The following is a 144,179-nucleotide window of genomic DNA, read 5'->3' as shown; positions in this document are numbered from 1 at the left end:
TCTAAGATGATATCCAGATAAAAGTCCAATAGACATAGCCCCACCTCATTATAAGTATCTCATCAATTTATACTTCCCTTGCATCTGATCTGCCACACATTCATGATGCTGTCGAGGCAAGTTGAACATCTACATTAAGAACCTTTGGCTTCCAAAATATATGACAAAGCTGAAATGAGTTCATAAAGATCGTTGGATTGGCACCTTCATGCTATACTGTGAAGGACATGGACCTGACTGACCTATAATTCCTGTTCATTTATCTGATTTTAAGCCAGTATAAAAAATAAATTTACCTTTTTTTTGGTAGGTAAAAATAAAGTTACACCTTCTTAATTTCCAGAGCATTGACAAGAACTTAACATAAAAACAAATAACAAAGAACACATGTGAGATGGATGAATTGCCTTTTGTCTTCCCTATTGTTGAAACAGTTTCACTTTCAGTGCTTCTATCTAAATTTCATACATTTGGATCCTTACATTCCTAACCCCTCTAAGTTTAGTCCTATATTTAACTATTGTCCCATTTAGTATCCTAAATTTCACCATTTCAAAGTTGCATATGACTAACTACAAGATAACATTATTCATATATACAAGGGGCAAATCATGCTAAAAATCAAAAGATGGGAACGAAAATGAGCATGAATTTACCCATTTCAAAGTTGCAAACAAAAGGGGAACCAATCTTTCTTGTTTAAGCATGAATTTCAGCTGTTTTTTAACAATTGAAGTGGACCCAATTTGACAATAATATTTAACATCCAAAAAACCATAATAAGAAAAAAATGAGTAAAACATATAAACAGCTCAACAAAGTCAAAAGTCCCTTACCAACCGCAAATTCTCATTCCAGTTTTTTAAGGACAAAATACAGTATATTTAGCCCAAAATAAAACCCAATTTACCAACAAAAAAAATCACAAGTAAAATTCCAGAGAAATTTCAATGGACATGCCAAGCAATCAATTGGGGTTTCTCTAATTTAGATTAATCGAAGAAAGCAAAAGGCAAAATCTTCTCAATTTGAATCATATGTGGGATTGCAGCGATTTTGACTTTATATTAGAGAGCTGCCAGCCAATGCGTAATTTTCAAGAATATTCAAGTGATACATAGGTAAAATATATGGCAATAGAGGTCATACAAGAAAAAGAATGAAAGAATAAAATAAAACTTGGAGTTTAAACTTAAGTTGAAATAATTTGTTCGCGCACCTTTTCGCCTGCTGACCAGTTGGAAGTTTTTGGTATGGGAGTCTGCAAAATACACTTCTCAGAGAGTTCGCAATTGAGAAGATGAGAAGCTTTGCTGGTGGCAATTTGGCAATGAAACTAACGGTCAGAGAGATTTGGAGGCGGGTCCCATAAGCGCTTATAGTCAAAACTCTTTGGCACCCTTTGGCCTTTGGATAGGTGTAAAGGGAAGGGAAGGAAATGAAATGAAATGAATCCAACGGAAAGGGAAAGTAGAGGAAAGCATTATTGATCCATCTTATCTTAGATTAAATATGGAATGAGAAGAAAGAAAACGCTGAAAATATCACATTTTTATTACTATTTTGCTTAATTAATAAAGTTTGATTTGTATACATATTTTAGCAATTACCCTCCTTTTAGTTTTTTTTTATATATTTATCTTTGTACTCTTGTAAAGTCTACATGATAATAGTATTTCAAAATGAATCAAACATTTTTTATTTTGATTTTTTAGCAGAAGAAATTATAACTCCAATATATATATATATAATTTTAAATAATAGCAAATATTCACAAAATAATTAATATCTAAAAGTTTCTAATAATAATTAAAAAAGAAAGTAAGATTTAGATGATAAGACAGAGTGAAAATTGGAAATTTTCTTAGAATATTGTAAAAAAAAAGTCGCACCATGAGAAAAATATAGGGGCCTTTTCTTCTTTTAGATTCGCCACATCTCCCCAAAAAAAATTTTATTTTTTCTAAAGCTACATGGCTACCACACATGAACATTGCACCTTTAGTCCCTTAAGGATTGGAATTGAAAAAGCCACACAAAAATTTTTTTTGTAATGAACAGACATGTGTGGTGACCCATAAAAAACATTTTTTTTTTAGATCTTAAGGAAATTTAAGCACTCTTGTGGAATCATATTATAATTATTTGGGCCTATTTAACTACAATTAATGATCGAGACCATTAAGCTGCATGTTCATCTTTTTTTCAGCTAGAGTGTGACCTAGAAAATCAAATTTTTCCTATTTATTCTTCTTTTTTCTATCTAATTGTATTCATAACGGTTGCATATATATAGATTCTTCACATTCAAGAGCATTATTGAGTTATGTAGATGTAATTTTGTATTCTATACTTACTTGTGTTTCTCTTTGAACAATTGATGAGAAAATATACTTGTTATGATAGTTGTACCCATTTGGAAAAAATCAAATACTACATGGGACAAATAGATCCAATCTTATAATCAAGGGTGCAAAGTAAGAAAAATGTACTCTTAAAGTTTTGGAATTAATTCTGAGATAAAATGGCTTTAATATAACTCAAGTTTCAATCGAGAAAAAAATGTAGAAAAGCTAACCAAATAAGTCACCATTAGTTGAATTCAAAGAAATGATAATAATAATGTTTCTAAATGTAATCCATAAATTACTAACACTATTCTAATAAATTAATCCAAAATCTTGAAAGTGCAAACTTCTATTTACTTTTTTCTTTTCCATTAAAAAGAGTTATTAGTCCTAGAAACATACTACAAAAGTTACTTGTTTTCGTGGTTGATGGTTTCCTTTTGGCTTTTTATTTTCTCTTTTTTGGGGATAATAAGTGAGGCTATGGAACCTTTTTTTTGGGTCTTGGGTTTTTCTCTTTATCTGATAACAACAATGGATTCTTTTTCTTTTCCTCTATTGCTGAGGTAATAGTGTGCTACAAGTGGAGGATTCTTAGATTTTTTTTCCTCTTTGTTAAAGAAAGTTTCAAGGCCTTCACTAAGCCTGTCCACATGTTAGGTGCACAATAATTAAGGTTGTCAATTTATTATGTCGGACGATGTTAAAATAGGGCTCTATTCATTTAAAAAATATAATTGTGTGGCCTTATCAATTCCAATCCCTTAGAGATTGGAGGTGCAATTTTGGCTATTGTATATTCCATGTGTGACATCTTTGTAACTATAAAAAAAAATTTTTTTTTGGTATCCGTATCTCCCTAAAAGAAGAAAATGCCCCCCAATCCTCCCATTTGTGTGACTTTTTTTTAAACAATATTCTAAGAAATTTGCTAGTGGAAATTGTATTAAGATAAATTATAGAGTAAAATATAGAAAACCCTCTTATAGTTTTGCCCAAGTCAATAAACCAGCGTATAGTTTCAAAATATCCACATAAACCCTTTGTGGTTTGAATTGATATGGAAAATGGATGGAGTTAACCTCTGTTAACGACTGTTGATACACACGCGAGGCAAATTCATGCAAGTCATGAAAAACATCATTGGTTAGATCTACAAGTCATATTATCATACCAAAACTCACCTTTGATAGTCAAATACATATGTGGCTTTAGGGCAAATATCTTTAATCCCTCAGAAGATATATATATATATATATATATATATATATATATATATAGAGAGAGAGAGTAAAATTGACAGATTGAAAGTTGCAAGATCCTTTCTTCCAAGAAGGAACGTCAAGCTCTAACATTAATGGTGGAGAATCGAGGGATTCGAGATATGAATGGAAAATATGCTCCTACGAGAACAAAGCAAAAATCAAGATTGTAGAGTCTAATAAACCTACAAAAGAGATGTTGTACTATGTTTGTAAAGTAATTTTATTAGTTTGGTCGTTATATAATCCAATAAGAAGAGATGGAGTCGACAATGAATCCACTTGTCAAAGTTGTTTGATGAAATGGGAAGGCATGACTGATTTTGGTTTAAGGATGAAAAACGTGAAGGTAATTTGGTGATGGACCATGATGAGGTTTAGCGGGGAATTTGTTAGAAAATGAACAAAATCAGAGGTATAGTTGGGATGTTAAAGATAACCTTGTTAGTGTGTTTGTGTGTTTGATACTCGCCATTAGTTCTTGCTTGGCTTAGATAATATTAGCTCTACAGTATTGTAATGCAATGTGGCAATTGATTATCAATGATTTGATAACTTTCTTTTGTTATGAATTGTTCATTCTAGAGTTTACATTGTTCATTTTAGAGAATACATTGTGTTCTACCTAACGATCTGTTGACCTTGGTTCCTAACTTTTGATGATTACAAAACAAATGGATGTTGCTAACATCTCCTCAAAGGCTTTTTCAGTAATGAAACAAATCAGGTTCAAAGATTAAGCACATTTGAAAAAGATAGAGTATACTGAACCTATCGGACGCTCAAGAAGACAGTACCGGACGTCCGATAATCATTGCACAACTTCGGACGCATGCTTCGGACGTCCGATAGGATCCTTCGAAGTCGACAAACTATCGGACGCTGAATATGTCTCTACCGGACGTCCGATAATCATTGCACAACTTCGGACGCATGCTTCGGACGTCCGATAGGATCCTTCGAAGTCGACAAACTATCGGACGCTGAATATGTCTCTACCGGACGTCCGATAGAAACAAGATAATTTCTCAAATCTCTTTGTTTGCTGTCGGACGCACAAAAAGCTTGCACCGGACGTCCGAAAGAATTGAAGAAAATCTCTTAAACTCACTGCCTGCTGTCGGACGCATAAAACAGGGCTATCGGACGTCCGACACTCCAACGGCTAGTTGACTCTTCAGCTACTTTCTATTCGTTGGAAGCACTAATAAGGCACTTTCTTGATCCTATATAAATAGTGGTTGGTCAGATACTTCAAATAACTTTTGCACACTGAAGATACAAAAGATCTAGAGTGATTTTAGTGAGAAAATACTCTTCAAGGAAGATTTGTAGTCTTAGTGGTGTGAGGTTCATTGTAAGCTTTTCATTTGTGAGTGAATACTTCATGAGTGTAGCTCTGTGAGGGTTGTCCTGAGGGATAGTAAAACGTCCTGGCTTGACCGAGTGGAGTTCGGGGCAAGGAGGAGGTGAACCTTCCTTTGTACACAAGAGTTATTGTAATTCATCAATTTGAAGTAGCTTGTTTGAATTAATCTACAAGTTCAAGAGGAGTTTGGTAGTTAATTGATTTGCAATTCTTTCCTTTTTATTTACTTATTGTTACATTTATGATCTGTACATTGTTTATCTCTTCTACTCACAAGCACTTGTGCTTTCTCATCAATTGCTCCATTGTGTGGTCGCCTAGAAAAGATGTTGTTTTCGGGCCTTACAATTGGTATCAGAGTTTGGTCTCCTAGAGATTAAGCTCAATCGACTTTGGAGTAAAGATGACAACCAACAATGCTATATTTTTTTAAGGACATTCTGTCATTAGACCACCTATGTTTAATGGGTCAAATTATGTGAGTTGGAAAGAAAGAATGATTATTTTTTTACAATCTATTGATATTGAATTATGGTTTATTATTAGTGAAGGTCCATATGATGCCTCTCTTATAGATGAAAATACTCAGAGATCTAGACCAAAAATAAGAAGTGAACTGACTGCTGCGGATAGAGCTCATCTCACATTAAATGCAAAAGTCATGAATGTGTTATATTGTGCTTTAGACTCAAATGAATCTACTAGAGTCAAAGGCTGCAAGTCAGCCAAGAAAATTTGGGATAAACTAAGAGAAATTCATGAAGGTAGTGAGAATGTTAGAGAACAAAAGAAATCCATTCTAGTTACAAAGTATGAATCCTTCAAGATGCAACCTCATGAAAACATTGATGAGATGTATTGTAGATTTAATGACCTCATTAAGGATTTGGAGGTGCTGGAAAAAGAATACTCTTTAGGTGAGAAAAATAGAAAAATTCTGAATGCTTTATCAAAGGATTGGGAGAGTAAAGTGACTGCCATTGAGGAAGCCAAAGATCTAAATGCCTTGCCTATTGAATCTCTCATTAATTCACTGACTTCTTATGAGCTAAAACTCAAGTCCAAGGTGCAGGAAGAAGAAGACACAAAAGTGAGAAAGAATATTGCTCTGAAAGTTTCACAAGATGAAGATGATACAGCCTCCGTGAGTGAAGATGACATGGAAGGTGATGATAGTGATATTGCACTCATCAACGGAGACTTCAAAAGAATACTCAACAAGAGGAGATTTAGAAAAGGTGGACCTTGCAACTCCTTCCTGAATCAGTCCAACAACTTGAGAAACAAAGGGAAGTTAGAGTTCAACAAAAAGCAAACTGATAAGTGCTTTGAATGCGGCCAACCTGGACACTATGCAAGTGAGTGTCCAGTGATGAAGAAGAAAGAAGGAAGAAAATCAAGATTCAACAAATTTCAATTCACATGGAATGAGTGCAACTCCGATGGTGAAATTGAAGAGGATGAAGAATCTGCTCAATTGGCTTTTATGGCCATTGGAGATGATGAGGTAACATCTTGTAACTCTCAATTTGAAAGTGATGATGAAAGTGATGATGATCTTGAATCTTTCATTATAAAATTGCATGATAGTTTGAAAGAATCCTATACTAGAAACAAGGAGTTAAAACAGAAAATTAGTTTTTTGTTTCGAGATAATGCAAATCTTTTTCAACAAAATAAAAAGTTGAAAGTTGAAAATGATTATTTCAAAAAGAGTGAAACTGCTTTACACTTTGAGTTTGATAGAAAAACAAAGCTTTGTGAATTGTTCAAAAAGGAACAAGGTGATTTGAAAAGAAGAATGGATGGTCTAAATGAATTGCTTAAACACAAGAAACAAGTCTGTTTTCAAAAGAATAGGTTGAATTCTAATTCCAACGAATTTGCTATTTATAAGTGAAGACAAGTAAAATTTATTAAACCTGTTCATATAAATAACTCCTTGATTATGTGTAATTTCTGTTGTAAAAAAGGTCACATGAAAAGTGATTGCTATGTGAGAAAAAATATATAAAAAGGCATGAAATGCATGTGGATAGTTAGACATGATGCTAACTCTAACAAGTATGAGATATTGGTAAGATTGATGAGATTCTTGTTCATAATGCTTTTCTGTAATTCTTTTTTGAAGTTTCTGATGCTTAGAACTGAGTTTTTTTTCTTGGTGTTTTTGAATATTACTAAATTTATATGATGTCAAAAAGGGAGAAAAAAGAATAATTCTGATCTAATGATGATTTGATTTGTTAAACTCTCTGTGATATGTTGGTATGTTGGTGATTGCTGATTTCTGGTATCATTTCTCTGTTTTTGTTTGGAATGTTAGATTCTCTGTTATTGTTGTTGGATTACGATATGAGATTTTTACTCTCATCTTATGATGACACAAAGGGGGAGATATGGATGCTATGTGTAAGGGAGAATTATTCTGAATTCATAAGTTTAGATGCATTGTGTGAGGGGGAGTTTATGCTTATATGCTCAATTTTTTTCTTTTTTTCATCCATTGTTTTGTTATCATCAAAAAGGGGGAGAATGTTGACCTTGGTTCCTAACTTTTGATGATTACAAAACAAATGGATGTTGCTAACATCTCCTCAAAGGCTTTTTCAGTAATGAAACAAATCAGGTTCAAAGATTAAGCACATTTGAAAAAGACAGAGTATGCTGAACCTGTCGGACACTCAACAAAACAGTACCGCACGTCCGATAATCATTGTACAACTTTGGACGCATGCTTCGGACGTCCGATAGGATCCTTCGAAGTCGACAAAACTATCGGACACTGAATATGTCTCTACCGGACGTCCGATAGAAACAAGATAATTTCTCAAATCTCATTGTTTGCTGTCGGACGCACAAAAAACTTGCACCGGACGTCCGAAAGAATTGAAGAAAATCTCTTAAACTCACTGCCTGCTGTCGGACGCATAAAACAGGGCTATCGGACGTCCGACACTCCAACGGCTAGTTGACTCTTCAGCTACTTTCTATTCGTTGGAAGCACTAATGAGGCACTTTCTTGATCCTATATAAATAGTGATTGGTCAGATATTTCAAATAACTTTTACACACTGAAGATACAAAAGATCTAGAGTGATTTTAGTGAGAAAATACTCTTCAAGGAAGATTTGTAGTCTTAGTGGTGTGAGATTCATTGTAAGCTTTTCATTTGTGAGTGAATATTTCATGAGTGTAGCTCTGTGAGGGTTGTCCTGAGGGATAGTAAAACGTCCTGGCTTGACCGAGTAGAGTTCGGGGCAAGGAGGAGGTGAACCTTCCTTTGTACACAAGAGTGATTGTAATTCATCAATTTGAAATAGCTTGTTTGAATTAATCTACAAGCTCAAGAGGAGTTGGGTAGTTAATTGCTTTGCAATTCTTTCCTTTTTATTTACTTATTGTTACATTTGTGATCTGTACATTATTTATCTCTTCTACTCACAAGCACTTGTGCTTTCTCATCAATTGCTCCATTGTGTGGTCGCCTAGAAAAGAGGTTGTCTTCGGGCCTTACACGATCTTCAATCAAATTTGGAGTAGAAGTCTATTATTGATTGAAATTTAGCTAAAGAAAAATCAAGACAAGCTTAAACTCAAAACACCTAATCATGAAAATACTGCCTTTACAAAATGCAGTCATTCAAATACTGCATTACAAAATGAACACCAAAAAAGTAAACACCAAACAATCACATCAATATCATCATTACAAGAGCAACATCAAAAAATTAGACCTATTCTTTTCTTAGAAGGCAAAAATCAGAGAACACTTATTTTCCCAATGTTGAAAACAAGTGTAACATGATTAAATAGATGGGAAGAAATTGATCAAATTAACTAATTCAGCATAGAAAAATAATCAATATTGATCTTCATAACTAGTCTATAACATATAAGGACTAAAATCTGTCCACAATAAAAAATACAGAAAACATTAATTTTTGTTCGATCTCTTTCTCTTCTCAACTTTGCTAGTACTAGTTCAATAATTGTTGCTACTTGTTCTAGTATCACTACCAAGTTGAGAAGATAAAATTGCTACTTGAGGCCCTGCTACATTTGCTATAGAAATTGTTCCTACTTAACTGTTACATTGTGGTGCCTATACACATAATTGAAAGTTCGGCTAGATTAGCATTTCACTATCAAACCATAACTCTTTGGAAGGAAATGTGCCCCCATTGAATTTGCAGTTTCTCAAGTAAGCCTCTTTGGTGTTGCAGCTGTCAATGTATCCTTCCACCTTCAATCTTGCTGCTTGGATGGCAGCAATAGCATGAACATATGGCACTCTAGTCAACTGGAATTCCCTACATGTGCAGGTCTTGTTAAACAAAGACAGATTAACAACATCAGTTACGTTAAAATTATCAACTTCATAAGAATGTACTCTATCAAAGGCTAGAATACAATGTCTACTTAAAATCTTATTCCTCTCAATTTTTCATCAATGTTAGAACACAGACATCCTCTATATTTTTACATTTCCTATCTTTTCAGTGTGACTCTTTGTATCATTTTACTCATAAAGAACTCTAATAAGTTATTTATTAGTTCATCTCATGCTTTTAGAATATAAATTTAAGTTGTTGATTGTAATGTCACTCCTTGCTGATATGCTCATAATGGGTTCTAGATCAAAATTTATACGGTATTCTCCTAAGCCAAGTAGATGCAGTTAGCTTGCCACCATCATCAAGATCAGCTATCTCCAAATTTGTTATCACCCTATTGAAATCCTGTGCAATGGCTTAGAACTCCTCCCTTAGATCTTGTACTTTAAACCATAACTTAAAGTTGTCAAATAAATGTTCGAGACAAAATCTATGCTCTGTCCCTAGAAACAACTCTTCAATGGCATGCATTAAGCCTTTTTACCTATTGAAAATGAATATATATAAAAACCTACATTTCTCTTTGTAATGTGATATATCATCTCTGTAAAGATCGAAGACAACCTAAGAGGGGGTGAATTAGGTTGATTAAAAATCTAATTAAGTTATGGGCACTTTTTGCTCAATATGAAATTTACCCTCTTTTCTAAGTGATCACACAATCAATCAATTAATGAATGAACAAAATCACTTGAGAGAAGTAGAAGAGATAAGCAATGTAAAGATCACAAACGTAACAATAAGTAAATAAAAAGGAAAGAATTGTAAACCAATTAACTACCCAACTCCTCTTGAACTTGTAGATTAATTCAAACAAGTTTTTTCAAATTGATGAATTACAATCACTCTTGTGTACAAAGGAAGGTTCACCTCCTCCTTGTACCCCAAAAACTTGATCAAGTTAGGAAGTGATGAGAATATAAAGACCAAGGCCCATTCAAGCACATGGGGAATTGGAAAATTCAAGTGAAGACTAGTTGATTGCACGAATGCTTGAGTTTAGTAGGATTATTTGATTTTCCTCGTTGATTTTGGTTATTTCTCGTTTTAAAAAGTCTAGGTAATTAAGATAGTTTAATTGCGGCCCATTTGTTAGTAAGTAAGGCCCAAAATCTTTCTTAAGTATGTAGGGTAGTTTGGTCAACTTTTGGATTAGGGTTAATGCTTGTAAGGGCTATAAATAGCCCCACTTCCTCTTTGTTTGGGACCAGTTTTTGACTATTAAATACAATTAGTGAGTTTTCACTTTCTCTTTGGCAAGAGAGTTGCCTTTGAATACTTGAGAATCTTCTCAAGTTATTCACCCGAACTTATCAATCGAGTATCTCCTTGATTGTGGCGTTCTACTACCTCCAATTTGGTTCGTTAATTCGAGTAGTTACTGGTTGAGATAATATCAAAATTGTTCGTGACTTCTAGGGATTAGTTGGGTCAAATTTCCGCTGCCTAAGTCATGGAGTTTTGGTTGTCTAGATCGGGGTTTCACATCAGGAAGTTTTACTATCTCTCAAGACAACCTTCACAGAGATACACTCATGAAGTATCACTCACAAATGAAAAGTTTACAATGAATCTCACACCACTAAGACTATAAATCTTCGTTGTAGAGTGTTTTTTCACTAAAATTACTCTAGATCTTTTGTATTTTCAGTGTGCAAAAGTTATTTGGAGTTTCTGACCATGCTCTATTTATAGGAAACCAAGAAAGTGCTTCATTAATGCTTCTAACGGATAGAAAGTAGTTGAAAAGTCAACTAGCCGTTGGGAGTGTCGGACGTTCGGTACTCCTGTTTTTTGCGTCCGACAGCAGGCAGTGAGTTTGAGAAATTTTCTTCAATTCTATCGGACATCCGATATTGTCCTTGTGAGCATCCGACAGCTTTCGTCGAGTTTGAAGGATCCTATCGGACGTAAGGTACTTCCGTCCGATAGCAGACAAAGAGTTTGAAAGATTCTATCGGACGTCCGATGCTTGCGTCCGATCAAAATCAGTGAGTTAGGGGGAATATCTTATTTCCTTCGGATGTCCGGTGATGGAGTTTTTCATGCGTTCGAAATTGCGCAATGATTATCGGACGTCCGATCCAAGCATCCGACAACTTTCAGCAATCTTTGTCTTCTTTCAATTGCACTTGTTCTTAGAATCAAATTGCTGCATAACTGAAAGTATTTCTTGAAGAGATATTAATATTATCCATTTATTTTGTAAATATAAAAAATTAGGGACTAAGATTAACAATCTCCCCCCTTTTTAATGATGACAAAACAATGGATGGAGGAAGAAATAATTGAGCCAAAAGCTCCCCCTCACTCAATGCATCAAAAAAATTTTTTAAGTGCCAAATTTATAATCTCAGAAAACTCCCCCTTTCACATAGCATCCATTTCTCCCCCTTTTTGTCATCATAAGATGAGAGTAAAAATCAGCAACAATAATAGAGACTCCAGTATTCCAGAGAAATGATATCAGAATTCAACAATCACCAACATACCAATATTTACCAACATATCACAGAGAATTGATATCAAAAGAAGTATTAAACAGAGAAAAAAAAAGTATCAAACAGAGAAATAACAATCAAAATAATTATCAAAACAAATCATCATTAGATCAGCATCATTCATTTCTCCCCCTTTATGTCATCATAAAAATTCAGTAATATTAAAAAATATCAAGGAAAACTCAGTTCAAAACATCAGAAACATCAAAAGAAAATTACAAAAGAACATTATGAACAAGAATCTCACTGATCTTACGATATCCGCTACTCCAATTGTTTTAGTTTTTATGTCATCTCCAAATGTCACTTTGCCACTAGAGTTTGGCTTGAATTTGATGAAATATGATGGATCACCGGTCATGTATCTTGAGCACCCACTTTGATTCCTTAGTAATATTCACCAGATTCACCTATTCAAGAGTTCAAGAACTAATATGTGGTACCCTTTAATTTTTGGGTGCTTGAGAGTTAGCATCATGTCTAACTATCCACATGCATTTCATACCTTTTCTCATATTCATTCTCACATAGCAATCACTTTTCATGTGACCTTTTTGACAACAAAAATTACACATAATCAAAGAGTTATTTATATGAACAGATTTAATAAATCTTACTTGTTTTCTCTTATAAACAGCAAAATCATTTGCAGCAGAATTTATCTTCTTCTCAAAAGTGCCAAAATGAGGTTTTGTTCCTTTTTCTTGAAAGCAGTTTTGTTTCTTATATTGGAGTAATTTATTTAAATTATTCATTCTTCTTTTCAGATCACCTTGTTCCTCTTTGAACATTGTACAAAATTTTATTTTTCTATTAAGCTTATTTTGTAAATCAATCTCATTCTTTTTCAAGAAATCATTTTTAATTTTTAAATTCTTATTTTCTTGAAAAAGGCGTGTATTGTCCTGAAGAAGAAAACTAATTTTGTGTTTCAATTCCTTGTTCCTAACATAAAATTCTTTCAAACTATCATGCAATTTTTTAATGAAAGATTCAAGATCATCATCAGTTTCATCATCACTATCAGATTGAGAGTTACAAGTTGTTACCTTATCATCTCCAATGGTCATGAAAGCCAATTGAGTAGATTCTTCTTCCTCTTCAATTTCACCATCGTAGTTGCACTTATTCCATATGAATTGAAAATTGTTGAATCTTGATTTTCTTTCAATTTTCATCTTCTTCATTGGATACTCACTCATGTAGTGTCCAAGCTGGCCGCATTCATAGCATTTGTCACCTTACTTTTTGTTGGCCTCATACTTTTCTTTGTTTCTTGCATTATTGAATTGATTAAAATCTGAATTGCTAGATCCTCCTCTTCTAAATCTCCTTTTATTGAGGATTCTCTTGAAACTTCTTGTGATGAGAGTTAGATCATTTTCATCAACTTCCGCATCTTCTCCATCTAGAGAGGTAGAATCATCTTCATCATGAGATGTCTTTAGAGCAATGCTCATTCTTACTTTCACATCATCTTTCTCTTGCACTTTGGACTTAAGGTTCAGCTCATAAGAGGTTAGAGAATTAATAAGAGATTCAATGGGTAAGGAATTTAGAACTCTAGCTTATTCAATGGCAGTAACTTTACTCTCCTAATCTTTGGATAAAGCATTCAGAATTTTTCTATTTTTCTCACCTAGAGAGTATTCCTTATCCAACACCTCTAAGTTCTTAATAAGGTCGTTGAATCTACAGTACATCTCATCAATGTTTTCATGAAGTTCCATCTTGAACGATTCATACTTGATAACCAGAATAGAGTTCTTTTGTTCTCTTACATTCTCACTTCCTTCATGGATTTCTCTAAATTTGTCCTAAATTTCTTTAGGTGACTTACAACCCTTGACTCTAATAGATTCATTTGAGTCTAAAGTACAATATAACACATTCATGGCTTTTGCATTTAAGGTGAGATGAGATCTATCCACAGTAGTCAGTTCACTTCTTATTTTTGGTTTAGATTTATGAATATTTTCATTTATAAGAGAGGCATCATATGGACCTTTACTAATAATAAACCACAATTCAATATCAATTGATTGCAAAAAGATAATCATTCTTTCTTTCCAACTCACATAATTTGACCCATTAAACATAGGTGGTCTAATGACAGAATGTCCTTAAAAAAATATGACATTATTGGTTGTCATTTTTACTCCAAAGCCGATTGAATTTAATCTCTAGGAGACCAACCTCTGATACCAATTGTAAGGATCGAAGACAACTTCAGAGGGGGTGAATTAGATTGATTAAAAACCTAATTAAGTTATGGGCATTTTTTGCTCAATATGAAATTTACTCTCTTTTCTAAGTGATCACACAATGAATCAATTAATGAATGAACAAAATCACTTGAGAGAAGTAGAAAAGATAAGTAATGTAAAAATCACAAACGTAACAATAAGTAAATAAAAAGGAAAGAATTGCAAACCAATTAAGTAACTAACTCCTCTTGAGTTTGTAGATTAATTCAAACAAGTTTCTTCAAGTTGATAAATTACAATTATTCTTGTGTACAAAGGAAGGTTCACCTCCTCCTTGCCCCGAATTCCACTTGATCAAGTTAGGAAGTTTTACTATCCCTCAAGACAACCCTCACAGAGCTACACTCATGAAATATTCACTCATAAATGAAAATGTTACAATGAACCTCACACCACTAAGACTACAAATCTTCCTTAGAGAGTGTTTTCTCACTAAAACTACTCTAAATTTTTTGTATTTTCAGTGTACAAAAATTATTTGGAGTTTTTGACCATACTCTATTTATAGGAAACCAAGAAAGTGCTTCATTAATGCTTCCAACGGATAGAAAGTAGCTGAAAAGTCAATTAGCCGTTGGGAGTGTCGGACGTCCGGTATTCCTGTTTTTTGCGTCGACAGCAGGCAGTGAGTTTGAGAAATTTTCGTCAATTCTATCGGACGTCCGGTATTGTCCTTGTGAGCGTCCGACAGCTTTCGTCGAGTTTGAAGGATCCTATCGGACGTCCGGTACTTTCGTCCGATAGCATACAAAGAATTTGAAGGATTCTATCGGACGTCCAATTCTTGCGTCCGATCGAAGTCAGTGAGTTAGGGGGAATGTCTTATTTCCTTCGGACGTTCGGTGATGGAGTTCTTCATGCGTCCGAAATTGCGCAATGATTATCAGACGTCCGATCCAAACGTCCGACAGTTTTCAACAACCTTTTTCTTCTTTCAATTGCACTTGTTCTTAGAATCAAATTGCTGCATAATTGAAAGTATTTCTTGAAGAGATATTAATATAATCCATTTATTTTGTAAATATCAAAAGTTAGGGACTAAGATTAACAATCTCTTTTAAGAAACAGCTCCAACTATCATAGGTTTCAGCATCAGCCATAGTAATTGCAAATAGGAACATGTTCTCATTTCTATCTCTCCCTATTATAGTCAACAGCTGATTTCCAAATGGACTCTCTAAAAAGCAACCATCTAAACCTATGATAGGTCTACAACTTGTATAGAACCCTTGAGCCGTTGCACCTAAATCATAGTAAATCCTTTAGAAAGTGAGTTTCTGATCAAGTGTCCTATCAATTTGTAAAGTTATATGGTTATTTGGATTGTTTTGTTTAACTGTAATAACATAATCCTACGAGTTATCATGTTGCTATGCATCATTACCCTAAAGGTTATCTTTAGCATTTCTATTAGTTTTATTTGCTTGTTTCTTGCTGATGTTAAGTATAAATATCATTCTAATATCATCCATAACTTGGCATTAGACCCCACGGCTATCGCGGGTGCCCATATTATAATTTTTTTCGTGTATTTTTATTTTTTTTTATATAACCCATAGGTGTTCGCATCCGTTTTACGGTTTGCGAATAATCCTGTTCGAGCCGCGTTGGGCCCCTTGCAGGGAGAAACTCTCCCAACGTTGTTTTTTCCATTCCCATGGGTTTCGAACCTGAGATCTCATGGTTAAGAGATGTAAGCCCCTTTCACTTGCGATATGGTTGTTTATTAGTAATTGATTTTGAATTACATGTGTGATATTCACATTAATTTTATAAGAGTTTTTAGAAAGAGTATGTTAAAATTATTTAAATTTGTGTACGAAACTAATAGATGAAAGAATAATATTAATTAAAAATTGCTATCATGCAATTAAATATTGCATTTTGGGATAAAAGTAATAGTTATTATAATGTTGCTGAATAATGAGGAATATAAAACAAAGTAGAAGGGATGATAAATAGAAGGTTATTATTTTCTTGAATATTATAGTCAGTTCCTTGATAAACAAAGTAGTGTTAGGTTTCTTGAATGAAGTCTCGGCTGAAAATCTAAATATCATAGTCATTTCATTGAAGTAATGTGAAGAGAATGATATTCCTTTCATGCAATGAATGTCTTTGAGCGAAAGTTGACCAATTGGTTGTTATGTAGTTTTTCTCAATGAGAAAAGTCCATACTTTTAATCTATTGTAGCAGTTTATAGTGTCATTGACGTCTTTTTCTATGCAGCAATGTATACTTCCTGGAAGCATCTGAAATAACAATATGTATTAACATAAGAATTAATGTGTGATGATGTAGCTGAATTCATATATATGATAGAGTAAATTTATCAGATTTTTAAGGTCGTTACATGTGAGGATGACAAACAAACAGAAGTGTGTCATCAGATTCTCTGTTTCTGTGAGTAATACTTTGAAGATCATCAAACTTTGTTTAGATAAATGATGATGGATAAATAGTTGTTGATTGTAATTAGCAAGCGAAGTATATGCGTTAAAGCTAATACCACATTTAGGAGACAGTTCTTCGTCGTTTAATAGTATATTCTACTCATAGTTGATCAAATAGTTGTGCGGACTATAAACTGCCACTCTGAATACCATGCAGCCTATATGCAAAACACGTAGCATTGACCATCTTGTAAGTTATGATCTTCAACAAATTTTATCTATCCAAATAGTTTGAAACTTATATCAAGTTGAAAAACATAACTTCAATCATAAGAGCAAAAAGTAGATAAGTGTAGATTCATTAAGAGCAAAAGCTCAACATAAGGAACATGAGCAATAAATACAGTTGCATTCACTGTAAAGTTGGAGTTAAGCAACACCGAGGAATGTAGTAAGAAAAGAAGACGAATCATGAACACCAAGATATAAAAAACAATTATAACTTGATATGATTAAAGACAAAATGAAGAAGTAGAATAACAGCATTTAAAGGAAAGCAGGGAAATGTTTTACCCCAATGAGTGCAAAGCAGACAAACTGAAACAGAGAGAACAAAAAGATGGCACAAAATGAAGGTTTAAGAAAAAGAGAAACGTCTAACTACATAAAGTAGTAACTCAAAACGAATATAATAGTTGTAACCCCACTGTTAAGAAAAGTCAATGCAAAAATATAACGGTGAGAAGGTCAGTCAAAGCAAAAATATAATGGTGGGAAGGTCAACAAAGGTAGTATATAGTAAAATAATGATTGAGCTAAGGAGATGTAATCATTAAATGCAGATTTGATAGGTAATCGCTAACAATAGAAAGAGCATGCGTTTTGGCTGAACTAAGCACATGCAAGCATTAAATATAAATTTGATAGGAAAATATATAGTAAGAAAAAGTAAATCTCTTATAATTGCACCTCCACTATCAGAACAAGCTGCAAAAGAACTTGGCGAAGAATAAGAAGATATCATCGGCAAATGACAAAAAATGGCAAAATGCATCAAGAAACAACCATTAAACCAGCGAAAAAAGATAAGATTGAAAATAGGAACCAAAATTGAGGATTGCAACAGAGAAAATCAAAGGCAGCTGACCCCACAATGAGGTCCATGGCAGGTAAATGGACAAAAGAGGACAAAATGAGCACTCAAATTACAAAGTAACTAGCGAAATTTACTATTCCCACCCTTTGGCGCTTTATGTATTTAGAGATTCTAGTTTGGCTGCAATTAAGGTCATCCCTCATATTCTCTTGAAATTTCTTAGATAAGTAATTAGAAGTGACATGCCTGTTCCAGTAGTTACTTCCATAGTGGTGTTCACTTTTCAATGTCTTAATCTGGAACATATTAGTCCCCTAAACTTTACTTGCATGAATCTGCCAACCAAGATAATGATACATCTATGTAGTATGTTACATCCATATAAAGTTATGTTTCTTTAGTGTGTAGTGTCAAGTATGTACTAGTAGGATTCTCTTTATGTACTAGTAGTAATGCTTTATTTGGATAAATCAAATCTTATCAATTAAAGTTTTTCTTTTTTTTTTATTCCTAATTTTCTAGATAAGGTTGGATGTGAACAAAGAAGTGGGAATGAAAATATTGGAGATGGCTAAATTTGAATGCTCAACATAAGAGAATTGATATAAACCATTAACTAAATTTAATTAATAAAAGGTGCACCAAACACCACTAAACAGGCTCAAGTAGAACCAGATTTCAAAGTTTGCTCTTTTTTCTCATGTGTATACATCAATATTAATCAAATTGTAAATCTAAGTCTTGTATTGATATTAATTAGATTGTAAGTTTGACTATTGTAAATCATAAATGGATATATTTTTGTTATAAAAGCACAACTATTATATTTTGGCAAGATGGCTTTAGGTGAAAACATTAACTCCAAAGGTGCTAGTAGAAAAGATTTTGCTTGGAAGCATGCCAAAGTAAACACTAATGAAAAGCATTTCAGATGTCTCTACTATAAGCAGAGATGTACCGAGACCATTAATAGGCTTAAACACCATTTGGCTAAAACTCATCAAGGTATGAAACCTTGTCCTTTTGTCCCACCAAAAGCATATGAAGAATGCAAGAAAGCTTTGAGTGAGATAAAACTTGTAAAAAATCAACGAAATGCTGTCTTGAGTGAGATTCGTTTGACTGTTGTAGCGGACAACAGGGTTAATTCACAACTAGGGGGAATGGTTATTAGTGATTGTAGTGCTAGTGGAAGTGTTGGTAGTGCACCATCACAACCAAGGGTAAGGGATCCTGTGGATAATTTTACAACAACTCAAGCTAAGCAAACTACTTTGAATTGTAGCTGGAAAACAGAAGAAAGAAGGAAGTTTGCAAATTGGTAGGGTGATTTTTTTTTCTGTAGTGGCCTTGCTTTTAATGCTATAAATAATCCTTATTTCTTACCTATGTGTGAGGAAATTGGAAAATATAAGCCTATTTTTGTACCTCCTACTATGCATGAATTGAGAACTTGGATATTTAAAAATGAAATTCAAAGTATCAATAAAATGATGGAAGAGCATAAAAAGGCATGGAAGTAATATGGTTGTTCTATAATGTCTGATAGTTGGATCACTGGAAAAAGTAGATGTTTTATAAATTTATTAGTAAATACTCCAACTGGTACATGGTTTTTCAAGTCAGTTGATGCCTCTAATTCTATAAAAAAATGAGAAACTTCTCTTTACTTATCTTGATAATGTAGTAGAAGAAATTGAGAGGAAAATGTTGTGCAAGTTGTTATGGATAATGGTTCAAATTTTGTTAATGCTGGAAAAAATTAATGAAAAGAGAAAGCACTTATATTGGACTTCTTATGCTACACATTGTATTGATCTCATGTTAGAAGATATAGGCAAATTGAAAGTTCGTGAAACTACACTTGCAAAAGTTAAACAAGTTGTCAAATTCATATATGGACATACTTGGATTTTGAGTTTGATGAGATCTATTACAAAGGATCATAAACTTTTATGGCCTGCAGTTACACGATTTACCACTACTTACCTTACCCTTCAAAGCATTTATGTTCAAAAGCAAGCACTTCAATCTATGTTCGCTTTAGAGGGTTGAAATACTTGTTTTTTGGCAAAACATGTTGAAGGTATGAAAGCCAAAGCCACGGTTTTATTTGATTCACAATTTTGGCTTCAAGTAGCTTATTGCATACGAAGTGTTGTTCCATTGGTGCTTGTTTTAAGGGAAGCTTATTTAGAAGAAAGACCAGCCTTGGATTTTATATATCATTCGATGAAATCTTCCAAGGAACAAATCACTTTAAATTGTGGCATGAACAAACAAAAGTATGGACATGTTTTAAATAAAATAGAGGCTAGATGGACTCCACAACTTCATCAATCATTACATGCCGGAGGCTATTATTTGAACGCTCAGTTGCATTTCGATAATGATTTTTCAGATCTTGATCATATAAAACAAGGTTTGCATGAATACATGGATCGAATGCTTGATTATGATGATTGGCTTAAAGTTGATATTCAACTCGATCAATATGATTTTTCTAGAGGAGATTTTGGTTCTCGAGTTGCAGTTGACTCTAGAAAATTACGAGCTCCAGGTCTATATTAATTTTTCAATATATCTCTTTAATTATATTTAACTATTATTTTTAGTTGCCTACTAATAATTTTTTCCCTATTTCGTAGTTGATTGGTGGATTCGTTTTGGTGGTAAAACTCCAAAATTGACAAAATTTGCCATCCGTGTTCTTGGTTTGACTTCTAATTTCCCGAGTTGTGAAAGAAATTGGAGCACTTTCCAATCGGTATTATAATTTTTCATTCTCATTGTTTGTATGTCTTATATGATTGTACCATTTACACTTTAATCCTTACTCTTTTTTTTTATCTGTTGTGATTATCATCTAGATTTATACTAAGAAAAGAAATAGACTTGAGCACAAAAAAAGAATGCTTTGGTGTATGTCATGTATAATACTTGCTTGAGGGGAAGGAGTATAAGAAGAAAGCAAAATTTTGATCCAATTTTTGTTGATGAAGTTGATTCTGATAATGAATGGATAACTGAAAAAGAAGATCCTATCTTTCCAGAAGAAGTTGATTAATTTGATGATGATGACTTATTTAGAATTGATGCTGTCAAAATTGTGCCAATTACTGAGATTTATGAGAAAACATCCCCAGTTGACAATTCTAACAATGCTTTATCTCGGTTGATGCCACAGAATAGAAAAAGAAACCGTGATGAAAGTTCAACTTCATCAAGTAAGTTTTAACATTTTAATATTTAGTTTTATTACTAATTTACTATCTATTATATTGAGACATTGAGTGAATTTGATATGAATTTATTTGAAATATTATATATGGTTAGGCAAAAGCAAAGGTAAAGAAAATGAGATTGTCACATGTAGATTGGATCCTGTTGAAGAAAATGAAGATGTGATAGAAATTCCGGAGCCTCTGTCAATAATTGGAAGAAAATTACCTAGTGTACATACACTAGATGAAGATGATGACATGGATGATATTAACTTTGATGAATAGTATCATTTTATTTATCAATTTTTTTCTAATTATTGGTGCTATTTCTTGTTATGTATTATAAGCAATATGGTTGCTAACTTGGTATTTTATTTTTGATACAAGTTAAGTGTATTTATTGAAACAATTAACCTTTGAAGTTTATGTTTACTTGAAGTTATGTGTTTGTAATTTAAATGCTTGATAATGCGGTGACTGCTGAGTTGTGACTATTGATTAGTTTGTTCGAAAATTAAACTTTTTGTAATGTTAGTCATTCTGCTTTTTTATATAGCTAATATTAATATGTTGTTTCTTAAATTTTTAATTAGAGTTATACAACAATAATTCTTCATCTGTGTAAATTTTCTTAATATAATCTAATATAATTATATTTATTTATATCTTCAAATGATTTTTTATGATATATATCATATTTATATATATTTAAAATTAAAAATTCGTGGGGCCTCGAGGCTTTCGCCCCAAATGCTTTGCTCAATGCTTTCATTTTTTAAAACATTGATGGGTCTTTCAAATGAGCAAATAGAAGATCTCAACTGAAATTATTATGCTACTCAAGAATAGGGCATAAATAGTCGGTGCAAAGAGTATCTCCAAGGAGAAAAATATAATTAGAGACTAATAGAATATTATTCTTTGATTGACCTCTTCCATCTATTCTAGTTAATACAAATACACAATAAGTAGAAATAATTATCTCAACTCACGTGAGACAACGTGAAATTCTAGGCAAAGGCTACAATACAAACGCATACTAATAAAGCTGCATGAAGGAACATATGTATACGAAGGTCAAAATAGTAATTTACATCAACACACATGTAGGAATCTGTTGTACAATATGTAATAAGAGCAACAATGCGGAGCAAAAATTGACTAAAAAGCCTTCGGAGCCAAGGCACCAGAAGCCATGGAGCATACCAAGGGCAAAGCAATCAACTCAAACAACATACATGTACCAAGTTATTGTACACTAAGCAACACAAACATCAAATTGTCCAGTACAAATGATCAGAAAAAGCCCCCCAAGTTGGTAGACCAAAAAGTAGTGAATAGTGGCAAAAACCGCTTCTTATTATTGTCGCGCCCCATTTTTAAATGAAAAAATAAAATTAGTTTATGATTTATGAAAATGGATTTTTGATTAATTTTGAGTGGAAAATGAGTTTTTGATTTTTAGAAAATAAATAAAGAAAATGGGCCTAAATGGGACATAAAAGTGCGACGGTTTTGGCCCCAAAATAATAGTTTAAAAAGGGTTTTTAATAATAAAAAATAGGAGTTGCCACTTGGTATTGAGTTAAGGTGTACCAAGTCACCTAAAATGAAATTTTTAAAAAAAGTAGAGAAAACCCTTTTTAAACGACTCCAAGTCTTCGAAAATTAGAGAAAAATGTTCGGGAGTCACGTTTGAAGAAAGGAAAGGCAAGGCTAAAATCCAAAGTACCCTTTCAATCTAGCCAAGGTTAGTTGCATGATTTAGTAAAAAAATTTCTTATTTTTAACCTAAAAATTTATCATATTTGGATGTCACTATATGAATGAAATCCTAGATCTAATGTATATCGGAAGGGTCAAGATGTTTCTTCAAACCTTGATTGGTGCAAATCGCATTAATTGCGACGCTCAAGAGTGACTCTTTGAAGAGGTCACGAATATACAAAAATATGAGACTCGAAGAAAAGAAAATAATAATATACAAATATACATGACCTAAAGGAATGCATCATAATGGGTGCGAGGAGCTAACATTCGTGACTTCAATGTTCCCTTTAATAGAGGGAATACGAGCATTCTAAGGTAAGAGAGCCATACTCGTCCATATTCCATATTCGAGGGGTATTTCTCCTATCTAATCATGCAAATGTACTAACCTAGTTCTAATTTTTAAATGGAACGCAAGTCTAATGTCATGTGTTACACATGGGGATAAGGTATATATATAGGGAAAATATGGGATAAAGGGATATATATATATATATAGGGGAATATGGGATAAGAGATGTACATATAAGGAAAATATCATGCAAAATGATAAAAACCCTAAAAGATAGAAAATATGCATGCAAATATAGTGATTGTCACAGAATCATGATCTAACGCGTGGACGGTTCCTAAGGGTCTAGCGTTGGATTAGCCCATGTCTATGAGCTCTCACTAGCGTTGGATTAGCGAGAAATCGAGGAAAAAGGCCACAACTAGCGTTGGACTAGTGTGGTGACGTCACACATTGATTACAACTAAACTAATCATATAAAACATAATAAAAGTAAGTAAACACATAATTTCACATAAAACACATAGCATATAAGCATGATATCTAGATGCAAGGCCCTAAGAAAGCGAGTAACACGTAACACACAAGCATGCAAAACACACAAAGCAAATAAAACAAATAGAAACCTAACTATTACATTTGGGGGCCCTAACTACAATCTAAAGGGGGGAGGAATAAAATAAATAATAAAATAAATACCTAAATATTACATATTCTATCTAAATACATGTCTTGAACCCCCTAACTATTACAATTTGGCATTTAAATGCCTCTTAAATAATCAAAAATTAAATGAATGAATATATGAAATTAAAAGAAACAAATAAAATGTATAAATAAACAAAAACAAAATAAATAACAAAACATTCAACAAACATGCATTTACACACATAAATTCATATAGGAGCACTAGAATCAAGTAAAATCAAAATAAAGGAGTAGAGTGTACCTCCCTTGAATTGGTGACCTAATGAAATGAAATTTTCCTTATTCACCCTTCAAAACAAACAAAAAGGTCAAGGCATCGCTTTAATTAACAAACAATCACATGAAATGGAAATAAACATGAAATTCAATCACTCATAGCATTTAAATAAAATAAACAACCCATATTCAACAAATTAGAACAAACAAGGACCCAATTGAAAGAATTAAACAAGTTTGAGGGATCAAGTCATTATTATTACAATATTAAGGGGCCTAAAATAAAATAAAATTAAGGGCTTAAGATGAAACCTACCAAACCTAATGTTAAAATTCACAAGAAATAAATGAAAACCCCTCACCAAAACCCAAAACAAAATAAATACTACCCAAATCTAAAACCATTTTTACAAAATTCAAATAAAAAACAATAAATCTATCAAAAATTATTAAACCTTCAAATTTCATCCTAAAATTTCATGAATAATCTGTCCAAAATCACATTAAAGCATGTCAAAGAAAAATAACATTTTAAAAGGATAAAATTGATTGATTTTTCTAATTTTCTGGGCCATAGTAGAACAAGGGAAAACTTGAGGGGTTAAAATGCAATTTGTCTTTGATTTGCATGCAAGCTACGAAAAAGATTTCTGCAACTGAAACTTTCAGCAACTCCTGAAGCTTTGGAACTTCAACAATCTTATGCGGCAAAACAAAAATTTCAACAACTAGAAAGATCTGACCTCCAAGTTCACATTAAGCTTCATAAACTCATCATCAATATACCATACAAGAGAGAGGAAAATTTAGAATGAGAAAAAAGCTTGCAAATTCCAGGTTCATTCACAGGTTTCTGGGTTTGCTTTGCTATAGCAGTCCATTGAATATAACCAACAATTCGCATGCATATCACACCATGAAAAGGCAAAGCAACCAAGTCTAAATCTATTCAAAACTCCTAGCAAGATCATCCAAGAATAAAAACTCCACAACTTCAGATTGAAGACATCAGCTCATGGGACAAACCAACGAACAGGAGGAAAGGAAATGAAAGCAACGAGAGATAATCAACATGTGCCATTAACGGAACCTGAATCTAGCCAAATTTTGTTGTAAAATATAAAAGTATTTCAAAAGTTTTGTCCCACATCGAAAAATGAAAATGATTGCTTTCTCTATCCCACATCGGAAGTGAGAAGGGTTGCATCTCATTCTAAAACCTATAAATAGGTGATATTTCCCCTTGAAAAAATGCACCACTTCCTCTCCCCCTGACAGTTGATACCTTCCTGTCAACTTTCTTCCAAAATCTCCCACTGACAGTAAATACCTTCCTGTCAGTCCCCTTCTACTTCTTCCTCCTATTACTCTGCTGGGTTTATATTTTATTTGCTAGTTCTGGTCCTTCTAGTTTGCAACAAGAAGAAAGTTTGTCTTTCTTGTTTGCAACAAGAAGAAGGCTTATTTAATCCTGGGGAAACATTTCAATTTCATGAAATAGTTTCTTAGGACAGTGCTACGCACGACTCAAGCAATAGTGTTAACATTGTTGTGGCCGTTTCACCAACAATCTAAGAAACTATGGCTTCCGACAGTGTTAACACCACAGCCCGCAATTTTTGCACCCAGCTGCCTCCTCCTCTTCCATCACCTCTGGAAAAATGGCGTATTCGCAGTCTGGTGAAGTCCATTGATGAGACAAGACTGAGTTGCATAATTGCCTTTTTTGGATCAGCTGTCCTCTCCTACCTCATTATGGAGGATGAGTATGTGTCTTTCATCTTTAAAATTCATTTGATCTCTTTATTTGTTCGTCAGCATCTTTGAATATCTGTTATTTGCTTTGTGCTGATTTGTATTTCCTCTTCACCTTGCATATAACTCCTAAGATGAACAAGTGTAATTTTCCATTTTCAAGCTGCATAAACGTTTTCTAGTCCTCTTTGAATCGAAGAATCATATCCTTGGGAATCTATATATGCATATAGTTGGAACTTCAAATTACTATTTCCAATTGTACTCTTATTTTGTCTATGACGTAGAGCATGTTTTGCTATCTTGCCATGCATTTTTTTGCTTAAGCAATCAAGATGTTGATTTCTTTTGATTTATCATTGTGGTAGTGCTAGAATGTAGATACACAATTTAGAATCATGGACGTAACTCTTCTCCACTTGTCCAAAGGGACAACTTATTTGAAGCGTATTAAATTGGAGGTCAACTTATTCCTGGTATATTCCAACTTTGCATATGTGTTTTGGTTGTGCCATCTTGAGATCTTTTTTCAATTATCCTTTCCAAAGGATAGACTCTCTCAGTCCCTCTCTTCTCTTTTTCCTATAACAACTGCCCTTTAGTATTGGTAACAGTAGCATTAGTGGATGTCTAGCTGAAATCCTGGGTTTGCCACCTTAAATATGCACATGGACGTAAAAGGCACCTTAGCCAGAACGGATACAAGGTCAACGCAGATAGGATATTGATGAATGAATGGGAGCCTTAGTTTAAGCTTTGATATGGAAACTAGAAATTCACTTGCAACTTTTTTCTCTTGGCAAATTGTTTGAATACTCGTTCTTTAGACAAGATATTTTTCTTTATTAGGCATGAATTATTAGGTTGTATTTGGGTTTCAATGATCAGATTTTCTGTGATACCTTGATATGCTTCTCATTCTATTGCTTGTGTGAGGTGTCATTACATTGCTTATGTTCTGTCTTGAGTTCGTGGACTATCTTGTTTTTCTTGAGGAACTTTATTTTGAAGGTATAATACATGAAATAATACCACCTTATTCACCATAATATGATGGTGTAGCTGAAAGGAAAAATAGAACATTAAAAGAAATGATGAAGTTCATGTTAATTAGTTCTCATGCTCTTGATAATTTGTGGGGGGAAGCTATTTTATCTGCTTGTCATTTACAAAATAAAATTCCACATAAAAGGACTGGCAAAACACCTTATGAGTTGTGAAAAAATTATAAACCTAATTTGAAATATCTAAAAGTGTGGGGGTGTTTAGCTAAAGTATTATTGCCTGAACCTAAGAAAAGAAAATTAGGTTCTAAAACTTCTGATTATATGTTTATTGGATATGCTGAACATAGTGCTGCATATAGATTTCTTGTTTTAAGAAGTGATGTACTTGATTGTAATACAATCATTAAGACAAAGAATGCTGAATTTTTTGAACATATTTTTCCACTGTCTAATAAAATTTCTCATGCACCTGTTGAAATAAACAAAGAAACAACCTCTAATGAGGAGTTGAGAATGAGTAAAAGGCCAAGAAAAGAATTTTCCTATGGAAATGATTTTCAAACCTTTCTTGTTGATAATGATCCTTTAACTTATTTTGATGCTATTTCTTCTTCTGATAGCAAATTTTGGAAAGAAGCAATTAAAACTGAAATTGACTCTATTATGAAAAATAAAAATTGAATTTTGGCAGATTTACCACCTGGTGCAAAATCTATTGGTTGCAAATGGGTTTTTAAAAGAAAATATAATCCTGATGGCTCTATTGATAAATATAAAGCTCGTCTAGTAGCTAAGGGATTTTTTCAAAAATAAAATATTGATTATTTTGGCACATTTGCACCAGTAACAAGGATTACCTCTATTCATGTGTTATTTGCACTGGCTTTTATTCATAAACTTTTTATTCATCAAATGGATGTCAAAACAGCCTTTTTAAATGGAGATTTAGAAGAAGAAATTTACATGATCCAACCTGAGGGATGTATCATTTCTGGACAAGAAAATAAGGTTTGTAAATTAACTAAATCTCTTTATGGCCTAAAACAAGCTCCTAAACAATGGCATGAAAAATTTGATCAAATATTAATCAAAGACGGATTTTCATCTGTAGAAGTGGATAAATGTTTATATGTTAAAATTGTAAATGATCAATATGTGATAATTAGTTTGTATGTGGATGACATGCTTATATTTGGTACTAGTCTAAATATTGTCAATAGTACTAAAGAATTTTTGTCTTCCAATTTTGATATGAAAGATATGGGTGAAGTTAAAATGATATTGGGTGTTAAAATCATAAGGAGAAATGATGGTATAATGTTGTCACAAGAACATTATATAGAGAGACTTCTTCAGAAGTTTGAAAATTATGATGCAACACCTGTAACCACTCCCTATGATGCTAACACTCAATTAAAGAAAAATAATGGTGACCCAGTAGCTTAGTCGAAATATTCTCAGATAATTGGGAGTTTGATGCATTTAATGAATTTTACAAGACCAGATATAGCCTATGCTGTATGTAGACTGAGTCAATATACTCATAATCCCAATCATGAGCATTGGTTTGTATTGGTCAGACAAATGAAATATTTGAGAGGTACCATTGTGACAGCCTCACCTCCCCTTAAGGCGAACCAAAGGGTTCGGCGGACCGCCTGCCCAACTCTCGCCAGGACCACTAGCGCGATTATGTACAGTCTAAAACATTCCGGAAGGTATTAGCGCGCTCAAACGAAGCAATAATCACGAAACGAAAAACGAAAAATCGGAGCTGCACATGAACAGTGCCGGCCACGTCACAATCCGGCCGGAATCTGGCCGGATTTCCGGCCGGATTGGAGGCAGTAGCCAACTGCCCGGATTCAACTTTTCCCAAGGCAATCGGGCCGGCAATCCGGCCAAGTTCTGGCCGGATTCTCGGCTGGATTCGCCTCCGACCTTTCCCGCCAAAAAAAATTTCTTTTGCCGTTTGAAATCCGAACCCGCCTGAAATCCATCCAAACACCAACAATCATATAAACATTGAAATTAGACACTTACAGACCAAAATAACCTACAAACGTTACCAAACATGATTATACAAGTAGGGTTCAAATTTACAACTCAAAAGAGATGTTGATTCAAAATACAGTTGGTGTGAGGACCCGAAAATTTTCTTATTTTATTTTATTTTACTGGCTTAACTAATTAATTAATTCGACTATTTAAAATTCATTTATATGGAAAAACGCCTTTCTTATGTTTTTAAAGCGTTTTGTTAGAAAATTACTTTTTGAAAACTCATTTAGTTCGGAACAACGAGTACACATTTTTCGAGACTATATTTGAATTGAGAGTGTATTAATTTTGGAAAAGTAAGAATGATCAATAGTAAATTAAGAAAAAGTCATGAGGACTCACAAAAATTTATTTATTTTTAAACTCTTGTTACGAGTTTATTAAAATATTTAATTACCTGTTTGCCCCGAATATTATTTTCTAGTCTCTTGAGACCTAATTACATTGATCTATGACTTACTTATATTTTTAGAGTGGTTCGTTTCAAAAAATAATTTCTCGAAACCCGTTAAGTGAAAATAGTGAATACGCAATTGGAGTAAATAATTGATTCGAGAATACAATAAATTTGGAAAATTGGAGACTTGTACATTAGTCTCAAATTAGGTATTTTTATGTTTAAGTGCTCAAGTATTAGTTAGTAATACAATCGTTATAAGAATTTCTTGAAAGTTAAGCGTTATCGCGCAAAATTGGAAGTACGCATTTTTACGCACGCGATAAATTAAGGGACTTAAGGCCTTTATTTTTTGACTATTAAGAGTGAATAATAATAGTATGAATATAACTGCATTAGAGGTTTAGTGCACAAGTGAAACAAATCCGAGAGAAAACGAGCACGAAACGTGCGCGTACGCGCACTCTCCTTAGTTGACTTTTGGAGTATTTTGGGCCATACATTCTTAGACTTCTCAAGGGAGCATCACACCAGATCAAAACCCTTCTCTTCCCACCTCAAGTGCCGGCCAAACACTCTCTTTTCCCTCCCAAAATAGCCGACCAAACAGCAAAGGAAAGAAAGGAAGAAAAGCTTCTTCATTCTTGCACCAATCTTCCTCCATTTCATCTCAAAATTTGCATCCAACTCACAAACTACTTGGAGATTCACTTAGGCAAGGAGAAGAGCTTCATTTCCACGGTTTTCTTGGACTTCATTTGGACCAAAATTTCTGTCCTAGTTCATCTAAGAAGGTAAACTACGATCAACTCTTAAAACCTTGCTTTATGGAAGTAGTATTGCACATTTAAGGTCATGCATGCATATGGGTAGCTTGTTTATGTTGGAAAAATTGTTGTGTGGCCTCTATGAACTCCCACTTTGATTGGATGGACTGATTTGGTGAATGATGATGAAATTAATGTTGGGTTAGTACTTATATTAGTGGAATAATGTTGAGTTATTGGTAGAAACTCAAGGAAGATGCAATGAACAAAAGTGACCATTTTACCCCTGCCATGTTCGTGCACTTTGGTGCAAATTTTTGAGGATCTAATGGCTTGTTTGTGATATATATATGTTATATGGATGGTGTAGAAAGTTTCATTGAAAAATAACATGATTTAGTTGGTCAAATGTGTTGATTTCCAAAGTTTGGCAGAACTGGAAAATTTTTCCGGATTGCCCAGGCAGTCATCTTGTTTCGGTTATAACTTCTTACTCCGATATCGGAATCGAGTGCCACTTGTGGCATTGGAAACTAGACATCCCCAGCTTTCTATTGGTAAAAATACACATCCTGGTTCCACTTGAGTGAGCCAAACCATTTGTTTAAAAATTACTGTCCTGTTTCATTGGTTCACTACAGGGCAGAACATGAACTACAACTTGATGCTCAAATGCGGGCTAGTTATGAATGGATTTTGAAAATGGTTTCTTCTAAGAAATTGTAACTTTATGAATGTGTTTTCCAATGCCACCAACCATGCTCAATTCCAGAGTTGAATTGAGTGATTTGTGACCCAAGTTCGAAACTGACTCAATGATGGAATTCTTCATTTTGGACTGATCCTAAACTAATCTTGGTTTGGGACTTGTTATCCGAAATTCTTGGTGTAAACCACCTACCAAACACATCTTGGATGAATATTAGACCTTGTCTACACTAATGAATCATGTTTAAGGGATTTTCCTTGGTCAAATGCTTGAAAACGGCAAAACGGAAGTCCAAGGCAGATTTGCCTTGGAACTCCTTTGGACTTTAGTGGTTTCGTTAATCATCTTCCCGTACGTATTTTTCTACGAAATTTTTCATAGTAGTTCTTATATGGTAGTATTATACTTCTAATTTTGGTGCCATTCCGAGTCCGTTTCGTTGCTCAACTAAACTTCCAAAGTTCATGATTTGTGTTTGGAAAACCCTTGTTTAACAAGGAAATTCTAGTAACTTTGAGCTACCATATCTTGGTGCTCAAAATTCCGATTCTTGATCAGCTTGTTGTGTTTTAAACCTTGTTTCCAACACTAATTGAGTTACAAATTTCAGAGGCTGGTTTGTACTGTGTGAATTTTGCCGAATTTTCAAAATTGGCCAAAAACCAATCTAAACCTGTCTTCAATGTCCAAAACAGCAACTTTGAGCTAATTTTTGAATACTTTCCGTTTGGAATCATGGAAAAGTATATTCTAAGAACTTTAAGTACTTCGGAAGAGGATTCCAACGGTACCAAGTTTTCCAATGTTGGACTTGTAAAGAGTGAGATACGATTTTTCAAAGATCTCGTATCAAAACTGAAATTTTCGAATCTTAAAGAAATGGAGCTTTTCGAATTCTCCTTATTCCTTCGAAATTACTTGAACGTTTTATACCTGATTTTAAAGATGAAAACTCGATTTCTCGTGTGTTTTAAAACCCCATATTTGAGTCTCGATTTACGAATAATTGGGGTTCACTTTCATGAGATTTCCTTAAGTTGTGCACTAGTGCAATCTTCTTCGATAATTGGGGTTTATGAGTGATGAATCATTATTAATTACTCAGGCTCGTGCGAGGACCTTCAAGAGGATCCTACGGTGGACACTTGAACTTCAAGCGACTTTTCTTCTTATTTACTTGGTGAGTGTCAAGTGTATGTTAAATGCTTATGTGATTGAGATATTAGTTGTACGAGTGTTATACATAATACGTAAACTTACCGAGGTGAGGGTGTACTTTATCACCCTCGTCCTCTTTCTCATGTGACTACGTGATACTTATTATATGAATGAATATGATTGACAATTGTACATGGATATTACGTGCTCGATTATTAGTAGTGCATGAATAGTTGAAATCATGTGAACTTGATACGTGCTTACTTGATATCAATGACTTGAAATTTTGAAAATGGAGTCGAGTGTGTACTTTACCATACTCGTTCTTATTTGAAATAAATGACTCGTGCTTGACCTGACTTGAATTGCTTGACCTGACATGACTTGACTTGGGAAAAGATGCTATGGCTGCATAAGTCGATTGGAGCGATGTCTCATCGACCTCTGAACGATAGTAAGTATCACACTGATGCGAGTGGGAGGTACCTCTCGAGTCGTTTCAGAACCCTAAAGCATTCTAAGTCGATTGGAGCGATGTCTCATCGACCTCTAAACGATAGTAAGTACCACACCGATTCGGGTGGGACTTACTATCGAATCGTCTCAGAACCACAAAGCATTCTTAGTCGGTTAGAGCGATGTCTCATCGACCTCTGAACGATAGTAAGTACCACACCGATTCGGGTGGGAGGTACCTCTCGAATCGTCTCAGTACCCTAAACCCCTGAATGATAGCAAGTACCACACCGATTTGGTGGGAGGTACCTCTCGAATCGTCTCAGTACCCTGAACCCCTGAATGATAGCAAGTACCACACCGATTTGGTGGGAGGTACCTCTCGAATCGTCTCAGTACCCTAAACCCCTGAATGATAGCAAGTACCACACCGATTTGGTGGGAGGTACCTCTCGAGTCGTCTCAGAAACATAAATAGAATAAGTGAAGTGCTACGAATTTAATTATTTACCCGGGTGACGGGGTGTCGTCACAAGAATGTATTGAATTGAACCTGGGGCAAATCAATTGAAAAATTAACTCCTGAGAGCTCTTGCATCCTACTCCTGCGCCCTACTCAAGTGTGTTTATTATAAATTGTGAACTACTCGAATGTTATAGTTTCCATTATTGTGTAAATGTTATTGTTATTGAACTACGTGTCTTGCATGTTTTCTTGGCCTCACGAGCATCCGCTCACCCCGTTAGATTTGTTTTCCTTAACAGGAGCTGAAATGGAAGGAATTATGAAGAAGCTTACTTGATGGCTCATTTGATTAGAATTTTGAATGTAATTGTTTACACAACTTTTGGAAGTTGTATATTTTGGGAAAGTAATTGTAAGTTTGAAATTGTGATGTAAGATTGAATATTTACGTATGGAAATGACTTCATACTTTTATTCCGATTTTTATTGTTAGTATTAGATTTTAAGTTTGAATTGAATTTGTAGCGAGCCCTGGCGAGAGTTGGGCAGGCGTCCCGCGGATACCCTTGGGTTCGCCCTTGGGAGAAGTGGGGGCGTCACACTTGGGGTTTTCAATCATTGAGGAGCTATACAAAAGAATATTAAACTAGCTCAACTCGGCTTCAAAATCACAGTTCCCAAAAGTATTCATATCCTTGTAAGGAAAACAAAGGCAATGGAGTGAGTTTACGCCCAATTAGGTATACTCATGCAGATCAGTAAAGTTCACATAAGCACGAAGTTGCTCTATCCAAACGTTCAACAAGTAATCCGAACTAACATCACATTTAAATTCAATAAAAGGATACGGACGGCTCTCAAGAGCCCTTTTCCTCGCTTGCTATACTTGATCTCGCCCCGTTGACCCTCCGTCAACGCTTAAGGAAGTAACCAATACAATAGACCCCACTTTCTCCAATTTTCATCCACCTCACATACCCCTACCCGGCCCGAACTCCATTCAGTTTTTTACAATGGTAATACTCGAGTATACCGGAATCAAGAGTCTCATATCCAATGATTCCATAGAAACAGTCCCCATGGCTTGTCAATCTCCTCGACCAAGCCCTTGTTGGCTCGAGTCAATCGACCGCCACTGGGGTTTGAGTTTAGTGATAACAGTACAGGTCGTTGGATCCACGTCCAAACGACACAAATTCAAGAAGATTCAGTGACATTCAATTGATACCATAAACAGTCACATAACATAGAGTGCGAGAGTGATAAAGTACACCCTCGTCTCGATCAATATCAACAATGTACATAAGCATTCAAGGCATAAATTTCACGTATAACAAAGCCATGTAGTATCAATCAAGTGAGTAGTACACTTACCAAGTAAACAAAGAGAGTTTCACAAATTGCCACCCGACAAGCATCTTGAATCCCCGTCACGCCCTAAACATTCAAGCAAGCACAATGAGACTCGATTACGAGTCACAAATCCGAGCCACACATCAATAATGTAAAACCTTAAGAACTTGCAAGTAATATAAAAACACTTAGTGCTAAAGGTTTATACAACTCTAGGGTCACCATTTAACCCCTAAAGCACCCCAACTCCAAGAAAATATATAACCCTACAATTTGGACAATATTTCCCCCTTATAATTCAATTTTCCAACCTACCATCATCCACCCAAGTTTCCCAAACACAACCACCACTACCATTACAAGTCCTAGGCTTTCCAATACCACTTATTAGGGTCACAATACCCTTGATACAAAGCCAAATCAATAGTTCTATAGCCACCCTAGAAAAGCCCCAATTACAAACCCTAAATCCGAAATTTTCCATATAAAGCGAAAATTTTCCGCAAATAGCTAAATTTACGCACTAAGAGTTCATTCTAGACCATTCCAAATCATCATCCATGGCCAACCAATATAAAAATTATAAAAACAGAAAAATCATGAATAATTATGAAAATTCACCAATCTCCACCAAAAGTTACAAAATCTTTCTCAAAACCAATTCTATGACTAACACAAGTCATTAATTTCACATTATCAAAACCAAAGAAGGAATTCCTTAACTACTCACCTTGCAACCTCAAGAAAAGAGCCAACTTAGCACCACTTTCTTTCAAACCACTTCACCAACAACCTTACTACTACTAAACTAAGAGTTTTTATGGAGAAATTGAAAGTTTAAACGGTTGATTTGCTAAATGGAGCAAGATTGAGGCAAGAAAGTTGAGAGTTTTCTTTTCTTTTCTCTTTGAGAGGGCCGGCCAAGAAGCTTGAAATAAAGATGATTTTTGGGTCAATTTTTGGATTATTTAGTAAAATTGGTAAGTTGGTCAAGTTCAAGAAGAAATAAGAAAGTGACACTTGTCACCTTTTTTGGTTTATAGTTATCCCTTTGTCTCTCTAATACTAATCCATCTAGGAAATCTCTAATTATCTCTTAACACTTAGGAAATGAATCCCAATATACCAAACTTAACCTAATTGGCCGAATTTTACCGCACTTACTGCACTAGCGGGTCCCACATCCGGTGTACACTCTTAATTTCTCAAAAACTAACTGATACTAGAAAAATAATTTAAAAACTATATTTACTCATAAAAATTATCTAAAAAAATTTTCTAATAAAGAAAATGTAGAATTAGTGTGCAATTAAATAAAATAAAATCTAGAAAATAAGAAAATTACGGGTTCTCACACTCTCTCCCCTTAAAAGAATTTCGCTCTCGAAATTTCTCACCTTGATTCACGAACAGCTCGGGATATTTCTTTTGCATTTTTTCTTCCACCTCCCAGGTAACTTCCTCTACCCCATGATTTCTCCACAATATCTTTACCAAAGGAATCTGCTTGTTGCTCAACTCCTTAACTTTCCGGTCAAGCAACTGTACAGGTTTCTCTTCGTAGGTAAGGGATTCATCTATTTCGATTTCCTCTGGTTGTAAGATGTGAGATGGGTCGGGATAATACTTTTTAAGCATCGAGACGTGGAAGACGTCGTGAATTCTGGATAAACCCGACGGCAGTTCTAGCCGATACGCTACTTTACCCACTCTCTGGAGAATCTTGAAAGGTCCGACGAATCTCGGTTGAAGTTTCTTTCCTCTACCCGCCGTGACGCTTCGTAACGGTGTGACCTTAAGGAACACACGGTCCCTAACTTCGAACTCCAGATCTTTTTTTCGATTGTCCGCGCTGCTCTTCTGTCGGTTTTGAGCGGTTTGGAGTCTTTGTTGTATCAATTTGACTTTTTCTCGTGCCTCCTCTATCCATGAAATAGTTGCTGGATCTAGCACCTTCATCTCGCCGATTTCGTCCCAATAGATCGGTGACCGGCATTTTTGTCCATAAAACGCTTCATATGGAGCCATTTGAATTGATGAGTGGTAGCTGTTATTGTAGGCAAACTCTACTAAAGTCATATGTTGACCCCAGTTACCCCCAAAATTCAAGATGCAGGTCCTTAACATATCCACAAGAGTTTGGATTATTCGCTCTGATTGTCCATCTGTCTGAGGGTGATAGGTGGTGCTTAGGTTGAGTTTAGTCCCCAAAGTCTCTTGGAATTTCTGCCAAAATCTAGATACGAAGCGGGGATCTCTGTCTGAAACGATACTCACAGGAACGCCATGTAGCCTCACGATCTTGTCCATGTACACCTGAGCCAATTTGTCCATGGAATACTTCATGTTTACTGGCAAGAAATGAGCCAATTTGGTTAATCGATCGACGATCACCCACACGGCATCGTGTACTCGTTGTGTTTGCGGCAAACCTGAAACGAAATTCATTGTGATGTTTTCCCATTTTCAGTCGGGTATCTCAAGAGGTTGTAACAAACCTGATGATTTTTTATGCTCCGCCTTCACCTGTTGGCAAATGAGACATTTCTGCACGTACAGAGCGATTTCCTTCTTCATGTTGTCCCGCCAATATGCTTCTTTTAGATCCTGATACATTTTGCTACTACCCGGATGGATCGTACATTTGGACCGATGAGCTTTTTCTAAGATCTCCATTTTTAACGCTTCATTTTTAGGCACCACCACTCGATTTCGGTATTTTAGAATACCCTCAGGACTAAAGTTGAAGTCGGTCGATTCTCCTTTTTCTATCTTCTCTCCCCACTTTCGCACCATCAAATCCTCTTTTTGCGCTTCTTTAATTCGTTCCAGTAGGATGAGTGTTACCTTAATATTACCAAAAACCACCTTACAATTCCCAAGGCAGGGTTTCCACTCACAAACGGATTCTAACAAATCTCACTCCTTGATCATTAACCCTGCTACTTGAACCTTTCGACTTAAAGCATCGGTCACCACGTTCGCTTTTCCCGGATGATAGTTGATAGTGCAGTCGTAGTCCTCCAGAAATTTCATCCACCGTCACTGCCTCATGTTCAATTCCTTCTGCGAGAAGAGGTATCTAAGGCTCTTATGGTCTGAGTACACCTCGAACGTTACCCCATATAGGTAGTGTCTCCAATTTTTCAGAGCGAAAACGACAGCGGCTAGCTCTAGATCGTGGGTTGGATAGTTCTGCTCGTGGGGTTTCAACTTTCTAGAGGCAAAAGATATCACATTTTTGTTTTGCATTAACACACACCCCAGACCTTCTCGCGACGCATCGGTATAAACGGTAAAATCGTCTATTCCGTTAGACAAAACTAGAACAGGTGCCATGGTCAATCTTTTCTTTAACTCTTGGAAACTCGTCTCACACCGAGTATTCCACACGAACTGACCATGTTTCTTTGTCAGGTCAGTTAAAGGACCAGTCAGTTTGAAAAAATCTTTAATGAAACGCCTGTAGTACCCAGCCAACCCTAGAAAACTACGAATCTCTGTGGGGTTCTCTGGCCTCTTCCAATTGGTCACGGTCTCTACTTTCGCCGAGTCGACCGAGATGCCCTCTTGAGAAATTACGTGTCCGAAAGAAATTCTTTTCAGCCAAAACTCGCACTTACTAAATTTGGCATACAACTGATGCGCTTTTAAGGTTTGTAAAACGATGTTTAGATGCTGCTCATGCTCCTCACGAGTCTTGGAGTAGACCAAGATGTCGTCAATAAAGACAACGACAAATCGATCCAGGTAGGGGTTAAAAATCCTATGCATCAGATTCATGAAGGTGGCAGGGGCATTGGTTAGTCCAAAAGGCATGATTGAGAATTCGTAGTGTCCATATCTCAAGTTGAAAGCAGTTTTCGGGATGTCCTCCTTCCTGATTAATAACTGGTAATACCCCTAGCGAAGATCTAATTCGAAAAGACCACTGCTCTTTGCAACTGGTGGAACAACTCATCAATATGGGGTAATGGATACTTATTTTTAACCGTGACATTGTTTAGCCCCCGATAGTTGATACACATCCGTAAACTTCCATCCTTTTTCTTCACAAATAACACAGGGGCTCCCCAAGGAGAATCACTCTCTTGAATGAATCCCCGTTCCAAAAGGTCTTATAATTATAATTTCAGCTCCTTAAGTTCCGCAGGGGCCATCCGATACGGGATTTTCGAGATGGGCGACGTTCCCGGTAACAGGTCTATTTTGAATTCTATCTCTCTCTCTGGAGGTAGGGCCACTAACTCATCAGGGAATACATCCGGATATTCCTTTACTATGTGCACATCCTCTACATTCAATCTATCGGTGGGGGTGTTGATCAGAAAGGCTAAGAACCCTTGCGCCCCTCTACTTAGCAATTTTCTAGTCCGAATGCCCGAAATCAAGGCGGATGAGGCTAACCTACCCCTTATATTCAACCTTAAGGTTGCCTCACCAGGGATGCGGAATTCTACCACATTTCTTTTGCAATCCAATTGGGCGTTATACTTGGCTAACCAGTCCATGCCTAAGATTATATCGTACCCCTTAATAGACAGGTTTATCAAATTCCCCAATAATTTCCTCTCTCTTATCCAAACCTCACAGTCCTTATAAACCATGCTAATGATCAACCGATGGTCCCCCGTCGGCGTACTAACTTCTAAATTGTAAGGTAAACTAGCAAGTTTTATATCAATGCCACATATGAAATTAGGGTTAACAAAGGAATGGGTGGCATCGGGATCTACTAAGACCTTCGCAAAGCGGTGGAATACAAGGATCGTACCTTCTACGATCTCGGAAGAGTCAAGGACCTGCTGTGGCTCTAACGAGTACACTCGAGCCGCCACCTTGGATTTCGCCCCTTCTCCCTTAACTGGTCCGGAATTGGTCCTTGGTGGTTGTTGACTTCCTTTTCCATCTTGTTTTAGAATTGGGTAGGTGGCGAGCTGGTGGTCTGCGCTTCCGCAACGCAGGCACTTTCCCTCCTTCTTCCAGCAGTTGTCCTCTGTGTGATTTGGCTTTCCGCAATACCTACAAGGTCCACGAGACGCTGAACCCGAACCTCTCTGGAAACCTCCTCCCTGGCTTCTCCCAGTTGGGCCACCTCTTAACTGAGACCCTCTACCTACACCCGACTGCCTTCCACCTCCAGCTCCCCGTCCGAACTTGGGAGGGGTGCTCTTATCTCCCTGCCCCGTGCTGTTCCCCGGAAATCCTCGCTTCTTCGCCTGGAAGTTTCTCACCTGTAACCTAGTGCTTTCTACCTGTTGAGCTTTCTCCACGGCCTCACTAAAAGCGTTAATCTGGGTTACCGCGAGATCCTTCTGAATTTCCACGTTCAGACCCTGGATAAAGCGCCTTATCCACTGTTGCTCGGTCATGATTAGCTCGGGAGCAAATTTAGATAGGCGGGTGAATTGGCTCTCGTACTCCGCTATGGACTGGGCCCCCTGACGAAACCGAATAAATTCATCTTCCTTCCGTTCCTGAACTAGAGGAGGGAAGAATTTAGCGTTAAACTCCCGCATAAAGTTCACCCATGTCCTGAGCGTTTGCTCACGTTCCCACTTTTGTCGAATGGCATTTCACCAAGAATGGGCCCCCCCTCCAATCGAAAGACGGCGAAGGTCACCTGCCTCTCCTCTGTATAATGTAGAGCCGCAAAAATATCCACCATCTTCTCCAACCACCTTTCTGCTACATCTGGATCGGGCCCCCCAACGAACTTTGGTGGGATAAACTTCTGAAATCTTTCGAGAGCCCTGTCCTCGCTCTCCACGTGGTTACCAGGGTTCCCGGGGTTGGGGTTAGGGTTTTGACCCTGTTGTTGCACCACTTGGGCTAGTAAATTAGTCATTTGCTGCATGACAGCAGCTATTTGGATGTTAGGATCAACCCTAGGTTCAGGTTTGGTCCGGACGAGGTCTCCCCAGTGCCCCTTTCAGACGTGGGTTGCCTACTCCCACGTCCGCGGCCTCGACCACTACGAGTGCCCTCCATCGATCTAAGTCAATCTAGACAAACGTAACTATAATATTAAAGATAACGATACAGGTAAATAAGGAACCAAAACTTCTCACAATACAACATATATACATAATACAAAACAACATCAAACAGTCACACATTAACAGTCAGTCAAGTACAAACAAAGACAGTCCATAAGGGAATGGTATCATCAAAAGTAATACACACATAGCTAGTTCAAACGTACAAAAACGGCTAGCTAAGGCTCTTCCCCAGATCTACCATCCCCCATCCTTCCTATCTATGGTAGTCAAAACCAACTAACCTAAGAGTAAAGGTCTAGTCCGTCATCGGGCTAGGGGACCCACCCGACTGGACGGGTTCACCCCCAACCTCGCCTCCTACCCAAGAGGCCCCATTGCTCTCCTACTCAAGCAAGTCATCGCAAATACTCAGGATCGACTTGGCTCTAATCCTCACTTTCCGAAGCCCTCTTGACCATGCGCTCACGCGCCTCTCCAAGCTGTGCACAAAGGTCATCTACTCTAACCTGGCCTTCAACCACGTCATACTCCAGTTCCTTAAGTCACTCGGCTTGCTTCTTGTTGGCTTCCCTTAGTTGGTTAATTTCAGCTTCGAGCCTAGCATTGTCCCTTGCCAACTCCTTTCTCTCTTCGACCACGGCCAAAACGACCGTATTAGGATAGGCATATGTATGGCGGCACTCACAACGCCGAAGGTGGTTAGCCGGACTCCAACGTACCGTGGCCCCTCTCGGTCGGATCTGGTACTTAATCATTGGGAGTACTCCACGGGGCCGCTCACCAGCTGGTCTATCACTAGGCCCGCTATGACCGTCCATCCTACACAAAAGTGTCAAGAACTTAAATACGCTCAAGGGAAATAATCAAATATACTCCTCAAGTCGAAAATTCTAACACGCCCAGACTAATTCAAACCTAGACTCTGATACCACCTGTGACAGCTCCACCTCCTCCTAAGGCGAACCAAAGGGTTCGGCGGACCGCCTATCCAACTCTCCCCAGGACAACTAACGCGATTATGTACAGTCTAAAACGTTTCGGAAGGTATTAGCACGCTCAAATGAAGCAATAATTACGAAACGAAAAATGGAAAATCGGAGGCGCACATGAACAGTGCCGCCCACGTCACAATACGGCCGGAATCTGGCTGAATTTCCGGCCGGATTCTTGGCCGGATTGGAGGCAGTAGCCAACTGCCCGGATTCAACTTTTCCCAAGGCAATCCGACCAGCAATCCGGCCAAGCTCTGGCCGGATTCGCCTCCGACCTTTCCCGCCAAAAAAATTTTCTTTTGCTGTTTGAAATCCGAACCCGCCCGAAATCCATCCAAACACCAACAATATATAAACATTGAAATTAGACACTTACAGGCCAAAATAACCTACAAACGTTACCAAACATGATTATACAAGTAGGGTTCAAATTTATAACTCAAAAGAGATATTGATTCAAAATACACTTGGGGTTTTCAATCATTGAGGAATTATACAAAAGAATATTAAACTAGCTCAACTCGGCTTCAAAATCACAGTTCCCAAAAGTATTCATATCCTTGTAAGGAAAACAAAGGCAATGGAGTGAGTTTACGCCCAATTAGGTATACTCATGCAGATCAGTAAAGTTCACATAAGCACGAAGTTGCTCTATCCAAACGTTCAACAAGTAATCCGAACTAACATCACATTTAAATTCAATAAAAGGATACGGACGGCTCTCAAGAGCCCTTTTCCTCGCTTGCTATACTTGATCTCGCCCCGTTGACCCTCCGTCAACGCTTAAGGAAGTAACCAATACAATAGACCCCACTTTCTCCAATTTTCATCCACCTCACATACCCCTACCCGGCCCGAACTCCATTCAGTTTTTTACAATGGTAATACTCGAGTATACCGGAATCAAGAGTCTCATATCCAATGATTCTATAGAAACAGTTCCCATGGCTTGTCAATCTTCTCGACCAAGCCCTTGCTGGCTCGAGTCAATTGACCGCCACTGGGGTTTGAGCTCTGTGATAACAGTACAGGTCGTTGGATCCACGTCCAAACGACACAAATTCAAGAAGATTCAGTGACATTCAATTGATACCATAAACAGTCACATAACATAGAGTGCGAGAGTGATAAAGTACACCCTCGTCTCGATCAATATCAACAATGTACATAAGCATTCAAGGCATAAATTTCATGTATAACAAAGTCATGTAGTATCAATAAAGTGAGTAGTACACTCACCAAGTAAACAAAGAGAGTTTCACAAATTGCCACCCGACAAGCGTTTTGAATCCCCGTCACGCCCTAAACATTCAAGCAAGTACAATGAGACTCGATTACGAGTCACAAATCCGAGCCACACATCAATAATATAAAATCGTAAGAACTTGCAAGTAATATAAAAACACTTAGTGCTAAAGGTTTATACAACCCTAGGGTCACCATTTAACCCCTAAAGCACCCCAACTCCAAGAAAATATATAACCTTACAATTTGGACAGCATTTCCCCCTTATAATTCAATTTTCCAACCTACCATCATCCACCCAAGTTTCCCAAACACAACCACCACTACCATTACAAGTCCTAGGCTTTCCAATACCACTTATTAGGGTCACAATACCCTTGATACAAAGCCAAATCAATAGTTCTATAGCCACCCTAGAAAAGCCCCAATTACAAATCCTAAATCCAAAATTTTCCATATAAAACGAAAATTTTCCGCAAATAGCTAAATTTACGCACTAAGAGTTCATTCTAGACCATTCCAAGCCATCATCCATGGCCAACCAATATTAAACATATAAAAACAGAAAAATCATGAATAATTATAAAAATTCACCAATCTCCACCAAAAGTCATAAAATCTTTTACAAAACCAATTCTATGACTAACACAAGTCATTAATTTCACATTATCAAAACCAAAGAAGGAATTCCTTAACTACTCACCTTGCAACCTCAAGAAAAGAGCCAACTTAGCACCACTTTCTTCCAAACCACTTCACCAACAACCTTACTACTACTAAACTAAGAGTTTTTATGGAGAAATTGGAAGTTTAAACGGTTGATTTGCTAGATGGAGCAAGATTGAGGCAAGAAAGTTGAGATTTTTCTTTTCTTTTCTCCTTGAGAGGGCCGGCTAAGAAGCTTGAAATAAAGATGATTTTTGGGTCAATTTTTGGATTATTTAGTAAAGTTGGTAAGTTGGTCAATGTTCAAGAAGAAATAAGAAAGTGACACTTGTCACCTTTTTGGTTTATAGCTATCCCTTTGTCTCTCTAATACTAATCCATCTAGGAAACCTCTAATTATCTCTTAACACCTAAGAAATGAATCCCAATATACCAAACTTAACCTAATTTGCCGAATTTTACCGCACTTACTGCACTAGCGGGTCCCACATCCGGTGTACACTCTTAATTTCTCAAAAACTAACTGATACTAGAAAAATAATTTAAAAACTATATTTACTCATAAAAATTATCTAGAAAATTTTTCTAATAAAGAAAATGTAGAATTAGTGTGCAATTAAATAAAATAAAACCTAGAAAATAAGAAAATTACGGGTTCTCACAACCGTAAATTATGGTATTTTATATAGTGGATTTCCCACTGTACTAGTAGGATCCAGTGATGCTAATTGGATCTCTGATTTAAATGATACAAAATCTACTAGTGGTTATGTGTTCACCCTTAGTGGTGGTGCAGTAGCATGGAAGTCAGCCAGGCAGACAGTCATTGCCAGGTCAACTATGGAGTCAGAGTTCATTGCTCTGGAGTTGACTGGTTCTGAGGCTGATTGGTTAAGGAATTTCTTTGCCAATATTCCTTCAAATAAGGATCTGATGCCTCCCGTGTCTAAACATAGTGATTGTCAAGCGGCTATTGCTATTGCTAAAAATAAATCGTATAATTGTAAAAGTCAACACATGAGATTGAGACATGATGTCGTAAAGCAGCTGCTTAGAGATGGAATTATTTCCATTGATTATGTGAAATCAGAGTTGAATTTGGCCAATCCTCTGACTAAACCCGTAGGAAGAAAATTGATTCTTCAAACTTCAAAAGAAATGGGACTTCGACCAATAAGTTGTCAATAGAGACGGTAACCCAACCTATGTAATTGGTGATCCTATGAAGTAGGTTCATATGGGTAATAACAAGTCAATATTAACGGTAAAGCACTTCAAATTTAAGTCCCTCCGGAGACAAGTGCTTTGAATAATTATGAGGATGAGTTAAAACTCTTAATGAATTCATATCCCATTAGGGAGGTGTAGTTAAAACAGCACACACTTGATGAATTCACCTATATGAGAGTGGAGTGGGGCCGCTCCTATAAGATTCATCGGTCAAATCTTTAGAGCTCTCATGAATAACTAGGCAGGCGCACGGCTAAAAGGCGCAAAACCGCGTTAACAGCAAATTATGGGTTGTAATGTGATTGATAAAATCTCTGTCATACTTCAAGAGTTATTGGTTCTTAGAAATTTATATTTCACCAATAATTCTGTAGGTCACGTTTTATCAATCTAAGTTTGGTTCATAGTCCAAAAGACACCAACGAATTACATTCCACCCAAATGAATCCAGCAGATTATTTTCTTATCTTTTGTCCAAAACCTTTTGAAATAGGAAGGAGATTGTTATAAAATATAAAAGTATTTCAAAAGTTTTGTCCCACATAGAAAAATGAAAATGATTGCTTTCTCTATCCCATATCGGGAAGTGAGAAAACTTACAGTCTTTGTCCCACATCGGAAGTGAGAAGGGTTGCGCCTCATTCTAAAACCTATAAATAGGTGCTATTTTCCCTTGAAAAAATGCACCACTTCCTCTCCCCCTGACAGTTGATACCTTCCTGTCACCTTTCTTCCAAAATTTCCCATTGACAGTAGATACCTTCCTGTCAGTCCCCTTCTACTTCTTCCTCCTATTACTCTGCTGGATTTATATTTTATTTGCTAGTTCTGGTCCTTTTAGTTTGTAATAGGAAGAAAGTTTGTCTTTCTTGTTCGCAACAAGAAGAAGGTTTGTTTAATCCTGGGGAGACATTTCAATTTCATAAAATAGTTTCTTAGGACAGTGCTACGCACGACTCAAGCAATAGTGTTAACATTGTTGTGGCCGTTTCATCAACAAATTCACATGCATTATTCTTCCCTTTTTGATAACAGAAACAAATAATAAAAAAAAAGATCCTTGGTTCATAGATTCCCCACCAGATTCATGGAAAGAAAAACAAATAAGATGTCAGGGTAATGGAACCGACAACAAGAGTGCAAAGAGTTCATGTCCAATGACTTAGATCTTCGTGAAAAACGTGTTAAACCAGCAAGGAGAAGAGTCACGGTTACCTAAGAGTACTTATGTGGTCGATTGAACGTGAAATATGCCCAGAAAGGAGTGCTGATTCCAAGAACGAAGCCAAGAGCTTCGTTGCAGAAAATTGCAGCAATGATGAACCCGATATTTTGGGTCCTGATTTGGGAAGCTCGGAGAGGTTGTTTTGAGGAGATTCCTGAATGAAAGTTCTTGTATTTCATGCTAAGATAGTGCATAAATCAAGAGTTTACTCAAAAAGCTAAGAACTGGGCCAGAATTTGGTGCGAAACTATGCTGGTTTGTCAACCTGGTGATGAGCTTTTGCAGCAAAAATTCTCAGTTTCACCTCTCGCTCGATCTCCCCTCTCTTTTCTTTCTTTTCTGTGTCCCAAGCTCTCTCTTTTCTCCCAAATTCTTCCCTAAAGCTCTCTCCCCAGATTCCTTCCTTTCTCACTTTTCTTTCTTCCTCAGCCAAAACCCTATCCTTCTTGCTTGCCTTTCTCGGTTCTCCCTTTTTTCCTCTCCCCTCGAAAACCCTTTCTTCTTTTCCCCTCCTAGACCCTCTTCCTTTCCAGATTTTTCTCAAGGCTTTTCTTTCTCTGTTGTTCTTTCCAACTCCCCGTAGTCTCTCCTCCTTTTTTTCCTCCCTGTTTTCCCCCCAGCTCTCCCTTCTCTCTTAGTTTTTCTTGCTTTTTCTTTGCTTGGTTTCTCCTTCTGATTCCCGTAGTCTTTCTTGCTTCGTTTTCCCAGCCCAAAGTTCTTTTCTTTCTTTCTTTCTTGTTTGCTCCAACACGACCTCTGTTCCTTCCCCCGCCCCCAGATCTTTCCCGAAACTCACACCAGCCTTTTTTCTCTCTCCAGTTCCCTTCCAGATTTCTCCAAGTTCCCCTCTTTTCTTCTTCTCCAAACCCTATCTCAGTCTCCTTAGCCGCCACTCTCTTGCTTCCCTTGCTTCCTTTTTTCTTGCTTGGTTCTTCTTCCTACTTCCCCCAGCTCTTTTTTTTTCTCCTTCTTGCCCGTAGCTACTTGTTTTCTCTTCCTTTTAGCTGCCAAACTCCCTCTCTTTTCCTTTTTCGTTTTTCCTCTGTCCGTAGCCTCCTCCTCTTTTCCTTTCCTATTTCTCTATTCAGTTTTCTTCCCTTAGCCGAACCCTTTCTCCGTGTCCCTCTCCCCTTGTCCCTGTTCCTTGTTTCCGTAGCCTCTCTCACTTTTCCATATTCTTTTGTTTGTTTTTTCTTCAAATTTTCCTAGGCTGAACACTTGTCTTGCCACCTACCCCCTCCTTGCATGTGGTATCAACAAAATGGGGATACTTGTCCTATTTACATGCACGAACACTTGTCCAATACTTCTCTAATACACTTGTCTAATGCTCCTTTAGCACACTTGTCCAACATGCAAACCTCCACCTATCTTCTTATTTTTCATTTATTTATTATATTTTTGTTTTTCAAAATCAATTTAGGTAAACAAAGAAAAAGCTAATTCCTAATTGAAATTGCATTGCAACATTTTCATTTACTTTAAAGAAATCGAATCTAAGATGATTAAAACATATTTTTGTGAAAATTTTCCTTTTCAAAATTTTAATGCAAAAATATCTTAAAAATAAAAATTATGAACCTAATTTATAAAAACAAGCAAAAATGAATACTAACTATCACTTAATCAATAAAATAAAATAAAATAAGAATAAAAAAATAAAGCTAACATTGAATTAAATAAATGAAATTTTTGGTGTCTACAATTATACTCCAAATATTTAACTACCATATTAATCCTTTTTAAACAAATTTTTATAGTGTAAGTGAGAGGGTTCAAACTCGGAGCCTCTCACTTATACTCACTTTTTATTATAGTCTTTTATAGTTTTTTTTGGTAGTCTTTGTTTTTAAATTTTTTATAATATAAGGAGGAGGGTTAGAATCCAAAATCTCTCCCTTACACTCCCTTTGTCTGAACTACCTATCTTCTCTCTCCTCATGAGTTTACCATATTGGTCTTTAGAAACTTTTATTAATTCATATACAAAGAAATAACAAGCATTCTTCGAGATAAGAATTAAATTTTGTCATACATACTTATTCATTTTCAATTTAAAACAAAAGCAAAAAGTACAATGATCTATTTTTACATAAATGATTTATTAGTATCTATCAAAATTAATAAGTTTACCAATGTAACAGCTAAGTTAACGCAAAGAAAATTTACCATACATGGATAAAAAGAATACTAATTCAAATTTATTAAATAAGATAGGGGTTGGTAGAAGTGAGAGAAATTGCAGATAAAATTGGTTGGAAGAGAACTAGATGCAAAAATGAGTAAAACCAATCATCCATTAATCTATTAATTCTTTTCAATCACGTGTACCACTAAGAGGGAAAGATAATTGTTCTCTTTTCCATTTATCGTTGTAACAAAGATTAGATTTGATGTCAATCAATTAACCAAATCTTGAAGGGTACTTCCGTAACTTCACCAAGAGGCAGGGATCAGGAAGCCGCTCTCCACTTCCTTCCCTTCTCCGGTGAGTCCAAAACACACACACACGCACACACACACACTAAAACACACTCTTTTACACAGAGTCAGACGGAAACCTCCCCAATTTCTCTCTCACTGAAAACACACTGAAACTCAGTCAGCATAAACCCCTCTCCCTCTCTCTCTCTTTTGTCCATATTTTCATCAGTATATAAGTAAAACAAAATAAATAAGTAAATAAGTAGATGAGTTGACGAATCGACAATGCGGAAATTCACTGGTTTCAATGGCGGCGGTGGATTGAGGAACGGCGGCGTTTCGTCGGATCACAACCACCACGTATCGATTGGGATTCGTTCTGGTGCTTTGCATAAGCAGCAATCCCGTTACGGTCACCATCTTCACCACCGTCGGTTAATAAAGGGTCGCAAGATCTCCATCGTCGGCGCCCTTATTGTCTTTCTCTTCGTTGCCTTCGTCGCCTCTATCTTCGCTTTCCTCTTCCTCTCTTCAAAAGATAAAGGTACATTTGCACATTCTAATTTTATCTCTACTTTTTTTTTTGGGGTTCTTTTTGAAACACAGTTTTTAAATTTTTGCTCGTGTTTTTTCTTTTTCTTAGTTTAGCAGAAGAGTTAGCTTTTTTCGGAACTAGAATATGCTGACAATGTGGAAATTGAATTCAATTTTGCAATTGTTTGTTTAAACTAGATTATGGTTGTTGATTTGATGCAAATTTGGAACGTTTTGACTTAGTTGGGAAAGCTTGCCGTTGTACTGCTGCTACTGCTACTGTGATTAGGAGAAGGGGGCACAAACGATTTTCCCTTCTCAAGGATTAGAGGAGGAGATTGGCAGTGAGATTAGAACGCCAAGTTGATTTTCAAGCTTTTGCAGTTTAGGTTAACTGAGGGTTTCAGTGTTTGATGCAAATGTTGGGGCTTGGCGACTTGGTGAACAGTATATGAAAATTGCTTTTGTTGATTGATTTTGTACTTGCATTGATTGATTCTTGAATGTTAGACTGATAACTGGTCCAGCCCTTTACTGATGAAATTAAAGTTTTAAATAATGAATGAGAATGGGATTTCACTGCAAAAAAAAAAAAGTGTACATATTATTGGAAGACACGAACAGAATTAAGTCTGTCATTGGTATCACTGTGACTGACATTGAAATTTGACAAATCAAGCACCAGACTTATGCCAGCAGAGGGGATCACAGATTTGTCAGCCAAAATATGTTTCTTTCTCCCTGATGCTTTAGAGATACCATAATTGCTTAAGCTTGACTTCATTTACTAGAGATTCTTTTTATTATGTGTTAGTCACAAATCAGTGAATATATATTTGATAGTTTTAGAACTTGACTTCTAATACATGTTTCTGTTGTCTTGCTGCAGACACACATAGTAACTTAATACAGGATGATGACTTCGTAAATGATACAGATTTTCTTACAAATGTTACACGTACAAAGAAACATAATACCGTAAAATTTGGCCATGGGTCGGTTACACATGGTAAAGATTCGCGTTATTGGGATGGTGATGATCGGAGACGAGATGAAGATTATCATGAGGAGGCTAGGGATCATTCTGTAAATAAGGATCATGTTCCTGAGAAGGGTAAAAACAGTGGTAGGAAATCGTCCAGTGATGAATCTCATAAAGGCTTGGGTCATAGAGGGAATGGATTATATAATGAGGCAGGGCGTAATGAATTAAAAATGTATGAAGCTGAATATGAGGCATCTTTGAAGAACATTGGGCAGTCAAAAGAACATGATGGTGGAAATCAGCTATCTCATGATCGTACTAGTAGTGGAAATGAGACTGAGATGGTGGATCCTGATGATGAGTATGATGATGGTATTGACTTACAGGATGGTAGGAAGGAAGACGATGGTGAAATGGAACAGGATGATGGGGACCATTCTGGTGCAACTGCATCATATGATCTAGATGGTGGAGAGTCTGCTAATTTACATAAAGCCCAAACCAAGCATCAAAATATTGTTCACGAGGTTGATGAAGCTTCCACTGATTTATCTGACAAGGAGTCAGCTTCCAGCTCAGAACATTCTGGCAAAGTTCCTGGTAATTCAAGACATGCACGTCCTATTGATAGTCAATATTCTAGAAGGTCTGCTACTGAAAAACGGTCTGGTTCCAAAAAGAAGTCAAAACGCCGTAAATTTTCTGGTCAGTCTCTGCTATTTCTACTACGTGTGTCTTTAAATGTTATAGCTTTTGAGTGATTGCTGATGTAGTGACATGGTCATGTGGATGAGTCCTGGACAAGCCGTGGTGCTTCACCACTCTTCTTTGTATGTGAAAACCAATCATGGTGTTTGGGTTTGTTGACATGAACGTTGAAATTCTTTTTATTCTTTTTTATTTTCTTGTTTTGGGAAAAGGTGGTAAGAATATGAAATGATTACCACACACTTGTACTAATGTGTTACGTGGTTATCTGATGCTGCACTTAATATTGGAGCTCATAATGGCTAGGTTGTGCTTGGTACTGAATCAACTATTGGGTTGACAATAATGGGCTGCAATCTCAAGTGAAGAACCTTTAATTTTGTATCTAAGACACTTTTTTAGCTTGAAGCATTTCTATTATTTTATCCTATACTTCTTGTTGCTACATGGATCCATAATTGATTTTAGCATTAATTGTTTGTGCGTGTTATGACATAGTGTGTTTAGGTTAATATGCATTCACTCACATGTTGATATAGACAAGACAAAAAAGTAAGGGATAGTTGCTTGTGATTGGTGTAGGCAGTTTATGTGGTTTATTTGTAGTTTAAATTTCCATCATATTCACCTGAATGTGAACATTCATTTGGCCAACTTTTACTATATGCTTTCAGGTTCTTGCGAGATGAAACTTCTAAACTCTACTGCACTGCTTGTAGAACCTTTAGAAAGCCGAAAATTTGCAAGGTTTTCCTTGCAGTATACAGAAGCAGAAGAAAAACCCGATGATGATGAAGAGTGGCAACCTAGATATGCTGGGCATCAGAGTCTAAGAGAAAGGGAAGAATCTTTTATTGCACATGATCAGAAAATAAACTGTGGCTTTGTAAAAGGTTCTAGTGGATATCCTAGTACAGGATTCGACCTGGCAGAAGATGATGCTAAATATATAAGCAGTTGTCACATTGCTGTGGTGTCTTGCATTTTTGGAAATTCAGATCGGTTGAGAATACCTGTTGGAAAAATGGTGAGATGTGTTTCACTTTTCCAATATTCTTGGTAAAACTTCTGCATCCTTTAGCTGTTATAGTCTTTAGAAACAGTAATCTGGAGGAATAATATAAGAACATCCTTTACTGCAGCTTTATGAAGGGCTGACAGTTTACAGTAAAGTGTTAACCTCATAGCTTACTGATGGTTCTATTAATTCCTTTCCCTTCTCCTACCCTCCTATTGCCTTAAATTCTGCCAATCCCTTTTCTTTTAATATCTATCTATGTATAAAGCATGAGGCATATCAAGTGTATCAAGTATCTAAAATTCTTCTCAAAATTTGTTTCAAGTTTTAAAGGTTTTGTAATTTGATTTGCATATGGAATTTCTTGGAAATTGTATTCCTCACAATAAATTGGAAGTTTTAATATGAAAATAGCTTTCACTTTGGGGTGAAAATTTGCTTCTAAATGGAAAGCACCCTTATTGCCCCCTTGGTCAACTCTTGTTAACTAATAAAACATGTATTATGTACAAAGGCAATTGACCATGAATGCTTTGGGTTACCATGACACTTCGGTCATGAGGCTGTAGAGAGTGGTTGGTTGCTTGAACATGATAAACACGTGAATGTGAGATGTACTGATTCTTTGCAATGTTTAATGAATTTTACCTGCCTTTGCTCAATTTTGAGCTTCTTCTCTCCTCAGTCGACGGTTTTTCCATCTCCAAAGATATTTTTTCATGTCCTTTCCTCTTTGTCTGTCCGTCTGTCCTCTTTCTATGCATTTTTGTAGGTAATAGTTTCTACTTATTCCCAGACTTTCTTGCCCAGCATATGCCTATGTTGTGCTCAACATGTTAAGCAGAAGAGGCAGAGTGCGGCTTCTGTTCCTTCTTCGGTTGAAGAGCATGCCCTTTTCTTTTGTCTTAGTTGTCATGGACATTGTGAATGGGATATCCTGAAAGAATGCTAAATTAAAATATCTTTGTTTCCAATTACAGAATGTTACTTGGATGCAGATCCTATTTGTGTACACATTCGACTCATTCCTTATGATCAGGAGATTAAATTGCTTATTTCTTTTCTTTACTTTTCCTTTATCTGGTCAGTAAATAAGTTTCGTTCAAATGATTTATTATGGTGATGAATATGATATTATCTTCACTTACATTCATCCATCCTCTTTCTTTCCTCTTGCAGGTCTCTCGTTTATCCAGAAAAAATGTTTGCTTTGTTATGTTTGTTGATGAAGCTACTTTACAAGCTCTTTCTTCGGAGGGCCATATGCTAGACAGAATGGGCTTCATTGGACTGTGGAAAGTTGTAGTAGTGAAGAATCTGCCTTACACTGACATGCGGAGAGTAGGAAAGGTTCCAAAATTGTTGTCACACCGACTTTTTCCTTCAGCTAGGTAAGAGAGTAGTTATTCAGTGACCTTTAAATTGATTCTGAGGTTAACCATGTAACTCCTTGTTTTACTTCTATTTTTACTAGCGGCTTCATGGATATGATGGAAGACATTTTTCTTATGTATAATGGCCCAGGTTTCTTTATGCTATCATTAAATGTTTACTGTAGCTGTATATGGTTAGAGGTGTCACTGTCATTTGACTTGTATCTTTTTCCTCTTTCTATGTTGTTCTTTTCACTATTGCCATTTCAACCTGTAGTTTGAATGTTTTGTGAAGAATATTGGTTCAACCGATGGTGGCAAATGCTGAGACTATCTGACAGATTCCACATTGTACTTGTATGGTGAAACCTTAACGGTTAACTGGACCCCCCCCCCCCCCCAACCCACCAAACAACAAAACAACCAACAAAAAAAAAAAGACCCAAAAAAAGATTAAGATTTAGTTACACTGTTAGTTAGTGAACAGAATCCAGGTAAACTTTTGAAAGCTGCCCCATCGTGTTTGGCAGTTTTGTCCTGTTATATATATCAAAGTGTGTCAAGCCGTGGACTTAACTATCATGAGGTTTTAAACATCATATTCTTCTGAAGTCTAGAACCAAGGAGGAAGTCTTAATCTTCGCGTTAATCTTAATCTTCAGATCATGTCTTTCGCCAGATGTTTCAAGATATTGAAGTACTATGGTTGTTAATATTGTTGAATTCGAGTGGTGCTCATTGGTGATTCTTATTAGGGTTGCTGAATTCTATCTCTGGTGGTAAACAATATTATAATTTACCATCTAGAGATTGATTCAAATCAATTTGACCGATTTGTGTGGTGTCGCTTTTTTTTTTTAATCACCAATATTCTTTTCACCTGTACTTTTCACATATTCTTTGTGTATCTTGGTGATGAGGTGCTTGATCGTAGTTAGTCAGTGGCCAAGCAGGAACAATGGTAAATTTAGAATTCAGAAAAAGGGCATTCAAGTTGATGAATTGCTGTAGTGATTCTATTTGAGAGCCTTTCCTGCTCAGTCACTTGTTCCTGTGTGCTGGGTTTCCTTCTGTTCACAAGTGCTGCAATAAATGTCAATCATACCAAATTGTGTCCATACAAGGTGCAGTTGGACAGAAGAAACAACCTCTTTTTTGCTGTCCTATAAGACATAGCTTGACAATCCAGAATTCACTTTTATTTTATTCAAAGTTGGATTATGCATTTCAAATGATCTTTTTGGATGGTTAAATGCTGCTGCTTATGTTGTGTTCAGGTATTCAATCTGGTTAGACAGCAAGCTACGTCTACAGCTTGATCCACTGCTTATCTTGGAATATTTCCTCTGGCGGAAAGGTCATGAATATGCTATTTCTAATCACTATGATCGCCACTGTGTGTGGGAGGAAGTTGCTCAAAATAAGAAGCTTAACAAGTACAATCATACTGTCATAGATGAACAATTTCAATTTTACCAAAATGATGGGCTAAAACGATTTAATGCATCAGATCCTAACAAACTTCTTCCTAGCAGTAAGATTCTGTTTCTTGTCTGCTTCTGAAATCTTTCAGCTTCAGCTTCTGGTATGATCTTAATAGCATGTTTTCTGGGTTATTGACAGATGTACCTGAAGGGTCCTTCATTGTACGAGCTCACACACCTATGTCAAACCTGTTTTCTTGTCTTTGGTTTAATGAGGTTGATCGATTTACTCCTCGTGATCAGCTGAGTTTCGCATACACGTATCATAAGTTGAGGAGGACAAACCCAGAAAAACCATTTTATCTAAATATGTTTAAGGTGAGCAGTCCTGGAAATTGCATACAAAGTCTGAGCAAGAGATTGACAACTTGCTTCTAGTTTTGTTTCTTCTTCTTATAAGCCATTTAAAACTGTTGTTGCCTGTCTTGCAGGACTGTGAGAGGCGAAAGATGGCCAAGTTGTTTCGTCACAGGTCAGAGGAGAGGAAAACCGTACAACATGATATAGAGTAGTTCTGGATGGAACTTTACCTGGGAAGGGTGATTCATTCTTTTGTATGTTTACATCATTACAACTGGATTCATTGGTTCAATTCTTCCGGCCCATTTGTTGTAAAGTGATGATTAATCAATCTGCTCAATTTGCTCCTGGTAGTCTGCCAAGTTGATGTATAAGAATTGGATGTTTGCACCTTGTGGACACGGCTCCAGGAAAGGCAGGTCAGTTTTCAAGACTCGTCTTTCAGCCGGAAATTCAAATAATAAAACAACTAAGAGCCTCCCTTTTGTCTATTTCATTCATTGGCTTGTATCATAGCACCATGGACCATCCAATACCTTTTGTAACAATATTTTTTTATTATAATTTCTCGTACGAAATATATACCTAGCCAAATGTGCCTCTTTTATGGGGTTCATGAATTTTGTCGAGTCATTTACGTCTGTAAAATGTATTAAGAGTTTAATTCAAATTTGAGCAGTTTTAGTAGTCTTCATATCTGAACATTGTACTTTTCTCATGTCCTTTTCTCAATTTGAGGTTATAATACTTTTTGATATAGAGTTTATATCCACTGGATTTACTGGTATTGATCTGTTTTTATTGTGGACGGGATGTAAAAGTTGATATGAGAGATGTTGTTTGTTCAATTTTCTCTATTAGAAGTTAATAGATTTGAATGTGAAAATATGGAGTTTAGCTAGACAAGAAAAGCTGTCTACCCTCCTTGCATAAGGCACGCTTGGGAGAAGTAGAATTACATATGGGGCAATGCATGCCTAGAGAAAAGAACAAAAGAATATTAACAATCATATGGCAAATTCTGGACAAGCATGTCTGATGTTTGTATTCCTTGGAAACTTTTAAAAGTAGTATTGCATGCTGCAGGTGATTGGGCTATACCCTTCTGTATGTATTCTTGTGTGAATAGTAAGAATGAAATTGACATTTCATTTATCAAGATGATTCTCTTTTCCTTAATTTTGTGATGAATCCTGATTCATTTTTCAAGTTTTATGGTTGTTTTGAATTTCAACATCCTGAAAGTACTTTCGAGAGCTAATGCTTGTGGCTAGTGGATCAGTAAGTATGTTTTCTTGGAAAAGGTTTTGTATAAGGGAAAGGTAAAATGATGGTGATGAGAATCAAACCTTTGTTACCTCTAGAGCAAAGCCCTTTATCCAATTGGTCACCATTTGATTCTCCAGTGAAGGTCATTTATGTGCTTTGTTAAGTTTTCTATCTTAAACCTTTCAACCAGCACTTTGAGATGGCTTATGACAATCACTTCTCTTCACTGTAATTGTCCTTCAATTCTGCCAAAGATCTGCACTTAAATTTAACTGGCTTACAGCAGAAAATGTTGTCTAGTGCTCTGCACCTGATTAATTGGAGTTAAGAGGATAAGCGTAAATCCACAAGTTAGGGTGGTGAGCCCATGTTATGTGTCCCATATATCTTCGCATTTAAAATTTGGTCTGGTGAATGGGTGCATAATGCTTTAAGATGGAAATTTATCTTAAAGCATGCTGATTTCTGTTTCAAGTTTTATCAGGAACTTTAGTGGTTATCTCAACATCTTGTGTAGGAGAAAGATATGAACATCTTTCAACTTGATCTATTTGGTACCTGAAAACATTTTACCTGATAAATTGAAGCTTTACATATTAGAATGGTTGATTTAATTTTTAGTTAGTAGATACTGACTGCATAGTGGTTCATCTTCAGTTGTGAACTGTGGGGCACCCTTTAATTTTGGGCAAATGCCCACTGCTGTAAACATACATGCTGCATGGTTGTGACTGAGAATTTTGTCGTTGAGACTGCTCCCCCAAAACGAGACATAGATACAGTAGCAAGATAAATAGCACGGAATATGGGATTACAGTTTTTTCCTTTTGGATTAAGATTTACATTTCAAGTTTCAAATGAATGCTTTTGCATATCGTACAAATCATAGTACTTGAACTGATTTAGGATTACAGGGGTTCAAGGCACCAATAGCATCAGATTCAGAGTCTCACTGCTGCTACACCAAATTCAATAGATACAAACTGCACTAATTTAAGTTTTGCTGCATGGGAGTAATCTGCTGCAGCAACTTGTTTCTTCCTCTAAGAACCTCTTCGAAAACTTTGGTGACTTCCAATTCAAATACCTCGAGACTAACCTTCACAGCAGCCGATTTCTCTTGGATTGATGCTTTGGTTCTTTTTAACTTATCTATATCTGTTGCAATTTGCTTTTCAGTCTGAGATTTTGTCTCTGTTATCTCCTGTTCAATCATTTCATGCCCAAGAAATGCTACAAAAAGATTGTCAACATGGATGTTGGATTTGTTGTTAAAACATTTTGCAAGCTCTTGGACTGAATCTACAAATAATTTCATCTGAGGAAGTTCACAATGAATTTCCTTTTCAAGTTCTACTGGAATTGGACAGAAAATTATACAGAAAAGGATTGAGGATATAATGGTCATGGCACCTGTGATTGCTCATATAATATTTGTGGTACTATTCTTGCTGTTAATTTTGTTCATTGGAATTTCAGTACTATCTTCATTTTTCCACTTCAAAGAACCATAAAGTTTAGTGTCCCGCACAGCCAGTACCTGAATATTAGCCAAAGACTCGCCTTGAGACATACTTCTGGAAGCAACATCAATCTTGAGAAGGTTTCTATTCATCTCATTAATTGCAGATGTGAGCAAATTGCAAAGCTCCAAGATGCGTAAACTCTTATTCATGTATTCATCCACCAACTTGCTTATGCCATTCCATGTGCTCGTCGGTACTTGCAAGCTCTGAATTAACAGAAGAAACTCAGCATGCATTTTCTTTAGCAGAATCACAGCTTCTGTGCACCTTTCTGAATGTCATGCGCCAACGAAGCAAACAATGGTGCAACATTGTTCTTAGTGATGGTGTACGGGCTATCTTCAAGCTGAAATGGAGCAAGACAGGTGATGAAATACGCCTTACCCATTTGCTTTCTATACTTAGCTAGAAACCCTTAACCAAAGAATTATAATCTTAGAAAGACAACCGTGCCATTTACAGAAGATCATTAGCAGCATCTTCAAACAAATAGCTTGGAGTTATGGTTAAAGAATTATATTAGGATATTGGAGGAAGCCATTCGCTAGTGTTGAAGGAATCTCTACCTTGTTATACAATACTATGAAATCTATTCCTATTTGTGTAAAAGAATGTTTGTAGCACAAGTAAACTAACAGTTTTAACGAACCACCCTAAATCAATTTTATTGCAAACGTGAAGATAAAGTCACGCAAATACTTTTCCTGTTGAAGCATAATGTCTGCTTTTCGGTAGGAATGGAAAGCATGATTGTTCATAATGATTATAATAGTATTTTGAAAATGATAGGACTCCCCAAATACTAGCCGTGGAAGAAAGGAACCCCGTGAAGGCAACAAACTATGCATTAGTCTATTCTTAATCCATTGCTACAAGCTTAAGATTCTAACTTGTACTCTTCTTTGATCAAACAAAGCAAAGACGGTCAGCTTTATTATGTAGAGGGAAGAAAATCAAAGTAAAGCTGTTTTCCGTATGTTGCTCCTTATTTTCTAATAAGGTGTAACAAAATGATTCTAGAATTAACTTGTGCATGATGGGTCTATAGAATAATTCAAGTTTTGCTTGTTTTGCCACTCAAAAACAAGGTTGAATTTTATAAGTGCATATGAGATTGGGTAAAATATTTGCAGATTCTTTATTATCAAGCGGGTATTGTGCAGTTAGTTCAACTTAACCATTAATCTTTATTCTATGATTTTATTCAGCAGTTTTATATTGAATTAACGATATCAGTGCCATAATCTCTCTCTAAAACATTGTACCTTACACAAAAATTGGCGGAGCCGGGGTCCAAATATGCTTGGTTAGCCTACATCAATTTAGGCCTATAGCTTCTTATGTGTTTATAGAGGTGGTCATGGTTCAGATTTGAATTGGAACTGAATAGCAATTAGATCGACGGTTTGTTGAATTGGAATTGAAACCGGATTTTGAAAACCTAAATTGGAACCATAATCGTGACTAAAGGTTCGGGTATAGATTCACCAAAATTTTGAACCGGACCGGAATTGGTGATTTACGACCCGTTCAAACCATCTAAAGAAAATATTTACTATTTAAACATATTTGGCTAGTTTAGAATTCAATATCAATAGTTAGAATCTAATACTAGCAGTTCTAATTCAAATCCAACAACCTATTGCCCCATTCTATGAGTAAGTCTATACCCCATGACTAATCTAAATTCAAAATCAATCTAATCTAATCAACAATGAGATTTTTTTCATAAAATTTGCATAATTTTTTCTTTTTTCTTGCATATGATAATACAAAAAGTTTTTTTTTAACATTCATTGTCATATTTTCTTAAAATCAATTTTATAACAAGTATTTAAACATAACTAAAAGAACATAACAGTAATCAGAAGAAATCGAAATTGTAACTAGAATTGAATGTTCAACAATTGTAATCGTAACTCTCCCTATAAGGACCAGTTTAGGTTCCACTTTTTAGAAAAATTAGAATCGTCGATTTTTAAATTGGAATCGTGGCCATGTCTATGTGTTTCTATTCACCCCGTGCTTTTGTTTCTAGAATTGAAGAGATGGTATGGTAAGGACAAAATATTGAATTATGTTTTAAATTTTGTATGTTGATAAGAAAGAGTTCCACTTTATTTACACACTATTTGACAACAAATGAATAATTATTCACACACATTCTTATTAGCCAACCCCAAGCTCCGATTACAAAATGGGCTGAGATTCAGAAGTGTATTGAGGAATCCAACGTTTTTTGGGCCCAACTTTAGGCTTGTTGATCGAGTCTACTTCATGAATGGAGGCCTTGAAAAAAAAGATATGAGTTGTCATGGGTACAAACTACTCTAATCAAATTCAATACTTTAATGCTTAAACTTGTTTGTTTATTTTCGGTAAACTTTCAAAATTGGCTAGTTTCTTTATCAAGGAGGTGAAATGAGCATTTATCGAGTTGAGTTCGAGTATTCTAAATTTTGGACATGTAAATTTAAAAAATTATGCTAATTGACAAAAGTTCTAGTTATGATCACTTGGTACGAGTGTCAAAACTAAAATACTAGTAGAATGTTAAGATTTTGTAGTGAAGGAAACCTAGGTTGATCCTATAAGGAATAGTTGTAACACTTAATTTCCTATGTTGAAGTGGCAAAGGATAAATTTTGATGATATAAAAATAGTAAAGAAATAGCAATAATAAAAACAAGGATTAAACCACTAGGAAGGGTGTGGTTGTTAGGGATGAGAAGGTTGTGGAAAGGAGCAGGAAGAGTGTGGGGAGGGGTGAGAGATTAAAAGAACTAAACCAGTAGTAAAAGAGCGAATCCAAGGACAAGAAGTTTTATATTGCAATTGATCATCAATAGTTAAAGATTCAATATATGATCAACTATATGGCCTAGGCTCCTCTAGATACCAGAAAAATTCACAGTTTCTCTAATTTCAATGATTAAAATAATGACCCAATTTTATTTTTGTCAATAAACAAATCAAGTATTGACATAATTCAATTAATGTAATGGTAGATTTAAGAACCAAAAATCAACCAAAGATAACAATAATTTGTGGTGCCCAAATTATTAAATCAACACCATTGCCCCCTAAGATATCACAAAAGGATACAATATGTTATTAGCATTAGTTGCGACAGTGACTCCAATTTAAGACAAGTACAGATCAAAAATAAAATCAGTACTTTAATGTGAAAATACATATAAAGAAAAAAAATGTACTACTTAGTTCATCATATATGCATCAACAATAGCAGTTAAATCAAGGAGACATAAATAGTTAATAGAAAGATTGAAAATATCAAATCCGATTTCACAATTAATGGAACTAGGACTTCAATCCTTGGGTTGAATATCAAATTAACTACACATAATTGAGAGTTTCTTCCTCAATAATAATCTCCAAGAATAATTGAGAAAATGTGAGACATTTATAGCTAAAACACAAATTCTTCATTTTGATAAACTCCTCTAATCTATTCCTAAGAATGTAAAGCTACGAGAAATGTAGAAATCTCCATCTTTTGTCTCTTCAAAAGTTGTTTGTACGTAGGTCTCCTTATATAGATACTAGAGAGTCATAGGGTTTGAGTTGGAGGAGAACAAGTAACTTAATATAAAAGAAAACGTGTTTCCCATAGATGTCTAGCTCCAAGTTTAGCTTCATACCCAGTGCTTATTGTCTACTGCTTCTTTAAACTTTGAATTTTCTCCTAATTTCAGCTCCATTTTGGTTCTTTCTTCCAATTGTATTCAACCCTATTCAATCACAAAAAAATCTTAAATAGTACTTTTTATAGAAAAAAAATTTTTATAGCGAAAATTAATTAGAACTAGACGGTAAATGTTTATGACTATTTGACTGTTGTTCATGACTATTTGATTAGTTGATGAAGCAAAGATTAAACAAATTTTAACCAAACCGAGCTCAATTTGAATATCACTTTTTAGCCCTATGAGCTCTATAACGTTAGCTTCTAAATTAAACAAATTCAGATTAGATCATTCACATGAGGACATAATCGATAAAATTCTTTTCTTCAACCTTCAATATATTGTACATTTTCTCAACTAATATGTCCTTAATTTTGATACTATTCAAGTGGTTAATATGGTTAGAGGAAGAAGTGTTGAGAATTTGAAGTTCCAAAACTCCATTTGTTTAATTTTTTATTTTTTGTTTTTGTACAAAAAAAAATTAGAACAAAATGTTATCCTACTCCAAAGGCTGGAAGGTCACGGGTTCCATAAGTGGAATTAATCGTTGGGTCACTGCACTAAAACCCGATGAACCATGACTTGAATTGCACTTTACCCCTATGACTATATAAATACCTAACTCATGATTTTAATCAAAAAACAAAAACCTAACTCACTCCAATGTGTATGGCTCAGGCCAATTTAGATCAATGTGCACAACCATGACACAGAGGTAGATTGGCTATCACGTTGGAGGAAAAAAAAAATTTTTACAGAAAGATTTTTTTTTTTATAAAAGTATAAGTAATCCACAGTAATGGGATTAATACAAATTGATTATAACCAATCAAGTAATCAACACTATAACTGATTAACTCACAAATAGTGGAAAGATAATTAATATAAAAATAGACACAACATATATTTAGTGAGACCTAAGCCCAACTGCTCTAATTTATAGAATCTCAAACTTGACCACTAAATCAAGGATTCATCGGCATCATGTTGGAGAAAGTTAGAAGTGTATTGTTTGGCCAATGTTAGGGAGGTTAATAACTGCATTGAAATATCTTACGGTAAGTGCCCAATGAATTTAATATTTTATTCTATCATTAAGAATTAAGTTTAATTAGTGCTGTCACATATAAGAGAATTTTTTAATTTTTAGTTATGATAGTAAGGCAATTTGTTTGATTTGGATCCATGGGATCTCGTAAAAATCTTGTATTACTAATTCTTGTTAAATCTTAAATTATAACACTTCTATCTTTCCAATATTACTCAATACATTTTGTTTGAATATTGTTCTACATGTCTCTAAAACTTTTGATAATTTTGTAATTCAACCTTTCAAGACTATTCATTTCACTCACTTTGAAATATATGCATTTCACAAGAAATATTGGCTTTTGGTATTGCAATAAAGATTCCACATGTATCACAGACGCTGAAACTTTTAAAGTTATAAATATATATAGAACTCCCTCACTTCATTACCTGCATCATTTGTGATATTAAGTACTTGCGAAAGTGTCTAAAACACAAAGGTGATAATATGTACTTGCTTGGATTTTGTTTTCTAATTATATTTACATTTAGAGGAGGCAATTTTTGACACAACAAAAAATTACGATTCGAAAAAGGCTCGATATTAATGAAAGTGTATGTGCCCTAAAGTCAATCAACTTTTAGGGTTTGATATTTATTTGAACTATTTATGTTATAATAAATGATAACTTTACAATATTGATTGCTTATAGATTTATATTTGTATGATAAAGTTATTAGAATAAGCCTAATCAATTTAATTATAAGGATTATGATGATGAGGTGCAATTAGTTTTTTTTTTCAACATGTGAAATTTCTGGTAAGCTTAAAAAAGAGAAAAAAATGAGCCTACTACAATTATAATAGTAATCAAAATCAATTGCAAATTAAAGTAATTAATTGCGTATGCTAATAAGGTAGAATTTGAACTCATTTTATACGAGTGTTTAGTGCTTTAATTGCTTTATTTGAGCTTTAATATTGATGGAAATTGCCTAATTTATTATAGTTTTTGATCTAATAAGGGGTTGGCTTAATTTGATAGAAAATGGACTGATCGGGTACAAAGCTCGAGCGCCAATTAGAAGAGACCAATGCAAGACATCATAATGGACATTGAACTAGACATGCTCCAGAAATTTTTAATATTTTGCATCAGTCAATGTTAAGCACCGAACATTACGTCGGACTTTGTCAAAAACCTACTTGAACTTGACTTTATAGCTTTTCAAGACTTAATTATACAGCATTTCAACTAGAAATTTAGGATGCTATATGCAAGGGTTGTTTAGGACACTTTTAAGAGAAAAACATTGTGTAACTTTTTAGTCCGTACATTTTATATCTTTTTTTTTTAAACAATCAGGACAAAGGTGGGAAAGAATCAAGGAGCGATCAAGACAAAGATTACAGCCACTAAAATTAGAAGTTTTACTTACTCTTTATCTTCACTTGGATTATTCATGACTATGTTGAATTAATTTAATTCTAGGATTAGGGGGTTGTGAAGAAGTATTGGTTGATTATTCTAATTAAATTCTTGAAATTTGTCTTGATTTATCTATCTTATTTTAATTATATATTTATGCTTGATCACTATGGACATGCATCTAGGGTTTGTATGAATTGAGAGGGGCTATACAACTGGGTATTAGATATATAGACATACTTAACCTAAATTTGAGAGTAATTTAGGATTTGCATGATGTAATTAAAATCACTTAAAATCTTAGATCATCAATTAAGTAGTTATGATTTTGAGAGAGATGTGAACTTTAATTGAGCATAATTTAGATGTATTGAGAGATAATCTAAAGTAGCTTTATGTGATAAATTCTTAGCATATTAAGAAAATACTTGAAACAATTAATTCAAACTTTGAATCGAAATCCGAAAAACCCTAGTTACTTGCCAATTGCTTTCTCTAACTTACCTTTTTTGGTTTAATTATATAATTTATCTCTTAAATAGTGATAATAAATCTCTAAATTTGAATTTCATTACTCTCTATAATAATTATAACTCATTCATGTAGGTTCAATCCCTAGAACACTCCAGGTAATTTGATTACTATGATCAATTTTGTACACTTATAGTAATTATTGATCAAGTTTTTGATGCCATTGCTGAGGATAACATTTAATTTTGTTACTTTAGTTATTTTTGGCATTTTATTTTTAGTTCTTCACTTTTAGATTTGATTTTTGCTCATTTAGGTACTTGATTTATGACTTTATTTTCTCAAAAAGGCGAATTGAAATTTGACCTGGAGATAGAAAAAAATTGCAAGGAATTTGAAAAGACAAGCATAGTTGTAGAATCAAGTTTTGCACCATTTATCACCTAGAATCCATTTTGCCTTGGAGTTAACTGAGTCAAGTAATTTAGATGAATCTAAGATGGCATTGAAGCATCCAAATAATAATGATAACAACTAAATCCCTGGTCGACTCCACCTGCTGGACTTTGTTTGAGGGACATCTGATGTTCGATGATAGCAGCTTCTTTATATTGTATTCGCTTGAGTGACAGGGTTGGAAACTATACATTGAAGACCGATCACTTCAATATGCTGCCTACACTTCACGGTTTGTCTAATGAAGATCCCCTCTCTTTTATCCATGAATTTTGTTCAGCTATCCAGATGTTCCTTTTAAATGGTATTTCAAAAGATGACTTACAAATGAGGTATCTTCCATGTTACCTCATGGATCGTGCAAAATATTGGCTACTGAATTTACCAGAAGGATCGTTGAGGACATGGAAAGATGTTTACAACATTTTTATGGTCAAATACTATTCACCTCAAAAGATCATTGATTTGAGGAACGACATTGCACACTCTCTTAGATGGAATTAGAGCCTATTCATGAACTTTGGATTCATTTCAAATTGTTACTTGCATAGTGTTCCTACCATCAATACTCTTTGGTATTAAAGATGCAATTTTTCTCTGATAGATTGACATTGACAACCCAAATATGGTGGACATCACTATTAAAGGCTATATTGGAGACAAGACCCTAAAGGAACTAGTTGGCCTTTATGAGTTGCTATTTAGCAATTCTCAATAAAAAAACACTTTAAAGTAGGTGTTCATAAAGTAAGCACTTTAAAGGATTTGAGTTCACAAGTTTCTGAATTAAGTCGGCAAGTGCAGTTGCTTTTAAATTGTGACATTCAATCTTAGGAACTGTGCTCATATTGTCATATGTATGGGTATAGTATTACTGGCTATTATAATAGAGAACCTCTTTTCATAGTTGAGGATGTTAATTCTGATAGGGCTTATGGTGCATAAAAATTTCAACAATGACCCTTTTTCCAATACTTACAATGCAGGATAGAGAAGTCATTCTAATTTTTCTTGGAAGGATCAAGAAGTTAGTCCTATAGGGTCACCTGGGTTCCATAATCAATAGCCAATATTTTGGTATTCTTCCCAGTCTATTCAAGAGAAAAAAAACATATTTTGAAGATATGATACTGCAATATATTCAAAAACTAGATCAATGATAGATCAAACTAATCGACTTGTCCAGTCCCAACAAGCATTAATCCAAAATTTTGAAAGACAAGTTGGTCGATTGGCAAAGATAGTGACTAAAAGAGAATCATAGAGATTGCGTAGCAATACATAGGTGAATCCTAAGAAAGCTACCATAGCACTAAACCATCATTCAAAAAATGTATTAGACAATCCTACATATATTTATATGGAAAAATCTAAAAGTGAAGGAATTGGTGATAACATGCATGATTCGGATAAATAGATTCATATAGAAGATCGGTCTAGCAAGGTACCCGAAGTAAAAGTTTATGTGCTACCCATTTGTTACCCTCAAAAATTGAAACAAATGACTAATGATGGCCATTATCAAAAGTTTTTGAGATGCTTATAAAGTTTGAAGTGCATATCCCATTTGTGGAAGCTCTTGCAAATATGCCATCATATGCAAAATTCTTAAAGGAGATTGTGTCCAACAAGAAGAGACAGGAAGAATTTGAAATAGTCTTCCTTACCGAGGAGTGTAGTACTACGCTGCAAAATCATCTTCCTATCAAGATGAAGGACTCTTAGAGTTTTACAGTGGCTTGTTCTCTTGAGAATATTTTTGTAGATAGGTGCTTATATGATCTTAGATCTAGAGTTAATTTAATGTCTTTCTCAATTTTTAGGATATTGAAGTTTGCCAAACTTATGCCAACAATGGTGATTCTATAACTTATTGATCGTTTGGCGAGATATTCCATTGGTGTTGCAGAACATATATTTATGAAAGTTGGTAAATTTTATCATTTTGCAAATTTTCTTATTTTAGAAATGAAAGAGGATATTAGTATGTCCATAATTCTTGGTAGAGCATTCTTGGTTATAAGAAGGGCTAATATTGATTTGTTAGAAGGAAAACTTACATTAAAAATAGGTAAGGATAAACAAGAGTTTAATGCTTTTTAATCTTTTAAATGTCCTTTGTATGATGAGTCCTCTTTGCATATTGATGTCATTGATTTCTTTTATGGAGAAATGTTCTTCAAAATTTGTGTTAGAAAGTATGGCACAGGACTTAGAACTCATGTTTTTAGCAGATCATCGCAAGTATCCTTCTTGGATAGTATGAAACTGTACTTTTGATGAAGAAAACTATGAGAGATTTTGAACACACACAGTGCAAGTGAAGTTGATGAACCAATTTATCCATTATAAATACATTTAGTCCTGTATTTGGTTGATGATGTTAAATATAATGCTTATTGGGAGGTGAATCCAATTTTCTGCTTTTTACTTTATCTATTTTTCCTTTGTTTTCTGTTTTTAGGACTGGGGTGGTGTTTAGTCAATTACGATTTTTATTCTTTCTAATTAGGCATTGGTGGTATTAGCTCCTCTTTATAGTATTTTCTTGTCTCATTGTTTTAGGCTAGTTGCGTGATTTAGTCAAAGATTTTCTTATTTTAACCTAAGAATTTATCACATTTGGATGTACTATATGAATGCAAAACCTAAATTTAGGAGGATATCGGGGGGTCGGAATATCTCTTCAAAGCTTAATTGGTGCAAATCACATTAATTGTGATGCCCAAGAGTGACTCTTTGAAGAGGTCACGAATATGCAAAAAATATGAGATTCTAAGAAAAGAAAAGAAAAGAAAATAATAATATACAAATATACATGACCTAAAGGAATGCATCATAACGGGTGCGGGGAACTAATACTCGTGACTTTAATTTTCCCTTTAATAGAGGGAATACGAGCGTGCTAAGGCTGTAAAAGCCACACTCGTCCATATCCCATATTCAAGGGGTTTATTTCCCTAATTTAATCAAGCAAATGCACTAATCTACTCCTAACTTTCCTTAAATGAAATGCAAGTCTAATGTCATGTGTCGCATATGGGAATAAGGGATATATATATAGGGAAAATATGGGATAAGGGATGCATATAAGGGAAATGGCATGCAAAATGATTAAAAAATCCTAAGAAGTAGAAAATATGCATGAAAATGTAGTGATTGTCACACAAATATGATCTAATGTGTGGATGGTTCCTAAGGGTCTAGCATTGGACTAACCCATGTCTATGAGTCCTCACTAGTGTTGGACTAGTGGCAAATCGGAACAAAGGGTCACAACTAGCATTGGACTAGTGTGGTGACGTCACACATTGAATATAACTAAACCAATCATATAAAACATAACAAAAGTAAGTAAACACATAAGATCACATAAACACATAGCACATAAGCATGATATCTAGATGCAAGACTCTAAGAAAGCGAGTAACATGTAAACACATAAGCATGCAAAACACACAAGCAAATAGAGCAAATAGAAACCTAACTATTACATTTGGGGGCCCTAACTACAATCTAAAGGGAGGAAGGAATAAAATAAATACTAAAATAAATACCTAACTATTACATATTCTATCTAAATACATGTCTTGAACTCCCTAACTATTACAATTTGGCATTTAAATATATCTCAATTAGCTAAAAATTAAATTAAAATAAATATATAAAATTAAAACAAATAAAGTGAATAAATAAGTAAATAAAATAAAAACATTCAAAAAAGCATGCAATTACACACATAAAGTCACATAGGAGCATATAGTCTCAAGTAAAAATAAAAAATAAATAAAGAGTAGAGTGTACCTCCCTTGAATTGGTGACTTAATGAAATGAAAATTTTCTTACTTACCCTCCAAAACAAAGAAAGAGGTCAACGCATCACTTTAATTAACAAAAAATCACAGGAAATGAAAATAAATCGGAAATTGAATCCATCAAAACATTCAAATAAAGGTAAACAACCCATGTTGACACATTAAAACAAACAAGTATCCAATTGAAACAATTAAAGAAGTTTGAGGGGTCAAATCATTACAAATATTAAGGGTCTAAAATAAAATAAAACTAAGGCTTAAGATGATGCCTATCGAAACCAAATGCTAAACTTCACAAAAATGAATCAAAACTCACTTGTTCCACTTGCTAAAACTAAATAACAAAAAGAATTACCTAAATCTTTTGCAAAAACCCAAATCAAAATTATAAATCTATAAAAAATTATTAGACTTCAAATTTCCTCCTAAAACTCACATATAATCTGTCCAAAAATCATATTAAGGCATACCAAAGAAAAATATCATGTTAAAGGGACATAAATGATTCACTTTTCCAATTTTTAGGCCATGGTAGCATTAAACCAAAATGCAGGGGTCAAAAGGCAAATTTTTGAAAACATTTCATGCAAAGCTACGAAAAGCCTTCTTCTTCAACAACTCGGAGTTCTCCAATGCGGTTCTCTAACACAGTCTCAAATGGACAACTACCATCTCAACCAAACCCAAATTGATCCAAAGCAACAAGATCACCAAATATTCTTCACTTTTCAACATAAAATTCGTAGACTTAAACACAAAAATTCAGAAAGAAAGAATCATGCAAAACTGGAAACAAAATTTCTGCAACTTTTCGGATGGCTTTGAAATGTTTATCAAACCTCATACAGCAATCGTTAGCGGCAAATTTTTATACCAATCCCAAACCAGAGAACAACAAGATCATCAACTAAGGTCCATTAGAAACTTTCAACGCACTTTGACGAACAACATAGCTATTGAAAATCCAAACAAAGACAAAGCATGTAGTTGGTTTCTGATGAAACCAGTGGTGGTATCATTAGGAGCAAAAGAAAGTTTCCAACCACATCACTCAAAACATCCAACATCAAACCATAGCCATGATCATTCAACAACAAAAAAAATGCAGCTTGCTAAACCGAATTTCAGAACATGCAATAAGCAAGAAACCCACGTTCCTATCTAGAGGATTTACTTTTTTTGCAGGAATTGAAATGACAAGGGAGGGCTGGAGAGTTACCTTTGTCTGCCTTAAAGATTCGAAATGGTGGTGGAAATCCCCAGGCAGAATGAGCGAACCTCACCATGTTGATCTTGATCCCTAGCTTTTAATGTTTACAAAACAATGGATAATACTAATATCTCTTCAAGAAATACTTTCAGCTATGAAGCAAATCAGATTCAAAGATTAAACACATTTGAAAGGAACAAAGTATGCTGAAGCTATCGGACGCTCAAGAAGACAGGATCGGACGTCCGATAATCATTGCACAACTTCGGACGCATGCTTAGGATGTCCGAAGGAATTGAAGATGATTTTTTAATCTCTTTGTTTACTGTCGGACGCACAAAGAACTTGCACCGGACGTCCGATAGGATCCTTCAAAGTTGACGAAACCATCGGATGCTGAATATGTCTCCACTGGACGTCCGATAGAAACAAGATGATTTCTCAAATCTCTTTGTTTGCTGTCGGACGCACAAAGAGCCTGCACTGGACGTCCGATAGAATTGAAGAAAATTTCTCAAACTCACTGCCTGCTGTCGGACGCAAAAAACAGGAGTACCGGACGTCCGATACTCCAACGGCTAGTTGACTCTTCAGCTACTTTCTATCCGTTGGAAGCATTAATAAGCCACTTTCTTGGTCCTATATAAATAGTGGTTGGTCAGATATTTTAAACAACTTTTGCACACTGAAGATACAAAAGATCTAGAGTGATTTTAGTGAGAAAATACTCTTCAAAGAAGATTTGTAGTCTTAGTGGAGTGAGGTTCATTGTAAGCTTTCATTTGTGAGTGAATATTTCATGAGTGTAGCTCTGTGAGGGTTGTCCTGAGGGATAGTAAAACTTCCTGGTTTGACCGAGTGGTGTTCGGGGCAAGGAGGAGGTGAACCTTCCTTTGTACGCAAGAGTGATTATAATTCATCAACTTGAAGAAGCTTATTTGAATTAATCTACAAGCTCAAGAGGAGCTGGGTAGTTAATTGGTTTGCAATTCTTTCCTTTCTATTTACTTATTATTACGTTTGTGATCTGTACATTGTTTATCTCTTCCACTTGGTTGTCTTCGATCCTTACACACCAAGAATCAAGAAACCCAGGTTGCAGACTTTGGTGAAGAGCTATGAAGGTCTGAACTTCGGGCTCGAATTTGACAGATCTGGAACTATTTTTCCCAAATTATTTCTGAACAAATGTTGTTAAGAAACTTCCCAGGGAAACGCAGAAGCCAAGAAATCGTTATATGGGCCTGAGATAGAGTTGAAAAACGATCCAGAAATGAGCTGATGGCTCAACCTGAACACCAGATTTTTCCAGAAAATTGGCTCGTTATTTGCTTTTCTCTCCCCGCTGTCCCTTACTCTCTTTCGTTCCTTCTTTGGTTCTTCAGCCACCACCTTCCTTCCTTTCTTACTCTCTCAGATTCTATCCTCTCTCTCGGTTTCCTTCCCTTCTTTTCTCCTTGTCCCGTAGCTCTTCCCGTAGCCCTCTTGCTCTTATTTCCTCCAAAACCCTTTTTCCTCCTTGGTATCTTCTCAGCACCTCACCCTCTCTCCAGTTCCCCTGTTCCCTTTCCTCAGCCCACAACTTTCTTCTCTTTCTTTTGCTTTCTTCCTTCTCCCTCAGCCCTGCCAGTCGCCTTTTCCACTCTTCTCCCTTCCTTTGTTCCCGTAACTTCCTCTCGACTTCCCCTCTTTTCTTTCCTTTCCCTTACCTTTTCTCTACTCAGCTGCCACCCCCTTTACTCTACCTGTTCTCCTCTCCTTTTCAAGCCATTCTCTTGCTTTTTATATGGAGCCAAATGGATCAAAAACCCTTAGAACCAAGGCTGAGATTCAGTTGGATTTTTTTCGGTTCATTTTTTGAGCCGTTTGATCTATTTCTCTAGATGCTTCTTGATGATTCCCGCTGAGGTGAGCTATCATTATACTGGAAAATCTTGGGACAGAATGGATGAAAGGGAGAATTGTACCCAGCTCCAGCTTTGCGTCCTCATTTCTGGTTTTCTTAGCCGCAAATATGAAGATGGGCAGCGAGCACGCGCGCGTGAACTCTTTTTTTTTTTTTTTCTTTTTTAAACTGATTTTGGTTCTTTTCTTCCTTTCTAATTCCTTTCTTCCTAATTTTCTTCTTTTTTTTTCTTTTTTTCGATTTTCTAAAATGATTTTCCTCAAGAAATACAAAAATGAAAAAAATAAATTAAAAATAAACAAAAATATGAATAAAATGATTAAAAATAAAATGGTGAAATTTTAATATTATTTTCTTGTATCAAAATATAACTCTAACGAAGAAGTACTTGAAAACACTTTCTAAAATCTTTCTATTTTACGCCAAAAATTTTGAGTTATAGTTTTACAGCTAGCCAACAATTAGATAACTCCTCTTACATAACATGTGGTAAATTTCTATAAATTATTCATTATCTTTATACTGACTTATTATATTCAATCATTAATGATTTTAGTCACTCAGTTACGAGAAGTAATCAAATAGTGTCAAAATATAGTAATTCACACTCAAAATACTATGATAATCTTAAGTCAAAAGATCACTTGCACAAACATCACTTAAAGAATGATCCTTTGGCATTTTAAAAGATATCTTTCTATGGATCAATGTATTAAACTTGGACATCTTATCAAGCATCCATATACTAGTTTAGATCTATGTTTTCAGACTCGGACCGGGTATCGACTCGGTCAGGGTCAGGGGTCAGGGGTCAATGGGTTCGACCGGGGGTTAAATCGGATGACATCATAAATAAAAATCATTTAGAAATTAAAATATTATATTTAAAATATCTAAGATCATGTTAATATTAACAAAGGTATATTCATATATGTTTAATGTTTCAAATGTATTTAACAATAAAATACAAAGAAATTAGAATAATCAAGGAGCAATTTATATTATTTAATGAATATTAACAAGTTTAGAATTAAAATTATGGACTTGATTAAAAAATAGCACCAAACTTTAGGACAATATTTATAAAGTATGAAATATTTGAGGTATATTAATAGTTTTTAACAACTTAAGGGTCAAAACATAATATTGAAAATGTTTTGATCCTATATCAGATGAAAGTGCTTTGAAGTTTGACCCCACGCCACACCTCTCATTTCTTCCTCTACTCCTGACGGTGTCACTTCATCTTCCTGCAACTCCTTTCTTCATCTTCCACGCCATTCTGCAACTCCTTTCTTCTTCTTCATCTTTATTTTTTATTTCATTTTCATTCTTATTTTATTAGTTATTTGTTCTCAAACCCATGAAATATCATTCTTTTATCTGATTTCTGCAAACTGTTCTCTTCTCCACGCTCTTTTTTGCATTTTTGGGTCTTTTTTTTCTTTTGAATACAAGATCTAAGATTATATCTTATTTTAAAAAAAGGGTAAAACATTGATTTTTCATGCTTGAATTGAAGTCAAAGAGTGAAAATGGATTTGCGGAGGAGGGAGAGCTCACAAGGATTTGGGGTTAAGAGGTCAGGAAGGGTAAAAAAGAATTTAAAAATGGAGAATAAGAAAAACCCGGTTCGTACGGGTTCTTCCGGTTTCCGGACAAACCTGGTCAAAACCGGGGTTTGACCGAGTCTTGACCAATCCGAGTTTTTAAGATAGCTCGGACCGGACACTTGGCCGGTTCCCGGTTCAACCGGTCGGACCGGCCGGTCCGGTCCGAGTTTAAAAACACAGGTTTAGATGTCTCACATCGTCATGGTAGAACATATTTACTATATAGAAGAGATATTATATATACTAGTCTATTTGTATTAATAATGTTCTTTCTTATTATTACTATGATTAGAAATATTTAAGAATAAACATTAGTAATAACCAATTGAAACTCGCTGGAGCTGTATAACTCAGAACATAAATCATTTCTTCAATGAATTGTGTACGTTCTAAATTGCAATATGTCTGACACAAATCTAATTATGATCAAGGATTGCTTAGAGTTTTTTGGTTAAGTTTTCCCTACATAGACTTCTTAACTATTACTCCAGTTTCTTGACTAATGGATTCCTAGTTATGGATGATTGGAACAACGATTTGAAGTTCACTAGGTTGAGAAGGACTCTCACCTCCCAGCATTTTTTACCAAGTATGCGATCTGATGCCACTTTATCTAATCATCTTTGACAAGCAAGTTATGATGTTGCATTCAATGATCATAACTAGATGCTAGATTTTTTCTATGGTTCCCTCAATTACTTCAGACCTTCAGAATGCCCGAACAAGTCTTTTCTACTCAATATGGCCAAGTGGCATTTTGTGTGAGGCCACTTTCTTCCGTTTAGGTCTCAAACATAAAAGGAAAAGGCTCCAATATCCTACCTTGAGATGTTTGAGTGATTTACACAACCTACTCAAAGCGTTGAGAGGAGATTATGCAATTCCTAGTCAAGAGTATGCAATATATGTGGCAATTTCTAATGAATTGAGGAGATTGAAGAACTATGAACCTAGTCATATAGTTTGTCTAGAAAATCTAACGCTTGATATTTTGGCATTTTTAGGTTGAAATCATGAATTTGAAGATTATCTGAACTTTGATGCTTGTACAGATAAACACAATAAGGGATTTGTAGCCTATTCTTTAAGTGGAGAAAATATGTAGCTTATGCATATGATCCACATTTTTTACAAGTGTAAATAGTTGATTGTAATAATAAAATCACTTAAATATTTTTGGGGTCGAACCCATAGGGAGGAATTAACTATCTTACTTTAATTCTGATAGAATATAATAAAATTGAAATACAAAGATTTATAGTTACTACTTAAGTGGTAAACTAGATAATCAAAGCAAAGATAAATTGAAGAAAATAATTGGCAACCAACTAGAAGTTTTCAGGTTTTGATCCAAAATTTGAATTAATTATTTAGGTATTTTCTTTACATGCCAAAAGCGTGTCACACAAATGTGTTTTTAGATTATCTCTTGATACATCTAAATTATATCCAATTAAATCTCACATCTCTCTTGAGATCACAAACAGTCAATTGAACCCTTTAAAAATTTAAATAATTTAGTTTACATCATAGGAATTCTAAATTACTCTAGTATTTTAGTTAGGTATATCTATCTATCTAGTGTTCCATTGTATAGCTCCCCCTCAGTTCATACAAACCCTAAAATTATGTCCATGGTAATTAAGCATAAACATGTAATTAAGATAAGAAAAATAAACTAGGAAAGAGTCAAGAATTTAACTAGAATAATTAACCAATATTTTTTTCACAAAATGCTAACCCCAAAATTAAATTAGTTCAGCACAGTGATGAATAATCCCAAAAGTCAAATAATAAATACAAGAATGAAGATAAAGAGTAATTAAAACTTCTCAATTTTACCTACTCTAATCTTCATCTTGATCGCTCTTGGATCCTTGTCCACCTCGATCTTGATTTCTTAAAGAAGATGTTGAAAGTATGAACTAAAAAATTACAATATTTTTCTCCCCTAAAAAATGTCCTAAACAACTACTATTTATAGCATCCTAAACTTCTAGATGAAATATGGCAGAATTAGGTGTTGAAGAGTTGTCAAAATTGAGTCCAAGCAGGTTTTTGACAAAGCTCGATGCAATATCTAATGAACAAAAACTTACTCGACAATTACTGCAAATAAAATCACCTGGAGTATTCCAGAAATTGAACCCATAAAGACAACTTAACTTTCTTACTTCAATAATTATAGAAATCAATGAAATTCAAATTTAGAGATTTATTATCGCTACTTAAGAGGTAAATTAAATAACCAAAACAAAGAAGATAAGTGGGAGAAAGCATCTGGCAAGTAACTAGAGCTTTTTGGATTTCAATCCAAAGTTTGAATTAGTTGTTTAGGTATTTTCTCAATATACCAAGAACGTATCACACAAAAACTATTTTTCTCAGTACATCTAAATTGCTCCCATTTAAATCTCACATCTCTCTTGAGATCACAAGTATTTAATTGAACCCTTTAAGATATAAAGTGATTTTAATTACATCATGCAAAATTTAAATTACTCTTGTATTTAGGTTAAGTATGTCTATCTATTTAGTGCTCGTTTATACAGCCCATCTCAATTCATACAAATCCTAAAAATATGTCCATGGTGATCAAGCATAAATATGTAATTATAACAAGATGGATAAATCAAGGCAAAAGTTAAGAATTTAACAAGAATAATCAACCAAGACTTCTTTAAAAAAACGCCAACCCTAGAATTAAATTAGTTCAATATAGTTATGAATAATTCAAGAATTAGGCATTTCTTGAATTTTGTCAGAAAAAAAAGAAAAGAAAATCACAAGATGTCTGACATCACAAAATCTTCATTGTTTTTTCTATCATTCATTTTTGCAGTTTCATGCAATTTGGTGATTGCAATTTATCATGTTGATGTAAAGAATGAACTCCCACCAACCGTTATGGGTTCATTTGCAGGCAAACTCAGAGGATTGGGGAAACAAAACAATCCCAGTTGGTGGTGTTTATCAAGCCATCAGAGCAGTGGATGATGTACTTTATATCAACGGTCATTTTGCTTGGAACAGAAAATATCAATTTTTTAATGCTCTTAATGCGCCCCTGTCCCCAATCAACGATGATGAGAAATCTTGGATTGTTAAACAAAACAGTTTTTATGTTCTTTCAATTAGTGGTTTGTAGAAGAGATATGATTGGAAAAATGATGAATATTGAAAAGTAAGATGCCTATACCATATTGCATCATTTCCATCGTTGTACATTTATATGAATTATGGGCTTTGAATAAAATAATTCATGGAATAAATAACTGTTCCTTTTTTATTAAAAAAAAAGAATAATTCAAGAATTCAAGGATTAAATACAAGAGTGAAGTTAAAAAGTAAGTAGAATGTCTCAATTTTAACGACTCTAATCTTTGTCTTGATTGCACCTTAATTCTTGCTCATCTTTGTCTTAATTTCTTGAAGAAAAAGGTGTAAAATATATGAACTAAAGAGTTACACAATGTTTTCCTCTCTTAAAAGCGTCCTAAACAACCCTTATTTATAACATCTTAAACTTCGTCTTGAAGAGCTATCAGAGTCAAGTTCAATAAGTTGCTAACAAAGTCCAATTGCATGTCTAGTGCAATATCCGGTGCCTAGACTTCATGTCTATTGCAATGTCCGGTGCTTGACATTAACTAATGTAAAACATTAAAAATCTCTAGAGAATGTTTGGTTTTATGTCACTCATGATGTCACGTGCCAGTCTTCCTGTTGGCGGTCGAGTTTTGCACGCGATTTCATTCTATTTTCTATCAAATTATGCCAATCTCCTATTAGAACAAAAAAAGACTAAATTAGGCAATTTCCATCTACATTAGAGTTCAAATACAAAACAAGTACCATTAATACAAAACAAGTATCAAGTGTTAATAGTTGATAAGTGACTAATTTACGCTATATTCGAATGATATTTTATGTCATTTTTAGTCACTTTGGCAATATTGTAGGAAGAAAATGGATCATTTTGGCTATAATCGGTGTAAGATGCTCTTAAGTGATTAAATGAGGTTTATTTCACTTTTTACTTGCATTTTGTCCATAATTTTGTTGGAAATATACTTCATTTGGATGAAAAGGAAGTTGATAGCGTTGACACATCTGCGTATTTTGGCTATAACTTGAGCTACAGTGATCAAATTGAGATTATTCTTAAACCATTTTGAAGAAAGAAATATATATACAAATCTTATGAAGACATCGAAATCCAATTTGAAGGTTTTCCCTGTCAAAAAGCCGAATTACAGTAGCCAATTTCTATTGGTTGAAACTGAGAAAAGGCAATGAGCAGTTAAGGATATTTCAGTCATTTCTTGGTCCACAGAGCTACAAATTGAATGATTCTTGATGCATTGGAAAGCTAACTCAAAGGACTACAAGTTTTATGTTTTGATCAAGAGCTAATTCAGCTTCTATCATCAAGAAAGGTTCAGTTGAAGTTGAGGAAAAATCGGAGCAGTAGTGAAGATTGAACAGAAATTGCACAAAAAGTCACTATAGTTTCTGGCCAGATTGTGGTTAGAAAAGGCTGCTCTCTACGCGGATAAGTTGTTTTCACCTCCAACAAGTCACATGTAATGCTAGACATGTGACAACCACTACCAACTGTAAGGGGAAGGTGTAAAGCCTCATTTCTTGACCATTTTTATCTTTATATAGCCATTCAAACTTGCAAGATGAAGGAGAGACGGGAGAAAACCTTGGAATGCAGAAATGTAGTTCTTACAAGGAATGCAGAAATGTAGTTCTTACATCTTCCGAGTGTTAGATTAGTTTAGTATAGGCAGTATAGCTCATCCACTCTTGTAATTTGACTAGATTATGATGAAGATGGAGATGAAGAAGGAGGAGTTGAAACTCATGTGACAGGGATTATCTCTTCTCCAATTCTTTATCTTTTGTATTAGATTCTTAAGTATGGTTAATATGCAAGTTTTGGATTTTATGTGTCTTTAAAGTTTATATCTTGGGTTTGGTTGAACTTTCTATAATTGTTAGTGTTCATTATTTGGTTATTTGATGCTATTATTTGAGCAAGTTATTTTGCAATTTAGCTCTTTAAATCATAATTAACTTGGTACCATTAATTGTGATTATCTAAGGTGTTGCTTCTGCAATAAAAATTGAGATTTAACACTGGTTCAAGAAGTGCTAAAGTTAGGGAGTACACTCACGAGAGTAGAGGTGCACCTTTGTGGCTTTAGTGATTCATTTCATGTAATTTCATAGAGGTAATTAACTTGTAACTAATTTCATAACTACGAGAGTAGCTATGGATTAGCTATAAGTATAGTTGATTCACTACGAGAGTAGGTTTCACATGCATAAGGAAATTACACCATAACTAGTTAAGATAGTGGTAATCAATTATCCAAAAATAGCATTTGCATGAGTAGTTAGGGATACCATAACCTAAGGAGTTTTTATCTACTATTATCTTGCATAAATTTAGCATAGTTTTATTTCTTTTAATTCAGTGATCGTCTAAATAATAGAGAAACTTTAGTAGTGCCGGTAATTGTCCAATCTTCCTCGTGGGATCGACCCGATATTTGCCCTAAACTACTAATTTGACCTGTATACTTGCAGTCAAAATTGGTATATTTCGGAATTGAACTTGTACTTATATTAAAAACCCGTCAAGTTTTTGGCACTGTTGCCAGGGAATATTTGTCTATGTCGGTGCTAAGAGCAACTTTATTAATTTAGACAATTTTTGTTATTTTTATTGTGTCTTATGTATTTTATGTCTTTTTTAGTGTTTTGTTGAGTCAATTTTTGTTTTTTTGTTTGTTTTAGTTTGTGTCTTTGAATCTATCCTTCTTAGTTAATCTTGCTTTTGAGATTGTTTAAAAGTAATTTTAGGTAATGAGGAGGGTAGGTCAATATAGAGGACAAGACATGAGAAGTGGAAGATCGACAATGGAAGGTTACTACGTGTAAAGCTCCATGGATAGAGGTAACCATGAAATAACCGAAGGTATCTCATTTGAAGATGGTTTGAGGTGTTTAAAGGTTAAATTTGATGTTATAAAGTTAAAAATTCAAATGGATGCCATTATGCATGAAATTGAGTAAAAGAGGAATGTTAATGTTTTTAATTCTAATCAAATGATTTGTGACTTGTGTGGAGGTTATCATGCTACTTATATATGTATAGAAGCACAAAAAGTGGATTATTATGATGAATCTGGGCATTGCAATCCTTATCTTGATCAATATGGTGCTAATTTGGGCAATTTTTATGCTGATGGTTGGGATAATCAATGTGCTAATAGTGCTTCTCCTTGTTTATATGATTACCAATCCGAATGTATCCACTATGAATCAAAACCATCTTGGGAATTGGCAATAGAAAAGTTAGCTAATGCATCTCTATCTTGGGAATTAGAAAGTGAACCATTGGCTAATGATTCTAATGCATCTTGAGAGCTAGCTGTAGAAAATTCTTCTAATCAATTTGATTTAGCCATAGAAAAGCTAGCTAATGCGACTTCCAATCGTTTTGATAGGGTTGAGGAAAGATTAGATGAATTAACCTCTCACTTTTGTAGAATACAAGAACAATTGCATGTATTATGTGAAGTTATTTCTTTTAATAATATGCAAAATGACCCTATTATGAATGGTGGGAATGTTGTATGTGACATTGGATTAAATTATGATCAAAATGATGAATCTAAGTTGAGTTTCAATGAAGAAATGTCCATTTTATATGATAGTACCTTTGGAGCTAACCTTGAACCTCAAGAGGTGAACCTTAACGACTCATTTTTCATCCCTCTTGAGAAATGTGTTGAGAGTATAGGTTTTAAAGGTACTATATGTGAGGACCCGAAAATTTTCTTATTTTATCGAATATTACTAGTTTCCTTAAATATTTATTTACTCATTTTCTCCGAATTATTTATTTCGACTATTTAAAATCCATTTATATGGGACCTCTTTTATATTTTTAAAGCGTTTTGTTGGAAAAATTCACTTTTCGAAAATCCATTTAGTTCGGAACAACGAGTGCACGTTTTTCGAGGCTATACTTGAATCAGGAGTGTATTAATATTGGAGAGTTAAGAATGATCAATGGTAGATTAAGAAAGGTTAATTGAGGAATTAATACTTGACTCATGTGAGGACTCGCAAATTTTCTTATTTTAAACTCCTAATTTTAGCTTATTTAATTATTTATTTGGCCAATTACCTCGAATATTATTTTCTAACATTTTTAGACCTAATTACATGGGTCTATAGCTTAGTTATGTTTTTAATGTGATTTGTTTTAAAATTCAATTTTTGGAAACTCGTTAAGTATGAATAGTGGATGCGCATTTGGGAATAATAATTGATTCGAGAATACAATAAACTTGAAAAATTGGAGACTTGTACATTAGTCTTAAAATAGATATTTTTATGTTTAACTGTTCAATTATTAGTTAGTTATACTATCGTTATAAGAATTTCTTGGAAATTTCACTTTATTGCGCTTAAATCGGAAGTACGCGTTTTTACGCGCGCGATTAATTGAGGGACTTTAGACCTTTATTTTTGGACTATTAAGAGTGAATAATAATAGTATGAATGGAAGTGCATTAGAGGTTTAGTGCACTAGTGAAATAAACTCGAGAGGAATCGGGCACGAAACGCGAGCGCGAGAGAGTTAACTTTTGAGGCATTCTTAGCCACATATTCTTAAGCCTCTCACGTAAGCCTCATTATCAGCCAACAACATTCTTCTTCCTCCTTAAAGCTGCCGTCCAGCATCAAGAGAAAAGAACCAAAGTTTCTTCTTCATTTCACCTTCATTTCTCACCCAAATCACTCCAAAATTCACCCATACTTAGCTAAACACTTGGTGATCATTTTGAGCTACAAAAGGGGGCTACTTTCCACGATTTTTGTGAGCTGTAAGAGGACAAAAATTTCTGCCTAAGTCATCACTTGAGGTAATGGATGATCCACCTTAAAATTCTTAACTTATGGGAGTAGTAGTGCACTTATGAGCTTGTAAATTCATGTGGGTGGCTTGTTATTGTTGGAAAATTTTGAATGTGGGCTCTATGAACTCCCACTCTTGGATTGATGGCTGATGTGATGCTTGATGATGGATCTAATGTTGGTTTAGTGCTCAAATTGGTAGATTAATGGTGCATAGCTAGTATAAACTTCAAGGAGTGCATGGATGTAAAGTTTCCAATTCTGCCCCTGTTATGATCGTGCCTCTTTTTGCTGAATTTTGAGGTTTTAATGGCTTGTATATGATGTTTATATATTTTTTAGATGGTGTATAAAGTTTCATCGAAAAATATTGAGGTTGGGTTGGTCAAATGGATTAATCTCGCAAAGCTAGCAAACCTGGAAAATTTCCCCGTAATGCTCAGACAGCTTTCTTGTTTTGTCCATAACTCTGTGCTTTGATGTCAAAATCAAGTGCTGTCAGTGGCATTTGAAACTAGACATTCCCAGTTTTTCAACGGTATAAAATACACCCCCTAATTCCACCCGAGTATCCCGTACCAACCGTTTAAAGATGACTGTCCTGTTTCTCTGTTTTCCTGGAACGAAGTTCAGAAGCTGCAACTTGTGGCTCGAATTTGAGCTAGTTGTGTGCTGAATTTCAAAACGATTTCTTCTGTGAAATTATATTTTTATGAATTTATTTTCTAACGCCACCAACCATGCTCAATTCCGAGTTGAATTGAGTGATTTTTTATCAAAATACGAAACCTGCCCTGTTCTTGAAAACCCTAAATTTTGGGCAGAATTGATACTAGACTTGGTGTGGACTTGACAATTGAATTTCTTGGAGTTAAAACACTTACCAAATGTACCATGAATGTTCTTTAGGCTTTGCCTACACAAATGAACCATGTTTGAAGGATTTTCCTTGGCCAAATGTTTGGAAATGGAAAACAAGAAGCTCAAGGCAGTTTTACCTTAGGATTTTTCGAAACTTTGGTTGTTTGGTTGACTACCTTCCCGAAGGTATTTTTTCATGAAATTTGATAAAGGGATACCCTTTATATAAGAGTATTATATTGCCAAATTTGGTACCAATCCGAGTCCATTTTGTGACGACCCCACCTCCCCCTAAGGCGAACCAGAGGGTTCGGCGGCCGCCTGCCCGGCTCTCGCCGGGACTCAGTCGTTCACTAAAGTCCTCAAATAAATTGCAATATAAATCTCAAATATTACATCAAATTCTCCAATAATTACATGTCAAAAGCAAAGCGGAAATAATTCTCAACTATACATAAAATGATTTCCAAATCCAAATTGTACAAAACATAGGCCATCCAGTCACGTGCACAAGTACTACAAGTCCTTCCTTCGCCTTGAGCCCTGTGGAGGGGAATAAAATATTTTTGGGGTGAGCTAGAAGCTCAGCGAGTAACCAGTAAAATCCGAAATCAAATATATTTCACAATGTTGCATTTCGATCATTTCGATGATGTCATGATTCAGAGATCAAATGTACGTTTATTGCTCTCGTGAGCTAGTGAAATCATTGCACTTGAACACCCAACGCTCAAATAGATCATTTAACATTAACATTGAGAGGGAGCCCCTTTTTGAGCTCCAGATAAACATGAACATGAACCATAAACAAGGTGGAGACGTTGGTGTCCAGCACAAGACTTTCCCAGAACTCATTGAAGCCAAATCATGTCATGAATCCACATGCAAGCACGCATGATATGCAATTGAATAAATAATGCAAGAAACATTTCACAAGTACTTTGGAAATAGTTTAGGGTCACTCACCTCCACGGCTCAGACCATCCATCATATATCATTGCCTTGCTCAAATTCAAGCCTTAGATCACAAACCCAATGCAAACAAGTCCCTTCAAAGTTCGGACAGCACTTCCCCTGAATTTGCTAACTTTTCCAGCCATCATGGCTTCATTATTTTTCTCATTCCAACCCAAAGGTACACACACAACAACAAGTTCATCCAATAGCCATTCAGCAAGCTCCAAGTAGTACAAAGACAAGTCAAGCTAGGGAAAAGTCCGGAAATGAAAGTTAAGCTCAAAACCAGAAAAATAGTTTTGACGTCATTTTGCGGTAATGGTACCAAAGGCGCTACGATTATCGGATGAAGGTGCAAGATATACCGTTTCGAAGCTAAGAGATAGGGATACAATATTACAGAAGGTCACTCAACCCAGTTTCGAGTGTAACCAGGTCAAAAATGCAAGATACCATACCAGAATCACAAAAACAGATTCACAGAACGCATTCTAGCGGAAACATCATAAATCAGGCTATCCAAGTCCAAATCCAGAAATTCTAAAACCAGCTGAAATCTAAGAAACAGGGCTAAATTTCATCAGAAGACCTCAACAACCAATTCGGAAGCAATTCCAGCCAAAACAACCAATTACAGGCGCAATTCTTACATTCGGGTAAAACCAGAACAGCAATAGTAATTTCTACTTTTCTCACTCTACGCGACTCCGATTGACCTGAAATTTTGTAGGTACCTCTAAAATGTCATTCCCTACAACTTTCATGTTTTAAGCCAAGGCCAATTCGGCCTCTATCTAGGACCAAAAATTTCGGACAGAATGAAGAACCAAGAACCCTAATTTTCCAGAATTTCTTCCAAAACAGAAATTGATTGCAATTGTCCACTTTTTCCACCTCATAGAGTCCTTAAACATCATTTCCAATCATCATACATGACCCCATAATCATATTCATATGAAAACAGAAAAATCCCCAATAATTATAAAACTTCATCAATTCAACCACAAATCAAGAAATAATCCATAATACCATCTCTTTAGCCATCACAAGTCTCTAATTTAGCATAATCAAGAACAAAGAAAGGATGGCTAGACATGATACCTTCAAATATCAAGAAAGGTGATGACTTAGGAATTTTTCTTCCAAAACAACTCCACCAAGAGCTTCAATCTTCCTTAGCTAGCAAGTTTTATGGAGTGATTTGCAATTTAATCGGTTGGAACTCAAGATTTGGACAAGAAATTGAAGTACAAGATGATGGATTTTCTCTCTCTTTTTCTCTCAAAATTTCGTCCAAGACAAGCTAAAATGGAGAGAAATTGGGTCCAAATTGGTTTTAGTAAAGTTAGAAAAGTCTTGGTCAAAAGTCAAGGTCCAATGGTTTTGTGACAAATGGTCCTTTAGGGTTTTAATCTTATCTTTTTGTCTCTCCAATACAAATATCTTAACACATTGTAAAATAATATCACTTAATACAAAATTCCAACAAGTTGTCAAAAATATAATGCATTTACCGCACTTGCGGGTCCCACGTCCAAAATACGCTTTTAATTTCTCAAAAACTAACCGATACTAGAAAAATCATTTTAAAACTATTTTTGCTCATAAACTTTATTTGGGGAATTTTTCTAATCAAGAAAATGTAGAAACGGCGGGCGTTTAAAAAATAAACCCTAGAAAATTAGAAAATTTCCGGGTTCTCAAACTCATTTTTTTCGGGGCGTCACACATTTCACTGCTCGATTAAATTACCAAAGTTCATGACTCGAGTTTGGAAAACCCTTGTTTCACAAGGGAATTTTGGTAACTTTGAGTGGCCATATCTTAGTGCTCAAAACTCCGTTTCTCGTTCCACTTATTTTGTTGTAAACTTGGATTGCAACTCTAATAGAGTTCCAAATTTCAAAGGCTAGTTCCAATCAAGTGAATTTTGCCGAATTTTCAAAATTGGCCAAAAATCAACTTAAATCTGCCTTATGAGCCAAAACAGCGACTTTGAGCTCATTTTTGAATGTTCTCCATTTGGAATCTTAGAAAAGTGTATTCTAGGAACTTTTAGTACTTTGGAAGAGGTTTCCAACAGTACTAAGTTTTCCAATTTTTGACATGTGGAATGTGAGATACGATTTTTTAAAATATCGTATCAAAACTGAAAATTTTCGAATTTCAAGGAAATGGAGTTTTTCAAGTATTCCTTATTCCTTCGATAGCACTTGAACGTTTATGCTTGATTTTCAAGATAAAAAAAAAACTCGATTGCTCTTGTACTTTAAGAAACTCCACTTGAACCTCGATTTACGAGTAATTAAGGTTCATTTTCATGAAATTTTCCTAGATTGTACTAGTGCACAATCTTCCTTGATAATTGGGATGTGTGAATGATAATTCACTATTATTTGCTCAGACGCACACGAGGACCTTCAAGAGAATTTCACGGTGGAAGCTTGAACCTCCAAGTGACACTTTTGCTATTGACTCACAGTGAGTGTCAAGTGTGTATATTATGTGATATATCTGCAAAGTGATAAGTGTTATATAAACTGAGATTTTGAAACCTTTGAGTCGAGTGTGTACTTTATCGCACTCGTCATCATTTAGTGTGTATTATGTGATATATCTGCAAAGTGATAAGTGTTATATAAACTGAGATTTTGAAACCTTTGAGTCGAGTGTGTATTTTATCGCACTCGTCATCATTTAAACGAAGTGAACTTGAGTTCGTGAAGTGAAGTGATTACTTGTTTAAAGTAACTTGTTAAGTGAATATATATGAAGTGTTTAAGTGATTATTTATGCTGTGATTGCATAAGTCGTTGGAGTGAACCTCCTCGATACAAAAGTGTAAAAGTGGGGGACGCCCAAACTCTCTTATTGGCTAGCCTTGGACTCGAGCCAGCATGGGTTTGGTCGAACTCCTCAGTGAACCATAAGATTTCATAAGCTCGACCTATTGAGAGGTCTTGCTTGGCATACTCGCTGAAGTATCGCCTCATAAATGTATTGCGGGTCCGGTGTGGTATGTAAGGTTGAGAAGTGGAAGTGTAAGTGACGTTTCTATGGATTAAACCTACCCGGTTGACGGAGTGTCAACGCGTGGAGGTTCGTGATCGTGCAAGTGGAAAATAGCTCCTGAGAGCTCCCATATCCTTGAATTGTTTCTATTTACTTTTCAATGAAGTGCTCTTTATTGAATGGTTATTGTTTTAAATTGATTAATTTGGGAGTGTTACTTGAACTACGTGCTTGCATGTGTGTTCTTGGCCTCACGAGCGTTTTGCTCACCCTATAGATTTGTTTTCCTTAACAGGAATGGAGGGGTTGAGACATGGAAGAACCCTTTTGTGATATTTTGTAATAGGGCCCCGGTGTTAGTGGCCAAATATTGTGGCTACAAAAAATTTTGGTATTTGGGATGTATTTTGGAAACCTATTGTAAGGATTGAATAATGGTTATGTGTTGTTAAGTTTGAAAATTTCCGCACTATTTGCAATTACTTTATCTGGTTGTAATTTAGTGTTGTATTAAGCTTGAATGGGAAATTGCGTGAGTCCTGGCGAGAGCTGGGCAGGCGTCCCGCGGATACACTCTGGTTCACCTTAGGGAGAAGTGGAGGCGTCACACTATAGCCCAAGAAAGCCATGTGGACGTTCCTTTGGTGAGTTATCAAGTGATGCATATTCAAGGTAATACCTATGAATCACTTGAGATAGATAAGTCACTTCCACATCTCACATCATTAGAACATGTGACTTTTGCTATTAAGCCACATTTTAATGATTCATCATGTCCAAAAATGGTGGATTATTCGTTAACTAAACCTCCTTGATAATGAGGTTATATAGTCAAGCTAATGGCTATAAAGAAGCGCTTGTTGGGAGGCAATCCAATGATTTCTTATTTTTAGTAGGTTTTAGTTGTTTAACTAGTATTTTTGTGTGTTTTATAGGTGACAATGGCAAGAGTTCATGCAAATGATCTCAATTGCAAAAGTGTCTATATTGAGGCAAAAGGGAGTTTTCATGTTCATTTGATACATTTGATGCATTTGAAGTGCTTCATGTTAAAGTTATATTCATGCATGATCATGTATTTTCAAGTGTATTTGGTTTAGAAAGATACATTTCCAATGTTAAACTTGGATTTTATTCAAAGAACATGAAAGCAAGTGGATACCGGTGGAATGCGGAAAGTTGGCCAAGCAAACTTGGATGAAAACATTGCAAAAAATGCATTTTTCTGTAGCAAATCTGGCCATGAATCCCTCCAATTTCCGGCCGGAAGAAAAAAAGTTTGTGCCAGCAATTCCTCCACAAATCCCTCCAATTTCCGGCCGGATTCTAACAATGCTTTAGCTTCAAGAAGGAATCCATTCACTGATTCCTCATTTTTTTTCCTTCCCTTTTTCTTCAACCTACACACACACTTACAACTCAGACACACACCACTCATAAAACACCACTTTTCACCATTTAATCTTCAAACTAACTTCACCAAAACACTCCTTTTAACCTTTAGAGTGGATTTCATAGTTCACATTCTTTCAAAAAAAAAACAACTCTAAAGTGGTTTCAAGCTTACCATTCGTTAGGGTTGCACCTTCTTGAATCACTCAATTGAAGCCAAATTGGAATACGTTTCTTGGGGGTTTTCACATCATGTTCATCACTAAACATCACCAAACCACTTTGAGGTAGCAAAGTTTCACCTAACTTTGTTATTTGAACTTTACCATGGTTGAATATTTTCTACTTTTAGGCAATTTTTAATATGTGAAGTTAGGTGTATTTATTTGAGCTTATTGAAGCTATTGGTGGTTGTTAGTGATAAATAAATCTTGTGGTTTGCATTTATTGTATTTATTTGGTGAATTTTTGCTAATTTTATGCTTAATTTGGTTTGGTGACAAAGTTGCATATTAAATGGCCAAGGTAGCATTTTAATTAGCTTGTGGGAGTATGATATTCATGTGAGTAATTTAGATTACCTAATGAATGAAAATGTGCTTGGTTGAATGATTTCTTGAATTCTTAGGTAATTCTACAAGAAGAGGTGAATTGAAGATGACCTTAATTGATGAAATTCATAAATTCACTTATAATCCTTGTGCTTCAATGGTTTTTAGTATTTCATGAGTTCTCAAGAAGGTCATTTATATTTTGGCTTGGTGTGTTTACCTCAATTTTGAGATTACTTTTGTACTTGAGGGGACTTGATCATTGATGACAAAATGTATAAATGGAACTTACTTTGTTCATGATGGTGGGCTTATTTTGTGAAATTAGCTTCTCTTTGCTTTGGATACTAATGCATATACTTGATTAGCGAAGATTAGCTCATTTCATGTTTTTATCCCTTGAACATTGTGTGGTTCCACATGCTTGATCATTTTTCCTTTTTTCCTTGATTTGCATGCTTTCTTCTTGTTGGTTGCAACTTTTTATTCTTAAGAAGCTGTTTTATTTTGATTTTGCCTTTTTCAGGGTGCATTAATTGAACTCTCTATTCTTTCTTAAATGAAGTTGGAAATTCATCACTTGGCCATGGATTTGGATAGCGTATGTTCATTAGGGGAATATTACTTTCTCTTATTTTTTTTATTTTTCCTTTCTCACATTGAAGACAATGTGAAGTTTAAGTGTAAGGGAGAGAAATATTTGAACTTACATTTTAATGCCATGTGATGATATTTTGAGAACTTAAATGCATGAGAAATGTTGGAATTGTGCTTGAAAATGTTGCCATGCGGATAATTTTCTTGAAATTGGGTTTGTTGGCAGGGAGTTTCGTCTAGTTACAAGGAAAAACTCTGTCAAAATTTTTCTAAAATCTTTTTCAATATTTCACTATGGCCCAAAAACTTTTCAAATTTTTGCACTTTTATTTAAAAAGGACCAATTTATTCCAACTTTAAGTGCTCTAATTCTTCCACTTGTTGAAATTTTATATGTATTTTGGAAGATTTAGTCCTCATTTGACTTGAAAATGGTTATTATGTAATTAGAATTTTTACATTTTAGAAAGTATATCTGGTAAAGTAGGAAAAATTATGTCTATAATTTTACATGTTTAATGAGATTTCTCCTCTTTACTTAATTTTGCAAGTGATTGATATAGCCAATAAAAGCTATATTCTTCCTTTGATTATTCTTGTGTAATTGTTAAGAGAGAATATCTATCTATTGTCTTTTACTTTTGAAAAAAAAAAAGAAGAATAAGAGTTTTTGTTCTACTCCAATGATTCATGTACCGAGCAATCGGGGGTTGACATCTACAAATATCGACATTCGTGTAAAAAGGTACTTGAATTAAGAGTGTGCATAGCAACTTGAATATGTGAATTGTGGAGTAACCGGAAATCTTCACTTAAAAGTGTCGATTTTCGCGTCAAAAAATATTTTCACTATTTGAGTAAAAAAAAATCAAGTATGAATAAATCCCTCTTAGTTAAAGATTTTGGGAAGAGGATAGCTATAAATTGACTATGTGACTTGCTTACTTGTGAAATTAGGTTAGGGTGAGAGATTAAGTCTAACTTGTTGAATTTAGGGCATAATTATCTTTCCTTTACTTGATATTATAAGTATTAGTGTAATTTGAACAATTGTATAATGATTGTTTGCCAAGTCTTGAGAAATTAAATTCGAAAAAAGTACATATATTGTTTCACCTCTTGAATCATTGTAGTTGATTAAGTGTGAATTGCTTGAAAACAAGCAATGATTTAAGTGTGGGGGAGTTGATAAGTGACTAATTTACGCTATATTCGAATGATATTTTATTTCATTTTTAGTCACTTTGGCAATATTGTAGGAAGAAAATGGATCATTTTGGTTATAATTGGTGTAAGATGCTCTTAAGTGATTAAATGAGGTTTATGTCACTTTTTATTTGTATTTTATCCATAATTTGTATAGGAGTTGGAAATATACTTCATTTGGATGAAAAGGAAGTTGATAGGTTTGACACATCTGCGTATTTCGACTATAACTTGAGCTACAGTGATCGGATTGAGATGATTCTTAAAATATTTTGAAGATATGAGATAGATTTACAAATCTTGTGAAGATATTGAAATCCAATTCGAAGGTTTTTCCTGTCAAAAAGCCGAATTACAGTAGCCAATTTCTATTGGTCGAAGCTGAGAAAAGGCAGTGAGCAGTCAAGGGTATTTTCAGTCATTTTTCGGTCCACAGAGCTACAAATTCGATGATTCTTAATGCCTTGGAAAGCTAACACAAAGGGATACAAGTTTTATGTTTTGATCAAGAACTAATTCAACTTCTATCATCAAGAAAGGTTCAGTTGAAGTTGAGGCAAAATCAGAGCAGCAGTGAAGATTGAACAGAAATTGTACAAAAAGTCACTGTAGCAATCCGGCCGGAATTTGGCCGGATTGTGGTCAGAAAAGGCTGCTCTCTACGCGAACAAGTTATTTTCACCTCCAATAAGTCACATGTAATGCTAGACATGTGACACCCACTACCAGCTGTAAAGGGAAGGTGTAAATCCTCATTTCTTGATCATTTTTATCTTTATATAGCCATTAAAACTTGCAAGATGAAGGAGAGATGGGAGAAAACCTAGGAATGCAGAAATGTAGTTCTTACATCTTCTGAGTGTTAGATTAGTTTAGAATAGAGCAGTATAGCTCATCCACTCTTGTAATTTGACTAGATTAGGATAAAGATGGAGATGAAGAAGGAGGAGTTGAAACTCATGTGACAGGGGTTATCTCTTCTCCAATTCTTTATCTTTTGTATTGGATTCTTAAGTATGGTTAATATGCAAGTTTTGGATTTTATGTGTCTTTAAAGTTTATACCTTGGGTTTGGTTGAACTTTCTATAATTGTTAGTGTTCATTATTTGGTTATTTGAGCAAGTTATTTTGCACTTTAGCTCTTTAAATCATAATTAACTTGGTACCATTAATTGTGATTATCTAAGGTGTTGCTTCTGCAATAAAAATTGAGATTTAACACTGGTTCAAGAAGTGCTAAAGTTAGGGAGTACACTCACGAGAGTAGAGGTGCACCTTTGTGGCTTTAGTGATTCATTTTATGTAATTTCATAGAGGTAATTAACTTGTAGCTAATTTCATAACCACGAGAGTAGGTATGAATTAGTTATAAGTATAGTTGATTCACTACGAAAGTAGGTTTCACATGCATAAGGAAATTACGCCATAACTAGTCAAGATAGTGGTAATCAATTATCCAAAAATAGCATTTGCATGAGTAGTTAGGGATATCATAACCTAAGGAGTTTTTATCTGCTATTATCTTGCATAAATTTAGCATAATTTTATTTCTTTTAATCCAGTGATCGTCTAAATAATAGAGAAACTTTAGTAGTGCCGGTAACTATCCAATCTTTCTCGTGGGATCGACCCGATATTTGCCCTAAACTACTAATTTGACCTGTATACTTGCAGTCAAAACGGGTATATTTCGGAATTAAACTTGTACTTTTATTAAAAACCCGTCAATAGTGTACCTAATAAATTCTTCTCTGGCTTTCTTCTAGTACCATTAACTTGTTCAAGTTTGGCTAGTCAAGTTAAGTATATTAAATATTCAGTAAGCAAGCCCTACAAGGATGGCCAACCATTAACTAAAATCTCGAACATATCTACATAAACACAAGGATTCACAGGCTAACCGATAGTTATACTACTTTTCTTTCTTGATATTTTCTCTCTCTTTTTCAAAATTTTCACTTTCCCCCCACACTTGAACTTTTTAAATTTTTACTAGGAGGAAATATACTTAATCCTTAACTGTTCAACCTTTTAACATGAACTCCAACATCTTCCAAATGAAGGAATCTAATTACTCAACTTTCATCGTTTAAGAAACATACTCATAGCCATCATAGCTGTTTGTGTGATAGCCCCACCTTCCCCTAAGGTGAACCAAAGGGTTCGGCGGACCGTCTGCCCACCTCTCGCTGGGACTCAGTCATTCACCTCAGATAAAATCGAAACAAAACCACAAGGCAAAGTATAATAACGATTCCAAGCTTAGAACATATACTTATAGACATTTCTATCTCAAAAGAAATTACAAAATCAAATGTACAAAAGTTCTCAATTCCTCATACATCCAACCCTTGCCGAATGCTAGGGCGAGAACAATTACAAAAGGATCAAAAGAACTAGACTAGGCTAGTCTATACAGAGCTCTCGTCCTTACTCGCATCCCCTGTTAAAAAAAACAAAACTAACGGAATGAGCTAAAAGCTCAGTGAGGTTCCAAACACATAAACAAACAAACAGTTCAATACATTAACCATAGATAGCAAGTAATTCAAGAAACATGACAATATAAAGCGATAATAACATTCATTAAAAGGATACGTGCTCACTTGGAGCCATTCATTCATTCAGTCATTCTCCTTTCATTTCCTTATTTCTCCAATCGTTTGAAAAATGCATTTGATAAGTAAAACCCTTCATTTACATTGACATTCGTTCATTCATTTCATTTCACCCCCTCCTGGACGTTGGCCAGGCTCCACCAGACTACAAGGTAATACTCGAGTATACCAAACGTTCACCTAGGGTCACTAAATCGCCCGACCGAGTCCGCTTCTGGCTCGAGTCAATCAGTAACGAAGGGCAGGGTCCAATTCAGCCAAAAGGCTGACAATCATGCACATATAATCATTCAATCATTGAAAATTTCACATTCATTTAGGTCGAGTGCGATAAAATACACACTCGCCTAGAAAACTCGTTTTAGCAATCATGGAAAGCATTTAACATGTTATCATTCATCTATACCAAGCCACATAATCAATGAAATTAAAACAAACCAGGAACACTCACCTATTAAGGCGAAATAGCGTCCAGAATATCTTTCCGGGTAACACTCTCAATCACCGATGAACCATAAGGTTAATCAAGAGAAAATATTACAGTTCCTCCAGCAAAAGTTAGGTGAATCGAAGACAATTCAAATACTACTAGTACAATTTGGAAGTGAAAAGAGTACATTTAAACCAAAGGACATGAGTAAAATATTTGGAAAACTTATACTCGCTCGTAAAAATTTGAAATATCCATTTGAGTTGAAGAAATGAAGAAAACATATTTCTATTAGTCGTAAATTTCATTTTTCCAAGTGTACAAGTTTCGGCCAGATTCGAACTTATATACCTCGATAAAAGAAGACGCAAATATCCTAGATGGTTCATATGGTATTCGCTCTCAAATCGTTACCTAATTCTCGAGTGTAAATTTGGGCAGCACGCCCTTTGTATTTACCTATTTTTCAGCCATTTATGGCTTCATTATTTTTCTCAATCAATTCCAAAGTCATACACAATATAAATTCATCACAACAGCCGTTCAATAGGCTCAAAGTCATTCAAGTACAAGATTTAGCTAGGAAAATGACCGGAAATGAGCTTTAAGCTAAGAAACCAAAAAGGCAGATTCACCGCTACTTAGCGTATCGGACATAACCGAAACTACGCTTATTGGATTGAAGTGAAAGTTATACCGTTTCGAAGCTAAGACAGAGGGATTTAACTTTGATGAAGACTACTTAGTCCAGTTCTCACCCTAACTAGGTCAAATTTATCAAAACAACCCCAGATTTTCCAGTTCGAAACTCACTGTGAAATTCAACTAGCAGTCCTGATTCATTCAATCATATCTCAGTACACACAACTCTGATTCAGGTAACTCCAAAGCCATTTGAAAGCTAAGATATAAGGCTATAATTCTTAAGAAGACATCGACAACCAATTCGGTATTATTCCTGGTCAAACTAACCACTTACAGAGGCTGATTATCATTTTTGACAGAAACTGGGTAGCAGGGGTAATTTTGTCATTTCACAAGATACTCTGCTCCGATTGAGCTCAAAATTTACAGGAATACTCTGCACTCAATTATCTACAACTTCCATGTTTTGTGCTAAGGCTAATTCAGCTCCCAACATGTTCTAAATTTCAGACTAATTTCGGACAGAAATCTTGACAGAAAAGCAATACTTGAAGTTCATTTAAATTCCACCCAATCAAACGAATTTCCAGCCATTCAAATCAGTTCCTAGCTAGTTAGATTCAACTTCCAATCATCAATCATAAGTTGTACCACAAGAATCAAGAGTTAGGAAACTGGTTTACCTCAAATCCTTAATCATAACCCTAGCTGGCTGATTCTCTTGAAGCATGAAACACAGAAATTCATCCAACAATTCATCATATATCACAAGCTTGGTCATCAATTCACCAAAAGAAACAAAATCAGTACAAGTTCATGAGCCAAACCAACGACCAGCTTTGGTGACTGAAACTTACTTGAGGAGATGTATCCTTGAGCTCCAACTCTCCAACAAAGTTCCCTTGGTTGGTTGCAAGCAAGGTTGGATGAATAACCCCAATGATTCTCTTTCTTTCTTTTTTTTTTTCCTTCTTTCTTTCTTCTCCTAGCTCACCGATGCTGCCCTTCTTCTTCTCCAAGCTCACGGCAGCTTGTTCTTGGTGTTGGCTTTGTTTGTTTTGTCTTATGTCCTACTAACTTAATAGCTAAGTCTATTAATAGCAAAGCAAAACAAGAGATGGGTCATGGGCTTGGGTAATTAATGGGTTTATGGCTTAGGCTTCTAATGAAATTAAAACTTAAAGGCCTAACACTAAAACTCTACTTGATCCAATGTAATTAACCCATTGGTTTATAACTTAATATCCACTTAATGCTAACTAACTTAAGCACACTAACCCAAGGTACTAATCACTCGAACCCCCGTACTAAACATGCATGCATGCACATACAATCACGAAAATATTAATTGGTTGAATTTAATTTAAACTTAAAGGTTTAGTTTTGAAAGTAGGATTTTAATGATTCAATTAAATTTTTCAATTTTGGTATGTAAAATACTCTTTGAAAATTAAAACACATGGTAAAATACATTTTTCACACAATAGCTACTATAATTACCCATATTTAATTTATTTGAGAAAATTAGGAATCCAGGATCTCACATCCATAATGCACCTCAAACTTAACATGTACGCACTTATACTAGAAAAAAAATGATTTAAAAACGACACTCACTTATAAAATCTCTGAAAATTAAATGATTAATTGATTTAAAGTAAGGAAAATGCACGCGAAAAAATAAAAAAATAAAATAAAACAAGGAGAATTTTGCGGGTCCTCACAGTTTGACACGAAATTCAGTATCTTCCAAATGAAAACCCCTAGTTACTAGACGATATTGACTATAGGAGTATACATAAGCCATTACACAATTAAGTCCAAATAATATCCAAAAAAAAGAACCAACCTACTTTGTATCCCATTAATATAGAGAAGCCCAATTTTACAAGAAAAATGCCCACTAAATATTTTCAATACCTAAAAAAGTCAACCAATAACCAAAAGAAAATATCAAAATACAAGATTATTCAGCAAAGAAGCATTCTAAAGACAATGCCACCTGACATTTAACTTTTACAGATAAGTCTCCAATAATCATAACCTTGAAATACTAGCCATTACCGTTTAGGGAACAAAATAAAAATAAAATAATTCCTCCAATGTGGATTTGAAAAATAACCAAGGAAAAATAAAGAAAGAAGTGAAAGTAAAAATCCTCTGATATATAAGTTAGTACTGAATACCAAATGTGAAGAATTCAAACTGCCATTAGATATCCATGAAGTATACTTTTAGTTGAAATCCTGCCAAAACAATGAGACAAGAAAATACTATAAATAGGAGCTAATATCACCAAAGCCTAATTAGAAAGAATAAAAATCGTAATTGACTAAACACCACCCCAGTCCTAAAAACAGAAAACAAAGGAAAAATACATAAAGTAAAAGGCAGAAAATTGGATTCGCCTCCCAATAAGCATTATATTTAACATCATCAACCAAATACAGGACTAAATGTATTTATAATAAATAAATTGGTTCATCAACTTCACTTGCACTGTGTGTGTTCAAAATCTCTCATAGTTTTCTTCATCAAAAGTACAGTTTCATACTATCCAAGAAGGATACTTGCGATGATCTGCTAAAAACATGAGTTCTAAGTCTTGTGCCGTACTTTCTAACACAAATTTTGAAGAATATTTCTCCATAAAAGAAATCAATGACATCAATATGCAAAGAGGACTCATCATACAAAGGACATTTAAAAGATTAAAAAGCATTAAACTCTTGTTTATCCTTACCTATTTTTAATGTAAGTTTTCCTTCTAACAAATCAATATTAGCCCTTCTTATAACCAAGAATGCTCTACCAAGAATTATGGACATATTAATATCCTCTTTCATCTCTAAAATAAGAAAATTTGCAAAATGAAAAAATTTACCAACTTTCATAAATATATGTTCTGCAACACCAATGGAATATCTCGCCAAACGATCAATAAGTTATAGAATCACCATTGTTGGCATAAGTTTGGCAAACTTCAATATCCTAAAAATTGAGAAAGACATTAAATTAACACTAGATCTAAGATCATATAAGCACCTATCTACAAAAATATTCTCAAGAGAACAAGCCACTGTAAAACTCTAAGAGTCCTTCATCTTGATAGGAAGATGATTTTGCAGCGTAGTACTACACTTCTCGATAAGGAAGACTATTACAAATTCTTCCAAAATGACAATTAGCAACCTCAAGCAATGCATTACATATACCAAAACAGCACTTTCTACATTAAATTGCCAATCATCCAAGTCACAGTTTCCAAATGATAGGCTTTCAAAACCAACTAAAGTCCCACAGGTTCAATCAGCAAATTTTAAACGCATGAAACCATCAATATGTAATAATTAACCCGCAAAATCAAAAGGGGGTATGATAAAAATAAAAACATGCAATACATATAACAAATGATAGACTTTCAAAAGCAACGAAAATCCCACAGGTTCAATCAGCAAATTTTAAACGCATTAAACAATCAATATGTAATAATTAACCAGCAAAATCAAAAGAGGACATACTACGCAGATAAAAATAAAAACATGTAATACATAACAAACTCTTATAACATGTATTCCTTTATTCGCAGAGTACACTGAATTTATTTCCAGACTGGCCATTATAAAACTCAAGCAAACATTCAATGCAATGAAAACAGCACTTTCTACATTGAAAATTCCAATATCATCATCAAGACATTATCTAAATGATCGACTATGGTCAATCAGCAAATTTTAAACACATAAAACCATTAAGAAGTAAATAATTCACCATCACAATCAAAAGGGGGTATATTTCACAGATAAAGAAAAAGGCAGACGCAGATTTTGGAGCACCAGAGCACTACCTTTGTTTAATCGCATTTGCAATTAATTGACTACTTGATCCCAACCTCTTCAATAAATTGTCATACATTGTTGGCTTTCTGTTAAAAACAGTATCCTCTTCTACTTCTTCTTCTTCTTTGGTTTCTAATTCAGCCTCAGAATTTTCATTAGACCAATCCTCTAGAACATTTAAAAAAGACAAAAAAAAATCACTAATAACAAAAAAAAATCCTTAAAAGAAAAATAAAATGTAATACTGGCTCACCTGAGTCATTTTCTAGAGGTTGCTTAGGTACAAGTTTTTCTGCTCCAGGATTTAGCTTCAGATTTTTGAACTTCTTAAATGGCTTTGAACTATTCACTCTCTTCAATCCTATATATGATGTACCTATTAATAAGTATAAACAAACATTGCGAAGCAAACTAAAGGAAATTTTACCTCTTTTTCTTGCAAATCCTGGTTTTCCCATTGAAACTTGATTCTTCAAGCTTTGTTGGAGCTCTGGGACATTAATAAGTTAAAGAAGGAGAGAAACCCTAAACAAAATCAAAACCACAAATTAAAAAAAGGGTGTTATACAGAAGATAGAAAAACAGAGTAGCTAGGGGAGAAACAAGTGTGCTACTTCAGGAATCAAAAGGATCCATTAGTTGGTCATTGCTCCATAAAAAATTTTATTACAGGTTCTTCTTCAATGACCTTAGATTTATACAACCACGTGTCAAAAACAAAAATATTGCAGGAATATTGGTTATTTCACAGGATATTGGCATTTTTATAAAAAATTAATCAACTTGTGATGGTTCAGTGGAGCTCCAAAAATGGGGAAATCAATTTCGAAGTCAACTTTGACAAAATTGATTTCAGTGAGGGAAATAAGATGACCAATAGAACGTGGCTCCAGTTACAACTAAAGTCAGAAAAATCTTTCCTCTCGCTATCAAGCTTTGTGATTTCCAGCATCTAGTAATGCAAGTCAAATTTGTTTCAACAATCCTAGAAGTTATAGATTCTAATCAAAGAGCAGAACAATTGACCTTCACAAACATAAAGTCAGCAACATATCTATCACCATAACTTAATAGGAATACTTGAAGTGTGAACCATACACACTCGTCATCAACTCATTTAATTCAACTAATTGGACCTATTATTTATACCATTTTACAACAATAACTATAAACTCTATACGGGTTCACAAATATGAGACCGTATAAGCAATTTTGAAAATCATCCAAACTCAAACAAAAAACATGTGACAGCCCCACCTCTCCCTAGGGCAAACCCTAGGGTATCAGCGGACTGCCTGCCCAGCTCTCGTCAGGACTCAGTCGTTCAAAGTACTAATATCATCAATGAAACGAATGTAACATTTGACAATGCAGGGGATTGAAACCCTAACTCAAACATAATCACTAATCCAACAATTCAGCTTAGTACATATATCATCGCATGCCAACTTACCACGCTTCACTCAAAATTACATAATATAAAGCATCCTTAAGAATTTAAGCTTACAAGTCCGCTTAAACGAAAGTTACAACCTCAAAACGCAAGAACGGCAAAATAAAGCTAAGAAAGCCCTCGATCAAATCCCTTCCCGATCTGTTAAGGAAAACAAAGGGAATGGGGTGAGCTAAAGCCCAGTGAGGTTCCAGGTAAAACAAGTAAACACATAGCCACATAAAATCACAAAATAGCCAACTAAACACCGTACAGTAAAATAACAGTTTAATCACAGTTCAATTCAAGGATACGGGTGGCTTTCAAAAGCCAAAGGTCCACTTGAGCTTGATCATAATTGCCTCCTGTTGACACTCCGTCAACACTTGTAACAGTATATAGGTCCGTAGAACACCACTTTCACCTGTCTCCGTCCACCAAACAATCCCCCACCGGACCCGCACTCCATAAACAGTAGTTTGGTAATACTCGAGTATACCAGGAATCCGAGTTTCCAATGCTCAAGGATTCCAATGAAACAGTATCAAGCCGAGGATTTTATCATTGGTGGTGCTGGACAACACAACAAGCAAGCACAACGGCTATGCTTCACCAGGGACCTCCAAGCAAGATTCAATTTCCAGTGAACAGTAAACAGTCCTCAAGGTTTATCAGCTTTCTCGACCAAGCCCTTGCTGGCTCGATACAACCGACTCACCTATGAGGTTGGGTACCCAAACAGTAACAGTAGTTGGTGGAATGTCATCCACGCAACTTAAGCACAGTCATGTATAGCAATATGTCATTTCATGTTAATTCATTCAGTAAGTAGAGCCTTAGTGAAAAGAAAAAAAATAAGGAAGGTCGAGTGCAATAAAGTACACACTCGCCTCAATTTTAATTAAAACAGTGTTTGGCTCAAACAATAACAATTCAATACTTTCAAGTACACAAATATTTCACATAACAAGTAGCAGGTAGTGGAACACTCACCTGTCAAGCAAAAGTAATAATCGACGTCAAACGTCTCAGTTACGATCACCGTCGTTGCCCAAACCTAGGTCAACGAGTGAAAACATTAATAATTGGATTCGTTCCCTACTAAAGTATAGGTTCATTAAGAGGCCAAGTGAGTAGCTTAAGCTACTTAATCCGGCATGCAAATAGGGTCTAAACCACGGTGAAAGTTCATGGAAAACAAGTCTAGTATGTACATGAAAGTTTGGCAAAAGAAAAGTTTCACTACAGCTCAAAGGCTTCATTACGGGTTAAACTGTCTCGCCCGGCCAGCCTCGGGAAAACGGTCATTGCTCATTGTGGGAAAGTCAGAATTAGGTTCCGTCAGTTGCATTGGAAACTAGGTTCATAAGGCTAAATTTGTCTAGAAGAAACCATTTCCAAAATCCCAACATAAGTGGCTCAAAATTAAGAAACCAAATGAACTTTCTGGACTGTCTCGGATGAACAGTACTTCCCGGACAGCCAACTTTCCAGACTCGCCACGGATCGCTCGGGATGAACCAGAAAATGAGCTTTGTACCGTTTTAAAGCTCTAAGAGTCTACTTTCAATTGCCACAAATGGCACTCAATTCCGATCAGTGAGTAACACGTTATGACCTTAACAAGATGGCTGGACAGAAAATTTCTGGACCTAGTCCAGTTTTCCTCCTTTGTTTATAACTCAAAATTTATTCAACCAAATTGGCTAATTTTTTGTAGACAACCTCCACACACATAACCCAACATATAATACTCACATTTGTAGCCAAAATGTGCATGAAAATATCAAGGAAAAACCGGGCAGCAAGCTTAAAAAGTTTCGGTCAGCACACTTTAAAAATTTCTAACTTCTACTCTTCTTGTTATTTTCATTCCTTGCACATAACAAGTATTAGATCCAACTAAATCCAACTAAATAGGGGTTTAAAACATATCAATACTTCATAAACACACATGAATAAGGGTTAGACATTTCATCAAACACTTGGTATGCATATTAGTAAACCTAACCATTACTTGATTAACTCAAGAAACTAACCCCAAATTCAACCATAACAAGTTGTTTTTCACCATTTCAACCTCAAGTAGATGATATAACATCATAAACCCAAATTTTAAAGATTACATACCTTACTTACAAGTTGCTTTGGTCACCTAACAAACCACCACAATAGAAGCTTTAGGCTTGAAACAACCTCAAAGATTGAAGGAAATTTTCTCACAAACTCTAGATCTTTCTTCTTTGGATTTTTGTTCTTGGTTTTTTTTTTCTAGGGTTCAAGGTAAGTATATGGAGCTCTCTCTCTTCCCCCTTTTTGTGCTAAGAAATTCGGCCAACAAGGGTTAAAAAGGAACCAAGTTTAGTCTTTAAATTGTTTTCTAATTCCTTAGTCAAACAAACCCATGGCTAGGGTTTTGCCACATGGCTCCATTAGTAACCTAGACTTTCTTAATCTTTGACTAATGGTTCTCTTAACTTTCCAAATGTATCCATAATTGTTTAACAACTCTAATCTCACACAAAAATCTCTACTACTTAAGAAAAGAACACTTGGTCAATTTCAAGTGGTGCATTAATTTAAACAAACTCAAGAAAATATTTTTCTTCAATTACAATGAAATGGAATGTTATACATGGAAATTACTATAACATATAGAAAATATATTGTAAGGGCATAGAATAAGTAATTTAAATCCTAGGGTAAGGCACTTGGTACAATGTAAGTGGTGGAAAAAGAAACTAACTCAACAAAATTGTTTTAGCTAAAAGTAAGGATATGAAATGTAATGCATGGAAATTGTTTTAATACATGTAGAATGCTATGCAAGGGTATATTATAAGTGGTGAAATAGTTACAACTAACTCAAGAAAAATGTTTTAATTTCTTAGTGTATACGATAACACATAGGGGATACAATGCTAGGGCTTATAATCCGTGGTTTCATTCTTAGAGTAAGGCATGTAGTTTAGAAAAATTGACTTTTAAAGTGAGGGTTCTCACAAAACATCATTCAAGAGTTGTTAAAAGAGCATGGTTGACAGAAAGAGCAAGCTTTTGCTATTGCACAACAAGAATTTTTGTTTGGGAATTTCATCAAACATGGGAGGCACAAAAGGCCTTAAACCATTTTGCACAAATCTGTTTCAAACATTTTCGACTAACATTCACCCTCATATATCAAATTTAATCGACAAAATCATTGAAGCATAATTTTCAGGAATTCAATAAGAAAAAACAAAAGAAAGTACAGAGGGAGGGAAAGTTGTTAGGTACCGTCACTTGATAGCAAGTTTTGGCGGGTACCAAGCTTTTTGTGGGTTTCTTTTTCTTTCTTTAGGTAATACTGCTTAGGTGAGAGAGAGGTAGACGCGTTTAATGGCAACTACCTCATGGTCCAGAGTTTTCCACCACTTGGAGAAGAAGACGAAAGGTTGAAGAAGGAAAAGATTTGCGAGAGGAGATAAAAAACGTGAAACTCTTTTGAAGACGGTGGAGGTTGAAGGAAAATAGGTGGGAGGGATTTTTTGAAATATTTTGACACAAACATTTTAACTCCTTGTTCTTTAGAGAAATTGAACAAAACTATTTTAACCTTTCGTGAGAATTTAACAAAATTTTGACAAGGCTAATGAATTGTTTTTAGAGAATTTAACAATATTTTGACATTGCTTAAAAGGAATAAATCTTATATGCACAACAGTGCATACTGTTGTGAATTTCTGTAAACATTACGAAAATAAGAGATCATGCCAAAATTGGTGTTGTGGGGGAATTGATGCTGTGTTAGGGGTCGTCGCAAATGAAATTTGCAGCGTAGAGATAAAGTTAATTTATTTTCAAATTTTTTTAACTGACAATGCAAAGAACAGTGAAAAAAAAAAAACAATAGATGCGGCTATACTTGAGCACTGTTGATCAACTTGGTTGATCAATGGTGCAAAGCTATTTTAAAAAACAAAATAAATTTCAAATGCGGCATCCAACAATGGATGTGGCTATACTTGATCACCGTTCATCATGTATATCAACTTGTGATCAATGGTGCAAAGCTTCTTTTCAAAAAAAAAAAAATCAAACGTTGCATCCAACAATAGATGCGGCTTCATTTGAGCACCGTTGATCACAAGTGGATCAACGGTGCAAACTTTAAAAACAAAAAAAAAAAAATTTGCAGCATCTAGCAAAATTCTTCGCACCATTGATAAAAGTGGATCAACGGTGCTAAGTTTTTTTTTTTGTTTAAAGTCGGACGTCGCATGTTTAGCCCCACCCAACCATGCCCACCAATAGTTTTTTTGGCCATTGATTAAATATTGATCGACAGATGGATATAGTCGATAACAACGATTCAAAATGTTTGGCTACAAATACATCACCGACGAGATCTCCATTTGCATCTTTATACTTTGGTCTCTCCAACTTCTTCTTTCCTTTCTGAGTCTTCCCAATTTCTTTGTTCCATTGCTAGGGTTTTCTATTGAAAAGCTCCTGCAATTGTGGTCCTGCATTTGTCCATTTCCATTGTGTCATCGCAATTGTGCCTTTAGATTTTCTGTCGAAGAACAACTGGCATTGTGGTATTGCATTTGTGCTTTCTCATTGTGCAGCCGATTGTTGGTTTATGGTTTGCTATAACGGGAAAAAGGAAATCATAGATGGTTGTTCGCATTGATTTTCTGTATCGGTCAAAAAAAGCCTTTGCTCAGTGTTGAAGTTGGTGGACAGCTATCACATCAAATTGCTAAGAGGTAACAAGTACGATATGTTACGTTGAATTACATTTAATCAGTTTGATATATGTTATTAGTAGTAATTTGTTAGCTAGTTAATTACCTACTGTGAATTTAGTACATTTGATTGGTATTTAAATTAGCAAAATTAGTAATACTATATTAATAATTAATGTTCATGTTTAGGATTTACAAGTTTTTACATTATAATGTTACTATTGTGTACAAGCAGTCACTAATAATTATATTTAATATGTTCTTATTTAGAATAGTCAAAATTTCTATTAAAAGTAAAGAGTACAAGTAGGTAAAAAAGTAAATACTAAATAGTAATAGTAATAATAATAACAATAAAAGCAAATACTAAAAAAAAGTTGAATAGTAAATAGTATATAGTAAATAATGAAAGTAAAAAAGTAATAGTACTCCCGTATGTTAAATAATAGTAAAAATAAATAATAATAGTAAAAATAATTAATTAATAGTTGAAAAGGACAAATGATAAATAGTAAAGTAAATAGTCATTATAAAATATTTAATTGTAATAGTAGATAGTTAATAATAGTCATATTAATACTGGTTGTAACTAATACTAGCAATTACTTCCTTATAATATATAAGAACGAGTTTAAGGCAAAAATGATCTTTGGATTTCAACCATAAGGATAGGGGCCATTTTGGGGTTGTGAGATTGTTTGGAGTGTTGTTATAACGGAGAGTACAATTGTTGATACAACTTTTGTTTTTGGCTTTGGCATAAATAGTCTTCTATGTGGTAATTGCACATAAAGTGTTGTTTGTAAAAGGAATGGGTATTGTAGGAATGTACAATTATTTTAGTTGTATTAACAGTAGATATAAGTGATAACAACCTTTGTTTCACTGAATTTATGTAAACATCATTAATTGATAACTAAACTTAGCAGAAAGTGGTTTATTGACAAATTAGTGATAGGAATTAATTAGGGAGGGGTTTTTGGAAATGTCATTTTGTTGTACTGATCTTTCAAGCAGTTGGCACAAGTGCTAATACCCTTTGTGTTGGTGTAATTACTTAAAACTCTTTAGTTCTCAATTAAGGCTTGGAGAACATGGTTTATGACAGTTTCATGTCTGAGCATTAGCTTCAGTTGCAGCTCTCCGACTTTTGCTTCAAATCCTACTGTTATGATCTTTCAAGCTTCTTGTAAAGGTTTATTTGTCCTGGTTGTGTACTTTGCTTTCCACCTTGCTCGTTGGGCGAAATTATTCTTGGTGATTCAGTTTGGGGTAAGTGGTGTGGGTTGTTTCCGCTTTGATGGTGTTATTTATCTTCTTAAATGGTAGTTTTTTGTTATGAATTCAATGGAGGCATTGTTAAATTGGGTGTTATTTACAACCAAAAATTTTTTTTGGTGTGGTTGTAATGGTGTCGCTTTACTTTAACAGATTTGGAGCAATTGTGAGGAGAAGCTCTGCTGGGAATATTTGTAATATGGTACGCAATTGTTTAGTAGTAGTATGCAACGCTTGTCAATATTTTCATATAAATGTATTTGATTTATGTATGTATTATATGTGAAATTGTTTCGCTTCTGGAAATACGTGATGCATTTGATTTGTAGCTTGTTATTTGTATCGATGATTTGCTTTGGCAATGAAATTGATCTATTCGTGCATTTATATGTATGGCTTGTTGGTTTACTTCTAGGCATACCTGACACTTGATGTTTTACTTATGGGCATTGGTTTGCTCTTTCGTTGGATATTTGTGCTAATTTTAATGCTTCTATATAAGTGACTAAATGTCAAAAATCTATCTATTCATCTTATTGTTAATACCATCACTTCAACAAAATTGTATTACTATTCATTTCACCGATTAGTAAAACAAATGACCTCATTTACAACAATTTTTTTTATTTGGATTTAGCTATAATCCAATGAGTTCTGACTACAATCAGCACCCTCAACTACAGATAAATTTTTAAATGTTCGTTAACTTATTTGATTCTATTGTAACTACATTCAAGAAAACTTGCAGTTAACTTATAATTTAGTCCTAGAAGATAATTTTATCTTCTTCAAGTTCATTATAAAAATTCCTTGGATTTAAAAACTCAATACAAAAAAATGAATTTTTTTAGCTTTTTTATTAAAAATATAAAAAAATGCATTTATTTCTCTGAAAATAATGAATAGATTTATTTCAATTTAGTTTTTCATTCTTATTTCAAAAAAAATTTAGTTGAATTGCATCATTTCAATTTCTGCAATGACAATTTTAATTCATTTCACCTATTAATAAATTTATGTTAATTCATTTTCTTATTTATGTTGTTATTACATAAAACACAAAGTACCAATTATCTTAAATTACATGTATCAAACTCCTACGCATTGCATGGGCCCCCAGTAGTAATAGTAATACTTGTACTACTAAAAAAGAATAGTAACAAGTGCGATATTAATAAGAAAAAAAGTCATAAGTAGTAGTAATTACTTACAAATATTAATAGTAGTAATAGTGCAAAATAATAGTAATAAGTGTTTAATTAATATTAAATAGGAATCATTAAATATTACATATTCATAGCATATGTGCTGTTAATTTTATCTTAATGACAAATTCATTCTTGTTTAATTATTCTACGATTTAATACTACTGCATATTATTTCGTTCATGATTATTTTTTTTTGGATGTGATAAATTTTAGTTTAGCTAATCTAAATTCATGTTGAGAATCACCTGAGTGCTTGAATCTAAAATAAATAATATTCATAAAATTAGGTACAAATATGTCCACGGATCTCGCATTGGTGATTCAGTTTTATTGGGGAGGAAAAATAGTAGAAATCGAAGGAACATTTTCATATGATCCTCCGAGATGCAAAAAAGCCATTTTAGTAAAAAATTGCATAGGTTATTTCGAGCTGGTTGATAAAGTGTACACTTACATGGGCCTAGATCGAACTGCGTTCAATTTAAATTTGTGGCGAAAACAAAATAGTATATTTTAAACTTAATTTTTGCTTAAAAGCATAATACATTTTAGGACCATTTTTTTTGTTTAGGATCATCAATTATGATTTAGGGTTTATAAATTAGGGTTCAAGTTTTTTGAATTAGGATTTCAGCTTTATAAATTAGTATTTAAGATTTATTAATTTGGATTTAGGGTTTATAAATTAGGGTTTTGACTTTATAAATTAGAGTTTAAGATTTATAAATTTGGATTTAGGCTTTATAAATTAGCATTTTTTATTTATAAATTGGATTAAGGGTTTATAAATTACAATTTAGGGTTTATAAATTAAAGTTCAAGTTATATAAATTAGGATTTTTGCTTTATAAATTAGTATTTAAGATTTAGTAATTTGGATTTTGACCTTATAAATTAGGATTTGACTTTATAAATTAGAGTTTAAGATTTATAAATTTGGATTTAGGCTTTATAAATTAGCATTTTTGATTTATAAATTGGATTAAGGGTTTATAAATTACAATTTAGGATTTATAAATTAAAGTTCAAGTTTTATAAATTAGGATTTTAGTTTTATAAATTAGTATTTAAGATTTAGTAATTTGGATTTTGACCTTATAAATTAGGATTTTGACTTTATAAATTAGAGTTTAAGATTTATAAATTTGGATTTAGGATTTATAAATTAGGGTTTAGGCTTTATAAATTAGAGTTTTCAATTTATAAATTTGGATTAAGGGTTTATGAATTATGATTTAGGGTTTATAAATTAGGGTTCAAGTTTTATGCATTAGGATTTCAGCTTTATAAATTAGTATTTAAGATTTATTAATTTGGATTTGGGGTTTATAAATTAGGATTTTGACTTTATAAAATAGTGTTTAAGATTTATAAATTTGGATTTAAGATTAATAAATTAGGGTTTAGGCTTTATAAATTAGGGTTTTTGATTTATAAATTTGGATTAAGGGCTTATAAATTACGATTTAGGGTTTATAAATTAGGGTTCAAGTTTTATGAATTAGGATTTCAACTTTATAAATTAGTATTTAAGATTTATTAATTTGGATTTAGGGTTTAGAAATTAGGATTTTGACTTCATAAATTCGAGTTTAAGATTTATAAATTTGGATTTAGGATTTATAAATTAGGGTTTAGGTTTTATAAAGTAGGGTTTACGATTTATAAATTTGGAATTAGGGTTTAGTTATTATATTTTAGGGTTTCATTAAAAAAATAAAAAAATAGATCTATGCATGTGGCTATTAGAAAGCTCGCCGCATGCACTATTGCATGCAACGAATCATATTCAAAAAAAAAAGTGAAAACAAATTTTTCCTTCTCAATCGTAAAAGAAAAATGGAAAAGAAAATTGGTTTTTTTAACAGCCGATAATTTCATTTGCGGGGACCCTTCAATTATCACACAACACCACTTCTCCGACTTTTTCTCTCATTTGCATTATATTTGGAAATTCACCGTTTTATTGCACCGACCGTTTATTTTGAACCCAACAAAATAAATGGTTAGTGAGATAAAACTCAAGTAGAACAAACTAAACGGTTAGTGGAATAAAACCCAAACCCAATAAAATAAACAATTAGTGAGATAAAATCCAAACCTAATATATACACTATCACGGTGGATATATGACACATAAGTAAAATTTTAACTTTAATTTTAAATTTAGATAAGTTATAATGTATCTAATGGTGATTGTGTATACAGTGTATAAAAAATTAATCCAAAATTGATTAGATATGAATCTTTTTTATTTTTGTTTTTAGTTATTAAACCCGGTTTGGTGCGGCCACGGCGGCACTGGAGTTAAGTGGAGCAGACGGCACAGTTGAAGGTGGGTGTTGCGGCGGCAAGGTCAGGGGGAAGGTAAATGAGCCAAGCTATGGCAAAGAGGGGGAGGCTAATGGGCCAACAGATGGGGACAGAGGTAGGTTACAAAGGGACGAGAGGAGGCGAGTTCAGCAGGTGTTTAGGCCGAAAGAGGGTCTGGCGGTGGAGAGGGCAGGAGGGAATTGTGCAGCAGAGCATCCGCAGACATCACTTGCTCTTGATGAGGAAAGGAATGGGGTGGCGGCAGGTTCAGATGTGGATATGGGGACATCTGGGGTGAGATCGAACGCACTACAGCAGAGGAAAGGTGGTGCGGAGGAGTCCAACGCATCTGATGGGGTGCCGTTGTGTCTTCCGCGACTTCTGGTGGCTAAGGATGACGAGCAGGATGCGCTCTGCGCTTGCGAGGTCGGGCAGGATGTGGAGGAAGGTGAGATGGCAGTCGGTTGTCTTGTGGTTGAGGAGGTTATCCAGAATGCTGCCGAACAGGAGATCGAACGGATTGCTGATTTGGTATGTGATGAAATGGTGGAGGCGCGGTTGGATGAGGCTTTGGAGGAAGAGGAGGAGGGAATGGAGGATCAAGCACAGCAGCAGATGCGTGGGGGCCAAGGAAACTTGTCCTCCTCAGGGGAGTATGTACCAGCAGCGGGTAATTTATCTCCACGGGGTACGGCGCTGGCGGAGGGAATTGGTGCGGTTGAGATGGGAAGGCCTTTGGAGCAGCCTCGGCAGGTTCATGATGATTCGTTTCGAGTGGTCACAGGCAAGTCAAAAGGCGTGCGCGCAAGGTTTCCCTCTGATAGGGCCCTGCGATCTACGGTAAGGGCTTCTCAAAATTCTTTCCAACCTTTACCTCATGATTAATGCATTGTTCTGGAATATAAGGGGTATGGTTAAAGCATCCCATTTTCGTAGGCTCAGAAAATTAGTTGTATCTCATAACATTCAACTGTTAGTTGTATGTGAAACGCATGTCCGGATGTCGTTAGCAGAGGATTTTCGGGTTAGACTGAAGTTTGATTATGTGATTTCCCACTCTGCGGGGCTGTTGTGGGTGATTTATAAGTCTCCTTTTTGTTGTTCTTTCATGGGTGACGGTGCTCAATTTTTAAATTTATCTGTGCAACATCCCGGGTTGGTGAGTTCGGTGTCCTTCTCGACGGTACATATGGCCACCACTGGGGAGGAATGGCAGGCTCTTTGGGCGTGGTTGCTCCAATGCAAACCCTCACACGGCCCCTGGCTGGTGTGTGGCAATTTTAATGTTGTTATTGGGGAGGAGGAAAAGAAGGGGGGTCGTTCGTTTACAGTAGCTGAGGCCATTGATTTTGTGACTTTCATGAGTTCTGCTGGATTGGTAGATGGCGGTTTTTCAGGTTCACGTTTTACCTGGTGCAATAATCGCCATGGTCAAGCTATGATCGAGAAACGTTTGGACCGCTTATTGATGAATGTGGAGTGTTTTGATGCTGGTCTGTCAATTAGTGTTACTCATTTGGAACGTCATCCCTCCGATCATGCACCATTGTTACTATCCGCTGGTACAAGGTTGGATGGCAAACCCCATATGTTTCGATTCATCAATGCTTGGGCGGATCGTGAGGATTTTTTGGAGGTGGTGAGAGAGTCATGGCAACAAGAGTGTGGTGGGCCTCCTATGCATGTGCTCTGCTCTAAGTTACAGAGACTCAGGCGGCATCTTCAATTGTGGAACAAGGACCGTGTGGGGAATTTTTCAGACAATGTAGCAAAGGCAGAAGAGGAGGTTGGAAGGTTAGAGAGAAGATTAGAGGATGGGGGGTCGGAGGAGGTGCATGTGGAGCTCCAGTAGGCTCAGGCCTCATTCAAACGTGCGTTAGCCATGGAGGAGTCACTGTGGAGGCAGCGAGCTCGGGTTAAATGGCTGGCCTTAGGTGATCGTAACACTCAGTTCTTTCATTCGGTGGTAAAGCAACGGCGTATGACCTCCATTATTCATTGGATTCAGAAGCCTGATGGGGGATGGGTTAATGAGGATGTGCTCATTGGCGAGGAGGCGGTGCGGTATTTCTCATCCTTATTCTCATTGGATGATGCTCCTGGGATGCGGGATGTAACTGATGTTATTCCCCGTTTGGTATCTATGGAGGACAATGAGCGGTTGGAGGAGGTTCTGGCCTTGGAGGAAGTCCGGCAAACAGTTTGTGAAATGGATGGAGATAGTGCTGCAGGTCCTGACGGGTTCTCTGGCCGGTTTTTCTCTGCTGTTTGGGAGATACTTGGGTGATGTGTATAACGCTGTCCAGAGTTTCTTTTGCGGCGCGGAGCTTCCCAGGCGGATCACTGCTACATCCATAGTGTTACTCCCGAAGGTGCAACAATCGAAGGATTTCTCACAGTTTCGCCCAATTAGTCGGTGAGAACCCAAAAAAAAAAAAATATTTTCACATGTTCTCAGTATTATTTTATTTTTTTTGCCTCCATTTTATACTTTCATTGGAAATATTAAATTTTCTATGCATTTTTATAAGTAAGTATAATTTTAAATCATTTTCATGGTATAAATTAGCTTATGTAAAGTTTATGTAAAGTTTAAAGAGTATTAAGGACGTGGGGCCGCTAGTGCGGTTAGTCGGGTAAAATTTTGGCGATTAATTGAAGTTTTGTATAAAAGGATGTTATTTTATAAGGTGATTAGTGATAATTAGGGATTAGCTAGGTGGATTAGTGTTAGAAGATTAGGAGGTTGGAGGACATTCTAGAAAGCCAAGTGGCTTGAAACCATTGCAAGTTGGACCTTTGACCAAGACCATGATTTCTTCTTCTTATCTTGACCAAACCTTTTGTTTTCATCATTTCTTCTTCTTGTAAGCATGATGGACAAAATTTTGCGAGAGAAAAGGGAGAGAAAACACAAAAAAATTCAGCCTTGATCTCTTGCTTAAATCATGAAGAATCCAACGAAAAATCCTAATCTACACCAATCAATCTTGAGGTAAGCTTTGAGAGAAGCTTTTGGTGAAGTTTTAGAAGAAGAAAATCTTTCATCCCTCTTGATTTGCTTGTCACCTTTGGGTTTAGAGGTAAAGAGTTGAATACGGCAAGAAACTCTCTCTCTACTTCAAATAATTGTAAATTAGTGGCTTATAGTTGCAATTTTGGTAGTATTATGCAATATTTCATGGTTGGAAGAAGTGATATGGAAATTTTCAGTTTTATTGGTGAATTTTCTGCCCATATATGAAGCTTAAAGGTTGGCCATGATTTACTAGCTTTGATATGTGACATATCTAGTGTTTATGTGTTAGTTTATTTTGCCTAAAGAAATTTCCAGCTTGGATGCATAAATTCCAGCTTAGAGTTCCATTGGTAGTAATCTGCCCTGTTCTTCCCGGTTCTGTTTGGCTATGATAGAGGCTGAACTACCCTTAGCACAAAACATGACACTTGTAGAGAATGATGTTTTATAGTTGTCTAAAAAATTTCAGCTCAATCGGAGCACTGTAGCTCATGAAAAGATAAAATTACCCCTGAGACTGCTCTAGGTAGAGTCCAGCAGACAGTTTTGACGTTTCCTCATGTTGGCTGCGTTTTTCACCTTGATCCGTACCAAACCAGTCTTTGGCCAAAACATGAAAATTTTATCCCTATGTTTTAGTATTCCAACGCCACTGGAATCACCTCGTTTGGACTTCAGTAGCTTGAGTTATGGTTGTTTACGCATAGTGCGGTTAACTTGCCCGAATGTGAGATTCTGGTTCTGTAAATGGCAATTTTGACTTAGATACACTACAAATAGGACTGAGTGGTCTTCATCAAAGTTGTAGGCCTTTGTCTTAGCTTCGAAACAGTATAAATTGTACCTCAATCTGATAAGCGTAGCCTCGGTTGTGTCCGTTACGCAAACCAATGTCAAATCTGTCTTTTGTTTCTTGAATCAACCTTCATTTTCGCACATGTTTCTAGCTTGATTTTGTACTTGTATGACTTGGAACCTATAGAATGGCTATTGAAATGCGATAATTTTGTGTGTGGCTTTGGGATTGATTGAGAAAAATAATGAAGCCATAAATGGCTGAAAAATAGGTAAATACAAAGGGCGTGCTACCCAAATTTACACTCGAGGATTAGGTAACGATTTGAGAGCGAATACCATATGAACCATCTAGGATATTTGCGTCTTCTTTTATTGAGGTATATAAGTTAGAATCTGGCCGAAACTTGTACCCTTGGAAAATGAAATTTTCGACTAATAGAAATACGTTTTCTTTGTCACTTCAACTCAAATGGAGATTTTAAAGTTTTACGAGTGAGCATAAGTTTTACAAATATTTTACTGATGTCCTTTGGTTTAAATGTACTCTTTTCACTACAAAAACCATATTTATACTTTGTTACTAGTACGTATTCGAATTTTCTTTGAATCACTTAAATCTTTGATAGTTGAAGCATAATGTGTTCTTTTAATTATATTAGGGTTCTTTGGTGATTAAGGGTAATATCCGGAAGAACAGTTTGGACGTTATTTTACGTAAATAGGTGAGTGTTCCTTGTTTGTTATGTTTCTCTTGACTATGTGGCTTGTTATGGATGTTTAACAACCTGTTAAATGCTTTCAATGATTGCTTAAAATGAGTTTTTTAGGCGAGTGTGTACTTTATCGCACTCGATCTAAACGAATAAAAAGTTTTCAATGAATGAATGATTAAATGCTAGTTGCATATGGATGTAAGCCTTTTGACTAAATTGGGCCCTGCCCTTCGTTACCGATCGACTCGAGCCAGAAGCGGACTCGGTCGGGCGATATGGTGACCCTGGGTGAATATTTGGTATACTCGAATATTACCTTGTTGTCGGGTGGAGCATGGCCAACGTCCAGGAGGGGGTGAATGAAATGAACGAACGAATGTCAATGCAAACGAGGGTTTTACTTACAAAAATGCAATTTTAAATGATTGGAGGAATAAGGGGAATGACAGGAGAATGAACGAACGAATAGCTCCCTGTGAGCCCGTATCCTTTTAATGAATGTGTTATTATCGCTTTCCATTGTAAATGTTTCTTGAACTATTGATACTCTATGATTAATGTATTGGATTGATTGTTTGATTATGTGTTTGGAACCTCACTGAGCTTTTAGCTCATTCCTTTAGTTTTGTTTTCCTTAATAGGGGAAGGCGAGCCAGGACGGGAGCTTTGTATAGACTAGCTTAGGCTAGATCTCTATTTTTGTAATGGTTCTCGCCCTAGTGCTTGGCACGGGCTGGATGTATGCAGAATTAAGAACCTTTGTATATTCGATGTTTGTACTCCCTCTTGAGATAGCAATGTATATATTCTTGTGGTTTTATTCAGGTTTTAAGTGAGGACTGTGGTGAACGACTGAGTCCCGGCGAGAGTTGGGCATGCGGTCCGCCGAATCCTTTGGTTCGCCTTAGGGGGAGGTGGGGCTGTCACAGTTGGTATCAGAGCCTGTTTCGCGTGGTCTCTGCGCGGAATGAGCCTGGACTAAGTGGTGAATAAGTAAGAAGGACTAAGTGCTCGTTCGAGTATAAGCTGTGACTTGTGAATGTTATAGGCCTTACATTTTCTTGTGGTATTTGAGGACCATAGATAGGTACGTCAGGTAGGAATTTCGATTGTAGATAGTTTGCTCTTGGGACTGGCCAGCTCGAGATGTGAATTATCTTATTTCGGATTCTTGTGCCCGAGTACTCCAGAGTTGAGGCGATGTTAAGTATTTGAGACTTGCATTTTGGGAACATGAATAGGCTTTGTCTGGCTAAAATGAGTACAAGGGGTCAATGGACATCTAGTTTGGATAGTAAGTGACGTGAGAGACCGGACGGGGTTATTTAACTGAGACTGGGATAATATCGCCTTTTCTTTTGATTTGCCCTTATGTTATGACATGACATTAGTTTGTGTACTTGTGTATATGATTATCTGTCTAATTTGATATGTATGTGTGTATTTGACCATCTGTCTTTTGATATATGGTGTGTTATGTGTGTATATGTCTATTTGTGTATTTGGTGTGCTAGAATTTAGTTACTTTAATCAACTTCCTGCATTTATCCATTAAAATATTTTTTGGATAAGAGAGAGAGAAAAAAAAAAGGTATAGGGGGAAAAATATATATATTGACGGGAGACGTAGCCGTGGACATGGTCGTGGCCGTGGAACTAAGCGAGCCCAAGAGCCAAGAGAAGAAAGGGAAACAACAGCTGAACAAAGACAAGGATCGAGAATGCCACTTGTACTTAGGAACTTATTATGACCCATTGTTTTGCCTGGCAGGCTATTATCTGAGTTCCAGCGACTCCGTGGGATGGCACATTGGGTTGATATGTATAAGAAAATCGCAGTTCTTCGAGACGAAGTAGAGGTCCAAAGGAGACTAGCCGAGTACTGGGAAGGGCGATGGAAGCACAAGTATCCGGAGAAAATTGAGCTCTTACACAAGAACTTAGAGCTAAAAAGGAAATACGAAGGGATTTCTGAGGAGGCCTTAGCAAGGGCACAAAATATTACTCCTATAGAGGTTCCGGAGGAAGCTCAAAGGACAGAAATTGCCATGCCACAAGTAAATCTCTTTCCTGCAAAGAAAAGGGGTGTACCTCGTAAACGTCAAAGGCCAGAATAGGGTGAGCGGTGTAGGCCATTCGCTAAGATGGGTTGTGGAGCGGGTGGTGTGAAAATTTTGGAGACGCTTAGGGAGGATACTCCGGGAGGAAACCCAAGCGGAGAAGGATCACTGAGAGGTGTCTCACAAGGAGATCAAACCTCAATCCCTTTCCCATTTTGTGGCTATTGCAGAAAAGTCAACCATCTGGAGGTAGGTTGTTGGAAAAAAGGGGGAAGATGTCTGCGCTGTGGGAGCGCCAAGCATCGGATTGCTAATTGCCCGGTTCAATTGCGTGAAAAAAGGAACCCAGCAACCAACCGAGACCGACCCTGGACCGACCCTGGACCGTCCAATAGAGAAGGGACTGGAATGAAGATCCTCGTTTCTTCCAAGATGTAGAAGGTAAAAGCCATTGATTACTTTAGATTGTGATAGGAAAATTTCGAGGATGAAATTTCTTTAAGGGGGAGAGAGTATGAGAACCCAAAAAAAAAAAAATATTTTCACATTTTCCCAGTATTGTTTTATTTTTTTTGCCTTCATTTTATACTTTCCTTGGAAATATTAAATTTTCTATGCATTTTTATAAGTAAGTATAGTTTTAAATCATTTTCATGGTATAAATTAGCTTATGTAAAGTTTATGAAAAGTTTAAAGAGTATTAAGGACGTGGGGCCGCTAGTGCGGTTAGTCGGGTAAAATTTTGGCGATTAATTGAAGTTTTGTATAAAAGGATGTTATTTTATAAGGTGATTAGTGATAATTATAGATTAGTTAGGTGGATTAGTGTTAGAAGATTAGGAGGTTGGAGGACATTCTAGAAAGCCAAGTGGCTTGAAACCATTGCAAGTTGGACCTTTGACCAAGACCATGATTTCTTCTTCTTATCTTGACCAAACCTTTTGTTTTCATAATTTCTTCTTCTTGTAAGCATGATGGACGAAATTTTGAGAGAGAAAAGGGAGAGAAAATACAAAAAAATTCAGCCTTGATCTCTTACTTAAATCATGAAAAATCCAACGAAAAATCCTAATCTACACCGATCAATCTTGAGGTAAGCTTTGAGAGAAGCTTTTGGTCAAGTTTTAGAAGAAGAAAATCTTTCATCCCTCTTGACTTGCTTGTCACCTTTGGGTTTAGAGGTAAAGAGTTGAATATGGCAAGAAACTCTCTCTCTACTTCAAATAATTGTAAATTAGTGGCTTATAGTTGCAATTTTGGTAGTATTATGCAATATTTCATGGTTGGAAGAAGTGATATGGAAATTTTCAGTTTTATTGGTGAATTTTCTGCCCATATATGAAGCTTAAAGGTTGGCCATGATTTACTAGCTTTGATATGTGACATATCTAGTGTTTATGTGTTAGTTTGTTTTGCCTAAAGAAATTTCCAACTTGGATGCATAAATTCTAGCTTAGGGTTCCATTGGTAGTAATCTGCCATGTTCTGCCCGGTTCTGTTTGGCCATGTTAGAGGCCGAACTAATTTTACAACAAAACATGAAAGTTGTATAGAATGATGTTTTATAGTTGTCTACAAAATTTCAGCTCAATCGGGGCACTGTAGCTCATTAAAAGATAAAATTACCCTTGAGACTGCCCTAGGTAGAGTCCAGCAGACAGTTTCAACGTTTCCTCATGTTGGCTGTGTTTTTCACCTTGATCCGTACCAAATCAGTCTTTGGCCAAAACATGAAAATTTTATCCTTATGTTTTATCATTCCAACGCCACTGGAATCACCTCGTTTGGACTTTGGTAGCTTGAGTTATGGTTGTTTACGAACAGTGCGGTTAACTAGCCCGAATATGAGATTCTGGTTCTGTAAATGGAAATTTTGACTTAGATAAACTACAAACAGGACTGAGTAGTTTTCATCAAAGTTGTAGGCCTTTGTCTTAGTTTCGAAACGGTATAAATTGTACCTCAATCCGATAAGCGTAGCCTCGATTGTGTCCGTTACGCAAACCAATGTCAAATCTGTCTTTTGTTTCTTGACTCAACCTTCATTTTCGCACATGTTTCTAGCTTGATTTTGTACTTGTATGACTTGGAACCTATAGAATGGCTATTGAAATGCGATGATTTTGTGTGTGGCTTTGGGATTGATTGAGAAAAATAATGAAGCCATAAATGGCTGGAAAATAGGTAAATACAAAGGGCGTGCTACCCAAATTTACACTCGAGAATTAGGTAACGATTTGAGAGCGAATACCATATGAACCATCTAGGATATTTGCGTCTTCTTTAATTGAGGTATATAAGTTAGAATCTGGCCGAAACTTGTACCTTTGGAAAATGAAATTTTCGACTAATAGAAATACGTTTTCTTTGTCACTTCAACTCAAATTGAGATTTTAAAGTTTTACGAGTGAGCATAAGTTTTACAAATATTTTACTGATGTCCTTTGGTTTAAATGTACTCTTTTCACTACCAAAACCATATTTATACTTTGTACTAGTACGTATTCAAATTTTCTTTAAATCACTTAAATCTTTGATAGTTGAAGCATAATGTGTTCTTTTGATTATATTAGGGTTCTTTGGTGATTAAGGATAATACTCGGAAGAACAGTTTGGACGTTATTTTACGTAAATAGGTGAGTGTTCCTTGTTTGTTATGTTTCTCTTGACTATGTGGCTTGTTATGGATGTTTGACAACCTGTTAAATGCTTTCAATGATTGCTTAAAATGAGTATTTTAGGCGAGTGTGTACTTTATCGCACTCGACTTAAACGAATAAAAAGTTTTCAATGAATGAATGATTAAATGCTAGTTGCGCATAGATGTAAGCCTTTTGGCTGAATTGGGTCCTGCCCTTCGTTACCGATCGACTCGAACCAGAAGCGGACTCGGTCGGGCGATATGGTGACCCTGGGTGAATATTTGGTATACTCGAGTATTACCTTGTTGTCGGGTGGAGCCTGGCCAACGTCCAGGAGGGGGTGAATGAAATGAACGAACGAATGTCAATGCAAACGAGGGTTTTACTTACAAAAATGCATTTTTAATTGATTGGAGGAATAAGGGGAATGACAGGAGAATGAACGAACGAATAGCTCCCTGTGAGCCCGTATCCTTTTAATGAATGTGTTATTATCGCTTTCCATTGTAAATGTTTCTTGAACTATTGATACTCTATGATTAATGTATTGGATTGATTGTTTGATTATGTGTTCGGAACCTCACTGAGCTTTTAGCTCATTCCTTTAGTTTTGTTTTCCTTAACAGGGGAAGGCGAGCCAGGACGGGAGCTTTGTATAGACTAGCTTAGGCTAGATCTCTATTTTTGTAATGGTTCTCGCCCTAGTACTTGGCACGGGTTGGATGTATGCAGAATTGAGAACCTTTGTATATTCGATGTTTGTACTCCCTTTTGAGATAGCAATGTATATATTCTTGTGGTTTTAATCATGTTTTAAGTGAGGACTGTGGTGAACGACTGAGTTCCGGCGAGAGCTGGGCAGGCGGTTCGCCGAACCCTTTGGTTCGCCTTAGGGGGAGGTGGGGCTGTCACATAGTCTATGCAACTTTGTGAACAAAATTTTTTCTAAAATTCTGGCCCGCCGTGTGAGGACTCGCAAAATTTTCTTATTTAAATTCTTATTTCGAGTTCATTTAATTATTTATTTGGTCAATTGCCTCGAATATTATTTTCTAACCTTATTAGACTTAAATACATGGAATTATGGCTTCATTATGTTTTTAAAGTGACTCGTTTCAAAAATTAATTTTTGGAAGCTCGATTAATGAAAATAGTGAAAACGTGTTTGAAAAATTTTAGCCAATTAAGAGTACATTAAACTCGGAAAATTGGAGACATGTACAATGTTCTTAAAATAGGTAAATTTAGGTTTAAGTACTCAAGTGATAGTTAGTGGTACGATCGTTATAAGAATTTCTCGAACGTTTCACTTTATCGCCCCTAAATTGGAAATACGCGTTTTCACGCGCGCGCTTAATTGAGGGACTTTAGACCATTATTTTGGGACAATTAAGAGTGAATAATATTTACATGAAAATAAATGCATTAGAGGTTTAGTGCACTAGTGAACCAAACGCACGAGAAATCGAGCCCTAATCGCACCAAACGCCCCCTAATGTGAGTTGACTAATGTGTGATTTGTGGCCACAAGTTAGTATCTTCTCTTGGAAGCTTAAAAAATCTGATCACTCTCTCTCTCTTCCTTCTCAAGACTGCCGACCAGCCCCCTCTCTCTCTTAAGCTCCATTGTTCTTCATTTTACTTCACAAATCTTACTCAAACCACCACCAAAACATCTCCAAATTCAACCAAACTTGCACCACACTTAGCTTAACACTAGGAGATCATTTTGAGCTGCAAAAAGGGTGCTGGAAATCACGGTTTCTTGGAGCATTTCAAGGGCCAAAAATTCTGATCTAGTACATTAAGAAGGTATAATATGATCCATCACCTTAAACTTGATTTATAGTAGTAGATATGCATCTCTAAGTACTTGCATGTAAGTAGATGACTTGATATTGTTGGAAAAATGTGAAAGTGGGCTCTATGAACTCCCACTCTTGGGTTGTTGCTGATTTGATGATTGATGGTGGATATATTGTTGGTTTAGTGGTTAAAATGATGGATTAATGGTGTGTAATTGATAGAAACTTCATTGGGTGCAAGAAGCAAAAGTTTCCGATTTTACCCCTGCCTTGTTCGGCCATTTTAAAGCCAATTTTTAATGATCTAATGGCTTAAATTTGATTTTTATATGACGTATTAGATGTGTGAAAAATTTCATTGAAAAATAATGAGGTTTGGTTGGGCAAACGAATTTTTTTTGTGAAACTAGCAAATCTGGAAACTGTTCACGTATGGCTCTGACCAGCGGTGGTGTTTCGGCCATAACTCCGTCCTCGGATGTCGAAATCATGTGCCGTTGGTGGCGTTGAAAACTAGACATTCCAGGCTTTAATTTCAGATAAAATGCACGTTCTGATTCTTTGTGAGTGAGCCGAAACAAACGTTTTAAAATCGCTGTCCTGTTGCTCTGTTCAACTGGAATGAAGTGATAAGGCAGCAAATTGATGCCCGATTTTGGACTAGTTGGGTGCCAAATTTTGAAATGATTTCTTCTGTGATATTATAGCCCTATGAATTTATTTTCCAACGACATAAACCATGCCATATTCTGAGTTAAATTGACTGAGTTGTGACCAAAACAAGAGGACTGCCCTGTTTTGGAAAAACCGTAATATTTGGACTGGTTTGGGACAAAACCCGGGAGTGATCTTATAAATTGAAGTTTTTGATGCTAAACACTTACCAAAGGTATCATGGATGTATCTTAGACCTTTATTTCACAAATAAACCATGGTTGGATAGCTTTCTTGGTTAAACGATTTGAATTGGGAAATGAAAGTCAAAAGACAGATTGCCTTAGAAATTTTCCGGAACTTTGGATGATTAATTAACTACCTTCCCGAGGGTATTTTTCCCTGAAATTTGATAGAGAGATACCTTTCATATAGGAGTAACATACTGCAAAATTTTATACCAATCCAAGTTCGTTTTGACTCTTAACGAAGGTTCCAATTTTGAAAACTCAAATCTGGAAATTGTTCACCAGACTTGAATTTTCCTAACTTTGAGCTACCGTATTTCGGTGCTCGAAACTCCAATTCTCAATCCGCTTGTTCTTTCCTAAACCTTATTTACACCTCTAATTGAGTTACAAATTTTAGAGGCTAGCTCGCAACTTGTGAATTTTTCCGAATTTCCAAAGTTAGCGAAAAACCAACCCTCGGCTCAATTCTGAGTGTTCTGGAACAGCAACTTCATGCCCATTTTTGAATGCCTTCCACTTAGATTCATGGAAAAGTGTCTTCTAAGAACTTTTAGTACTTTCTAAGAGGTTTCCAATGGTACCAAGTTTTCTAATTTTGGACCTACTGAGTGCAAGATCTGATTTTTCTAAATTTGACGCGCAAAGCTGAAATTTGCCGATTTCTTCGAAAAGGAAATTTTGAAAACTCGTTACTCCTTCTTGATGATAATTGGTCGCTTTAAACTTGATTTCATGAAGGAAATCAGTTTTTCTTGTGTTAATAAAACCTCACTTTTGAACCTTTATTTTGAGTGGCTAAGGTTCTTGGTTTGAGGTATTGACTAGTCCAAATGAGCGTAACTCCTTTCTTGATTAATACGTGATTGTGAGTGAAAAATACTTGTTAATTGCTTCAGGTGCTCAAGCGAGTCTTGAAGAGAATCCCGGAGGGGACAACTAAAGATTTTCTCGCTCAATTACTTTTGAATTGGTGAGTGTCAAGTGCATGACTTGTCGTGTTTACTTGATTTACCTGCTTATATACGTGAATATCACTTGATGAGACGAGTGTGTACTTTATCGCACTCGCTCTCCTTTACTTGAACTTTACTTGTATTAACTTGGTTTTCAAAGTCGATTGAGTGAATCTCGTCGACTAAAATATACCCGTTTTCGTGTGCATGTCGTGTTGCCGTGCGTGTCGTGTATGTCGTGCGTGTCTTGTTGTCGGGTGGAGTGAACCTCCTCGACTTATGGGGACGCCCAATTCTCTTAGCCAATCTTGCAACTCGAACCGGCATAAGCTTGGTCGAGAAGCTTGATAAACCAAGAGAGTAACAAAACACAACTTGATCTTTTGAGATCTTGTTCGGCATACTCGTGGAGTATCGCCCTTTTCGTGCGTGTTCAAAAATCAAAACTTGATCTCTTGAGATCTCGTGTGGCATACTCGACGAGTATCACCTTTTTCGTGCGTGTTTGGTTTCGGATCCGAGAGGGTGGAATGTTGGCCGGAGGAAGTAATAAGTGAAGTTTCTACGGATAAAATACCCACCCGGATAACGGAGTGTCATCACGAGGGGGTATCGGATCGAGCGTGGCGAAGCAAGTGGAAAATAGCTCCTGAGAGCTCCTATATCCTTGAATTGTTTCTGTTTACTTTTCTCGCTCGAATTGTAAATTACTTGAATATTGGGATTGTTACTTGGACAACGTGCTTGCATGTGTGTTTTCTTGGCCTCACGAGCGTTTCGCTCACCCCGTAGATTTGTTTTCCTTAACAGGAATGGATGGAGTGAAACTCGTTGGAACCCTTTGGATGTACTTTTGTATTAGGGTTTCAATTGTAATTGACTAGACATTTTGGCTATTGTATATAATTGGGAATTGATGTATCTTTTGGATCCTGATGTAAGAATTGGATAACGGATGTATTTTGAACTCGTGGTACAAGACTTCGATATTCGATTATGGAAGCGATTTTTCCTTATTAGACTGGTATAAATTGTTATATATTGTTAAGTTTGAATTGATTTGTCTCGAGTCCTGGCGAGAGCTAGGCAGGCGTTCCGCGGATACCCTTGGGTTCGCCCTTGGGAGAAGTGGGGGCGTCACACGCCGGCTAGCTCCGATATTATCTAAGATTATCTCCCCGAACCAGAGCGGGTTTATATGGGGTCGGTGCATATCTGACAATTACCTTCTAGCACAGGAGGTCATTGCGGGCATTCAGCGGAAGGCACGCGGGGGTAATGTCGTTTTTAAGCTTGACATGATGAAAGCTTACGATAGGATGATGTGGCCTTTCTTGATAAAGGTCCTACGCTCCTTTGGCTTTGGAGAACGCTGGATTGTTATGGTCTGGCGGATTATCTCCAATGTTTGGTTTTTCGTCATTGTAAATGGTTCAATCTGCGATTTCTTTAAGTCAGCTCAGGAGTTTCGCCAGGGGGATCCTTTGTCACCGGCTTTGTTCATCATCGGGGCAGAGGTGCTTTTTCGTTCTTTAAATCAACTGGTGCACCAACGGGGGTTCCAAGGCTTCAGTGTCCCACGAGGTTGTCCGACTATCACCCATTTGGGGTATGCTGATGATGTGCTAATTTTCTCAAGTGCGACCGCCACTTTTCTCCACCTGGTAATGAGGGTCTTAGAAGGGTATGACACGTCCTCCGGCCAGCGGGTGAATAAATCGAAGAGTTGCTTCTTAGTTCATGCTAACTTGGGTAGACACAGGAGGATGGTGATCCAGCGGGCTACGGGTTTCAAGTCGTGTTCCTTTCCCATCAGGTATCTGGGTACCCTCTGTATTATGGCCGCCGGAAAAAGGAGTGCTTTACTGGACTATGCCAGGCTGTGGTGAGTAAGATTGAGTCCTAAAAGAATAGGTTGTTATCTGCTGGGAGTCGGATTGTTCTATTGAAGCATGTCCTCTCTGCGTTGCCGGTATATCTCTTGATGGCTGCGTCACCTCCGAAATCTGTGTTTAAAGAGATTGAAGGGCGCTTCTCGAATTTTCTTTGGGGTGAGTCGGAGTGAGGTCACAAGTGTCACTGGATCAGGTGGCAGGATTTATGTGTGCCAGGGGAAGAAGGGGGTTTGGGGCTTCGACGTTTGGAGGATATTCATAGAGCTTTCTCCATCAAGCTTTTGTGGAGCTTCCGTTCTTTGTCATCCCTTTGGGCAACCTTCATGAAGGCTAAGTACTGCGCGCAGGTGCATCCTAATTTGGTAAATCGTAATGGGGGGTCGCTAATCTGGAGACGGATGGTGGCGGTGCGGCATCTTGTGGTGCTTCACATTGGATGGATTGGGCGATCTGGGAGCTCGAATTTTTGGTTTGATAACTGGATTGGGACAGGCTAGTTGGCTTCGCGGCTGGATAGTGTGTCGGACCATTTGGTTGCTGATTTCATAGAGAACGGACATTGGAACCTCCCACTCCTGCAGCAATGGGTGCCGCACGGGGTTGTCAGTGAGGTTGTTCGGGTTGTGCCTCCTGTAGGTCAACTTCCTGATTTAATGGTATGGAGACCGTGTTCATCGGGGCAGTTTACCCTATGGTCTGCATTTCACCTTGTGAGACGGCATGCCAATAGCTCATTCATGTCTAGACAAATATGGCACCCGGTGGTTCCTTTGAAAATTTCTTTCTTCTTATTACGTCTCTTACGGGGTCGCATACCGGTGGATTGCTGCTTGATGAAATTTGGGGTTCATGGGCCTTCCAGGTGTGGGTGTTGCTCATCTCCGGTAGTCAAAATTGTTGAGCATGTCTTTGCTATGGGGGAGATGGCGTCACGCGTATGGCATTTTTTCGGGGATCCAGTAGGCATATCCTGGGTTGGCTCATCATTTCGTGTATGTATGGCATCCTGGTGGTATGGGAAGCGGGGTAACCGGCAGCTGGCTTTTGTGCATCATATTCTTCCACTCCTAATTTGCTGGCACCTGTGGAAATTCAGAAATCGCATGAGATACGATGGAGTCCGACTAGGGTTTGCCAGGTTGTGCTACTTAGTCTTATCCGACCTCTTGGAGCTGTTTGGCCTGTTTCTTCGCCAACGTAGGTCCTTCCCTGCAGACTGGGTGCATTTCTATGCAGAGATTTCAGGGTGGGTCCCCCGGGTGTCCTATACGCTAGTGCGGTGGTCTCGACCTTCAGGGGATGCTCTCAAACTCAATACGAATGGGTGCACCAAGGGCAACCCTAGTGTTAGTGGGGCAGGAGGGATTCTTCGGGATGGAGGTGGCAGTTTGCTTTTGGCATTTTCTTGTTATTTTGGTCATGCTACGAGTCTTCAGGCCGAGGTTCGTGCGCTTCTATTTGGGGTTCAGCTGTGCGTTCAACGTGGCTTTGGTAGGTTAGATGTCGAACTAGATTCACTCGTGTTAGTCCACATTCTCCTAGGCAAGGCGAGCTGTCCTTGGGGTGTTTATCACGAGATTCAGCAGTTGTTGGAATTGCGAGGTCACTTTTTACGAGTTAGCCATTGTCTCCGCCAGGCAAACCAAGTTGCTGATGCTTTATCGAATGTCGGTTGTGCTCAGGGGGGAGAGAAGATCTACACCTCCTCGTTAGCATTACCTCCGGAGGCTAGAGGAGCCATGCGCCTAGATAGGGTAGGGGTTCCATCTGTTAGACGTATGGTTCATGACAGGGTAGATTGTAGAGGCTTCTCTTCATTTTGATCAATAAAGTCGGGTTTATTTAAAAAAAAAACCTGGTTTGAAGAGGAACCCGACAAAAGAGGTGGATCAATAAATCACTAGTTCAATCGATGGTGAGTGGTTTAACTGGTGGATCACTAAATATATTTAAATATTATGTCTCATAATTTTTTTATATAAGCTATATGGTTTAAATTGTAATAAACTATACCATAACAAATGCTCATATAGTCTAATTTATTATAGAATTATCAATTTTTATAGGAATCAATAAAACCTAAATTTAATTAGTAATCCATCAAATTTCAAGCATAAAATTTTACCTATATTTAATGTAATTATTTAGTTTATTTACGAATGTTAAGTGTAAAAGATTATTAGGATTAATATTTCCCTTTAAAATGAATTGTATAATATTTTATTTTTGAAATCCAATTCATAACTTATATAGTTTGTGGAGTAATAATTTTTATTAAAAGATCACAAATAAATTTTATTTTAGAGAAGTAAAAAAATAAAGAAACAATTGACTAATATATAATATAAGATAGTTTAATAACTACCATGTGAGTTAGTGGCCAAGTGTTAAGTACTCTTTGCTTAAATGCATAAGGTCTTGCGTTTGAACCACTACAACATCTTGTCTAAATGCATGAGGTCTTGAGTTCCAACTCCTACACTTTCTTGTCTAAATTTTTCCAACAACAACTAATGTTCTACCCAATTCAACTAATCAAGTTTTCAATTGAATTGAATTGAATTTTTCCAATGATAACTAATGTTCTACCCAGTTCAACCAATCGAGTTTTTGGTTTAATCCAATTGAACTGTCAGTTCATTGATAAGTCGACAATTTTTGTTCACATCCTATGTAATTAGAGACCCAAACCTATCTATTGCTCAGTTCACCAGGTTGTCTAATTTAACCACCAGATCAAATCAGGTTTAATAACTATGTTCAAACTTATTAGTAGACATGTTTCTCTACTACAAGTTTATCCCTTCAATCACTTTTTTTTTTCACATATATTGTGGCACAAAATGTATTATACAAAAAAAAAAACTTCTCAAGTAATTTTGAATCCAAAACTTAATTTTAAGAGGAAACTTTGTACTTTAACTCTTAGTAAATAGCCAATAAAAAATTTGTCACAATTGCAAAAAGTACTAACTTATCAGAAAAATTCTCCAAATAAAACTTCACCTAGACCAAAACAAAATTGTATATAAGTTTGGAGACATGTGGCCTTTGCTGCCATAGTATACTCACTTTGGAGTTCCAGAATACTCACATTGAGACATAATGTTGAATTTTATTTCGAATTAGGAATTTCTCTTGGTATTCAGATTTAGGATTTTTTTCTTTAGATTTTGTATTGTAATTTTTTTATTGGTTTTATAGGGATTATATACTTTACTCTGATCAATAAAAGTAAACAATTAGTATTGCATTTTTTTGTATTACTTTCATAGGGATTATTTGCTTACCGAAGATCAATTAAAGTATATGGCTTACCAAAAGGAAAAAAGAAAAGAAATGAGTAGAATTGTATATTTAATAAAAACAATGATAAAAGGAAGGAATTGTTGAGCCAACACTTTTGTTAAAACTGAAATTTTAAAAAAGGACAAAACTTTTATTGTGCCATCTCTCCTCTTCCACCCTACGTAGTGGCGTTTCAACTATATCTTTTCTCTATGCTGCTAATCTCTTTCTCGTCTCCTTGTACTCGTTGCAAAAAGCCTTTCTACCAGGTTAATTGTAGTTTCTTCCTCCTTGATTTGTTTTCCCAAATTTCATTGCCTAATCTTGTTTTGCACAATTCTTTATGCTAGAAAAAACAATTCTAGTTCTCTCTTTTTTTTGTAAGACGATTCATCTCATTTTCACCTTTTTGAAATCTACTTGGTTAATATTTATTTGCTTTTATAGATTAAAATGATTTAGAACGTAAAATAACCGTCTCAATATTGACTATACTGCCTAATATTTTCTTTTAAAATAGAAGTACTTAATGATAAAAGCTGAGATTGATGTGTATTCAGCAGTTTAAATCCTTTTTAGAAAAGGGATAATTTCACAAATCTCCCCTGAGGTTCATAATAAATTACACCCAGTGCCAATCAAATTCTAAATATTACACTTGCCCTCCTTGGTTGTTGAAATGATTACCATACCCTTAAGGGGTGCTTTGTTCATGCTCTAGAATTGGAATTGGATATGAAGTGATATGCAAACAAACAAATTAGTATGGGTATGAACTAGTGGTATCATTGTAATGAATAGTGCTTGGTAAATAATGCTTTGGAGTATGAATCAAAATTATTTTTCTTTTTTGTTTAACAACAAACTTTTTCTTCTATTTTCCAAATTGAAAGTCATTCAGCTTTTCCTGAACAACCACCATCAGACCACCCCCAACCAAAACTTTTAATTTGTTCTTTTCTCTCCAATCACCAGTCAACACTCATAACTCACAAATACAATAATCAACAATAACTTTAACCAAAAAATGTAACACAATTTCCAGAAACTAGATGGGAATTTTTGTCCATTGAAATTAAATCTGCAATTCAACCCAACATACTCCATTTAAAGCCAATACCCTTCTTGTCGTCAATCATTACTTGCGCTTACATAAGGACAAGGAAGGCATCAATTAGCGTAAGGAATGCGGATAAATTAACTGTGAGGAAGAAGGAAAAGTGTTAGGTGTCAAGCTTGTGTAATAATAAAACATACTCAAGAAAAATAAGAATTTGCACATAGTGGTGAGTAGAATCGTCTCTACAGGGATTGGAGAGAAATTTGTTTCTTTTTAGAGTGAGAATTATAGAGGGATTTTTGGAAAATTAAAATAAACAATTTACATAATTGAAAGAAATCAAACAAAAGAAAATTAGAATTAAATCAATAATAAGCAAGCTCTAGCCAAAAAGAAAACGTCAAAAGTGTTACATATAACTGCTCATTGATATAATGATTATTTCATTTATTCATTAACAAACAAGTTATAATTGCCAAACAAGCAATGACAATCAATTTTTCCATACCATATCCAAAGTTAAGGTACGCCCATTAACTATTTTCCTAATCAAGAAATAACCCTAGATATTCCCATAAAATTTAATTTTCAAATTGCATTAAAAACTAGAAAAACCTTATTCTAATCAATAAACTCGTTACAAGAGTTTATAGCGAGTTTATTTAGATTAGATCATATGTTTCCCTAATAGATAAGCATCAATCATATGCACTATTCCTCCATATTTCAAATCTAGCGTCCATAGATACGCTTACCACCCTTCGTCAAAAGCCCATGAGTTAAAAAAAGGATAAAAAATAAAAAAGTTTCTTGTGGTAAATTTAATACATAGAAAACTCCCTCCCCCTTTCTGGTGGTTTTAAAACGTACAACATGACACCTCATACTTTGAACTAAATTGTAAAGGTGACGGAATCTATTAAACTTAACGGAAATGACTTATTAGAATCTAAAAAAAAATGTACACCTAATTTTTAACAAATATACATGTTCTATCGTTTAACCCTCAATTCTCTCTATCCAAAGAATAAAACAAATAATTTTTTTGAGCTGTCTTTTGATTAATTATATCAGAGCATTTTAGTCATTTCGTCCATTTTTGTTAAGTTTAACAGATTCTATCACCTTTACAATTTGGTTCAAAGTATGAGATGTCATATTGTACGTTTTGAAATCACGGAAGGCTTTTCTGTATATTAGGTTTACCACGGGGACTTTTTTGTTTTTTATCCTTAAAAAAACAAAGTGAGCTATTCATTGTTTGAACGGAACTCCATTCAATAAAGTGAGCAAGTCAAACAATAATTAGATTTAGTGTAAGATTGACTTTCATATTTAACTCAAACTTGACTTAATAAGGGAAAACTTGACATAAGAAAATCTTGCAAGTAGGACGGACAATAGGATTGGATATACGTAAAGGAAGTCAATAGTTTGTCCGACCATGTTGATGATTGTGCAAATCTACATGCCAGATCCAATCAAAGAATGATATTGGTATTTATCCTCCTTGTGATTTGAGATTCCATTTACGTGCACATTTGTGCTATTACCAAATTTGGGCTGTTCAATGCAAATTTTAAATGAACGGCCTAGATTAACTTAATTTCTTATGATAAATCTAGGCCATCAACTATTATTTGCAGTTGCACCATCAATCGCAGATCGCCTGAATTCCATTATGAAGCTTTATCTTGGTTTTCATATTCCTATGAGTAAGTTAATCTCTCTCCTATTCCTTTTAGTTGTCTTGTCCAAGTTGTAAACTTGTCCTAACTTTTAGAGTTCTTTTTTTTTTTGGCATTAAAAGAAGGTCCGTTAGATTTTATAGAATGAGGTATACAAAGCCCCTAGAATCATCATCAGATAGTTTTGAAATTGAAATGGGCTTACAACAGAACAAAATAAAGTCTTCCATCAGCAACGCCTTAGCCAAAAAGTCCACATGTTGGTTCGCTTCTCTAAAAATGTGTCTAATAGAAGCCATCTGAAAACTCTGCAAAATGACCTTGGAATAAATTAATTAGAGGAAATTAAATTCATTTTTTCCTTTGAAAAGACAGCTTGCATTAATAGTAAAAGTTTATACAAAGCATGGGCAATGGCCAAAATGAGCTATGCCTCCTGTGCAATTCAACAAAGAGGATCGGTCTTGATGCATTCCATGTCTAAATTGTTGCCTAAGGCAAAATCACCAAGATTTTATACTTACATCATTTTTACCCTTATCAACTAAGCAGATGGAGCACATGATAAATAATGAACTCACAAAAGCATAAAAACATGCAAAAATCTTACACATTTTGTGTTACCTAATAATAAAAGCATGCAAAAATTCTACACATTTTGTGTTACCCAATAATAAATTATACTAACTTCTTAAGAAACGATTTTTACTTGTTATCGAATTACTCCTAGGCACGTACATATATTGAACTTTTAGAACCTATCAAGGATAAATACAAAATTTTTCCAAAGCTCAACACCTAAAACAGAATTTTTTTTTTGTCAGTGTGGGCACAATTACAAATTTAGTTAGGTAAAAATAAATTTTTGAAAAAAAAATTCATAACTAATTCAATCGTTTTTGTTTTGTTCAGTAAGGGCACATGCACACCCTGGCCAATACGCAGATCCGGCAGTGCCAATAGAAATTTCACTACTACATCTTGCACCAAGTTGTCTCATTCCTTTCCTTAATGCCCATCCTGTCCTGTGCTGGTTTGTATATCTATAGCAATAGTAGCTTGATAGCATCAGTCTCTCCTTGATTGCTTGAGCAATTCTGCTCTTAGTGCTATTGTTCCTTGTGTGCACCTACTCTTTGTATTTGCCTTCCTTATTGCATTGTCCTAACCGAGACAAACTGTACTTGCTTTTTGGATCACCCTAAAAGAGCTCTTCTTGCTTTGCAGTGAATTCCCAAGCATTCCTAGCTCTCCAGATCTGCTACTATAAAATATCAATTGTAACTGCTAATCGCTAGTTTTTCAAGCATCCTCTTATGTCTGAAACGCCATCCCACTGAAAAGGGGCTATGTTCCAAAGTTCTCAACTCTACTACACTCTGGCAACACATTATCAATAGTTTCTACACTTTCTCCACATTCAAAGCATATTTTATACATCACCTCTTTGAGTTCTCTTGTATATCAACTCTTTGACTGGCAAATAATCATATTGAATTTCCATATGAATAACTTCAGCTCGTGCTTGATATTCAAGCTCCAGAGAACTGTCTTGAGTTTATTAACAAAATGATTCAAGCTGATTCCTTATCCTCTTCCTACGACAGGTTAATCACCTTGAATTCTTGATCATCTTGATCTCTTTTAATAGGTCGTTAGACCATCATTCAGATCAATAATCACTCAGACTTGACGGAGGATATTAATAGACTTTGTCAAATTAACTCCATCTCTTGAGGCTCAAAGTTCAGTTGCATTGTTTGTGGCCCAACCCAAAATTCTCCCATTGGAGTGTATAGGTATTAGCCTGTGACAGCCCCACCTCACCCTAAGGCGAACCAAATGGTTTGGCGGACCGCCTGCCCAACTCTCACCAGGACTACTAAGACGGTTACACAACTCAAAACGTGCTGGAATACAGTAGCGCGCTTAACCAAATCAAAATCACGAAACGGAAAAATGAAAATCGAAACGGAAAGTGAATAGTGATTGCCACGTTACAATCCGACCGGGACCCAATCGAATACAAGTAACTTCATATAATCCTTGAAATGGACATATACAAACCAAATATAACACATGAACATGAGTACATGCTTTTATAAACCACATTCGTATTTTTACAAATCAAAAGGGAACATTTGAATCCAAGTACAATTAGGGTTTCCAACCATTGAGGAGCTATACAAAATATCTAAACTAGCTCAACTCATGCTTCAAAATTACTGTTCCAAAAGTGGTTCCCTGTAAGGAAAACAAGGATAACGGAACGGGGTAAGCTAGAAGCTCAATGAGGTACCAAAAGTATAACAGTAGAAATCATGAGAAAACACTTGTAGGGCATATATACACATCAAGTATGAGAAATGAACGAACACCACAATTTAAAGGATACAGGTGGCTCTCAGGAGCCAAATCCCCGTTGCAATACTTGATCTAGCCTCGTTGACTCTCCGTCAACGTTTAATAACACACTCATGTCCGTAGACCCCTCTTACGCCAAAATCCCGTTCACCAAACATACCCCTTATCGGGCTCGAACGCCAAACAGGAACATGAATGGTAATACTCTAGTATACCGGAATCAAGAGTCTCAATACCTAAAGATTCCCCAGGAACAGGCACCCATGGATTGTCAATTACCTCGACCAAGCCCTTGTTGGCTCGACTTAATTAACTCCCCATGAGGTTGAGCTCAAGTTAACAGGAAGATCGTTGGACACACTTCCAAACGATCTCATAACAAGCGCAAGTAACAAGTTCAAGTTCATAACAAGTACATGTAATAGATTCCAGTTCATTCAGTACAGGCAAGAGAACGAGTGTGATAAAGTACACCCTCGTCTCATTCAGAATAACAAAGTTCATAGTTATCCATGTCACAAATTTCAAGTATAGAGAAACCAATTAAACAACAATCCAGGGGAGTGGTACACTCACCAGTTCCAACAAGGATAATTTCAAAAGTTTCCTTCCCAAGTGTGGCTTTACTCGCCGGCACCTCCTAGAACAGTTAAGGGCAAACACTTAAGACTTGACTCTAAGACCTAATAAATGAAATTCGCAAGTAAGACTCGGTTATGAGTCATATGCCTATTCAAATGAACCAGTAATGCAGAGCAAAGAGGCGACTTCGGAGTGAAAAGGTAACAATTGGTCTTAAAGGCATGAACAACCTCAAAGCCCTACCTACAATGATTGACCAACTCCAAATTTGAAGTAGAAAATGAAAGTAAGATCAATACTAGGAAAACAGGATTTTCCAGTTTTGCGCAACCCTATATGAAAAATCATATCTCAAGTTTTGTAAGTCCAAAATTGATAAAAGTTATACCATTGGAAAAAAAATTCAAAGGGCTACAACTTTCCAGAAAACACCATGGTAAGATTCAGAACACAAGTCAGTCAAATTCAAGCCTCAAGTTGCTGCTTATCCAGTGAAAGACAGAACAGGTACAAATTTTTAGTAAACTTTGAAAAATCACCATAAATTGTACAGATAGAAACAGGGTCTGAAATTTACATGGTTTATAACCCTATGAATCTAGTTTAAAACGCAACAAACGGAACTCAATTCCGATTTTCCTACATCAAGATATAGTAGATTACCCAAGACTGCTCAAGGGTCCTGCGAAAATTTCAGCAGCACTTCTCCTAGATTTCCATACTTTACCATGCTACCATCAACCACCAAATTTCATAACAAACAATCACCATTGCACATGCCAATCATAGTCTATGAAACACCCTTAAGATACAACCAATTGGTAGCTCCAAAACTACCCCCAATCATGGTCAAATTAAAACCCTAAAGCTGAAATTCTCCGTACAAAACTGAAATTTTCCGCAAATAACCGCAATTAACGCACAAGAGGTCTATTTAACACCATTTAGAGCCATCAATTCAAGCCAACCATATCCATCATAGGAAAACAGAAAAATTCTCACAAAAATCAGAAATTTAGCTAACTTCACTCTAATCCATAAAATCTTCCATAAAATCACATAACTAGCCACCACAAGTCATGAATTAGCCATTATTGGAAACAAACAATGAATCTTTACACACCATGCCTTGATACCTCCCAAAAGGTAGTAGCTTAGGTCTCTTTCTTCCAAAATAACTCCACTAACTACTTCAATACTACTTAGTTAGGGGTTTTTATGGAGTAATTTCAAGTTGTAACGGTTAAGTTGTGAGATTGAGCAAGATTGAGAAGAAGAAAGTTGGAGGTTTTTCTTTCTTTTGCTCTCTAAGAGAGTCGGCCAAGAGAGAGATGTATGATGATGAATTTTGGGTCAATTTCTTGGTTATTTAGTAAAGTTGGTAAAATGGTCAAAGTCCAACCTTTACTCACAAAGTGACACTTGTCACCTTTTTGGTTTCTAGCTATCCCTTTGTCTCTCCTAACACCAATCTATTTAGGTAACTCCTAATTATCTCTTAACACCTAGTAAATTAATCCCTGTATACAAAACTTACCCCAATCGGCCGAATTTTACCGCACTGACCCCACTAGCGGGTCTCACGTCTGGTATACACTCTTAATTTCTCATGAACTAACTTATACTAGAAAAATGATTTTAAAACTATATTTACGCATAAAAATTATCTAGAAAATTTTCCTAATAAAGCAAATATAGAAAAGGCGTGCGAGTAAATAAGATAAAACCTAGAAAATAAGAAAATTTTCGGGTTCTCACATAACCCATTAGTAAACACTTCTGATAAAAGGACTTCTAATTTGTTAATACTTCTCCTTTAAGTACTTCTAATTTGTTAATACTTCTGATAAAAGGAATGCAATTTTATTGTCTGAGCAATGAGCATAGAGTACAACTTAATCAACATCTTGACCTCGATCTTTTGTTCATTTCGCACATATGAGATTAAATTTTGATGTTTGGTTCCAAAGATTACCGAACACATGGCAACCATACTCCTAGATTGGTGAGGTTTAGTCATTCTATGAACTTTTTTTGGGGATAATTTCACAAACCTCCCCTGAGGTTTATGATAATTTAACTAGGCTCCCCTCAGGTTTTACAAATTACACTGACCTCCCTTATCACAATAAAATGACTATAATGACCTTCACTTAATAAATAATTCATAGTATAATGAAATGAAATTAAAAAGAAAAAGAAAAAGAAACTTAATCTCTTCGCCTATCCTATTTACAAGTTACAGCCAAAGACGATTATCTCTCATTGAATGTCACTCCATTCTCATCCATCAACCCCTTCCTCCTATAACTCGTTCTCAAATTATCACTAACCATTGCCTATAACTGCAACCAATCACACCACAAGCGATCCCTCAAACTCTACTATATATTCCTATTCCTCCTTTCTTCTATTTGGAATTGTCAAATCACAAGTTTAGTTGAGGGATTAGATTTAATGGTTAAAGTAAAATCCGATTTCATGGTCAAACTAAAAGGAGATGAAGAGGCACAATAATAATGCAATCATTGGCCAAAAAAGGAAGAGGGATTGAATTTGAAAAATTTTGCTAATTTGTCTATCGTCCATCCAAAATTTTTTTTAAGATTTTAATAAGTACATTTATATTTCTTTCTATACTTGACAATTTTTGTTTGTGGTTTCACTATAGAGATAGAGTTTCTTCTATGTATTTAAGACATTAACATGTTTGGAAATTTGATGGTATGTTAGATTATTTTGTTTTGAGAAGGTGTGGGCTTTGGGTTTGAAGTTGGGATGTGATTAGTTGTAAATAGAATTTTGATTTTTGGCAAAATGAATTTTTTGAAGATCTCTATGGTCATAATGATACCTTTCCTTCTCTTAAACTTGATTAATCCCATCCATGCCTAAATCTCCCCTAAGGATTTTCTTCAAGGCCATAATGTGGCTATGTAGTAGGAGTTGAGCCACTTATATGGAACCAAACCATGGCATCCTATGTTGAAGATTATGCAAACACAAGGGCGGTTGATTGTGAATTTAACCATTCCATGAAACCGTATGGTAAGAATATTTCTGAAGGATGGAACGAATCTTTAGAATTGAATGCATGATTTGGGAGAAGCAATTTTATAACTATGATAATGGAATTGCTTGAGTTTAGAATTTGGAATTAGACTATTTGTTAGGCTAGTTTGTTAGTATAGTGGGTTTGGTTGAAATATGGAAGAAAACAATTGGCAAAATAATTTTTGTTTTATTTTGGTACAAAAAGGGTAGTTTAGGATTTTTGAGAAAAATATAGCCTTTTGGGCCTCTATTGTTATATAAATAGTAAAAGCAAGGGTAGGTGTAATTTAATAAACTTGAGGGGAGGTCTCTGAAATTATCCCTTTTTCTTTTCTAGTAAAAACACGTCGAGGTTTGATTTTCACCTATGTATAACAAAGTACTTAGATAGTACTATTAAGTGACTTCTCTCAACGTGTCTCTCGATCCATAGAACATTTATCTTTTGATCATATTAACAATATTCTTCAAGACACTAGTCTACAAACTATAACAACATTTAGACAGTCAAGGAGACTATGGACTAATGGCTAAAATTGAAACCCTGGGTTCAAATTCCTCCGACCTTCTCATAGTTAGATGGAATTGGAGGGTATTATTATTTGAAACCTAAGAAATAATTGTAATAGAACAGTTTTTGATGGCAGTTATAGGGATCCTCTCAATTTGATTTCCTTGTCTATGGCATTCCTAAAACCGTTCCATGGAGTAATTCTAAAGATGAGATTAATATGCCTACCTCTCTCCAATCAAGGTCATAAATATATCATTAGATATAGCCTATCGCAAGTTTTGTTAAGGCAAATTTTGGCAGGGCTGTCTATGGATGATGAATCGCCAGGGATTGGTGTTGTAATTTGAGATGACAAAGGAAATTCTACTGCTGCAATGTCCAGAAAATTCTCATGACATTAGAACCAGAGGTGGTTGAATTATATGCAACTAAATATGCTATTCAATTGCTACATCATTTGGGTTTCAATAAGATTGTTTCAAAAGGAGATTCAGAAGAGTCATCAAAATGATTCAACATTTGGATCTGATGATTTGTTATGTGATTTGTTGATTGATGATGTCGTTGTCTTGATTCAAGACTTTATGTGTTGGGAAGTTTCATGAATTCCTAGATCATTTGATATTCCTGCTAGTAACTTTGCTAAGCATGCTATTTATCTTTTAGATTCTTGTGTATGGAGAGACTCTCCTTCATCTTTTATTAATTCTACACTTGTTGCAGATTTGGTTTCATGATTAATAAAATCATTCTACTTTACTATGAAAAGAAGATATAAAAACAATTGAAAACAGTTTGTCCAATGCGTAGTTTAGTCTAGTAAAAGCTTAACATTTTCAGCAATGAAGTCCATTGTTATAAATGAAATAGGCTATAAGTTTTCCATCAGTTATGATACTTTTTTTTAAGTGGAAGTGTCTTGAACCCGAGACTTCTTATCTACACTCCCTTCTCCCACCACCCAACCCCTCCCTCCCGGAGGGGGCACTTTCCCAATGGCACTTTTCACTTCTTGTACAAATAAGTTAATTAGTTTTTATACAGTTAAATGCAAGGGGTAGGCAAAAAAAAGTTCTTTAATTCCCAGTAGATCGTAATTAAAATAAACATTACTTATGTAATTAAGGCTTTACAATCACAATTTCTTTCATAATAATTTCAGAATAGTTGGATCCCCATGAATGCCTCGATGTCTTCTTCTGCACCATCACAAATTCATTGAGTTATGTCCATCGTAAGAGTTTAATCCCTATGGATTCCCCTACAACTTAACGAATTCTTTTGCTGGCATGCGTTGGATGGGATTAGGGTTTTATGCAACTGTTAGACCAATTACATGGTGTAATTGATAGTCAGAATGCATTTAATTTAAATTTGGATGGATGAGATTGATTGTATGACACAACTATCAATTTGTGATAAAACTTATTATGTTCTTTTTTTCCTTTTTTAAATGGATGGAATCAATTGTATGACAAACTATCTGACAATAGTTGCATGTTTATCTTAGTGTCTATGTTTATTGTATTAACATCTATATATGTTTTAGTGTATCCATTGTATAGTGCAATTGAAAGTAGTAACTGCAGAAGACATGAATCACACGGATGCCTCGTTAGAAATTGAAGGGTCAAGGTTTGGTTAAAAAATCTCCAGGAGTGCCTTGAGGATGAAGGAGACTTCACAATGGATAAAGCCTATCTGGAAAAGATTAGTTACCAATATTGCAATGAAAAATAATATTATTCCATGTATAATTGTCTTCTTTTCTCCGTTGACATGCCCGCTTCTCTGGATAATGATCACAAGTAATCTCCAAAATATTCTATTCCAAGAATAATTTGCATTTTGGCCTCATTGGCCATAATCAAATGATTTGGATTATTCAGAAAAGGTATCCACTTTCCCACATGAAATCTATGCCATATGTGTACATGGACAAAATCCAACATTGGATCTCAATAAGTCATTTCTTAATCAATAAATTTCATGAGTGGTTACACTCTTAGCGAATTGGTTTTAAGATGAAAATTGAGGGTAACGTTATGATATTCGGTTTGTCTAATGGGGCCAACGCTCATTAAAATATATTTCAAGTGTTATATTTTTTAAAATATAAGGAAGGGTAGGCAAAATTAAATAGGAAAAGTATATAAATGCAGGAAAAGATAATAATTATTAGTATATATTTATGGTAGATTATATGACTATTAAGTGGGTTAACGACACCTGTTAGAAAAACTCTGATATTTAAACTTGTAGACCCCAATCCAAAGTTCCATACGCACATTTGGTCCTCTTAATTGCCTCTTACAACTCCATGGGCTTTGAGCAAGTTCCGATTTCCCAACAAATCCGAATCACATATGATAAGGAGTGTTAAGGGAAAACATCCTCATGAATTTCTGTAGGAATCTTATATTAAGGAATAAAGTTCATGAACCACTTTCTTTATATTGCCATTTGAGATGGAAGTTTAGGTTCATTACATACACGTGTGTGTGTGTGTGTGTGTTTAAATGCAATGGACACAATGATTGTGATGATAATACACAGTAAGTTACCTATAATTAAAATATGCTCACGAGTGCACCCAAAAAAAATCTATACATATATATATATATGTTTACACACGCATGCATGCATACATACATATATATATATATATCAAAATTAGTAGGCGTGCAACATGTTGAATCAATTTAATATTTATATCATTACTGGGGGGAGTACCTGCGCATCGCGCAGGTGTTTGGTGCCTGTGGTTAGAGATGATTTTTCATTGGATAAATAAGAAAACATTTTGGAAAGAAATAGTCATCAAATATGACAAAGCTAATAATAGTACATTTTAATTGCAATACACAATTGTACACTTTGTGTTTATCAATACTTTTATAGTTTTACTATTACCAAAAGGCCCCTATAAATGTCAGTTGAAAATCATCCAAGAGCAGATATAAGTTGTTTCAGGCAAAAGAATATCTTCCAACGGCTAGTTATAGCAACGTATTAATTGCGTAACATGTTAATATATTTTTGTATTAATTGCACAACAAAAGTCACATTTTAATTAAGTGTGTCTATAACACCATTTCAGTAATTATACCAATACATGAGCTTATATGAATTGTATTTGATACGAAAACGATTGCAAAATAATTACATATTCTAGAAATATTCAAATGTCTCTATATATCAAAACTTTAAATGTACCAAAATGAGGGCATTTTAGGAAATATATCTAAACACATGCTGCCCATAATTGTATCAAAAGTTTTTAAAAAACTGCACATATTTCACATTTCCAAAAAAATTCTATCCATGTGGTTGAAATTCAAATCCCCTTTGACCACAATTCACTCTTATATAGTATAAGGAATTTGTGTTGCAACTTTGTAATCAACCGTGTACAATTTCTAGCTAAAATTATGTAAATTAGTAACATAAAACTCTCATTTCCTGTACAATTTTTCTTTTTACGAGTGTATGTTCATGCCTTGGCTATGACTTCCCTCTCTATTATGGCACGTAAATTCGGATGCCATGCACAACACAATTATTCTTTGCATATAGGGTTATTTACAAATGTTACAATCACAGTACAAAATAATTCCCTTATGCTTTATCAAAAGTAGCTCAATGAGAATATCTATCAAAAGCATTATCAGCACACAAAGATGTCAAACTTCCCACTTATATATAGTTGATCCTTGTGTGCTTCAATTCATGGGTTGAAGAAATACATTTACCAGCATAATGATAGTCCAAAAGAATTTACATGAAGAGGAAGAGAGTGGATTGCAGCCAAGGATGATCTGCTGGGAATCACTACTAAATTATAAGACTTTAGTTTTAGTCCTTCCCCCCGGCAGATTGTCCTTGGCTAAATTTCGCTTTCTTTCTCTCATGCAACTCTTTTAAGACCTTGAGTTGTGCTCTATTAAGTATTCAACTTTAAGGCCAAACTCTGTCATTGTTCTTGAATAGGTATATTGTCTTATGTTTTTCATATTTTTATCCATGTAAGTTTCAACATCCCTTATTTTTAATCTTGAGCAGAAATTTAAAAAAAAAAAAGGAATGAGGTGTGCTCGGTATAACTTACTCAATCATTCATGCCCTTAATCCAAACAATTTATTTTTTTATGTAATTCAAACAATTTATATTTGTTAGTAACACCAATAACATATTATTATATTTTAGTCCTTTGTGACACACCAGATATAATTTTTAGATTTTTTTTAGGCCTGTAAATGTTAACTTCCCTCGTTTGCATTATTTCTATTGGTTGGTAATAGCGATAAGCTAGTAGTAGGTTTCAAATTTCAATATTTTTTTCCTCAAAAAAAAAAAAAACTTAATCATGATTTAGTCCTTTGTGACATTTCATATTACCTTTCATTTTGTGTGCATTGTTCAATGTACTATTATTCTTCTCATTGTCTTTTCTGTTTTGATTCAACAGATAGCACGACACTTGGTTGAAACGTTCCCTGTTATCCTCAAGGACCAAGCTAAACCCTAATCGAGAGGATTCTCATCTCTATGATTTGGGTCGGGTCAGCCTTTGCAGTGAAATGAAGCTTAAGTTACACCAATTAGAGAAGGCGAGATGAGGTTTTATCACAAAAACACGAGACAAGTTGGAGAAAAAACATGGGCACCTTGATCCTTGGATTACATTCAACACATATAAAGTCTCCAGCCCAAGTGGTCGGAGGGAACACCAGCAGAATGTTGGGTTGAATGATAAAATTGGAGCGATTATAAGTAAGAGATCCTGAATTTAAAATCTTCCATTTACAAAAACAAAACTAAAAAAAAGTTCTCTAACCCAAGCCTTATACTTTCCCGCCCTTTTACAGTTCCCTCAGTTTATCTCGCGAATTTCAGATGGCGGCAAAGAGCCAAGGCAAGGGCTGTGAACTTTACTTCGTTTCTATGTTTGCTGGCTACGGGGCTTTTTTTTGTACTGAACTAAAAGATGATATTATTGTATTAATATCTCCTTCATTAAAAAAAATCAATCACACCTGAAACCTCTTTAGAGAGCTACGAACCCTTAGTTTCGAGTAGACCAAATAAACCTCAGGCAAGAGTCCAAAGTTCTTATTATTTCTAATAATAGAAAGAATCTACTTTCTTAATCTGCAAAAGTAGCTGTTTCCAAGGCTGACCTTAACCTTCAGAAGTTATGTAACTATACTATAGATGGATGTCGCTAAGGGCTTGCTTGCCTAGTATAGTAGCTGTGTTTAGGTACGTCCTACGATCTACAGTAAATACCTAGTGTAGATCTTAGTTTAATTAGAATTTCCTTTTGCACAATGTTTAAGATTTACAGAAAGTTGCACTTTAATTCTTATCAAAATTCTAGTTGTCGAAATTCCTAAAAAAAGTTGCATAGTAAAATATTCTAATTAACATCTTTTAGATTTTGATACTAACACTAGGCATTAAAGGTGGCAATTGGACATGTTGGATTAACTTTAGGCGTTTCAATAACGGGTTTAGTCAAAATGGGTCATAACGGGTTTAGTCAAACTTGTTTCAAAATCTATCGCCAAATAAATTTCTATATTACTATTTTCACAATTTCTCAAGTTCTCATATTTACTTCGAATATAAAAGTTCATTGCTTTCAAGCTATGAAGATTTCAAACAATCATAAAACTTCAGTTGCATGGACTAGTTTTTAGCTCTCTAAGCTTTATAAACTTGCAAATATCCTATACATATGTGAAAAGGAGTTTGTAGGTGATTGTTGAGAAACTTTCATCCGCCATCTTTGGCGGCATTTTAGGCAGGGAAAAACGTAAATACAAATGGTTAAACCAAATGAACAACATTGTGATGTGCAGGTAAGTAGAGTTTGTGTGAGAACCCGTAATTTTCTTAATTGCTAGGTTTTATTTTCTTTTAATTGCACGCTTTTCCACATTTTATTTATTCGAAAAATTGTGAAAATAATTTTTATGAGTAAAGATGGTTTTGACATCATTTTTTCTAGTATAAGTTAGTTTATAAGATTTTAAGAGTGTATACCGGATGTGGGACCCACTAGTGCGGTAAGTTCGATAAAATTCGGCTAATTAGGTTAAGTTTTGTATACAGGAATTAATTTACTAGGTGTTAGTAAGATAAGGGAAAGAATTGGAGGATAGGCACATGATTTGGCAAAGATTAGTGAGAGAATGGCCAAGATGGTGCCAAGTGGCAAGACACCAACCATGCAACTTATTTGACCAAAGAATTTGATGAATTAAAACCATTTTTTTTGCTCCATTTCCTTCATAAGCTGGCCGGCCATCTTGGAGCAGCAAAGGAGAAGAAGAAACTCCATTTTCTTGCTTTTTACTCTTAGTTTAATCTTAGGAAAAAAAATCAAAAGTGGAGTGAGTTAGTGAGTGAAATCCATCCAACTCTAGTGTGTGATCTTCAAGCCTTGAAGCTTTTGGTTGGTGGTTGTTTTGGGTGACTTAATCAACTTGTAAGAGAGGTATGTGATCTTTAATCCTTGCTTTTATGGTGTTATATTAAGTATTTAAAGGTTTGAAGGTAAACTAGAAGTTGTATGGATGCTTCCTATGGCTAAATCTCTTGAATTAGTGAAGTGGTAGTTGTGTTGGTTAAGTGGCCTACCATGTGTTTGATTAATTTTTAAAGCTTTGATTCATGGTTTTAGTTAGAGTTAACACTTGGCATGTTGGTTAAGAGGAAAACAATGAAAGGATCAAGCAAGAAAAGTAGTGGTATGCACTAATAGCCCAAATTCCAGATTTCTGGAAATTCAAACTTCAGTTCTGCCCGGTTCCAGTTCGTGATGTTAGAGGCCCAATTAAGCTTAGCACAAAACATGAAAGTTTTAGAGAATGATGTTTTATAGTTGTCTGCAAAATTTCAGCCCAATCGGAACAACGTATCCTGTGAAAAGACCGAAATACCCTTGCTGCCCTGTTTCTGTCCGAAAATGATAATCAGCTTCTGTAATTGGTTAGGTTGACTGGGAATACTACTGATTTGGTTGTCAATGTCTTCTTAAGAATTATAGCCTTGTATCTTAGCTTTCAAATTGCTTTGGAATTACCTGAATCGGAGTTGTGTGTGCTGAGATATACTTGAAAGAATCAAGACTGCTGGTGGAATTTCACAGTGAGCTTCGAACTGGAAAATCTGAGGTTGTTTTGGTAACTTTGACCTAGTTAGGATGAGAACTATACTAAGTAGTCTTCATCAAAGTTATAGCCCTCTGTCTTAGCTTCGAAACGGTATAACTTGCACTTCAATCCAATAAGCGTAGTTTCGGTTAGATCTGATACGCTAAGTAGCGGTGAATCTGCCTTTTTGGTTTCCTAGCTTAAAGCTCATTTCCGGTCATTTTCCTAGCTAAATCTTGTACTTGAATGACTTTGAGCCTATTGAACGGCTGTTGTGATGAATTTATATTTCGTATGACTTTGGGATTAATTGAGGGAAATAATGAAGCCATAAGTGGCTGGGAAATTAGGTAAATACAGAGGGCATGCTGCCCAAAATTTTAGGGCTACGCGATTCCTTCAATTGAGTTGATCTTAGTACAAATGAAGGGTTTTGGGGGTTGTTTGTAACCCTAGGACCAACTGTTATCTTTACGCTCAAAAGTCATATTTTATTCTTTTGTACTAGTACTTAACCTGGAAAGACGTACGACATGTAGTCGAGCCTCACTTGTACATTCCGTTTACTCGATTTTGGATGTGAAACCTTCAATTGTTTTACTTTGATGATTTTAGGGTTTCTTGGCGATTAAAGCCAGTTTGAAGTGAAAACTTTTGAAGTATCTGTACTTGAACCGGTGAGTGTACCACTCCCCTCATTTGCTGTTTAACTTGGTTTCTGCCCCTGCAATCTGCGATTTAAATGACTGCACTATCTGTTTTATTCTGTTTGAGACGAGGGTGTACTTTATCACACTCGTTCTTTTGTCTGTCCATATGCCTATTTACTGTGTATAATCTGTTAACTGTATCTGAGTTTGTTCGGACGTCGTTTGGAGGCTGGTATCCAATGACCTTTCTGTGACCTCTGAGCTCAACACCTATGGCTAGTTACTCAAGTCGGGCCGGCAAGGGCCTGGTCGATTAGATAACGAACCACGGTAGTCTGTTTTGGGAATCTTTGGGTATTGAGACTCTTGATTCCGGTATACTCGAGTATTACCATTATTGTTCCTGAATGGAGTTCGGGCCCGGTAGGGGTATGTTTGGTGGACGGAAATTGGTGTAAAGTGGGGTCTACGGATATGTTGGTTCTATTTACGTTGACGGAGAGTCAACGGGTTCGGATCAAATACTGCAAATGGAAATCTGGCTCCTGAGAGCCACTTGTATCCTTTCTCTTTTAATCACTGTGTCTAAATGCTTTCCTTTATATCTGGTATATGTATCTGATTGATTAAACGTGAAAGGCCATGATTTTACCCCTATATGTTTGGTACCTCATTGAGCGTAAATTCACCCCTTTCTGTTGCCTTTGTTTTCCTTACAGGGGACAAACTTGGAAATCACGATTTTGGAAGAAAAGGGTCAAGCTAGTATATATGTCATGTTGTTAAACTCTTTTGAAAACGAAGCCCTAATTGTATTTTGTGTAGTATGAGTACCTCGGATTGCACTGTATGTGAATTTGTTCAAGACTTCAATGTAAATATATGTATAGGTGTTTAACCTTGTCTATTAAATGTATTCCGTTGAGACTATGATTTTTGGTTTGGTAGGCATGTTCTCACCTTAGTAGTTTCCGATTGTTCATTTTCTTTGGGTCCTATAGCGCGTACTATGTTGGGTTTCTATGAATCGACTACGTAGTCCTGGCGAGAGTTGGTCAGGCGGTCCGCCGAACCCTTTGGTTCGCCTTAGGGTGAGGTGGGTCTGTCACAGTTTGACTATTATGTCCTCCCATATGCAATTAGTTTGTATTGCACATTAATATCAGACTTTTAAATGGTGTTTATAGATGCAAAATGATTAGCTTCTCTTCTAAGCTAATCATCAACTTCAGCATTAATACAAACAAAAATTTCATTAGATTACAAACCACTAGAAACCCTCAGATGTGCAATTGAGCTTCTATAATAGATGGGACTCATTGAATTTAGTAATTAAGTCACATTTAAGGTAGTTTTAACACATTATAGGCAAAAAATTAGCATTGCAACTACTTAAAAGTGTAATTGCAGTACTCTTCCT

General features: G+C 35.4%; 5 protein-coding genes across 14 annotated transcripts in view; 3 read left to right on the top strand and 2 right to left on the bottom strand.

Moving 5' to 3' along the window:
* The window catches only part of LOC113750016, a 6,445-nt gene extending 5,041 nt beyond the window's left edge, over window positions 1-1,404 (bottom strand). For 2 of the 4 annotated variants that reach the window (XM_027293917.1, XM_027293919.1), the window contains exon 1: window positions 1,220-1,233. The gene's annotated coding sequence lies outside the window, so the exon portion shown is untranslated. Of the gene's footprint in view, window positions 1-1,219 lie in introns of all 4 variants that reach the window. The other 2 variants (XM_027293921.1, XM_027293916.1) reach the window with 2 other exon arrangements.
* Window positions 1,405-47,836: 46,432 nt separating this feature from the next.
* Window positions 47,837-57,594, top strand: LOC113749784. 6 transcript variants are annotated; one of them, XR_003464583.1, is made up of 8 exons: window positions 47,837-48,301; window positions 49,181-49,981; window positions 50,659-51,011; window positions 52,182-52,393; window positions 53,653-53,909; window positions 53,999-54,177; window positions 54,291-54,578; window positions 57,058-57,594. XR_003464583.1 is itself a non-coding variant. In XM_027293633.1 (8 exons), exons 1-7 carry the CDS (start codon window positions 48,043-48,045, stop codon window positions 54,369-54,371), a joined length of 2,142 nt encoding a protein of 713 aa, XP_027149434.1. In that variant the 5' UTR covers window positions 47,837-48,042; the 3' UTR covers window positions 54,372-54,413; window positions 54,514-54,853. The 6 variants fall into 6 exon arrangements, 2 of the variants coding, with proteins under 2 accessions (XP_027149434.1, XP_027149433.1); XR_003464581.1 differs by lacking the exon at window positions 57,058-57,594 and adding an exon at window positions 56,908-57,032; XR_003464580.1 differs by lacking the exon at window positions 57,058-57,594 and adding an exon at window positions 56,343-56,876.
* Window positions 57,595-91,453: 33,859 nt separating this feature from the next.
* On the bottom strand, window positions 91,454-101,484 carry LOC113750896. Of its 2 annotated transcripts, none has more exons than XM_027294836.1 (6): window positions 101,356-101,484; window positions 97,075-97,172; window positions 96,901-97,008; window positions 96,656-96,815; window positions 94,995-95,054; window positions 91,454-91,558 (listed from the first exon to the last, which is right to left on the bottom strand). In XM_027294836.1, the coding sequence occupies exons 2-5, from the start codon at window positions 97,103-97,105 to the stop codon at window positions 95,009-95,011; spliced, it is 345 nt and encodes a 114-aa protein (XP_027150637.1). In that variant the 5' UTR covers window positions 97,106-97,172; window positions 101,356-101,484; the 3' UTR covers window positions 91,454-91,558; window positions 94,995-95,008. The 2 variants fall into 2 exon arrangements, 1 of the variants encoding a protein (XP_027150637.1); XR_003464681.1 differs by lacking the exon at window positions 91,454-91,558 and adding an exon at window positions 95,697-95,799 and having other exon boundaries at window positions 94,960-95,054.
* A 6,104-nt stretch (window positions 101,485-107,588) lies between these two features.
* On the top strand, window positions 107,589-117,497 carry LOC113748808. The gene is made up of 3 exons (XM_027292370.1): window positions 107,589-110,024; window positions 116,772-116,834; window positions 117,467-117,497. Exon 1 carries the CDS (start codon window positions 107,888-107,890, stop codon window positions 108,491-108,493), a length of 606 nt encoding a protein of 201 aa, XP_027148171.1. The 5' UTR covers window positions 107,589-107,887; the 3' UTR covers window positions 108,494-110,024; window positions 116,772-116,834; window positions 117,467-117,497.
* On the top strand, window positions 114,283-124,221 carry LOC113750530. The gene is made up of 6 exons (XM_027294495.1): window positions 114,283-114,447; window positions 121,742-122,167; window positions 122,260-122,388; window positions 122,455-122,554; window positions 122,615-122,745; window positions 122,896-124,221. The coding sequence occupies exons 1-6, from the start codon at window positions 114,283-114,285 to the stop codon at window positions 124,219-124,221; spliced, it is 2,277 nt and encodes a 758-aa protein (XP_027150296.1).
* The last annotated feature ends 19,958 nt before the right edge of the window (window positions 124,222-144,179 follow it).

This window comes from Coffea eugenioides, chromosome 10, assembly GCF_003713205.1.
Source record: "Coffea eugenioides isolate CCC68of chromosome 10, Ceug_1.0, whole genome shotgun sequence".
NCBI classification, from domain to species: Eukaryota; Viridiplantae; Streptophyta; class Magnoliopsida; order Gentianales; family Rubiaceae; genus Coffea; species Coffea eugenioides.
The sequence above is the reverse complement of the archived record's forward strand: the minus strand, read 5'-3'. Positions and strand labels throughout refer to the sequence as shown.

Bases quoted from the DNA above. Each gene is read 5' to 3' on its own strand.
- LOC113749784 (XM_027293633.1), top strand. From the start codon at position 48,043: ATGCGGAAATTCACTGGTTTCAATGGCGGCGGTGGATTGAGGAACGGC. The intron at 48,302-49,180 runs GTACATTTGCAC...GTCTTGCTGCAG, and splicing joins CCTCTCTTCAAAAGATAAAG to ACACACATAGTAACTTAATA. The intron at 52,394-53,652 runs GTAAGAGAGTAG...TGTTGTGTTCAG, and splicing joins CGACTTTTTCCTTCAGCTAG to GTATTCAATCTGGTTAGACA.
- LOC113750896 (XM_027294836.1), bottom strand. From the start codon at position 97,105: ATGGGAAAACCAGGATTTGCAAGAAAAAGAG. The intron at 96,816-96,900 runs GTGAGCCAGTAT...TAAATGTTCTAG, and splicing joins ACCTCTAGAAAATGACTCAG to AGGATTGGTCTAATGAAAAT. The intron at 95,055-96,655 runs GTAGTGCTCTGG...TTGTTTTGGCAG, and splicing joins GCAAATGCGATTAAACAAAG to GATTTCAACTAAAAGTATAC.
- LOC113748808 (XM_027292370.1), top strand. From the start codon at position 107,888: ATGGGGACATCTGGGGTGAGATCGAACGCACTACAGCAGAGGAAAGGT.
- LOC113750530 (XM_027294495.1), top strand. From the start codon at position 114,283: ATGGGTTGTGGAGCGGGTGGTGTGAAAATTTTGGAGACGCTTAGGGAG. The intron at 122,389-122,454 runs GTGAGTAAGATT...GTTCTATTGAAG, and splicing joins CTGGACTATGCCAGGCTGTG to CATGTCCTCTCTGCGTTGCC. The intron at 122,555-122,614 runs GTGAGTCGGAGT...TATGTGTGCCAG, and splicing joins CTTCTCGAATTTTCTTTGGG to GGGAAGAAGGGGGTTTGGGG.